Raw genomic sequence first — 121,896 nt, forward strand, 5'->3', positions numbered from 1 at the left:
GAGCACTATGGGACTTAACTTCTGAGGTCATCAGTCCCCTAGAACTTAGAGCTACTTAAACGTAACTAATCTAGGAACATCACACACATCCATGCCCGAGGCAGGATTCGAGCCTGCGACCGCAGCGGTCGCGCGGTTCCTGACTGTAGCGCCTAGAACAGCTCAGCCACTGCGGCCAGCAGACACTGAAAAATCCTGACAAGTGCACGTGCCTACTGGCACCTGTTGCTCCCATACGGTTATGTGCAGGGGCTTCTGGACTGCGTCGCTGCATCGGCGAAATGTCTTGGTACCAGCAACACTTTCCATGTCACTGGTTGTTCTTGCCTTGATCCCCATCATTGTTGGCATGCCTCTTCAACCTAGCGTTTAGTTCAGCTATTTCGTTCACCAACTGTTCCATAGATGACACTACCTGAGGACTTGTGTCTATGATGTTGCATGGTGTGCATCAGGGCTCTCTGCTGTAGCTGTGGTCACAACGCAGGGTCCGGTGCCTCCTGCCATAACTTCATTCACAGTGACACAGGTTGTAGCACCCATGGATGCAATCACAGCCACATCCACTTTGCATGGCAATTCGCCAAGAAAGATAGACTTACAACCACAAAGAATAGCCCTCAAGTTTTTGGCGGTCTTTGAAGCCAGAAAATTTTACTGTTCTGATAGTAGATCGTTACCCCCCCCCCCCCCCCCCCCCAATGCAGGTGACAAGCGAAGCACTTGGGATGGGGATTCACTGGCACAGGAAATAATTTTTTGTAAGCTTGTTTCTGGCGGTAGCACAAGAAGCTGGAGTACAGCTTCTTTAAATACAAAATAAGTTTGTCGGGTCATCCAGTTGTTTGATCACATTTAACTCCAACTAATATATAATCAATGTAAACTGTTCTGTCTCAGATGCGAGTCCATGTCATCAAAATATGGCCTCCACTTGGGTTAACCAAAGTTTCTCCCAAGTGGCCAGAAAGGCAGAATTCTCAGGTTGTCGATCTTGTTGGTGTTGCTTGAGGCTGTGTTGATTGTCGGAGCAGTCGTCTTGCGACATTGTGTTGCTGCCGGACAGTTGGTCCTGGTACTCCATCTTCACAGTCCTTGTTATGTTGGCTTCCATTGTGTTGTGCGACCATTTGAATAAAACGCTCCATATCATTCAATATGAGGGCATCACATTAGGGGAACTCTGCATACACTTGTTATACACATGACTGTGATAGTAGTCCACACTTCATTGCATTTACTCACTAAACCTAGAATAATGACACGATGCACACAATAGAAACTCAACACCAATAGTCGTCACCAAAGAACATAAGAACGTAAGTCATACGTTTTTTTATTCTTTAGGGCCAGCAGCATAATATATGCATGATAACGACATGATTATTAGATTAGATGCCCAAATAGCTGCTTATAGTGAGTAACATTTATTCACGACAGACTGTTTCAGCTTTATCGCCATTTTCAAGTACCTACGATTACAATTTTGGTGAGAGCATGTACGAATGTGAATGTAGTTACATTGTACTCATGTCTAGATTGAGATGACGTCCATATTACATCGTTAGTGGACTGCCTGTTGTAATAAGATGGTAAATGATGTCAATATGTTAAAAAGAAAATGTTAATTACGATGTGACAGTAATTCAACCGTTCCACTCTTGCGACGCTATATGTTTACAAAGATTGTGCAGTTGAACAACGATATTACTTTATTAACTGAAATTTGTTACGATGGTATTTGGTTGTTGCACACTGCTGACACGGTCGAAAAAACACTCTAGATTTTGTACAGGATACCGAAAGCTTTGCAATGAACATTCTTGAAAAATTAGAAATCTACATTACACGAGAAAATACCCACAAGAAATATTAAACGGACACACATACTATCTCAAAAACTTTGTTGAACTTTTAGAACACAAAAACGGATAAATCGGAAGTAACATATGCAACAACCAAAGTCAATCGTAACCAATTTTAGTTAATAAAATAATACCACTGTTCATCTGCACATATAGCGTCGTAAGAGTGGAACTGTCAAACTACTGTCACATCGTAACTAACATTTTATTTTTAACATACTGACATCATTTACCGTCTTATCACAACAGTCATAGTTATAAGACAGTCCACTAACGACGTAATATGGACGTCACATCAATCCAGATATGAGGACAATACAGCTACTTTAATATAAATGATATTAATGTTCCTACATGTTCTCACCAAAATTGTAATCATAGGTACTTGAAAATGGCGATAAAGCCGATACAGCCTGTCGTGAACAAATATTACTTATAATAAGCAGCTATTTGGTGCATCTACTCTAAAAAGTCATATCGTCCAATACAGATAATGTTTTTATATCACAGATAACTCACGAATCAATGCTTGCACTCATTCCCTATCGATTGTCCATTTTTTTAAGTCTCCCACACAGTCAAGAATTATTAAACTCGTCTGAAATAGTTAAACGGTTCCCACCGGAGATAGGTGCCGGCACTCGAAAGACCTGCAGTGTCATGTGCTGTAGTGTATACGCCATGGCCTGTCTTTCTCTTGGGCCTCGAAGGTAATCAGGCAACTGTACTTGGAACGAAAAAGTGAAGGCGTTCGTAAAGAAATTAGAGCTGTGGCAAAACCGAATGGAAAGTGGCATGCTAGGTGTGTTCCCTGTAGGGCCTTATCCAGGGATTTTGCCGCCCCATGCGAAAATTTCAAACGCCGCATCTTTCCTCCCTCTCCACCCCCTCCTCCACCCCACTTTTCAGTTTCAGATATAGTCCATAGCCGATCTTTTCCACTACGTCTCTCATCCACCAATTCGTCTTTAAGACCAGAGCCAGATATGGAGCACCAATCAGTGAAACTGAAGTGAAACGTTTACAGTGTACTACATTTTGAGTTATAACTCCAAAATTAATTATGTCAATCAGAATTAAGTTACCCCACTCGGAGAGTGTATAACCACAGTATAACTAAGATCTGTTCAGTTTCTCTCGTTCCCTGAGCAGAGGGGAATGTGCGGTGCGGAGGGAGGAATTTCGTGACTGTTGCGGGGAGAATGAAAAGCAGGAAGGAGAGAGGTGAGGTCTCACAGTACTTCCAACGCACATGGTTTGCGCTTCCTATCAATTGTTTGCTATGGTGCGGGCAGCGGCAGGTTTAAAGAAGGCGCCTTTTTACATAGATGTTTATCTTCACGTGTGATACATATTCGTAGCATACCACAAGTCAAAGAAACAAACTCACACCTGTTCACTGCGTACTGAATGACGTTCACTGCAGCGCTGAACAGTAGAGGCAGATTATGTGGGCGGAAGTTGCAAAAGCCACTGAGCATTCCAAAATAATGGCAAAAAGTTCCCAACAGAGCTATGGGTTTCACGGATCAAGGAAAATTAAACAGATTGTAGTATAAGAAATATCACTTCCAACAGTGGGCTTGCACAGCTGAGTGACGTTTGGCAACCTATTTTGCTGTTAGAAAAAACAAATGTAGATCTACCATCTAAGTATACGAACGAAAAAAAACGACATGCATAAATAAATCAAAGCTAAAATTAATCATAAACGGATATTTACACACCTACTATTTAATGAAGATATTTTTCTTTCTTTGGCGCCAGTGAATTCCTGTATGACTTTGTTGAAATCCAAACATTTAGCTAGCCCACGTTCAGTCGACATTGGTACTGGTCCACACAGTACTGTCTGGCCTATTTTTAACATCAGTGACATTTTAATCAGCTGAAGCTTCGAAAACTTCTTTCGCTAATTGCCACTGTCACCTGTTGTGTTAGCAAAATTCTTAAGCCCAGGCTAAGATTGGGCGCAAATCCGTGCACTCATACGAATTTCAAAGTACCAGAGACAACAACTGTAGCACGAGACTTGTAACAACCAGCGCAGCTGAGTACGGTACTGCATTGTCGGTGACATTATATAGCATCTGCTATTCACAGTGGAAGGTAATAGGACAGCTAGTGATTTACGTATAAATGCTTTGTTTGCTTAAAAAGATGTGTGTAGATCGCCAATGACTATTTAATGTGTCCACAGTCCATAAAGGGAACAAGGCTGTGGTTGGATATCAAGAAGGCAGTCTTTCTGATATCCAATGACCAAGATTCATGGCTCAAAACAATTAGTTCTGAAAGCGTTGGTATTTATTGTGCGAAAAGTAACAGTTAAATCTTAAATAAAGCTGTTAGAATGCAAGGATAAACAGTTCATGCAGTGTAGTTTAGTTGCTTCAGCTCCAAAATAAGGTTTGATACTTTTCTTCCCTTATAACGTTAATATCTACTGATGATGGCTCCAATATCGAGAAAGAATAGGGAATAAAGGAAAGGTTAAAAAATTACAGACAAAGCAGAAGAAATTAATTTAGAGGAGTGTGGCAAGAACAACAGTGTAAACGATAATTAATGGCAGCTCCATACGAGAAAAAGTTGTGGGGGATGGATGCCATGAATCTTTCCACGTGTAAACGAGGGTTAACCAAGATCTCTCGATTCAGAAGTCCATGTGCAGCAATAGACAGTGCATATTTCACTCATTCTTTATTTACACACATCAAAAAAAGTTTTGCATAACCTCAGATCCGAGATTTGCGAACCACTACAGAAAATTGGAATAGAGATCAACATAAACATCATTTCCACCCTTTTTATTGCTCATTAAAGCCACACATTGCATGTTGTACTACCATACAGCGAGATCTTCAGAGGTGATGGTCCAGATTGCTATTCACACTGGTACCTCTAATACCCAGTACCACGTCCTCTTGCATTGAGGCATACCTGAATTCATCGTGGCATACTATCTACAAGTTCATAAAGGCACTGTTGGTCCAGATTGTCCCACTCCTCAACGGAGATTCGGCGTAGATCCCTCAGAGTGGTTGGTGGGTCACATCGTCCATAAATAGCCCTTTTCAATCTATCCCAGGCATGTTCGATAAGGTTCATGTCTAGAGAACATGCTGGCACTCTAGTCGAGCGATGTCGTTATCCTGAAGGAATTCATTCACAAGACGTGCACGATGGGGTCGCGAATTGTCGTCCATCAAGACGAATGCCTCGCCAATATGCTGCTGATATAATTGCACTATCGTTGGAGGATGGCATTCACGTATCGTATGGCCGTTACGGCGCATTCCATGACCATCAGCGGCGTACTTCGGCCCCACATAATGCCACCCCAAAACGCAAGGAACCTCCACCTTGCTGCACTCGCCGGACATTATGTCTAAGGCGTTCATCCTGACAGGATTACCTCCAAGCACGTCTCCGACGATTGTCTGGTTGAAGGCATATGCGACACTCATCGTTGAAGAGAACGTGATGCCAATCCTGAGCAGTCCATTCGGCCTGTTGTTGGGCCCATCTGTACCCCGCTGCATGGTGTCGTAGTTGCAAAAATGGACCTCGCCAAGGACATCAGGAGTGAAGTTGCGCATCATACAGCCTATTGCACACAATTTGAGTCGTAACTCGACGTCCTGTGGCTATACGAAAAGCATTATTCAACATGGTGGCGTTGCTGTCAGGGTTCCTCCGAGCCATAATCCTTAGGTAGCGGCCATCCACTACAGTAGTAGCCCTTGGGCGGCCTGAGCGAGGCACGTCATGGACAGTTCGTGTCTCTGTGTATCTCCTCCATGTCCGAACAACATCGCTTTGGTTCACTCTGAGGCGCCTGGACACTTCCCTTGTTAAGAGCCCTTCCTGGCACACAGTAACAATGCGGACGCGATCGAACCGCGGTATTGACCGCCTGGCATGGTTTAACTACAGACAACACGAGCCATGTACCTCCTTCCTGGTGGAATGACTGGAACTGATTGGCTGTCGGATGCATGGTTGTTTACATCTTTGGGCGGGTTTAGTGACATCTTTGAACAGCCAAAGAGACTGTGTTTGTGATACAATATCCACAGTCAACGTCTATCTTCAGGAGTTCTTTTTTTGATGTGTGTATTTATTACAGTGTTTTTCTCCACAATATTGCTATATAGATTTAAGTTTACTCTACTGGAACTATTAGGTTATCGAATGCTGACATTTATGTTTGTTATGAAGTTTTTCGCTCCTGTATGGGTTTTCGAGCTGACGTAGGTACATTTCAAGTGTTACAGAGGTGCATGGTAGAAATTGGCTTGGCAACATTGTCACCAGAAAGCGTTGCTATTTTGTAACGCCCACATGCAACTCCAGCGGTTCATTTATCATCTGTTTTACAATACCATAGATAATTCCCAGCAAGACACTAGATTCCACGCATGATATGTATTTCCAGCTTATTCTCGCACTTTTTCACTTCTGCAAAACTTTCGCTGTCTTATGTAATTCATACCTTTCAAACCACATCAAAATTTAAGATTTGTCTATTTGTCTGCCCCCAAAAACCTGCCACCCTGGGCAATGGCACAGTTTGCCCTTTCAAACCCCCCCCCCCCCCCCCCGAGCCAGACGTAGTTCCCTATTCTTGTATCACTGTCAGAGGACACAGATAACCCGATACTTCCAATGGAGATGGAAGACTGTGTTCTTCATCATCCTGCAACACTAGAATTTCACTTCAAAAAGTATTTCAATGATGATTTTGATAAATTTAATTGCATTAAAAATCCTTTCAAAAATGCTCCTGGACTATCACATAAAAAAGCAAGAACAACTTATTGATCCCACTTGTGATGCTTTACTGAAGATTCAATTTAATGAAATGTCTTTGTCGGTCTTGGGCGGGAAGGGAGCCTCAACTACTCAGCAAACCAGTAAATGTCGCTATGCTCATGCTATCACTATCCTTTGCGAGTTCAGGGTGGTCATTTATTCTCACTCACTATTTGGTGATCTTTCATAGCAGTAGTAGTAGTTACATACAATGAAGATCTTTATTATTCCATATCACAAATGTAAAAGATACAGTTGTTTAATTTCTCAGCAACAATCCAGCCACGGATTTAGATACACAGCTGTGTTATTAAGATTATGAATTACAACATTCACATTACATTTGTGCATCTACATATGAATGTTTAACAGTGGCCACAAAATACAAGTAGTACGCGTATGACACTTTATTTTGCACATATTACGCAACAGAACATGATCACAGATTTCCACATCAAAACAAAATATCCAAATAGAACCTAGTCGAAGACATTTAGTCCAAAGAGGCGACTATCGCATGTCGATAGTCGCCACAGAGCCGGATGTGCCAGCATGATTGGAATTGGAAGGGCCGTCTTGAGGTCACCGAAAAAATGCTTCATGCCTTCAGATCACTGAACCCTACGAGACCCGTAAGTGTTTTTTCCAGCCAAAGTGTTGGTAACAAAGACCAGAAGAGAGGTGGGGAATAGGACGTCGAAAAAAGTTCACCATCCCGAGAAACCGTCTCAGTTCTCGATAGGTTTATGGGAGAGAGAGGTTATTAATGACACCAGTGCTATCAGATGTCGGGCTGATACCTTTAGATGCGACAGAATGTCCAAGAAATGGGACGCGGGAGCATTGGAAATGTGATTTTTCATGGCAGATATCCACATTGGGGTCAGGAAGCACTTGTAGGACCTCTTGAAGCTGACGGTCGTCTTCCTTGACAGAGGAAGAAAGAATGAGAACGTCATCCAAGTACGCGAAGCAAAAGGGAAGCAAAAACAGTAAATAGTGAATAAATTACTGCCAAGTTTGAGCTGCGCTTTTTTAGATCATATGCCATGAAGCAGTGTTCGAATGATCCAAAGGGGGTAGTGATCGCTGTTTTCGGAATGTCGTCCTTAAACACTCGAATCTGATGGTACACTTTGCAGCAGACTATCACGCTGGAAACTTGCGCACCATGAAATTGCTGGGGGAAGTACTGACTGTGGGGAATAGGGTAACTATCCGAAGACGTACACTATGTGATCAAAAGTATCTGGACACCTGGATGAAAATGACTTACAAGTAGGCTACATTACCGATAATGCTGGAATTCAATACGATGAGCCGGCCGCGGTGGTCTAGCGGTTCTGGCGCTGCAGTCCGGAACCGCGGGACTGCTACGGTCGCAGGTTCGAATCCTGCCTCGGGCATGGATGTGTGTGATGTCCTTAGGTTAGTTAGGTTTAAGTAGTTCTAGGGGACTTATGACCTAAGATGTTGAGTCCCATAGTGCTCAGAGCCATTTGAACCAATACGATGTTGGCCCACCCTCAGCCTTGCTGACAGCTTCCCCTCTCGCAGGCATACGTTCAGTCAGGTGCTGGAAGGTTTCTGTTTCTTTGGGGAATGGCAGCCCATTCTTCGTGGAGTGCTGCACTGAGGAGAGGTATCGATGTCAGTCGGCGACGCGATGGCCCGATGTCGACGTTCCAAAACATCAAAAGGTGTTCCATAGGATTCAGGTCAGGATTCTTTGCAGGCCAGTCCATTACAGGGATATTATTGTCAAGTAACCACTCCGTCATTATAAACTGGTGCTCGATCGTGTTGAAAGATGCAATCGTCATCTCCGAATTGCTCTTCAACAGTGGGAAGCAAGAAGGTGCTTAAAACATCAATGTAGGCCTGTGTTGTGATAGTGCAACGCAAAACAACAAGGGGTGCAAGCCTCTTCCATGAAAAACACGGCCGGCCGAAGTGGCCGTGCGGTTAAAGGCGCTGCAGTCTGGAACCGCAAGACCGCTACGGTCGCAGGTTCGAATCCTGCCTCGGGCATGGATGTTTGTGATGTCCTTAGGTTAGTTAGGTTTAACTAGTTCTAAGTTCTAGGGGACTAATGACCTCAGCAGTTGAGTCCCATAGTGCTCAGAGCCATTTGAACCATTTTTTTGAAAAACACGACCACACCATAACAACACCGCCTCCGAATTTTACTGTTGGCACTACACACGCTGGCAGATGACATTCACCACGCATTCGACATACCCACAGGCAGCCGTCGGATCGCCACATTGTGTACCGTGATTCGTCACTTCACACAACGTTTTTTTTCCACTGTTCAATAGCCCAATGTTTACGCTCCTTGCACCAAGCGAGTAGGGTTTTGGCATTTACCAGCGTGACGTGTGGCTTATGAGCAGCTGCTCGACCATGAAATCCAAGTTTTCTCATCTCTTGCCTAACTGCCATAGTACTTGCAGTGTATCCTGATGCAGTTTGGAATTACTGTGTGATGGTCTGGATAGATGCCTGCTTATTACACATTACGACCCTCTTCAACTGTTGGCAGTCTCTGTCAGTCAACAGACGAGGTTGGCCTGTATGCTATTATGCTGCACGTGTCCCTTCACGTTTCCACTTCAGTACCTCATTGGAAACGGTGGACCTAGGGATGTTTAGGAAGGGTAGAAATCTCGCTTACAGACGTATGACGCAAGTGACACCCAACAACCTGACCATGTTCGAAGTCCTTGAGTTTCACGGAGTGCCCCATTCTGCTCTCTCAGTATGTCTAATGAGTACTGAGATCGCTGATATGGAGTGCCCGGCAGTAGTTGGCAGCACAATGCACGTAATAAGGTAAACGTATGTTTTGGGGGTGTCGGGATACTTTTGGTCACATAGTGTACAAGCATTCAGTTTCCAGTAGTCCCCACAGAGGCGGAAAGAACCATCTGTTTTCGGCACCAGATGAACAGGGGATGACCAGATGCTATCAGAATGGCCCACAATACCTGTGTCTAACAGTTCCCGTACTTCAGCATTAGCATGATGTAACTTGGTAGCGTTAAAGCGACGAGGTCTGTGACGAACTGGCGGTGGTATGCTATCTACAGAACCTACCGTTAGCAATCGCGACGATCTGACGTGAAGAGTCACTAGTCAAATGAGTGGGCGATGTCGTGGGAGATGTCTGAGGTATGGCACACAAAACATAAGGATCATTAAAGTCACTAACCTGTGAAACAAGTGGCGAAGGCGCCGAAGGCGAGTGTGCAGGATTCTTGATGGTCTTCGAAATACAGAACTCTCCGATCACTCGACGAACGAGCTGCAATTTATTCGACGTGTCGATGATCTGTCGGCGTAGAGTGTCGTTGCTAGAGCAAAGATAAAAGATTTCGCGTCGTTGTGATGCGACGTTGGCGAAAACAGCTGCAAGGAACGCAGCCGGGTGTGAACATTCGGTAGATGCGCGAACAAGCGACTCAGACGAATAGTCCAGAAAGGACTTAACGGGTGAGGAGAAACACTTGATAGTCTTGCGCGACAAATATTGCAACAACTCTGCCGCGCGGAAGTCAAGGGAGAGGCCGTGGAAGCAAAGGAAATCTATGACGAGAGCCAGGACATCAACATCAGCCACCTGAAAAGTCCAAGTAAGAAACAAATCGGGTGAGAATTGCAGGCGGTGAGTCGCAGCACCGTAGGCAGAAATGGGAGCGTGATTGGCGCGTGTAGGAGAAGATTCGCTGGAGCGAGTGACCTCGGAATCACGTTCGAATTGGCGACAATTTCAACCAGACAGAAGGACTGTGCATTGTGTCAGCCCTCATATAAAGTCGGCTGGAAGGCGTAAAATCCAGAATGATGTCTGATTTGAGAGGAGAGGCTGCAGAGAAACAGCAAGGAGTGGGGCGCCTAAATCGAATCGCGCGGCGCGTTTGGGTCCCATGCGTGCGGAGGATGGCATTTCCATACAGCGCCAGCAAATGTGACGTGGAACAAGGACGTAGCCAAGGGGGGCGGGGGGGGGGGGTGGCGTACGGGGGGGTCCGGGGATCTTGATCCCCCATCACCTAAGTGAAGCTACACACGACTTAGCTGCCGTCTAGTGAAACGGAAAGATACATGCAGAGATCAAAAAGTTTCCGTCTGGAGCGTTGCTGCAGCGTATATGCAACGCGGCATGACTGCGATGTCTTACTGACGTGCATGTGGTAAATGCAGAAACGTGATCTACTGCGACTTTATTGCTAAATGCGTCCAAACATGACCAACGTTCTATTATTGTTTTCTTGGCTGCTGAAGAACAAACATTGGTAGACATTCATCAGAGAATGAAGAATGTGTAGGGGGCAGCATGTCTGTCGAAAAGCACTGTTGTGGAACGGTGTGACAAGGGATGCTATTGGTTGATGATATCGCACGTCCCAATATGGCAAATGTAACGCACAAGTTACTCCAACTCATGTGGGAGACACTCGAGCACCCACCCTACTGTAATGATATCTATCAATGCGAATATCACGACTTTGGTCCCTTAAATGAAGGTCTCGAATGGTCAACGATTCCCGTCGGATGAGGATGTGCAGCAGGCAGTGGCGGATACATATGGGGGTCGCGCACCCCGCTTGCGGGGCCGCCCGCATTGCCACCCTCGCCGCCGTCGCCAGTCAGCCAAAACGCTTTTCGTTCGTTTCTTTCATCAGTCGACTCGACTGAATCGAGTTATCGAGTAGTTGTACTTTCCTATGTAGCACGCGCGTCCGCGTCATCGTAATTTATACGTTTCCGTCTTGCACATAGATAGGTAACACATACCTTCGAGAAAATTCGCGGCCATTCTAGTGATCTCGATACTTTATTCTGTCTGGCATTTGTTCGAGAAAAGTCGCGAATATTCTACTGTTTTCTTGCACAGAGAACCTTCGACACATAGCGTTATAAATACGGACTATTCGCCGAATAGGAAGCTAGTTTACATTCAGAAGCAGAAATGTTAAGACAGAAGTAATAAGTCCTAGTTCTAGAAAGTGCAACTGTGAAGAGTAGTCAAGAGTGAGAGTGATCAGTTGACTGTGAAGTATTAATAATAGTAATTCATAGTAATTTCTCAGTAAAAATATTTCTACTAATAACGTAACAATATGAAACTTCCTGGCAGATTAAAACTGTGTGCCAGACCGAGACTCGAACTCGGGACATTTGCCTTTTGCGGGCAAGTGCTCTACAGTAAAGCTGAGAGGACGGGGCGTGAGTTGTGCTTGGGTAGCTCAGATGGTAGAGCACTTGTCCGCGAAAGGCAAAGGTCCCGAGTTCGAGTCTCGGTCCGGCACACAGTTTTAATCTTCCAGGAAGTTTCATATCTGCGCACACTCCGCTGCAGAGTGAAAATCTCATTCTGAGAACGTAACAACAGTTTCTCATACCTATCACGTATTACGAGTTAGGTATGGGAAACTATCGATGCATATATCTCTGGTAATAGTGACTTTCGAGAAGATTCGTAAAAAAAGCATTGTTACTATAGAGGCCCTCTATCGAATGCACTAGAAAGAAACGGAATCGACAATGAAAGTTCCACACACATAAATTACCGGCTGACGTCATCAATAGGAACTCGCCCTTATATTATACGTCGTAAGGTAGATATTGGCTTGTCGCTTGCACAATAGGTATTTGTTCACACTCCATAAAAGCCTGGAAGCGAATATTCTGGCAACGAATGTGGAGTCGCTGCCAGGTAGTCGTGCGACGCCCTGGGGCGCTGGGCAACGAAATGGTGGCTGAAATTTAATGCTACCAAAAGTCAGGTCGTCGTAATAATGAAACGTAGAGTGCCCATGGACCTTTAGCCATTGCGAATCATGGGAGGCTCCATCGCCTGGTCTCACACGGCTAAATATATATAGAGGTAACCCTTGGCAGGCACCTTACCTAGAAACCGCACGTCCGTGAGGCCTTGGGGGAAAACGAATGGTCCTTTGAAGGCGCTATATCCCCTCCTTAATACTTAATCGACGCTTCCTCCTCTCTGCGGAATTACGCTGTATCTAGCACTGATTCGACCAATGCTAGAATACGCGTCTGCAGTGTGGAGGAACGCAGCCGATATCCACGTACGTCGGCTACAAGGGGTGCAAGGGAGAGCTCTGCCACTCACCCTACACCTACATCCACATCTACATCTACATGATTACTCTGCAATTCACATTTAAGTGCTTGGCAGAGGGTTCATCGAACCACAATCATACTATCTCCCTACCATCCCACTCCCGAACAGCGCGCGGGAAAAACAAACACCTAAACTTTTCTGTTCGAGCTCTGTTTTCTCTTATTTTATTTTGATGATCATTCCTACCTATGTAGGTTGGGCTCAACAAAATATTTTCGCATTCGGAAGAGAAAGTTGGTGACTGAAATTTCGTAAATAGATCTCGCCGCGACGAAAAACGTCTTTGCTTTAATGACTTCCATCCCAACTCGCGTATCATATCTGCCACACTCTCTCCCCTATTACGTGATAATACAAAACGAGCTGCCCTTTTTTGCACCCTTTCGATGTCCTCCGTTAATCCCACCTGGTAAGGATCCCACACCGCGCAGCAATATTCTAACAGAGGACGAACGAGTGTAGTGTAAGCTGTCTCTTTAGTGGACTTGTTGCATCTTCTAAGTGTCCTGCCAATGAAACGCAACCTTTGGCTCGCCTTCCCCACAATATTATCTATGTGGTATTTTCAGCTGAAGTTGTTCATAATTTTAACACCCAGGTACTTAGTTGAATTGACAGCCTTTGGAATTGTACTATTTATCGAGTAATCGAATTTCAACGGATTTCTTTTGGAACACATGTGGATCACCTCACACTATTCGTTATTTAGCGTCAACTTCCACCTGCCACACCATACAGCAATCTTTTCTAAATCGCTTTGCAACAGATACTGGTCTTCGGATGACCTTACTAGACGGTAAATTACAGCATCATCTGCGAACAACCTAAGAGAACTGCTCAGATTGTCACCCAGGTCATTTGTATAGATCAGGAACAGCAGAGGTCCCAGGACGCTTCCCTGGGGAACACCTGATATCACTTCAGTTTTACTCGATGATTTGCCGTCTATTACTACGAACTGCGACCTTCCTGACAGGAAATCACGAATCCAGTCGCACAACTGAGACGATACCCCATAGGCCCGCAGCTTGACTGACAGGAAATCACGAATCCAGTCGCACAACTGAGACGATACCCCATAGGCCCGCAGCTTGATTAGAATTCGCTTGTGAGGAACGGTGTCAAAAGCTTTCCGGAAATCTAGAAATTCTGAATCAACTTGAGATCCCCTGTCGATAGCGGCCATTACTTCGTGCGAATAAAGAGCTAGCTGCGTTGCACAAGAACGGTGTTTTATGAAACCATGCTGATTACGTATCAATAGATCGTTCCCTTCGAGGAACCTACCGCGAGACTACTCTACCAGGGCCTTGCACGAAGAAACATGGATCCCCATGATAAGGGACCGAATAAAACAGTCTGCCCGACGGTTCTATGAAGCGTCACGGCAGTCTGGGCAACCAGTAGCACCGACGACGGACCACCATATAGCCCGCCCTTCCTCGGCAGTGAGTTGGGCGGTAACAGAAATGCGTCAACGCTCGTGACGCAAAAATGAACTACAAAAACTTTAGGGTAAGAAAGCACACATGGAGGAAAAGCAGGAACAGTTGAAAAAAAATTACCCTGCACAAAACACACTGACAGAAAGGGCTGCCTTTTAGGAAAAGAGCAGGTGCTGCCAGCCAGGTAGTCAGTTTGAAAGCTACAATCTTCGCGATAACTTGAAAGTGATAAAAGTGAACAACTGCTATTATTGACTATTACCATGGACTTCAGTCAGTGTTGTGCTTATATTAGAAATACGTGGAGTGTGACCGTGTATGTTTTAGTGCTAAGTGTACTAGTGTAGTTTTTCAACATTGCGGCGTACAAAAACATGGCTGAGGTTGACAATGAAAGAGTATCGACTTAATGGCTTAGATCTGTTAAACACTCACCCTGATATTGATTGTCCTACTGACGATGTAATTAACCAATTTGCCAGAAAGAATAGGCGCATAGAATTCATCATTTAAGGAAGAGAACCACAATTGTTACTTTTTTTATATCATAAGATGGCATTGTCTTATATATGTGTATAATCAGTTTAAATAAAACTTTCTTAAACTTTGCATGTGACTTGATTATTTTTTATTACGGTAAAAGTAAAGGTAGTTCAAGATATCTTTAGCGCCCTTTCCTTGAGGTTTTTCTGTACCCGCCACCGCCAGCAGGCAGTTAGGGATTTCTCTACGCAGCTGGACACGATGTTTTGCCAAACGAGTTTTTTCAACCTGGTGCATCGGTGGGATGATTGTCTGTATGCCCAAGGTGATTTTGCCTGAGTGTCATACCACTTTTGCACTGTACAGCCTTCAAACGGAAACTTTCTGATCGCACCTTATATTTGATTTTCAGTCATACAACGAAGAAGAAATATACACTGTTAAAAGTTAACTACGTCACCGATAGTTTCAAACTATCGACATATCGTTAGCACAATCGGCTATCGTCTATCCCTACTTTAGCCAAAACCAACTATTGTACATTGTTGGCCTTACTTAAGTTCGGTTGTTGATTTTTTACTCAGTTCAGTTCGTACTTGCAGTTGAATTTAATGTAACTGCTGTCGTTTATTGTTTTTGTGCTATGTGGTGTTCTCATAGTTCCTAATTAGGGATATGTTTGTAGCAAGAAAGAGGAGGAATACCAATTATGATTCGTTTACTAGTGTTATGATAACTTAAAAATATGTACACACTCCTATAATAGCCTAATTATCTATTTACAGCAGTTTAATGTTAACACTGATGTTTTTATTTGGAGACAAGTAGAACTTTGGGGTGGCAATATTTCAGTATCTCACAATGCAGGGAGCGGTAAATATCATTACAAATAACATTAAATTGAAATCAGTGCATAAAAATACACTTGGATTTCCTGTGTCACCCAAGAAACGTGTTGATCAACAAAAATATCGCCCCAAACGGCGATGGTTGCATTTCTTTATAAAATTTTCTCAAAATTCCATCATTATTAGCCCAAATGGCAAAATATCGCCCAATCTGGTCACACGAGCGGTACTCAATTATTATGAAACGATGGGGAGAGATTTGTGGAGTGCGGAAAGGGTATGTGATGACAGCACATTCTATAGTTCGTTCGTTTCTAAAATATTTTTTCAGTGGGCTGGTGAATTCGCCCGTGCCGACTGCGCCCTACATCGACCGTCCCTCTTTTCGTCCAATATCTATTTATGCTCTGGTAATACTATAACTGAAGCCACAAATTCCCTGTACAATTAAATCTTAAAATATTCATGCACTATCAGATGGCGAAACATGTACAATTAAAGGAAAAACATGCAGTATCAGAATTCTATCTTTTGTTTTGTACAATTAAAGGAAAAATATGCAGTTTCTTTTGTTTTTATGCGTTTTATTTTATTCGGAAACAATGTAGAACAACCATTTTTTCTAACTTCTTCACCGAGCGGGATAGCCCTGCACCTTGAGGCGCTAATCTAGCAGTCTTTGGATTCGGGAGGCGAGGTAATTCGAATCAATTCGCCGTCAAATTTGAAAATAGTTTTCCGTGATTTCCCACTATTAAATTAGGCAACTGCCGGGGTTTGCCCCTTACTATAAGACAAATCCAATTCCTTCTGAATTCGTTTCTATTCCAGTTCTCTTAAAGATGCACCATCTCTATTTAAATGAAAAGAGCTGCATCGAAGGTGAGCTGAACATCTCTTTGGAGACTCCCTGCATTAAAAGCCATATTTACATTGGAAGGCTGCTAGGTCGTCATTGTGTGCTATGTATCTGTGGATAAAGATGGCTCACTGGTGGAATGGCGATATATCATGTCTTCAAGTTTTATTACAAGAACGATATTCTCCTGTGAAATGTCTTATTCGTAATATCCTTGAAACAATGACTCTAACTGTAACAGTTCTAACGAATTTGTAAATAAAGGTATTTGTAATGAAAGATACTTAAAAAAAAATTTGAGACTGAACTGAGGAACTTTGGATGTTTGATGTGCTGAAGAAATTATGATCTCGTTTTAGATAAGTCGTAAATTTAAATATAAGATTGTAGTAAGAGAAAGACAGCTACTGTAAAACGAGATTTGAAGCTATTCATAAGTTATTCAACTCAACCTTACGATTCTTCTGCTCTGCGATAGTGTACCTTATATTAGAAGACTAAGCTGTGTTCTGTCAGCAGAAAGGCGATACATTATATTCCACAGAATGAAGTTATCACATTGCCAAATACCGCACATTGAGATATCGTCTCTGAAATAATTTGGAGAGGAGTTAATGGAATTCTTGTGAGAATTCTACCTGCAGCTGACAATAGCGATATAGCAGGGTAGTTCCCACATACACTATGGTCGCCTTTCTTGAAGACAGTGAGGATGGTAGCATTATTAAAGTCATGAGATACTTCTCCAGTTTCCAAGTTAAAAGGATCTGTGTCTAGTCTTCAAGGGTATAAATCCTTTTTGTATCAATTCCAGGGAACGTTACCAGGACCAAGAGCCTCTCTTGGTCTTCGTTGATTGCATGCTTTGATAAATTATATATATATATATATATATATATATATATATATATATATATATATATATATCGTGGAGGCCTCCTGAAAGCAAATTTGTACATAAAATTAATGCATAACTGCATATGCTTTCCGCATAAAATGAAAAGCATGAGCCTTTTTAAGGTCCTCTCCAAAAAACTGGACCCCATTTTTACAAAACCCTGGCTATGTCCTTGCATGGAACCAGCACAGTGGAGATACTTGGCTATACTTGGTGCGGCATGTGGCAGGAGTCTCTCACGGCATCTGTTGAGCTGTACTGGGTAGCAGGAGCTGGAGGTTCCAGGCGCAGCCCAGCCAGCAAGGCTCGGGTCAGGCTGACAGCTGGCAGCAGAGTCGCCTCATGCAGTAAGCGTGGACTCGTCCGCAAGGAGGACAGGGTGCCAGCGAGGCTGACGAGACAACCGTGTCAGGCTAAGAGAGATTGGTAATTGGTAGAGGGTAAGAGCAGCCGATGGCAAATAATGTTGTACATACTATCTGCGAAGCAGAGGAGAGCGTCAAGGGGATCTGTTACATGAGATAACAGTTGCAAATGGCCGGCCGCTGTGGTCGAGCGGTTCTAGGCACTTCAGTCCTGAACCGTGCTGCTGCTATGGTCGCAGGTTCGAATCATGCCTCGGGCATGGGTGTGTGTGATGTCCTTAGGTTAGTTAGGTTTAAGTTGTTCTAAGTCGGGGGCTGATGAGCTCAGATGTTAAGTCCCATAGCGCTTAGAGCCATTTGAACCATTTTTTAGTCGCAAACGAAGGTCATGAGGGTGCCTGACCACTCATAAAGTCCACTGGGCAGAATCAGGTTAGCACATCCAAATCAACAAGGGCCTGCAGACGACTCCAAAGTTGCGAAGTTTTATCTTCTAACACTTCCCCATAAACGGCATAGCGCAAGGCTACTCCAGGAGAGCGAGAGAGGCGCTCGATAATAATCGCCTTGGTGTTGCCATTCCTTGGGAAAGAAAGAAAGGAGAGTGTGAGGTCACTGATTAGGTCAGTATGTTCATGTAGATGTGGAATAAGGCACACGAAATTTGTGTCATCACTGTGCACATCATATAAGTCGAGAATGGTATCTACCAGCGCGAAACAAATCTTCGGGCTGTCCTCGGTGAGTGGAGGCAACTGGGGCCACCAGCCGACTTGCACTGAGGTCAACACCAGACCACCGAGGCCTGAATGGCTGAACGGTGAGGCAGGTCTTTGGCACACTGAAAAGTCGTCGATCTGCATGCCATCTTAGAATGAAACATACGGGAGAACTGATGCAGCGGGCCCAAGGCAGACAAAATACAGGCGTAGACGCAGTAGAGACTGGCGCGGCACAGGAGCTGTAGCCCGAGATCTGCGCGGAAACCATAAGACGGCGCGCGAAAATCCCGACGCGGCAGGTGCGGGCACATGAAACGCCAGCAGGTGCGCGTGAATTGTGGATAACACGTCGAACAACGTAGGCGCGAGAGACGCTGACCCAGAAAGTGGTACGTCTCCCGGGAGCCAGCAGAGGGCGGCGCAGAAGGCACGTCACAGTGGGCGCCGAGCCATAGAACAAGGTAGTATTGAGAACGGAGTCCGGCGAAGTCGCGATCCCGTCCGGTGCAGAAGAAATGGCAGTCCTGGCCTATGTATACAACACCGGCGCTGGAGGACCAGGCGGGTCTATAGACAAGCCATTACCAGTAATGGCACTGGTAAAAAAGTAAAGTCCTGTGAACCGACCAACACAGCCACGGAATCCTTTTGCTTAACTGGCGCAGAACTGGGATACTGAGACACTGATGCGATGTATTTCCCAGTCGACATAGCGTCACATTGTGGCAGTTTGGATTGGCCTTCCCGCCACAGAAGCATGCACACAGACAGGCTATGGCACTGTGTTTATGAGTCTGGAAACACGAACAGGTGAGGTGCGGCTGAAATTGTACTGCAGGCGAAAAACGCAAAACTTGCGATATATCCGGGGCACATGAACAGGAAGGAACAAGGTCTTCATCAGAATCCATTGTCGGCGACCATTACGTGAAGACGACAGCATAGCACAGTGAAGGAAATATGATAACTTCACAAACTCTGGGTCACGACTGTGGATGTACGTATGAATGTTTAATAGTAGCCACAAAATACAAGCAGTAGATGTAGAACACTTTATTTTGCACATATTACCCAGCAGAACATGATCGCTCAGGTGTACATCAAACCAAAGCATCCAAATACAACTCTAGTCAAAGAGGTTCAGTCCAAAGAGGCTACTATCTATCGTATTTGAATCTTAAATACTTACTGTGATGTACTCAAGCCGTGGTGTGTGGCACACATGCAGAAATAGAATGTGTATTGGAACCAGGGACCTAGAAACGACGGTTGGGTTTTGTTGCGCCATGGTCCTCAGTGGTTCATAACCCCACAACAGGCCACAGCAGTCCACCTGCCCCACCGCCGCCCCACACCGAACCCATGGTTATTGTGCGGTTCGGCCCCCAGTGCCCCCCCCCCCCCCCCCCCACCAGGAACATCTCATACCAGACGAGTGTAACTTCAAATGTTTGCATGGTAGAGTAATTATGGTGTACGCGTATGTGGAGACAGTGTTTCCGACATAGTGTAACTGAGGTGCAATATGGGGAACCAGCCCGCATTTGCATTTGCCGTGGCAGATGAAAAACCGCCTTAAAAACCATCCACAGGCTGGCCAACACACTGGACCTCAACACTAATCCGCCGGGCAGATTCGTGCCGGGGACCAGCATGCCTTCCCGGTCGGGAAGCAGCGCATTGTACCGCGTGGCTAGCCGGGCAGGCAGATATGGACATTAGTTTTGAGTCAATACTATAGAATATGGACGCTAGTTTTGAGCCAATAGTATTTTTTTTTGTTATACGTTTTCGTAGATAGACGTGTAGAATAGCCTGAAGTCTAGGTTAGGCTAAAAGGTAACAATTTGCTGGTAAGTTCGTGAAGTCAACGAATTTGTTGTCATGAGAATAACTACAGTTACTGTTATGACTATGCGTGTTGCGTTTGATGAGTCATTTATGGCCGCTAGTTTGATGATGGTGGTATCAAATGCTTCAACTAATCTTGCGAAACTATGAGCATTTAATTCAAGCTGCATGCACAAGGTATCAGGGCCCAATACAACACAGGAGTCGAAACAAATTTCTGAGGGGGAGAATATTCAACACTTCAGTATACCGCCATCACTTACCTGCGATTTCAAAGTATGTGTAGGAACTGAAAACATTAATAGAGGCGTTTGGATTAGAAGAATCTGAATTACTTTACAAATCCCCGCGCACAGATCTTGAAACAAATAAAAGCTACATTCTCAAAATATGCCCCATATTACAAAACGCAAAATACATGAGTATTTCCATCTACATTACGTTCTTGTGCTTTAACATTTCTTATAAAGGTAAAAGCCACCACATTGTAGACACTCACCCCCTTTCATTTTTTCGTAGTTTATGTAATATGCATCAGAATACTTGAAACATGTCCATTATTTAATATAAGTTATCTGAATTTAACCTGCAATTTTAACTGTGGTGATGAAAGGTTCGCCAAATACGGCAAAATGCGCTACATATAGTGCAAACGTAAACATATTGACAGTAATCAACTTATAGAGATACTGTGTTTCAAAAAAATGGTTCAAATGCTCTAAGTACTCAACATCTGAAGTCATCAGTCTCCTAGACTTAGCAGTACTTGAATCTAACTAACCTATGGACATCACACACATCCATGCCCGAGGCAAGATTCGAACGTGCGACCGTAGCAGCCGCGCGGTTCCGTACTGAAACGCATAGAACTGCTCGGTCACAGCGGCCGTCAGATTCTGCGTTTTAATTTTTACAAAGAAGAAGTTACCAGAAGCACAACGCAGAGAAGATATATATTGTTACGACACAAGAAGCAATAGATGTATTTATACTCCACATCACAGACCGTCAAAATCACTTAATAGCGATGAACTCAAGGGGCACAAATTATTTAATGAGCTTACACAAACTGTACAAAATTTACCAGAACAAGCATTCAGACAGACACTGCATGACTGGTTAGTAGCCAACCCATTCTACGATATAACGGAATTTTCGAACTGTTATATAAAACTGTAATGTTAATAACTAGGATGTCCTTTCTTTTAACTTACCAACTTAATTGTATTATGTGTGTGGCGTTGTGTATTGCTGTAATGGCCTAATGACAATAAAATTATTTCTGCTATTAGGTAACGCAACAACTTGTTACCACAAAGTTTATTTAGCTTTCGCATTCATTGGCTTCACCATCTCACAACCAAAACTATCACCTTCCACCCTATTCTATTGTTTGGCCTAGGCTACACATCAGTCTGTCTCCACAACCAAAACTTCAGTAGGAGGTCCCATACCACACGCTAGCTCCTTTTAATTCATCGCACTTTTCTTTAAATTGGGAAACATGATTTTGTGTGAATCACATTCCAACATATTCCTTTCAGCAATGGCATTCATTTCGAGTTGCGAGCTTTACGAGTGAACATTCAAACTGTTTGCATATGTATTCTACAGAAAAAGACACAGTGCCAAATCATGCTGGCCATCATGTCACGTCATGTTATGTCATGTCAAGTCCTGTCAGAAAGAAAGCTTTGACGACCATCATCTGTTCGTTACTGATCATGTGGCACCCAAGCTCATTTTCTCCTGATACACCGCAATGCGCAGATCTCCATATTTCGTTTCGTCGTGGTTTTTGTGGTTGGTATCAGTTGTTTGTTGTTCGTTATTTATTATAAATTGTTTCATTAAATTATTTCTTTCGTTAAAATTTATAAAAAAGACGAAGGATTAATTGAAGCAGTGAGGCAACAGTCAGAATTGTACAACATGAGCATACTAAATTACTTGCTCTCTACTATTTTTTTAAAGTGGATTTTTATACATACTGGTATAATATTTCATATTTAACAATGAAATGGACTGCAATATGTTTGCAATTTAGATTGAAAAAGTACTGTGGATAGAATCAGACTGACTAGTAGGGGGAAATTATTTGTATGTTGTCAAGCATTTGTAGTGTTTCATAAAGAAATGGACTGAGACGTTCAGACACTGAAAGTTACTTGTTTATTGTTAAGTAGCTCATTGGATAGCGTGTGAAACAGTTTTGGAAGCATCAGTGGTCAATATTTATGTGGTTTCAGTAACTAACACCAATGCAAAGAAGGCCCTTGGACTATTAAAAGCCAAATCCAAGATGTAAATAAAACCTATAAATCTTAAAGGGAAAGGTACTGAGGGAGATATGACTTCACAAAAATTTACACTGGACTAGCATCTAAATTTTACCTTAAACAAACCAATTTTCCATTGGATGTGATGGCAGCTCGTAATACTGTGTTCTTTTTAGTAACTCTGCGTGCAGTTTCACATAACAAATGCAAAAACTTACGTTTGTCTCTCAAAAATATAAAAGGCAGATTCCTCTTCCTCGAGCTTCTTAAAGGTGTGTGAAATTCCCCTTCTGTACTACATAATGGTACTTTTTGGACCCAAATTCTTTTTTGGTCTTGTTTTGCATGTCTGTTTTTTGGCTTAATGTACAAGCTATCCCTGAATGTTGCAAACCATTTGAGCCAAATAAATGTTATCTCTGTAAACATTTGGACTCCAGCATGCACATATAAACTACTGTATTGTGTATGTACACTTTGTGCATAAAAACACTTGAAAATCATCTTGTGAATATTGTAGTTCCCGCGAAAAAAACAGCTGAGAAAAGCCATGCAAGTTGACATCATGTGACTTGAATTGACTTGCCATGCCATGACATGATGGACAGTGTGAGTGCACCTTGGCATGACGATGTTGTGACAAGAAGGTGCCACAATGGCTAGTGTGAATTGGCTTTATCAGGAAATTTGGAAGGTCTAACCTGTTTTTTAAGCTGATGCTTTAATTAATCAGTAAGGGCTCACTGTAGAGTGACAGTAGCAGCATCTATCAGTTTACTTGGCAGTTGAGGGCCCTTTGCATGATGTTGGTTACAGACCCCTGTGAGTTTTGGATAAAGATTAGCAAGGAATTCCCAATTCTGAGCTAAAATGCAGTTAGATCCTGATACCTTTTGCAACAACATAGTCTACTTGTGCGAGATTGACTTTTCAGCTTGGCAGCTGCAAAGTCAAACTATCGTTCAAAGTTAAATGTAAGCAAAGAACACAGAGTGGCTGTTTCTACTATTACACTGTGTCTTGAGAAACTTTCCTCTCAAAAGCAAGCTCATCCATCACACTGAACTTTGAAATTTAAAATTTTAATGATCTTGCAATTCTTATTTGCTGCATTGTAAATATTGTTCATTCCATAGTTTTTAAAAAAGTGAACATGTGATAAAAATTTGTTCTGTATTTTCGTTATAATAATTCATGTAGTTTTGTTTTCTGTTGTGAAAAAAGGATTTTACATTGAATTTGGTAAAATAGAGACTAAGGCACAGAAAATATAAAAACTGACTATTGTTCGCATCATGTAAGAAAGCGGCCTAATTTTCAGCCGTTCTGTGCATCCCCCTCCACTAGCCACTGGCGGCCAATAATATTCATCCTCTTTCTGAGCAGCTAGCAGAGAATTACAGCTAGAGAGCGAGAATCTCGCTCTACATGCTGCGCTGTTGCCACACTTTGTGACATCCTAATTATTCATTCAACTATCAATTTTTTTGTTTCCTTTTTTTCTTGCAGCAGTATGTGTATGTTGTAAATGTTTAAGCGCAATTTAAAAAAAAGAGTTAAGTGACGGCAATAAACGTGAAGTGCTCCACAAGCAGGCGAGGCGGATTATTTACCGTATTTGAAACTTTTTCAGACGTGAATTTAAAAGCAGGTCTCCTATTGCTGACATTGGAAAACACAAGAACGGACTTCAGAACCATTTGGAGTCGGCAAGAGCATTGTAAAGGAAAATGTCAGAGCTGTAGGAACCGTAGAAACAGTTGGTTTCGTGTCGCCTGGAAAGTATCGAAATCGCAAGGAACCTGTAACACAACTGAATAGTTTTAACAATGATGTTTAAAAGTCTCCATGTGAATGATGAATGTCGGACAAAATAAAAATGTGTTACAGTTATGCAGGCTTCAATGATAAGTGCATCGTGAAGATAATAAATTTTAAAAGATGTTGGTTCCAGATATGTTAAGAAGAGAGTGTTTAGATGAAGGAAGTGACCTAGGTGCAGCATGAACTATATCCCAAGATTCACGATACAAGAGGAGGAGGTACTTCAGCAGTGCATTATCTTGATGAAACATGGGTAAATTAGAATCATTCCAAGAAGATCTCATGAAAAATGAGTGATGATTCTGGCGGTTTTAAAGTTTTCAGAGGGATAAGTTCTCAGATAATTATTCTGCATGCTGACTCGTCTTCTGGATTTACTTCTGAGAATAAATTTGTATTTACGTGCAAGAAAAACAGCAGTGATTACCATAAATTTGTATTTACGTGCAAGAAAAACAGCAGTGATTACCATTCGGCAGTCACTTCCGTGGTGTGATTCAAAATTCTTGTCATACCCTGGTTTGAAGTTAGTCACGGCCAGTTATAATTATTTATTTATTTAGTTTGATCTAACATCAACTGATTACAAAAAGAAGGTTTTTTTTTGTTCCAGTCTTCTGGATAAGTCAGAGCCTTACTTACTAGAGCTACATATTATTGCCTGGCACTTTTATCTACACAACTTTTTCTAAATTATGTTGAGATAAAAATATTACATATATGGACTAAACATAAAAACAATTTGTTATCGCAATACTTAGATTAAGGATTCTACAGTTTGTGACACAGTATTGAGATCTGAGATTCCCCATCATAAGAGTGTACTAAATCTAGAAACTCATCTATTGAATATACAGGATTGTTTAGGAGCCATAATTTTAATTTCTTTTTCAGTTTTGTAATGGGCAATTTGGAGATATTAGGATGGAAGCAGTTCAGTAGTTTTATGCCTGCATAGCGAGGGCTTTTCTCATAAAGTGTTGTTCTATGAGAGATGATGTGGGGTCTCTCTCTGCCTCTAGTGTTGTGATCATGTATTTCTTTATTAAGTGTTTTGTTACTGTTTACTGCCATAATGATTATCTTCAGTACATACAGGTTATGAACAGTTGGTGTTTTAAATTATTTAAACAAATTTCTGCAGGACTCCCTGGCACATTTCTTTCCCATAATTCTAAGAGCCTTCTTTTGTAAGATAACTACACTTTTCATATTACCTTTACTGCTGGATCCCCATACCTCTATCCCATAGCTTAGATGGGATTCAAATAGTGCAAAATATATTTGCCTCAGAGTGGCGATGTTACAAACAGGTGTCAGTTTTCTTAGGACATATATGGTAGTACCTAGCTTTTTGCAAATATTTACATGGTAAGACCAGCTTAACTCTGCATCAAGTGTCAGGCCAAGAAATTTGGTCGAGTATTGTTTTTTAATGTATTCACCACCCATTAAAATTTGGTTTTCATGAGCTTTTTGCCTCCCAAGATCAAATTCAATATAGACCGATTTACTTGTGTTTAATTTTAGTTTGTTTCCATTAAAATACTGCAGAATTAAGCCTGCTGCAGTATTGGAGTCTACTTTGAGCTGTGAATAGCTTGGATTGCAGCATATTAACATGGTATCATCTGCATATAAGATAGCTGTTGCATTGTTTGTTATGGACTGAATATCATTAACATAAATAATAAAAAGAAGTGGTCCTAATATTGACCCCTGTGGAATACCAAAATTTATGTCAGTGGTGTTTGATTTGTATGCTCCATCTGTAGTGGTAATAGACACAAACTGCTTCCTATTTGTCAAGTAGGACCTCATCAAATTACGGGCTGTGCCTCGACTGCCATAGTTCCACAGTTTGTCCAGCAATATGGTCGTATCAACACAGTCAAATGCTTTTTGTAAGTCTAGAAAGATTCCACATACATGTTCTTTATTATCTATTGCTTGAGTGACACCTTTGATTAAGTTGGATGCTGCTGTAAAGGTGGATGACCTCTTGACAAACCCATACTGACACTTAGAAATAATTTTTTTGCATACCAGGAAGTTCCAGATTCTTATGTATATTACTTTCTCAAAGATTTAGGATATTATTGGAAGAACAGAAATGGGTCGAAAGTTTTCTATTAGATTTCTGTTTCCTTTTTGAAAAATAGGTAAACTCGCGCAATTTTCAACTCATCTGGAAATAGACCATCTTCCATATGAGAGTTGATAACTGTTGATGCAATTTTGTGTATACATTTCTTAAGAGTGTCCACACTAAGACCATCATATCCTGCTACATGGGAATTCTTTAAGCTACTCACTACTATAATTATTTCTTCTTCACTTGTTGGCATCAAAACATATTTCTGGACACTGGTGTTCCTCTGAATTTGTATTTATGATTTTATAAGCTGATTGTTTATAATGGAGCCAACAAAATCAGCGTAACTGTTAAATAGATCTGCTATCTTATTCTGATCAGTTTCTATTGTGCCGTTTATCACAAGTGATTTTCAGTCGTAGGTTTCCCAGATTTACCTATTTCTCTATTTACTAGTGACCATGATGTTCTGGAGATATTATTTGAGTTTTGACTGACACTTTAAAAATGTTTGTTTTTCCAAAATTAGGAGGTGTACATAGTATTTCAGATACTTTTTGAAATCTTCTTTTAATTTTTTATGGCTCAAGTCATTTATCATAGCATACTCATACCATCTTAGTTTTTCTCTAGGCTTAGTGACTGAACTTGATATCCAGTTTTGGGTTACAGCATGTGACTGAATTCTTTTTTTTTTGTTAATGGACAGGCATGGTTGAGAATGTAGTATAGTCCACTTGAGAATCTGCCATAGCTATGATGTGTCATTAGAATACTGTTCCAATCCACATTCTGTAGCATATTATTCAAATGAGTTATATTTTGGTCTGTATTCATCCTAATATATCTACAGCAATTGTGTGTAGGAACCTTATTTATGTGGACACTTCGTTCTACTGCATAGTGGTCTGACAAAGCACTTATAATAACAGAAGATGTAAGATCATAAAGATGAATACCAGTGATTATGTTATCTATTGCAGACTGTCATGTTTCAGTTTAGCTCTTACCTGTCAGGTAGGAAACAGAGAGTAATTTTAACTTCAAATGGAACCAATTATTCATCAGACTGGAAAACAGTTCCCCAAGGAGTCCCAAAGGGTTCGATATTGGGTCCCTATCTGTTTCTTTTTTACGTAAATGACCTACCACTTGCTATTGATGTTCATTCAGTCTTATTTGCTGATGATACATCAGTTCTAATTGAAAATGAGGTATCTGAAAATATTCCAGAAAAAGCCAAAAATACTTTAGAAAAACTTGAATCTTGGTTCTATCAAAATGGACTAAAACTAAATGTAACTAAAACCAAAATGATACAATTTGAAGCTAAATCAGTAGAAAGGAGTGAAATAAAGATAACTTGCAATGATCAGGATATCACAGAAGCAAACCACGTGAAGTTCTTAGGCCTAAATCTTGACAAAAATTTAAATTGGAAGGTACACATAGATTACTTAGCAAATAAACTGAACAACTTAGCATTTGCAATGTGTATTTTGTCAGGTGCCACAAACATGGATACCAGAAAGATAGTTTACCACTGCTACTTTGAGTCAGTTATTCGTTATGGCATAATCTTCTGGGGAAATTCAGCAAATGTCACTAGGCTCCTAGTATTACAAAAGAAAGTAATTAGAAACATGTGTGTTGCAAAAAAAACGGGAATCCTGTCGACCACTGTTAAAAAATTTAAAAGTACTATCTATCCCCTCACTTTACATATATGAGATGGTGGTGTTCCTATATAGAAATCAACATACACTAGACAATTTCCGTTTTGACCACAACTACAGCACTCGCCACAGAGACAACTTCAAACTTCCAACACATCGTTTAAAACTTTATGCCCAAACGCCAGAGTATATGGGGTTAAAAATTTTCAATAAAATAAAAGGCATGGGGTTAAAAATTTTCAATAAAATAAAAGGCAGTAATATATTTAAAATGGAGATTGGTTCACTGAAAAGATTGCTCTTTACTCTCCTGGTGGAAAAGTGTTATTATTCTGTCGATGAATTCATTGAGGACAGCTTCACAATCTGAACACAGGGATTGTAATACATTTATTATTTTATGTACATGTGTAGCTGTAACTTAGAAATGTAAAATATAATGTAAACTTTTGTATTTCTCTTAAAAAAGTGAAAAAAGTTTCTTTTGTAAACCTTGACATGTCTCCTGTACATCAAATCAAATGATTTGAAAATTGTATGTAATGAGATGAATAAACCACATAACATAACATAACATAACATAACAGTCTCCCTGGTTGCACTGTTTATCAGGTATCTTACATTATATTCAAGCACAGTATACTTGAATAGTCTAGTGTGTAACTTCTCTGCTAATACATTTCTGTTGAAATCTCCTACAATGACTAAATTGTTCAGGGGTGAAATAAAAACATTTTCTATCATGTCACAAAACGTTGCTAAGAAAATTTCGAAGTTTCCACCTGGCAGTCTATCTAAATATATAACAAATTTCATCATTTGGTACCTTTATATGTGCTGTACATAATTCAATTGTTCCTTCTAAAGAATATTTACTTACATTTACAGAATTAAAATCAAATGTGCTTTTTACATACATTGACACACCCCCACCTCCAATAGAAGATCTGCAAAACTTACTAGCTAGTACCATGTTTAGAGGTTTAAAAAGTTCTTATTTGGCATCAGATAAGCATTGGCGGTCGATGACTTCCGGCATAAGAAGTCAGCCTCATTCTGCCAATGGCCTTGACAAAGAGGGCGGAGGAGTGGATAGAGGTTCAGGGCACTCTCTTGTCCTAGGGGTGGGAAATTGCCCCTAAAAGGCAGAAGATTCAGCAATGATCAACGACATGAGGATGCAGAAGGCAATGAAAATCACTGCATTAAAGACACGTAACGTGTATCCACATGACATGTGGCCTGTAATTGAAGAAGTGTCATGATGATCTCTCCATTGGCAAAAGATTCCGGAATAGTCCCCCATTCAGATCTCCGGGAGGGGACTGCCAAGGGGGAGGTTACCATGAGAAAAAAGATTGAATAATCAACGAAAGGATAACGTTCTACGAGTCGGGGCGTGGAATGTCAGAAGCTTGAACGTGGTAGGGAAGCTAGAAAATCTGAAAAGGGAAATGCAAAGGCTCAATCTAGATATAGTAGGAGTCAGTGAAGTGAAGTGGAAGGAAGACAAGGATTTCTGGTCAGATGAGTATCGGGTAATATCAACAGCAGCAGAAAATGGTATAACAGGTGTAGGATTCGTTATGAATAGGAAGGTAGGGCAGAGGGTGTGTTACTGTGAACAGTTCAGTGACCGGGTTGTTCTAATCAGAATCGACAGCAGACCAACACCGACAACGATAGTTCAGGTATACATGCCGACGTCGCAAGCTGAAGATGAACAGATAGAGAAAGTGTATTAGGATATTGAAAGGGTAATGCAGTATGAAAAGGGGGACGAAAATCTAATAGCCATGGGCGACTGGAATGCAGTTGTAGGGGAAGGAATAGAAGAAAAGGTTATAGGAGAATATGGGCTTGGGCCAAGGAATGAAAGAGGAGAAAGACTAACTGAGTTCTGTAACATGTTTCAGCTAGTAATAGCGAATACCCTGTTCAAGAATCACAAGAGGAGGAGGTATACTTGGAAAAGGCCGGGAGATACGGGAAGATCTCAATTAGATTACATCATGGTCAGACAGAGATTCCGAAATCAGATACTGGATTGTAAGGCGTACCCAGGAGCAGATATAGACTCACATCACAATATAGTAGTGATGAAGAGTAGGCTGAAGTTCAAGGCATTAGTCAGGCAGAATCAATACGCAAAGAAGTGGGATACGGAAGTACTAAGGAATGACGGGATACGTTTGAAGTTCTCTAACGCTATAGATACAGCAATAAGGAACAGCGCAGTAGGCAGTACAGTTGAAGAGGAATGGACATCCCTAAAAAGGGCCATCACAGAAGTTGGGAATGAAAACATAGGTACAAAGAAGGTAGCTGCGAAGAAACCATGGGTAACAGAAGAAATACTTCAGTTGATTGATGAAAGGACGAAGTACAAACATTATCCGGGAAAATCAGGAATACAGAAATACAAGTCGCTGAGGAATGAAATAAACAGGAAGTGCAGGGAAGCTAAGACGAAATGGCTGCAGGAAAAATGTGAAGACATCGAAAAAGCTATGATTGTCAGAAGGACAGACTCAGCATACAGGAAAGTCAAAACAACCTTTTGTGACATTAAAAGCAACGGTGGTAACATTAAGAGTGCAACGGGAATTCCACTGTTAAATGCAGAGGAGAGAGCAGATAGGTGGGAAGAGTACATTGAAAGCCTCTGTGAGGGTGAAGATTTGTCTGATGTGATAGAAGAAGAAACAGGAGTCGATTTAGAAGAGATAGGGGATCCAGTATTAGAATCTGAATTTAAAAGAGCTCTGGAGGACTTACGGTCAAGTAAGGCAGAAGGGATAGATAATATTCCATCAGAATTTCTAAAATCATTGGGGGAAGTGGCAACAAAACGACTATTCACGTTGATGTGTAGAATATATGAGTCTGGCGACATACCATCGGACTTTCGGAAAAGCATCATTCACACAATTCCGAAGACGGCAAGAGCTGACAAGTGCGAGAATTATCGCACAATCAGCTTAACAGCTCATGCATCGAAGCTGCTTACAGGAATAATATACAGAAGAATGGAAAAGAAAATTGAGAATGCGCAAGGTGACGATCAGTTTGGCTTTAGGAAAAGTAAAGGGACGAGAGAGGCAATTCTGACGTTACGGCTAATAATGGAAGCAAGGCTAAAGAAAAATCAAGACACTTTCATAGGATTTGTCGACCTGGATAAAGCGTTCGACAATATAAAATGGTGCAAGCTGTTCGAGATTCTGAAAAAAGTAGGGGTAAGCTACAGGGAGAGACGGGTCATATACATTATGTACAACAACCAAGAGGGAATAATAAGAGTGGACGATCAAGAACGAAGTGCTCGTATTAAGAAGGGTGTAAGACAAGGCTGTAGCCTTTCGCCCCTACTCTTCAATCTGTACATCGAGGAAGCAATGATGGAAATAAAAGAAAGGTTCAGGAGTGGAATTAAAATACAAGGTGAAAGGATATCAATGATACGATTCGCTGATGACATTGCTATCCTGAGTGAAAGTGAAGAAGAATTAAATGATCTGCTGAACGGAATGAACAGTCTAATGAGTACACAGTATGGTTTGAGAGTAAATCGGAGAAAGACGAAGGTAATGAGAAGTAGTAGAAATGAAAACAGCGAGAAACTTAACATCAGGATTGATGGTCACGAAGTCAATGAAGTTAAGGAATTCTGCTACCTAGGCAGTAAAATAACCAATGACGGATGGAGCAAGGAGGACATCAAAAGCAGACTCGCTATAGCAAAAAAGGCATTTCTGGCCAAGAGAAGTCTACTAATATCAAATACCGGCCTTAATTTGAGGAAGAAATTTCTGAGGATGTACGTCTGGAGTACAACATTGTATGGCAGTGAAACATGGACTGTGGGAAAACCGGAATAGAAGAGAATCGAAGCATTTGAGATGAGGTGCTATAGACGAATGTTGAAAATTAGGTGGACTGATAAGATAAGGAATGAGGAGGTTCTACGCAGAATCGGAGAGGAAAGGAATATGTGGAAAACACTGATAAGGAGAAGGGACAGGATGATACGACACCTGCTAAGACGTGAGGGGATGACTTCCATGGTACTAGAGGGAGCTGTAGAGGGCAAAAACTGTAGAGGAAGACAGAGATTGGAATACGTCAAACAAATAATTGAGGACGTAGGTTGCAAGTGCTACTCTGAGATGATGAGGTTAGCACAGGAAAGGAATTCGTGGCGGGCCGCATCAAACCAGTCAGTAGACTGATGACAAAAAAAACCAGTGTTCACTAATACCAAGCACATCAGGCATAGTTTCATTTACAAACACGTCTAATTGTTCATATTTCTTGCTCAAGCCCTATACATTCTTGGGGATTATTTTAAAGTTGTAAACACCTTGTTGTAGATTTCTCTGCTTTTCCACCTTAAATAAGGCCATACCTTTGTTTCTCTTGTGGGCTTCCTCCTCTTTCTGGTTTCCACTAAAAAATCATTTAGATGGGATGGAGGCACTGGCTTCTATCTGCTGTCTGAAGTTTTTTTTTAGTTGACAATACTGGTTCAGCTAATGTTGGAGTTGATTCTGCTGCTATTGTGGATGGTTCTGTTGCTTTTGCTGTTGATTTTCCTGCTAGTATTAGAGCTGGCTCTGCATTTGTTGTTGTTAGTGTAACTGTTCTTGATGTTTTTACTACTTTTGGTGGAGTTGGTCCTGCTACCATTGATTCTGTTGCCGCTGCTGGTATCAGAGGTGGCTCTGCTGTTGATGTAACTGCTGTTGCTGCTTTTGTCATTGTTGTTGTTACTGTGATTGTTTCTGATGCTTTTAGCATTTTTTGTGGAATTACTTCTGCTGGTGCTTGCTTTAAAACTGAAGGAGGTAGGGTGCACATCACAGTTTGCCCTTCTTCACACATGATTTCTGGCTCTGCTTCTTTTGTGTCTTTAATGGAAGGAGTATTTGCTGAGAATTTGTGCTTGGAAGAATGGACTGGTGGAGCTAATGGTAATGACATGCTGTCACTATGTTTGTTGAGTCTATCTAACATTTCACTGATTTTCCCACCCAAACGTTTCTTGCCTTTTTGCTGAGATGCATCCCATGTTTCGTGAAGCAATCTCTCTTAAGAAAATCTGTACAAAGAAAGGTTGTATTTGGATACATTTTGCATATTTCCTGAAATTGGGAGTTGGCTTTCCTAATTTCAGCGTTTACACACGAAGTGGGGATGAGGTCATGTCTACAAGCAATGCTAGTGACAATCACTTTCTGCTTCTTAGTACTGTCCAGAAAATTCCTTAAGTTGTGCACAGCAATCAGTAACTCATTCCTGTACACATCATTGGCACCTCCAATTAAGAAAATATAACGATTTGTGCTTTTTTGTTGTCTTATAACGTCCTTTATAATTTCCTGCATTGGAGCACCTGGTTTTACACAACTGTAGGCTTTTTAAGTCATGATTATTATTGAGGATTTCCGCAAGACCGCGTCCATGGCTATCAGAGTAAATACTTAGGCCTACCTCGTTTTCTGTGTTGTTGGCAGTGTACGACGTTTTTGGCGTAAATACTGATGTTTCAGGAGAGAAAACATCAAGTATAAACAGCAGAGATGCTGTTATTTTTCCCCGGCTTAAAAATATAGTAAGCGCCATATAAAGCAGACTCGTGCTGATCTCCTGCAGCTCGTTAATTTGTACTGTACAAGGCACTTGAAAGAACGTACAACCTTTACATCCTTGCATGTGAACGGGATCTCACAGTTTTGCGTTTGCACAGGTGTCACTGTCATTGTAGCCCCATGGAATTAATTTGAGCAAAGAGTTTTAAGGCTATGAAGGAGAGAGAGAGAGAGAGAGAGAGAGAGAGAGAGAGAGAGAGAGAGAGAAACCACAACTATTTCAAGATTACATGAGGCAATGGGCAAAGACGCAGCAGACAACATCCCACCTGTAGCGTGAGCAGCTGGTATGGCATGCTGAAAAGCTTCAGAAAGAAGAATTTGACTGGGAAATGATGATGGATATGAGACTTGAACCTATCATCGTAAATCTAAAATCAGATTGTTCAGAAACAGACTCCAATAGAATGACGATGGTATTATGATGTAGACTTTGGAACAAAGTAATAATATTTCTTAGTTTTAAAGACTTGTGGTTTAAAAATGTGTTTGTCAACATATCAGTTGCATACATAATAATGAGAATTTCCTAGCCTTTTTGATTAGGACTTTTTATCCTTCCGATTATGTTCAACTTATTGCCCAAGGAGAAGTTAAGCTTCTCGAGCTCCTTGTTGTAAGCCTCTGTCATTTTCAAGCACGAACTGGATAAGGCCCTAAAATGACAGTAACTGTTACTTGTCGATATTTCTATAGTCGTCGATGTTATCGGTCAGATTCTCCTGAGTTATTTGCAGATGATGGTGAGTTGTTTGTTTGTTCAATGGATTATAAATGCTGTCTCTCGCTATAATGAACATGTTAGTTAACACTCATAATGCCCGTTAACGAAAAATATGACAACTTACTGACCATTTTTACGATAGTCTTTTACATTATTCTTTTCTACCACTAATCTTTTTTACACGCAGTGATTACACTGAACTATCGTCAAACACACACACACACACACACACTTTCAAAAATTCTATTGAGCAGAAGCAGTTGTCAAGGAATAATGATTTCAGTTTCTGCTTGAAGTTAATTTTGTTGTGTATTATAAAAATTGTACTTCACGTCTTCACAAAGCGTGTCAGCTGTTCTCGGCTCCCGACATCACGCAGAGTACGAGGTATAACAATAAAGTAATGAGACTGACGTGAAAAAAATGTTACTTACCGTTTTAGTCAAGTTAAGTGTTGTTTCCTTCAAAGTAGTTCCCTTCTGACTGCACACACTTTTTCAAGCGCTTGTGCCATTGATGGTAACATTTCTGGAACTCATCTTTTGTAATATCCTCCAAGACCCTCGTCACAGCTTTTTGGACATCTTGTGTTGTTTGAAAATGGTGTCCGTTGACCGCCGTTTTGACTCTTCGAAATAGAAAAAAGTCGCACGGAGCGATATCTAGTGAATAAGGTGGCTGTAGTAGTAGTGAAATTTGTTTTAAGGTTAAAAATTGCTGAACTGACAGAGCAGTGTGGGATGGCACATTATCATGATGCAGCATCCAATTATAGTATCAGCAATGTTGGCACGGACATGAAGAACTCTTTTACAAAGTCTTTCCAAGACACGAAGAACTGTTTTACGAAGTCTTTCCAAAACTTCTTTGTAGTAATATTGGTTCAGTAGGCACCCACTCTTTATGAACAACACGCTTGGAATCAAAGAAGTACGCAAGCATGCATTTCACTTCTGGCTTTGACATGCGAGCTTTTTCTGGTCTAGGTGACCCCTTTGAGCACCATTGCGAACTTTGGCGTTTTGTCTATGGATCGTACTGAAAAAACCAACTTTCATCACCAGTGATAACACGGCTCAACAATTCTGGATTGAATTCCATTTCTCTAACAGATCGGCTGCCACATTTTTCAGTGTTTCTCGCTGTTGTGGTGTGAGATTTTTGGGGATAATTTTTGAACAAATCTTTCTCATACAAAGATCTTCAGTTAGTATTGGACGAACCGTTTCTCGATTGATGCTGTCTTCTGCAATCGTTTTCACAGATAATGTTCGATCAGGTCATACGAGTTCATGCCACCCTCGCCAAGTTGACATCTGTCCGTGAGGTTGATGATCGTCCACTGCCGTCTTCATCTCCAACATTCGTTCTGCCTTCACTAAACATTTTATGCCAACGAAAAACTTGAGCTCTTGACATACATAACCTCCCCTCCAAAGCCTTCTGAAGCTTACCATAAGTTGTCGCGTTTTCACCCAATTTAACGCAAAACGAAAAGGCATACCATTGCACAATATTATGCACTTCCATTTCCATGACAAGACACAAACACGTGTTAACTTATTACAGCACAACTGAGCAGTTGCATTGATGTGCCACTTTGACTAGAAGCAGCTTATAGACCAAGGTCAAAGATACTGTGCCGACGAAAACCTGCTGGGTTGCCACATCTTGCAAAGAAAATGAGTCTCATTACTTTATTGTCGCACCTTGTAAATCTGTGGAGCAGTAGACGTGAATTTGTTTTCTCTCATGATGACTGATCGAAATTGGTTTTAATATTTATAATTACCCTCATACATTTGAATGTATAATACAATGTATTGTAGGCAAACGAGCCTGATTTATCCGCAGCAATGCAGTTCGGCAATGTGGACTTTGTTCGCCCGCACTCTGCTGCCGCACATGCACAGTTCTCATCCTCCCCCCTCCCCCCACCCTCTCTAAGCTTCCTTTTCACTCCACCTCTATGCACAGAACACCGTCCTAGGTGAAGCGGGCTTGAATTTTGTTAATAAAATAGGTTGAGCAATTGGGCTGATACTGTTTTTCCTCATGAAGGGGGGCCATGTGAAAAAACGTTTGAGAACCACCATTCTAGTAAATAGCTATCTTTAGTTGTTAGTAATGGCAATAGGTTATTGGCTGAACAGTGGAGCATTTTGAACTGTGTAATGATATGGTGTAAAACTAATTTTTGCATGTGACTTTTTATGATACTGCTGCAGGAGTTTTGTTTTGGAGTGATTCTCCCACATATTGCTGGCCAGCCAAACTACCTAATCGCATTCAAGTTAGTGGCTCATGGGATGTAACTAACATCACAGAACGTGCTGTCTATAGTTCACGAGTTTTCTAGGGGGTGGCGTGATAAGACATCCATGCTACGGTGATGGCCAGCACTGCACCTAACTGCAGCAGTCATCTCCCATCCCCTCCCCCTCTCTCTTGTAAGCATATCTGTGAGCGTTTCCTTGTCAACTCTTCCATATGCATCAGAGCGGTGACGTGAATCTTTGACTCCATGTGACTCATTTATAGTGTTGGTAAGGTTTACAGAAAGCTCACCAGTGCAATGAAAGTGTGCGATACAAATCTACAGTGCAAAGATGCAGATATTTAGATATATCAAACGTCAAGAAGCACTGCATGCCACCTGCCAAACGGTGCTCCCTTCTCATATTTTTTTCCAACACTTCTTTTATTAATTATTAACTCAAGCGTATTTCCATTGGAAATGTTGAACTTTTTGTGCAGACCTATATTTGCCTATGTCAGCATTTCGTATTCTCATACGACTGTAACAAGTATGAACATTTTGGGTACTTCAGACAATGCTAGTTCATTTTCATGAAGATTCTTCGATGAATAATTGCCAAAGTATAGTGAGATGTGCTAGTAAGTTCTGCAAAAAATATTTTAATCGCAATTAATTAATACATCATTGGTTGACATACATGTGGTTGAGTCACGGTTGCTAATAAACATAAGAAGCTGAACACTATATATGTGCCTGTTAATTGAGTGAAATTTACTGGTTTTGTCACACTTAAAGCGAATAATTTTATTTTTATCTTTATCAACCAACATTTTTTAGGTGTAATATAACGAGTTTACTGATAAAATCACAGTCACTTCAACTTTAAAAATATTTTTGTGTGGCTAGAACCAACCCAAAGTGCATATTTTAGAAGTTTGTCAGTGTCCTGTTGTGTTGTGTTTCCTATATGCCGGGGATGAATTGAGATCTGGGAATACGTATATAGAGTATCATTTCCTACAGTTTGGAGTTAATTTTTCGATCTGTTTAATCGCAGTGGATGTGTTACAGATACTACTGGTATGCCATGGTAGAATTTTAAAGTAATCTCTGCCAGCTAACAATGTTCTTGAATACAGTGTGATTGTTGTTGCTGAGCGCCAGTGCTGGGGGGACAGTTTACAGTCTGCAGGCAGAGGTTTGTCGCGCGAGACGAACGGTCGACTTGAGAATATAAACGGGCTTGCACTATTTGGTTTAAGTTGCCAATCTCTTTGGTATATGATTATTCGCACGGCTTTAATTCATGCAATAATTTGTGTGGCAAGATCGATGTCGTATAGTGGCATGGGGAATATTAACCCATCAGTGCATGCAGGTGGTCTGTCTGACCAAGGAGAATATGTTCACATTAATGCAATGTCTGAAAGTTGTTTCCAAGAAGCCATCTTCTCAATACCTTTAAGTGAGTGTAATAGGAGTCGTTTGGTATGGTGTATCTGGTATTTCAACAATAGCACTTCCGGTTAGCTCACAACAAAGAGGTCTAGGGTCTCTCAGGCCAACCGCGTGCACTGGTTTCAGTTTATTGTTAGCTCCGCCAAGGTTATTCACACGCGCTCATATTTGCGGTATTTGCTTAGTTTAGTGGTAGAACAGACTTTTTCGTGCTTTTTACCTTATTTTAGTGTGTTGTAACTACATCCTGGCTTATTCTTATGAGGCACAGGAGGAGAGAATTAGGAACTTGGTTGAAGAAGTAATGGCTGAAAGTGACGCTGGTGATTCTGAGGATGGAGAAACCGACTTTGAAGAAATCCAGGCCCCAGAGTGGAAAAGTGATTCCGGCACTGAACAAAAAACGTCGAGTGATGAATCAGAAGACAATGATTGTGGTGCTGACAGTGATGTGTTTGCCGGTAAAGACGGAACAGTATACTCGTTGACTGCACTAACAGGTACATTCAAAGTATCCAGCGAAACTTTTCAAGGGAAAGAGATGCACAACAAACTAATAAAGCTGAAATAAAGGCCTTATTGGGATAATTGCACTACGCTGGTGTAATGCGTGCCCATCGACTAAGTCTACAAGATTTGTGGCGAACAGATGGCACAGGAGTTGAAATATTTCATCTCACAATGGGTATAAACAGATTTCGTTTTCTCCTTCGATACCTCAGATTCGACGATAAACAAACCAGAACGGAAAGGGAGAAAGCACATCACATGGCGGCGATAAGACAGGTGTTCAGTCTAATTGTTGAAAACTTTCAGAAGGCTTATACAGTTTCTGAATACGTGACAGTTGATGAAAACCTAGAAGCATTCCGTGGAAGATGCAGATTCCGACAGTACATGCCAAATAAGCCAAAACAGTATGGAGTACAGATTTTTGTAGCAATGAATGCCAGAATGTTTTACACATTCAACATGGAAGTGTATGTTGGCAACAGCCTGAAGGCCCTTAAGCCGTCGGCACACGGACCGTGCATCCGAACGTTGAGCGTTGCGCGTGCCGAGTTTCTGACGTCACAGCATGGAATAGCACGCTCGGGAGTCTTTCCGAACGTGCAGAGCAATATCTGGCATGTCAGATATTCTCAGCGTGCGTCTGAGCGTTGACCAATGACATGGCACAACGCCACCTACGTCACACGCACGCCGTCTCCCTTCAGTACAGAGTTGTGACGCGCCATATTGTCATTCATTTCAAGCCTATACGTATATATGCCGTTCCGAGCACCAGCAAATTGAGAATCACTGCAAAACTCATTGTTAACTGTGTGATTCGTTCCAATAAAATAATGAGAAACATCATATTCGCGGCAAAATAATTATTGTAACTTGCGTATAATGAGAGTAGGCTATTTGAAGGCAGCGACACACTGAAGATCCACCCAAAACGCATTGTTCTTGGTACAATGTGTTATAATTAAATTTCAGTTAGTAAAATATCTACGATTAAAGTTTTTGGCAAGAGGTAAGGTACTATCATTAGATTTAGCAGATGTGATGTTGGTATAGCGTAATGAATAGCATCATTGTATACGAATGAGGTTTTTTTTGTTGGGGCGGTGGTTCGCGTCCTGACACGACAAATTTTTTTTTCCTAACATTCGCGTTTTTATTAGGTTCTGATACTTTATTATTAGTTTAATATAAGTATAGACTGTAATGTTTGATTTTATGTAAATACAAGTTCACCTTTTTTTGAGGGGTGACTGTTCGATTGGCTTAATCTAAAGGACAGCTTACGCTACTTGTATAAAGGTATTTTTTCTCCTTTTTCTTTTACGCTTCGTAATTGACATGTTGCAAAGATTCTGCTACTGGGTACGAACAGTGATCAAGTAAGACTGACCTTGGGGTTTTACTAAAATGTGGGAATGATGAAATAATGTTTATCTTATGCGGAAAGTATTCCAATTTTGTAACGCACTACTTGTAATGGAACTTTTATAAGCCTGTGTCCTTATTGATTGGAAATGGTACTTTCCTTTTCGTGGACGATTGAAGAAATGTGCATTTTAATAGAGCTAACGTGGGAATTTTACGCGCCCGTTGAGTAAACAGTGTGATTAACGAACTAGAAACTTCCCTCAACTGTCGCTTGAGTGCGTTGCGATCGCGTATACCACGTTGGGGTCCACGTACCGTATGCACAAGTCGCATCATTCCTGAGCGTTGAGCAGCACGTTGAACTGGGCACGCTCAACGTTAACGTTCGGCAGCACGGTCCGTGTGCCGACGGCTTTACAGACAGGACAACAGACCAGTTGAACTGGTTCAGATACTTTGCCAACTTATCCTGAATACAGGCCGCAACATAACTTGCGACAATTATTTTACAAGTTACGATCTTGTAAACACATTGATTACGAAGAAGACGACCATCGTTGGTACCCTGAGGAAGAACAAGAGAGAAGTCCCAAGAGGATTTATTAACACTAAAAACTGACAAGAAAAGTCATCTGTGTTTGGGTTTCAGAAAAATTGCACCTTAGTCTTTTATGTGCCGAAACGAATTACCACTGTCAACGATGCACCACAATGGAAATATTGACGAAAATACAGGGAATGATAAAAAACCAGAAATTATCACTTTCTATAACCTTACTAAGGGGGGTGGAGTTGACGTTTTAGACGGAATGAGTGCAACATATAATGTAGCTAGAAACACAAGAAGATGGCAAACGGTTGTTTTTTATAGCATCATGAACACAGCTGCGATAAATGCTGCTATTATTTTCAACTCAAATCAGAAAGAACAACTGAGAGGGGGAGAATTTTTGAGGCAGCTTTCTTTTGCGCTTCTGCACGATAATCTTCAGCAAAGAGTAATGTCAAAAATATTGCCAAGGAAGATAACAAAGAATTGGAGAGCTTTGCAGTGTGAAAATTTCAGAAGTGGAATCAACTGCGACTTCACGAGGACGGTGCGTGGACTGCAGAAGCAAAAACCTAAAAGTAAGATATATTTGTAAGAACTGCAAGAAATACATTTGCCTTGAACATTCTGTTACTGTGTGCCAAGACTGTATCTACAAAATATCTGATTGAATACATGCATTATTTTGATAACAGCTAAATTTTATGTATCTCCATTTGTGTATTTTTGACCAAAATATTAAATTTATCTCTTAAATATTTATTTATTTATTTATGCATTTATTTTACCTGGCAAGATTAGGGCCTTCAGGCCCTGTCTTACACCTAACCAGGCATACTCAGATTCAACAAATTTCAGTTTCTACAGAACATTAAGGACATATAACATGTTATACATGTAATAATGTTAAAGAAAAAATAGAGATTATAAACGTAGTACAATGATAATTATAACAATCAAAAAATAATTATAACAATCAAGAATAATAATAATAATAATAGCAATGACTATGTATATGAAAGCAAACATATTTTTCTTTTATGAATGTCAGTCCTATTGCTAGTTGGGAATTTTCTCGTTATATTCTTGCAGCTTGTGAGTTATTCTCATCAAGCATAGACATAAGACGGTAGAATGGGGTGAAAGAGATATAGAAGAGGTAGATAGGTTAGAGGAAGAGAAATAGAATGGTAAAATTCGAAGCTATGATGGAGAGGAGAAAGAAAGAGATGAGAGGGGCACAACAATGGTGGCTATACCGTCCCTAATATAATAAGTCTTGAGTTCCCTCTTGAATGTTGAGTGGTTCTGGATAAGACGCAGATCACAGGGGAGCGCGTTCCATAGTCGTATGGCTGAGATGGATAATGACACGGAGAAAGATTTTGTGTTATGTAAAGGTACAGCCAAGATGCTAGACGTATCTGATCTGGTATTGCGGTTGTGGAATGATGATAGGTGTTTAATGTGAGAAGGTAAGTATTGGGGGCACCAGTGGCTAAGAAATCGATGAAGCAAGCACATCGTGTGGAGATCGCGTGCCTTATGTGGGCGTATCCAACCTAGCTGGGAGTATGAAGGACTGATATGATCATACAACCGTATATTGCATACGTATCTAACGCAAGCATTCATCACTAGCTCGAGGCATCTCGAATTTTCACTATTTGTGCCGTGTTGAACTACATCAAAGTAGTAAAGATTAGGCAAGACTAGTGTTTGGACTAATTTTTGTTTAACATGGGTTGGAAATATTTTTCTAAATTTTTGAATTGCATGGAGGGAGAGAGATTTCCGGCAAGCTGTGACTGTTTGTTCTTCCCAGTTTAGGTGTTCATCCAAGATTATTCCAAGGTCTTTTACTGTTTTTTTTTTTTTTGGTATGGTAGTTGGGTACCATTGAGGAGTATTTGAGGGACTGTTTCGCGAAAGTACCGACTGATTAACTTTGGATGAGATATCAGTATGACCTGGGATTTCTTGGGGTTTAGTTTCAGACCTAGGTTCTGTGCCCATCGAGAAACAGAGCAAAGATCTGCGTTCATACTCGCTACTGCGTCAGCAATGTTCTTGGGGCTTGCACTATGTACAGTTGGATGTCATCGGCATATAGATGGTAGTTGCAGGAGTGAATCACTGAAGAAATATCATTAATGTACAGTGAGAAGAGTAATGGACCAAGGACGGAGCCTTGGGGAACTCCAGAGCGCACGTTTTTCCATGATGACTTTTCCGACCCACAAATGACTTGTTGACTTCTGTTTTTGAGGTACCTGTCGAACCAGTGTATTGCGCTGTTTGAGAAATTCAGCTGCTTCATTTTAATTAGTAATATATCAAAGTCAACTGTATCAAAAGCCTTGCTAAAGTCAAGCAGTGTTAGGATGGTAGCTTCATGTCTGTCCATAGCATGTTTAATGTCATCAGTTACTTTGATTAATGCAGTTGCTGTACTATGGTGCTTTCGAAAGCCTCACTGATATTTGTCGTGGATGTTATGAGTTTTGAGGTAATCCGTCAGCTGTTCATGGACGATGTATTCTAGGGCTTTAGATATTGCAGGTAGTATGCTGATCGGCCTGTAGTCACCTGGCGACTTAGGGTTGTCAGTCTTGGGTATAGGTTGAATTAAACTTTCCTCCCACTCAGTAGGATATGTACTACTGACAAGAGACAGGTTGAAGATGTCTGTAATAACTGGAGTAATAGTGTCTACGACGTTCTTAATCATGCCAATGCTCACTCCATCATTTCCTACTGCCTCTGAAGAGATTCTCATAATTGCCTTGTGTACTGTGCCAGTAGTGACATGTTTTAGGAAAAACTTGTCTTTCGAGAGATTGATATCTTGGGGCTGGTAATTTGTCGCTGCGTGGCAGTTTACAGCTGTTGAGAAGAAATAGTTTAATTCTTCTGCAGACGCTTGATAAACAGTGTCAGCTCTTCGCTTCCCTATACCGAAACTGCGCAGCTTTTTCCACAGTGCAGCAGGTTTTGATATGCCGCATACGACAGAGCGGGCATGTCTGATTTTGGCATTCCTCACACTTTGCTTGGTTCTATTTCGGAGTTTCCTATGAGCTTCATACGCCTCGGGAGTTGGGTTACGCTTGAAGGCCCTATGTGCAGCATCACGTTTATTCATTAACTGGCGTAATGCAGTGGTGAACCACGGAGCGGGAGCTCTCTTTACCTTGACAGTGCGTTGAGGAGCATGTTTATCATACAGTGCAATAATTTTGCGACATAATTCCCGAATTTTTCCGTCTGAAGTCGGTTCATTGCTTATATCATGCCAAGGGATGTCTGAGCAATCCTTTTGAAGAGCGTCATGGTTAACATTTTTTAGGTTTCTGTAGGTTACCAGGTGAGATTTTTCTTTGGTAGTATGCACTGAGTAATTTAAGAATATCACGTCATGATTAGACAGTCCCGGAGCAGATGTCTGATTGGCGCGAATTATTTTATCTGGTCGCTTTGTTGTTGTTATATCTATGAGTGTATGGCTGTGTGGCGTGTGATGAGTTGGGTCCAGCGGTGTTAAACTCATATAATTGGAGTGGAACAGTCTCCTTAGTTTTTCTGCAGAGGGAAATTTTAACTGTAAGTCGATGTTTGTGTCGCCCATAATGATTATGTGTTCATACAGTGTCATGAGCGAGGACAGGGCAGACTGAAAGGAGGACATAGCACCGACGTTTGGTGGTTTATAGATTACTCCAATTAGCAGTTTCTGATTTGACGTATTTATTTCGAAAAACAAGAACTCTGCTTCTCCTTCGCCCTTTGCATCCGATGTGCATAGTATAGTAGGTCTCAGATCAGAGCAAACATAGGCACCCACACCACCCCCGCGTCGTGTTTCACGATCTGCCCTTAGGAGAGAGTAACCAGTGATTTGCATAGCGTCGGAAGAAATGTTTGGTTTCAACCAAGTCTCAGAGACGAGGATAATATGGAACAGCAATTGGCAGAACAGGTCACAGAACTCGTCGAAGTGAGCCGTTAGCGACTGAGCGTTCGCGTGGGCCACAAAGAGCCCGCTGCCGGAACCGGTCCGTCCCATTGTGGCCGCCTGTAGGACCAAGCGCGCTCCGTTTACCTGCTGGCCGGAAGAGGGACGAAAGCTGGATTTCGCGTGGGAAGACATATTTACAGGTGTGTCCAAGGTCGTGACTGACTCAAGCGTCTGTGGGCTAAAGGTGAAAGACAAGCTGGAGGTATCGGAGCAGGGAGCGAAAAGAAAGATGGAAAGTGGCAGTAGTGGTTACGAAAAAGATAGTAGTAGTAGTGGTAGTGACGAGGATGAAAATAACAGATATAGAAAGGCGGTTTTAAGGAGATTCCTGCTAATGGAGAATGTTAATTCCCGTTTGACTGACAATATAAATATACATGAGCACTTATGATAGACAGATAAAGAAGCAATATTTATGTGAAACAATTGACTGATTTTAGAGTACTTATGGTACTTATAGAAATAACGAAGCAATATCTACGTAAAAAAATGAAAAGAAATAATAAAAATTAACTTATATTAGACAGACTACAATATGAGACTTTGTGTCTCGCAAGATTTCAGTTCGGACATATTTTTCACCGTTTTCCTCCCTCCTCCTGTCTTGACTACGATCCTGCCATAGCGTCCCCAGAGCTATATTACGAAAGGACTTGAAAAACAGTATTTATAAATTGAATAATATGTTTTTATCGTGTAGCCGTAAAATAATAATCTCTCTGTCCAAGTTTCAAATGCAAAGAAATAATTTATGACAAAATGATCTAAAGAGACGACAAGATACGCTCTTTTGTTAATTTTTTAGTCGTCTGGACTTCCTCTTTTGTCTTGAATGTGTATAGAGGGACATCTTGCGAGTGCTGGCAAATGTAAGCGTATTTGTATGAGTTAAGCATATAATATACTGATTTAATATTATTGTGCACTTTTAATTTGTAAGAGGTGATCCCGATTTTATGTCCGCCTTCCTTGAATTAACCTGCATTCAAGTAATTTACAGTTCAACAATCGCAGCGGCCGATGCAGCCAACGACGCCATTACGTGGCGATATTAACTTATGAAAAATTAGCGGAAGCGGAAAACTCGCCCGCTATTAACATAATATTAATTTTTCTCCACAGCCGCCCGACGTTGCAGAAAAGATTCTTATTTTCAGTACCATAGCCGAGACCCAGAGCCAGGACTCTGACTACAATACAATGGTTAACGGAGGTAAGAAAAATACTCTCGCGCGTGTGTGGGCCGCAGTTTTAATTAATAACTAAAGATCTTATGCTTTAAAGTGAACTGACTAGCCGAGGAAATTAATATGAAAAGTTTATTACATTGTACAACTTATATGCTCATGTTTTAAGATTCAGCGAGTCTAACATTCATTAACGTAACAAATAATTTGAAATTAATATTGTTAAAAAGGAGAACTTCAGGAAAGCATTTAATCGTAAAATCAAAATTAAATGAAATATTTTTATTAAGGCCCACCACGTAAGTCGGCAACAATCAAATAATAATAATATATATATTAAATTACGATGGCCGACGGACGTGAGACTGGGTCCATACATTTTGGAGGCCGAACTGTGTGATCGCAGTGTTCAAAACTTTTGTCTTTCGCGCGTCAGATCTTCCCTCAGGGTAACCCCACTCTTGGCGAGTTTTCTTTTCTGAGCAAACACTTCAACTCTTTTCCGGTATGACACAAATTTAATTATTATGGGCCTGGGTTTCATGACACCTGGTATCCTGCGCCCAACACGGTGGCTTCTGTCAATATCGGCCACGTCGATCTGCACGCCAAGTTTTTCACGCACGAGGCTAATGGCCAGGTCGTCGGTGTTTTCACGACCGTTTTCAGCTACCTCGAAGAAGCGCAAGCTGTTCCTTCGCTGATACTGCTCAATTTCATCGGTGGCCGCAGACAGTTTAGCTTCTAGGTCCGCGGCTTTTTTCTCTTGTGCGGCCAGGGACTTTTTAAGAGACTGGATTTCGGTGCTGTTGCGCCCGACAGACACTTGCAGTTTGTCCATGACCGCGGCCGTCACAGAGTCCGTGATGGATTGCACGATTACGTCTAGCGTGTCTTCAGTGCGCAGCGCCGCACTCACCTGGGACCGGACGAGCTCCCCGATGTCGGGAAGCGGGGCCTCACCTGCCGCCGGAGACCGGGCGCCCGCGCTGCCTGCGCCCCTGTAGCCTCGCCTGCTGCCGCTTACTCGTGCTCTTCCCATTTTTCACTCACTTATCACTTGTGGTAATCAACGGAGAACAACACACCACGGCAAGTAACACTTTAGTCGGATGCACACGTTGTGGCCTGCCGCACTTCTCTGAAACACCTTCAATGAGCGGAAAAACTCGCGAGCCAAAGATACGCGCGTCACTCAGTGGCCGCCATCTTACTTATATATATTTACTAAACTGATTTTTAATTATATTACTTCATTTAATAACGCTTCCCTACATAATATACATCTAAATGCAAATTCAGAAAGATAGAAACTGCAAGGGTCTGTGAGACCAGCTGCATGTACTGCCGTCCTGTTTCCAAGTGCGTGCACCACCGGGTTGATTACTTGTAAATGTTTATAAGTATTTGCTGTGTTGTGCTTTCCACAATAAAGAGTACTGTTCGTATCTCCTATCGACAACTGTTCTTCATAGCACCCGTTATTATCCGCTTCCCGAGATTATCAATCATTATAGTTGTCTGTTAATTACTGAAGTTGGCTTCAACAGGCAGAAGACTTGCTTTGTTGTGCTGCACATTTTAGGGATTTTCATCGATATGAACTTAACGCTTGTGTTGGGTCTGTTGGTCGATTTGGAATAATCGTGCTGTGAGGCAGCCCAAGAGCTAACACAGAGTATGAATCGGCATGGAATTTACGTAATGATAGATAATTACTACTTGCAGTACTGGAATTGAAGGATAAATTCTTGTTTTAACTAATCGGTGCCATGAACAGTCTTACACGCAGCGTAAGAAAAGTGCAATGAAGCGTACCAATACTGAAGTCACACAAACCTTATTTTGCAGCAAACTTGGTGCTTAACAAAAAGTCAATTGTTACTTCCAACCTTCTGTGGCTGCCGATCATATAATCCATCAACTAAATCTTGATTAGCACATATATTTTTTAAAACGTCTTGCAAGATGGAAGAAATTACTGCCTTTCTCCTGATAGCAGGCAAGTCATGCTTGTGAACGAATATTGGCGTAATAAATAAAAATATTCTTGCGTCTGTACTAACAATATATGTACTTTCTTGTCTTGTTATCACAGATCGTTTACTACGCATTTTTGACGTACAAGTAAAAATTACACGTTCTTTTCGGGCGACATTTAAAATATAAGTACTCTCAAGCGAAAATTAAACCAAAGTATTGTTAAAAATTGAATATTCCCTGAACATTTCTCTTTTGTTGCAAAGACAATTTTAAAAGGCCATCTTTGCCGTCATCTGCGCCTATGTACAAAATTTCTTATTCTTAATAAGGAAAAGAAACCATTCATACAAATTAATTTCGAGGAAAAAAAGTTATTTTATTGGGAGCTGCTAGTTTGGGTATTACACACGCTGCAGTGTTCTGCTTCAGATCAAATACAGCTCACCGAAGATCGAGAGCAGCATTTGTCATCTTGAGACGTCGGAGTCTGCGACTGCGCCGACGCTGGAATTAGCGGCACTGCTGTAATAAACTGGAGGTGCATTGACGCTGCGACAAGGAGATGATAGCAGCTTACAGCCGACATGTTCTTTGTTCTTCCCACTCACTCATGGACTTATTTGCTCCTTTTAATGGGGCCACTTTTGAGGGATTCAACAATTTCCCATCAACAAATTTACTTTTTGCAGAATTTGTTTATTTTCAGCGCAAAAGACAGTTTATACGATCCACTATTCCAAGTTGTTGCCACAGTCGCAAGGGCCGAGAATGTCGTGTTTTATTCTTTTATACTATATTTGGATTTTAAATCAAACTTGTTTCTTTGTCTCACTTAAATCCTCATATTCGCTGGTGGAGATGCTTCCAGCCTACCTGTTTCAAATGGTGCCAGAATGGAATCCAACACTGTACCTTCGTGCATGCATCATATGGAAGTGGACTGTGTAAAAGTTTTTATGGTCACCACAACTAATATCTATTAAATGTTTCACTATATCTGGATGCAACAGTATCCTATTTCTAAGATGCCAAGTCCACACCAACTGGAAATCTCAAACACACACTGCTATTTTTCCATCATTGCGGATGTCTTTCACCTCCATTACATAATTCCATCTTAGATTATTACTATAGCACACGATTGCAACAAAGTTCACAATAAATACTAGCCTTTGTCATTTGTGCTTATAACAAGACTGTTTGGTGCGTGCTATATTATAACAATGATGCTGCCTCTCTACATCTACACTCTGCAACCCACCATGAGGGGCATGGCATAGGGTACGCCCCATTGCACCAGTTATTGGGGTTCCTTCCTGTTCCATTGACATATGGAGCATGGGAAGAATGACTGATTTAATGCCACAGTGCATGCAATAATTATTCTAATCTTATGCTCACAATCCCTGTGTGAGTAATATGTAGGGGATTGTATAAGTAGTACATCGCTAGAGGAATCATTTAATGCCAGTTCTTTAAACTTTTTAATAGACATTCTGGGGATAGTTTACATCTGTCTTCCAGTTAAGATTCTTCAGTATCTCTGACACTCCCCCACAGATTAAACAAACCTGTCACCATTTGTGCTGCCCTTCTCTGTATACGTCCAATATCTCCTATTAGTCCCATCTGGTACGGATGTCACCAGACTTGAGCAATGTTGTAGGATGGATCACACAAGTGATTTGTAAGCAATTTGTCTGACTGCACTTCCCCACTATTCTGCCAATAAAATGAAGTCTACGACCTGCTTTACCCACGACTGAACCTATGTAATCATTCCATTTCATATCCCTACAAAGTGTTACACCCAAGTATTTGTATGAGTTGGCCGATTCCAACAGTGACTCATTGCTATTACAGTCATAGAATACTATGTTTTTTTCCCGTTTTGTGAAGTGCATAATTTTGCAGTTCTGAACATTTAGAGTAACTTGCCAATTTCTGCACCATGATAAAATCTTGTCAAGACCTGACTGAATATTTATGCAGCTTCTCTCAGTAATGCATTATAAATGACTGGATCATCTGCAAAAGGCCTGATTTTACTAGTAATATTGTCTGCAAGGTCATTAATATACAACATGAACACCAAGGATCCTAACACACTTCCCTGGGGTACACTTGACGTTACTTCTACGTCTGATGATCTTCATCCAAAATAATATGCTGTATGCTCCCTACCAAAAAGACTTCACTCCAGTCACAAATTTCACTTGATACCTCCACCCAATTGTACTATTGACAATAAGCTTAGGTGCGATACCGAGTCAAATGCTTTTTGGAAATCAAGAACTGCTACATCTACCTGGTTGCCCGGATCCAAAGCCTTCAGTACGCCATGTGAGAAAAGTGAGAGTTGGGTTTCACATGATCGATGTTTTCGCATTATGTTTGTTCCAAATTCTACAACACACTGAAGTCAAGGATATTGACAGTAGTTTTGTGGATCACTTCCACTACCGATTTTGTAGATGGGTGTGCTCTGTTCCGTTTTCGAATAATTGGGCTTGGTTTTCTTTCAAGGGATATTAGTTACAAGAGGGGCTAACTAAATATACAATCTGACAGGGGTTCCATCAGGCCCTGGGGCTTTGTTCAATTTTAGCGATGTCAGCTGTTTCTCAACACCACTGTCACTAATACTAATTTCACTGATCTTTTCAGTGGTGCAAGGATTAAACTGGGGCAATTTTCCTGGTTTTCCTTTGTAAAGGAACATGGAATTAAGCATTTCAGCTTTTGCTTTGCTATCCTCAATTTCAGTTCCTGTCTCACTCACTAGCGACTTAACACTAACTTAGGTGCCACTTTACATATGACCAGAATTTCTGTGAATTTTTGAAATGGCATTTGACAACATTCTGCTACGATTGTCACTGAAGGCATAACACATTCCTCTCTTGACACCAAAACACATTCCATTCAGTATCTCTCCTTTTGTTTAGAGGTTTCTTTACAGGGACTGTATACCCTGGAGGTTCCCTCCCATTATGAATTGTTCTACTGGGTACATATCTATCCAATGCATGGTCACTTATTTTTTTGAACTGTTATGCTCCTGACCTGTGCTTAAAGTTTCAAGTTCCTCATTGAGATATGAAATTACTGACTGCTCTGCGTGTTTTAGTTTTGTCCTTTGCATTTTGGTAATCACTGTTGCCACAACTGCATCATGGCCACAAATGCCAGTTTCGATGTGGACATCCTGAAAGAGGTCTTATCTATTTGTTGCCATTAAATCCAATATATTTCCGTCATGAGTGGGGTTCCTAAGTATTTTCTAGGTAGTTTTCGGTAAAGACATTTAATAAAGTTTTACAGGTTGTCTTATCACACCCACCACTAACAAAGTTGAAATTTTCCCAGTTAATTGTCAGACGATTACAGTCTCCACCGATGATTACAGTATGACTGGGGAACTTAGTACAAGTGAACTGAGTTTTCTCTGAAATTTTCAGGTACATCAGACGTGTATGGTGGGCGATAGAAAGACCAAGTTAGCATTTTATGCTCACCCCTAGTACTGAGTCCGGCCCAAACATCTATCATGCAGCTTCAAAAATTCTATCTATGCGGATTTGAGTTTTTTATCTACTCCGACAAATACACCACCTCCATTTCCCATTTGCCTATCCTTTCAATATAAATTGTTTCCAAAAATCTTACATCAGGTTTCAACCAGCTTTTTGTGCCTAGTATTACATGAATGTCACTGCTTTTCATGAGTGCTTCAAACTCTGGCACTTTCTTGCAAATGCTTCTGCTGTTATCATTAGGATTTTAATACTCTTACATTTGGGATGCATTTCTTTTGATCTTACACTGATACTTCTGGGTTTCCTACAGCTGTTGTCATCTGGATTGGATGGAGAACCACCTAAAAAAAGGGTGTGCACCCCACACACAGTAGCAGCCTCTGATATGCAGTGCACACCTGATCTACTTAGGGGGAACCTACAGTTCTCAACCCTATGGTGCAATTCCAGCAAGTCACAGCCTAGCTTTTCACAGAACTTTCGAAGTCTCCAGTTCAATCCTTCCTCTTGACTCAGAAACAAAGGGCCATGATCACTTCTGGGAAATTTACTACAAATTGTGAGCTCCGTCAAAACTCCATGTGCAAGGCTGGCATTCTCAACCATCTCTGCCAGTCGTCGGAATGATCCGAGAATGACCTCAGTGCCCAGACAAATGGAGTCATTTGTTCCAGTGTGTGCCACAATCTGCAGATGGTTGCACCCTGTTCTCTCAATGGCTGCTGGAATAGCCCCTTCAAAACGTTGAATGAAACCCCCAGGCATACACTGAGTGCACCTGGTGGCCTTTCCTGTCCCTTGTTGCCATTTACCTAAGAGGTACCATCATTCACCATACGTTGGAACTGCTGATGATTAACAGACACCTACCCTTTCACGTTAGTCTCTTCCTGACACTGGACAAAACAGGTTTCCCACTGGCTCAGTTTCAGTGAAAGACAGCACCTCAAACTTGTTGGCGAGAGGGATCAGTACAACACCTTGAGTCCTCCCTGGTCCCCATCCACCCTCTAGAAGACATGTAGATCTACCATTAACACTCCACTCACAGTCAAGTGGATGGGTAATGACAGATTTTGTACTTTCTGCAGAGGAGGCAGGATTCACAGGAGAGGATAGTACTCTGGTACAAGTAGCATAGGCCCGACTTTCAGTAGCCCTTCCAACACACCGATTCACAGCAGCTTTCAATTGCTTGACAGTAGTCAGGGTAATTTCCAGATGCTGCGTTTTGGCTGGTGCAATGTAGTACAAGGCAAGGAACAAATGACTTTAAATTACACCTGCTGAATATCTTTTAATCTGTTGAGCTAAAAAGTTGCTAATTCCCTACAAGAATTGAGCAGATACACAAACAAGGTTTCTTAAGGCAACACAAAACCTGTGGTAAAAATTACTAGTTTCCTAAAGTGTTTTGACGTTAATTATACTTACTAGCAAACTCGAAAATGGAGGTAATTTACGACAAATACAGATAATATCTAGGGCTATTCCACCTTAAGGGAAAACTAGATGTAACACAAAATTCCAGTCGGAAAATCTGCTACAGTAATGACATTACACACCCCGATTTGTTACAAATTGCTCGTACATTATGCAATGGACAATGGCAGCTTCCGAAAATTCTTAAAGATATTTCTCAAGTAATTGTACAATGAAATTAGAGAAAGATTCTTTTACAAGGATAAGTCTCTTAGTCTTTGAAAATTTTAAAAGAGCTCAATTTAATTTAAGACTAAAATTAACAAAAATACTAGTTTATCACTGCACTTGGGAATGTTTAGAATGTTACAATACATCACAATACAAACGTGTAAAGATACAATCAACGAAAGATTACGCAGAAGAAGCGACGCGAACAGTAAAATATGTGAACATAGAACTTTAAATCAATACACGATCTAGTACAAGCAGTCTCACACAAAGGAAAATTCTTAAGTCAGCTTTTATATATAAACAAACATGCTTATTGGATGAATTTTTTCACTTAGCTGAGTCAGCAGTGCTGCTAACTCCAGCGTCGGCCGCAGTTGCAGACTCCGATGTATCGAGGTGACAGCATGCAACTAGCAGTGGAGAAAAGGATAGGGGGGACTAGCAGTGGAGAAAAGGATAGGGGGACAATAAGTGTCTGAAGGAGGCAGGATGTAGCAAAATTACTTATTCTACAGTTATTACCTGAAGATGTCGGTAAACTATGCTGTTGAAATATCGTGTTATGCAAGTGATTGCATCAGGTTCAACACCTAACAGTACAAACCTTCTAATATGTTAGAAGGTGATCATCAAACTCACCCAATTAGAATCCTGTGGTAGTGTACTTATTTTGTTAGTGCATGCCAGCAATAACCAAACCAAGGCAAAAAGTGTCCCTGGGTGGTTATAGGATCTGAGTAAGAGTACAGCTGATTTAAAGAACAAAATGAAACTATCAAAACTCTCTAACATTCTGTATTACTAACTGAAGAACCGAATTTGGAAAGATGAAAAGTTTACAGACACGATTAGGGAATCTTGGCAAGAGTAAAAATGAAATAAATGCTAAAATTACAGAGTTGCAATCAAGATGTTAACTGAGGAGTTACATCACAAGGTACATAAATAGTGCAATATAGTAAACATATTGTCAATGAATAATTTCTTGATATAAATGACATAAATAAAATGTTAACAATTTATGAAAGAGTAATTTGAAATAGTAAAACAGCAAATCTCAGACACAAAACTGAGGTTGACTACAATACAACAAACCAAAGAATCGGATTTAACAGTTATCCCCGTTTCCTGCCCACTCAGACAGACATGGGGAGAAATTCCATAAAATCTTGGACAAGCTCAAGAAAACCAATTAGGAGATAAATAAGCAGCAACTAATGGGTGGTAGTGGATTGTAAGGTGAGGAATTGCAACTAGGAAATAGAACAAGTTTTTCCAAACAATTTTGCGAGTTCAAACCAGAGGGAGAAGTACACCTGACACTATTTTTTGAGTGTATTTTCTGGGCCATTGGCTAAACATTGGGATCATTCAAGAAAAATTCCCTTTATTGTGCCATGCATTCTACGTTCTATATATGTGTTTTATTTACTAAGAGTTGTTGAACAGCATGATAGGAAGTAAAGGCTTAAGACTAGCCTACTGCCCAAATCCTGGCAGTAGATATGTCGAGTGCACTGAATCATTAAAGATACGGTACGCTTGAAATCCCACTTTTTGGACAGCTTAATAAAGTTGAAGCCACACTTGGAAAAGTGTACTGAGTTAAAATGGGACTATGGTAAAAAACAGAAAAATTCCCAAAATAATATGTTTTCTATCTTTTCTACGGACTCAATGAATGTCCCTTATAATATCTGCAGATTCATAAGTAAGAAAAAAAGGTTACTCTATGTGACTCCGTAAGTATGCTGGGACATACATTACGAAAGTCCATCACAGCCTTTCATAAAATGACCACCTCCTTTAGTCAGTCTCTGACTATCCATCACCACCCACAGTAATTCTAAAGGGAACTGAAAGCGAGTGCACTAGTCATAATGAACAACTCGCTCACCAGTCAAAATGCATCCACTGACCACCTCTAGCTATCATGAAACGTGTAGGCATTGGGTCTTTTAAATGCCATCAACACAAGGATATATTACGGGTACCTCAATTTAGGGAAAACCAGCACTGCAACAGCGAACTGCTGCTGGCAGCTTGTAATAGCAGATACATCAGCATCAGATTACGGCAAATCAATTTAACTTCAATGCTGTGCTACAACAACAACAACTGGAGAGCAGCAAATCCATCTAGAATGACCTCGTTATGGGATATATGTCACCACCATCCCACATATCTACGCTCGCTGAACAAAGACTAGTGTGGGTGTAAGAACACTGCTGTTGGGCAGTTTAAGCATGTGGAAAGGTCACTTGGACTGACGATTTGTGGTATACATCAGATACATGGCACAGTACAAAACATCAAAAACCATGAGGTGATTCCTCCGTTTGCCAACAGGATGTCATTCAGGTAGGCGGTGTAAGTATCCTCATATGGGAATGTTTGAAAGGGATAAAATGGGGCACCTGGTACTTCTGCCAGTGTCTTTAATTGGAAAACAATACAGGAAATTCTGTGAAATAATGTGTATCTTTTTCTTTCAGCAACCAATTAGTGTCCTGCACCTTCAGCAAAATAAGGCCTCATCTCATTAACCACTATTGTAATCCATAAGGCACACTATTAATATTATATGTGTATTTTTGTGGTGAGTACTGTTTTAAGAGGTAATGGGGAACATCTGACATTCATACTCCAACAATGGTGTACGTGAAGAGTGAAAATCTCCACTGCATAATCATTTGCAGTAATGTTTTTTTGGTGCACAGCAACTCTGCCAGATGTAATTGTGTTTGGACTATACCACTTTCCTATAGAGACAACTTTCAAATACAAAGGATTTCTTGTTGAGAAAAATTTAACATGGAAGGCGCTATTAAAACATGTTGTTCAGAAATGTGAGGCTACTACCAAAATTGTGATGATGGAATCTGGATTGGGATTGAATATCAACACAGCATATGCTTTATTGGGCTATGACACATCCAGTCACTGATTTCAGGTCTGATGCTACAGACCTATCTGAGACAGCTGCCTTGACAAATGGCAACAGGAAGTTGAGTGTGTTGCAGAGCTTCCCACCCTAATAATGAATTATTTGTCGAAACATTGATCTTCCAATTTATCTACCTCAGTACTAGCTTTCTTTCAATAAAGAGCTAAGGCAAATCATTCTTCGTGTTTTAAATTTGTCCATAAAGCTACCAAGTCACAAGGCAACTATTCCTAGTTAAATGTTAAAAATTCTAAATCTTATAATTTTTGTGTAGGGCTTCATCAAAATAACTATAAAATGCATTGGCATTACTCAGCAGCAGTTTAGACTTACGAAAAAAAGTGCATATATTAAAGACTGCAGATTAAGATAGGCTCCAAAATATTCAAACACTTTAGGACTGGAAACTTTCAAAGAGCTAATATTCCTCTGTGTTATCTAGTTTAAACACTACTAAAAAGTAAACAGGTCCCTCATATGTATTACTTTGGCAACTACTATTCTCCTGTGTCTCTCCATTTCACCAATTTTTAGTTTACTATAAAAAGGGCAGGTTTGTTCAAAACATTTCTCATTTTTATATACCTGTAATATTTTTAGTGACAAATCTTCATAATTAGTTCACTGACATCGTCTAAATGCTTCAGACAACTTATATTCTGAGCCTGTATAAGCCAGAAGGGTGTTGAGCAAGTCGCTGAAATAAATTAGTTCTGGTGGTACATATTAATGGTGGTAAATTATACTAAATAGCTACAAAATTTAAAATTATTTTTATTTTTATCAACAAGTTTGTCTATTACTCAAAAACTGAGGAAAAACAGAACGACAATGTATTTTGTGTGATTTTGAAAGGGCAGTCAAATGCAGAATGACAAAGAAACAATACAAACCGCCATTCACAACTTTCTAGTGACTCAGCTGTTCTGTCAATAAATACTGCATTTACTAAAAAAAAGGTAATTTATGTGTAAAGGATATAAAACAGTATCTATAACATCTCAGAAGGCACAAGAACTTTCACCTACCCTGTTTTAAGAACAGGTTTAACAAATGCTAACTGTCCGAAACCACAAAGCGTGATATAAAATTTGTTCCTCTCCTGTACTCAAACTCCAGTCACAAACACACACAGAGATTCACACACATTTCAATCTCACAGATATAACTGGGCACAAAAATGCATAGAAAATTCTCACATGTTGATATGATCAGGAACTATACTCTCTGTTCACAATGTGTTAAAGGCAAATCATTCGTTGGGAACAGTTTTATGAATGTTATCCGTATCATCACTATTCCGGCAGCCACCATGAACAAACATATCAGGAATCTCTGATCCATAATAAATTTTGTTGTTATGACTTATAGAGTCATATTTTTTCAGTTCTAGATATTCTTTTGTTAAGAGTAATTTATTGGCTTCTGCTTGCTTGTGCAGATTGTAAAATTCTGCATCTGCAATACTCTTCTGTTTCGCTAGATGCATTTCATCTGGAAAAAAGAAAAAAAAGGAAAATTTACTATTTGAGAAGATATTACTCTAAGAGACTTGATTTTTCTACTTGCATCTGTAAAAACAAAGTAAATAATCTCATTATTAGAAACTTTGTGTGCCATGATAGGTTTTCCATTATTGTTTGGAGTAATAAGGAGGACAGTCTATGCAATTTATTACTGAAAGAGTTTTTAACAGAAATACACTCTAATAATTGACAGTTTATAACAGAACATAGCAAACCTTCAATCTGCGACATTCTTTGAAGAGATTCTTTTTCCATGATTTTCTGTTCAAACTGAATTTTTGCTACAACAGCTTCTTTTTCTGCATCTATGATAGCTTTCTTCCGATCTGTCTCTGCATCTTTTTCTACTACTTTTTGACGTTGGACAGCAATTAAAAGTTTAGTCTTTTCTGCTTCCCTGCAAATTAAGCATTTCACATGCAATTTGTATACAATGAAAATTTAATAATTTAATGCATAAACATATCTTGTAGTAATAAACTACATTACTTTCACTTGACTTTCACATACATACATGAGTTCATAATTTTTCCTAATTGCTTCTGGAATTTTTGGCTTGGTAACACGCACAGCTTGAATAAACAACCCAGGTGCCATTTCATTCAAATCTCTCTGTAGAGCAACTTTCAAGTTCTCATCAATTTGATCAAACAGATCAATATATACCTAGAAATAAAACAGAAGAGATACTGCTGAGTAACTTTCATATTATGAAATGTACACAAATACTTCACTGAAGGTGTATTTCGTATTTATTCTTCCATTTGCCAGTTAATAAAAATATTTCCTATGCTACTGTTTCTCCAAATATGAGACAGTGCATTAGGTACATCGTTATTTAACAACGATCAATAAGCAGCTTCATGGAGTGTAAATACAAATAAATGACATATGATTTAGTATTAGTGTCTAAAATGTGTTCTCACATGATAATCTAAGTACAACAGTACATATGATAAATTGTGTTACTGTTATTGTCTTCAATCCGAAAACTGGTTTTATGCAATTTTCCACATTACTCTACCCCGTGCAAGCCTCTTCGTCTCCGAATACCTACAGCAACCTACATCCTTGCTTTTGTTGATGTTCATCTTGTATCCTCCTTTCTAGACACTGTACACTGCATTCAACGGCTCTTCCAAGTTCTTTGCTGTCTTTGACATAACTGTATTGTCATTGGAAAACCTCAAAGTTTTTGTATCTTCTCCCTGAACTTTACTTCTTTCTCCATTATTTTTTTCCTTTACTGCTTGTTTAATGTAGAGATTGATATACAAATTGAAAATCCATAAGAGTGCAATCCTTTCGTAGTCTGTTACTTCTTTCTTGCAGCTAAGTGTTAAGTGTGTTAAGAATTGTGTTAGGTCACAAAAACTGAAGCTTACAAAGGAAAAGCAAACAATCAATAAAAACAAACCTCTTGTAAACTGTGAACACTGCAGAACTGATTCAGTTCATGATGTACTTTATTGAAGATTAACGTCTTATCATAATCAGCAGTGTAATTTTTTACAATATCATATACTGAAAAAGAAAGACAGGAAGAAAACAGTTAAGTTTCATTATGCAAAACTTTTTAAAGGAGTAATGACACATTTTAAAAGCACTAAACATTGCTATTCAAATTTAATAGATGTTTTTCAGTCTGCTTAAACAAACGACATATCATTAGAACAGGGAACTGGATCTTAAACATCAAGATATTTAGTACTGCATAGTGGAACAGGTACAATATGGGACAACAGTGTTTCTGGGCCGAATACCCAGATGGACATTTAACTTACAGGTATAATTGCATACAAGAACTGGAACGCAGACAAACTTGCGAAGTGGGCACATTTGAAGATTCAATAAATTTGTTCCATGATTATCCTATCTGTTTATTTTTTTATGCAGTACAAATAACTGTCTGGAAAATTTATGTCATTACTGAATTTGAAGAAAAGCAAGAAAATAATTCGAAAAATTTTGAAGAGAAGCGGAAAAATAATGTTAGCATTCCACTAACACAGCATTCAAATTCATAAAAAATAAAGGATAACCATAGTCAGAGGATGTACTTACCACTAGAGGCACTAAGAATATTAACAACTTCTATTCGATCAAAATATATCATGACACCACCACTGGTACCACATGGTACATTTTTTACCTCATCAGTTTGAAGAGTAACCTGCAAAACATCATACTGAATTAACAATCATAACCAGTATAAAGGATTTCTTTCTTAGCAGAAACGTTTACCTACATTCATAGCAAAATAGAAGTCAGCAAAATACACCAAACAACATCACACAAAAAAGCCAGCAAACTGCAGAGCTTCTACTAAAGCCACAACCAGAGGCAGCTGGTGGGACTAAAATGTATCAGTATAGTAAATAGAAAAGAAAACGTGCTACAATGAGGCAATTGTAAGAGTGGTATAAGGTATCCATAGACATCATTAATGAAATTAGGAATAAAAATATGATTTATAGACAAAAAATACAAAATTATTAATTATGAACAAAGAATGACAGGAATGGTTGTTAAAAATAATTCCCACAAACACAATGCCTAGTGGGTTTGTTTGAACAGCAACCTGGAACCATTATATGAATGTGTATGCACAATGTGAAACATCTAATTACTTCCAGCTCTTTCTGATTCTGAGCTGTTTGAGCAGCAGCTACAAACTAGTAATATGTGGTTGGCAACTGACACAGATAGTGTGATGATTTTCCACAAACTGCTTCATATTGCTAGTCTCACGCATGAGCATAGTTACTATTTCATCTCATTCTTTGACTTCTTTACTGCAAGTCATTCTGTTTGTACTTGGTGTAGAGACCTTTAAGTGGACTAATTCTGATATTTTAAAATTCATTTTTAGATTTTATTTTCTCATTGTATTAAAGGAAAATTCTCCAATAAAGTTCATTTTCTTATGGTAGCCTATAAGAATAGAAACATTTGGGGTATTCAGCTGATGGGAAAGTGAACTTTACCACAGATTTTACATATCCTTGCAGAACTTAACATTGTACAAAATTGGCAATGTGCATTGCAAAATTTTACCATCTATAAGTCAGTGTTCAACTACACAAACTAAATCAACAGTTACTAGTTTTACGTTTCAGGGTGTTGTCTTTGGTTGGCCACACTAGTCCTTCCTCTGCAAAGACTATTTACTTCTGTGTCTAACTCCCCTGCCACTTCCTGTATTTTATCTTCACTACCTTCAGGATTCTAACGAGCGTATTCCAGTCAACACTGGCAAAATTTTTATCTACTTTTGGTTATTTTAATTTTAAAGCATTTTTTAATACGTCATTTCTGGTCTGCTCCGTATCAGACTTACAACTGCTTTTAAACTAACTTACTGATGATCTAGAAACTTTTAAAATATCTGAGAACCGGATGACAATGCATATTAAAACTGTTTGGTGTGTGGCAGAGGATACTTTGTGTTCCACTGCCATTTCCTTCTTTTCCTGTTCCACTGGTGGATGTTTTGTAAGAAGAAGGATTCTTGATAAGCCTCTGTGTGTGCTTGAATCTCTCCAATTTTTACCTTCACAGTATTTTCACAAGATATATGTAATAGGAAGCACTATACTGGTTACCCCAAGTGAAAGGGGGAGAAAAAAAAATCTGAAATTCACCCCACACCTGTCACAAAATCTTCAAAATGTTTGACATCAATGGACTAAACATTATAAAATAATTTCTCCTAGACCCACACAGATCCCTACCACCATATTGATAGTCCTCAAAATTTGTGACTGAATTGTTATAGTTATTAAAATACTCTTAAGACTCAAAATATAAAAAGTGGGATGCATACAATATACAATTGATGTCACGAATAGCTAGCCTCCTCATTATCTCCCCGCCCCACATTTCTTGCTTTGAATCTTTCAAGTACTTTCATAGCCATTAAAAATTCAGTCAGAAATTTTTAGGACTGTCAGTACGGGGTTAGGAAACTATAGTGGACTAGGAGAAAGAGAGGTGTTCTCTGGAATAACAAATGAAATATACTCATACCAAACCACAGAGCATCAGAAGTTTTAAATATTTCAGCAACTAAATTTCAGTCAGATATAAATAAAATATTGTAGCTTCAGACTATATGATGTGATAAGTAAAAATTACTGACCGATTTGGATTTCACTTAAGTCGTTATACCAGAGAATGCCTCAATTATTTTATACTTTTTAGACCTATTTAAAAACCATGGTGTATTAAAACTGATTTTTATTTAAATAATTATTTGCCTTTAAAAAGCTGACACTAATGTCATTATGTTGGTTCCTTTCCATAGCCTCATTTGGGTTATTACACAAAGACATAAATTTAACCTTAGTACTTTTTCTCTGTGGAAAGATTTGTTATTGCCTCACAGCATAAATTAAATTTATTTTTTAAAGATTCAAATATGAGTGACACACTGTGTACACAGAGTACCTGTAGCATCTAGTCAGTAATAATAACGAAGAATGTAAGAAAATAAGAATGTGCTTTCTTTATTCATTTGTATTCGATTCAAATAGTCAGTAGGTTTCTGCACTGGGATGCAATGGATGACTAATACTGCTGGTAACTAAAAGCAAAATAGTCACTATAATTTTCCCAATGAGGTATTATTGTAATATCTTTCAGTTACGTTGTTAATAACCATTACTCATGTCTTTCCGGAGAATACCTAATATAATCAAGACTGCTCTAAGACAAACTTAACAATGGTATTTTGTTTTTCATTTGTGCGCATTTACAACAGGAATTACTTTATTGGAGTTTTCTAATGGCTGTAACCTCTGTGTATCAAACGTAAATTTTTATTTGTAGGACGCACAATGTTTCAAGAACTGAACATTCATTTCACGTTTCACTGTCCACCAATACATTCTAATAAAAAAGAACTGCTCGAAAAACTGAATTATCCAACTATAAATAAATTTTGCTTCGTGTGTTCATCTACTTGTAAGTAACTGCTGCTGCACATGAGAAACAAATGAATACCTCTGCATGATTTGGAGTGTTCCTTGTGGCACAAGATGGCTAAAATGTTTGAGTAGCATAGAAATCTTTAACTGTTTCTGACCATTTAAGCACAGAAGAACCAACTTGCAAATGTCAACCGCTATCAGTAATTTGATGCTTGAATAAACCCTGTACTTTGAAGGTAATGGAATACACAGGAACAATTTGAGTGTAGCAGCCTACTGTAGACACATCAAGTGATAAGCACAAGTGACTTAGAATAGATGGTAAGCAACTTCAAGAACAAGGATGTCATAGAAGTGTGTACACATCTCCTGCCACATTTCTGAACTATTGTACAGTTTTTGGATATACCACAATTCATATGAAACGCTAATGACTGGCTGCAGGATTTTCTAACTGTAAAGTAAAGTGCACTGTGTTGAACTTCAAAAATAATCAGAACTCTGAAATATCTAAGAAGTAATTCCTTTTTTAAGTGTCTTGTCTACCGTAAACAATAGTTTTTTGGGCTGTCACAAATACGGCTACACAGCGTAATATGAAGATAATGATAAACTCAAACTGAAGTATCTGGTATTTACGTTTTGTCCAAATTAGGTAGGTTACCAAATCTTATTATAACTCAATTAGTAATTTATATACAGACTGAATGGGTAAGTATTAGAACATGTGCAAAGCTTTCAACACCTCAGAAGCAAGAAAGAAACAAGCTGGAAGAGCAGCACAGAAATTGAAAACAAACTAGCAATGGCGAAATGGGTATTTTATAAGAAAAGGAGAAGTTCATGCAGCAACATGGAAAAAGATTTGAGGAAAAGGCTAATGAAATATTTTGTATAGAGTGTCTTCCTGATGCTCAAATGTTGTTATTGAGGAAGAAAGATAGAGCATGGCTTGAGACTTCTGGAATATTGACATGGCGAAGGATAGAAAGAATAAGTTGGATGGATAAAGTGAAAAATGAAGAGGTACTGAGAAGAGTGGGAGAGCAAACAATTACTGGATGTAATAAGAAGAAGGAAACAAAACTGGATTGGACATATATTAAGAAGCAAGGAGCTGCTTATAATTTTATAAGAAGTCTTAGAAGTGTACGTGTAAGGAGGTGAGATAGGAAGAGATTTCAGATCCTGGATGATGTGATGCATGGCAACACATACACCAACATTAGGGAGGAAGCAATGGATCAAAGGAAATGGAGATATAAGGACCTGCTAATATAGTTTCAACTGATGATGATGATATTATAATGTCCTTGAAACATTTTAAAATGTGGTATAAGTAAATGGCTAAACATAATGGAACAAATGCATTACATGACAGACAAGACAAACTCTTAAGTTTTTCTTTTAATGTGGAGCTGGCAAGTTAGCTTGGAGAACTGCTGACAGGTGTGCTACTGATCAGAATTGCTGAAATGGTGGTGAACCACGCAGAGAAAGCACTATTGTAAATCATTAGTGAATGTCCCAAGAGCTTTCTGCAGCAAGTTTCACATGATACTACCAGTTTACAACAGCACAGTGAAGTGGTGCATAAAATTCAAGGATAGTTGTTCAGGTGTTGCAAAACATGAGGGCTGACTGGTCATCAGAACCGGCAGTTGACTGTGTTAGGAATGTCAGTGTGGGAAGTCCCACAATGTCTACCTACTGAGCTAGCACAAAACTGACCATCCCTCAACCAACAACTTGAAAATCCTTTTAGGTGATTTTGAGTTAAGTTCACAAATTACAGCTCCTGCAAACCATAAAGCATGACGACAAACTGTGCCCTCTGTATTTCTACATTTATATACAGAACCAACATAAAAATGATGACTTCACGAGCAAATTAATCTCCAATGTCAAAGACACTATTCATCTTTAGGAAAAGAGCAATCAACACACCACATGCATATGGCAGACAGAGAATCCACTCATTCCGTATCATGTCCACTAATACAGTCTATGGACCTCCTTCACTGAGACAATAGTCAACGGTGGCATCTGTCTTGACCACTGCAGTTGTGGCTTATACCACAACTTAGAACTGATAGCAGGGCTTTCATGTTTCAACACCATGGTGAGCGTCTATATTTCTACTATTGCATACGAGATTATCTGGATGACATGTTAACACATCTCTGGATAGGTCATGTTGCAGCTGCTGACTTGGTGCAGCTCAAGTGGGCACTATAGTCACTGGACTTAACATCATCCAATATTTTCTAGCAATTTACATCAAGGATACTGTTTATGTTTCACCTGTGCCAAAAAACCTCAAAGAATTATGAAATTGCGTAACAACAACAATTCTTAGCATCACTCCTGATATGCTGTGTTGAGTATGGGCAAAACTGCTCTACTGATTAAATGCGTGCCATCTGACAAAGGGTGAACACACAGAATATTTATGAACAGTGTAAAAAAAACTGAGACAATATTATGAAAAGAAAAGTTGCTACTCACTGTACAGCAAAGATGCTGAGTCACAGGTAGGAACAAAAAAAGACTGTCACAAATAAGCTTTTGGACAATGAGGTCTCTGTCGAAAATAGGTGCACGCACACCCACCCACGTGCACTCTTGGGAGCATGTGCACAAATGCAGACAGACAGCTTGTTGGTTGTCATGCCCACATAGAATGCATCACAGTGTTTCCAGCTTAGCTTTTAGATCACATGACTAGTTTCGCAGGTAGTCCTGCATTTGGTGAAATAGCTGATGTTTGTGACCAGAATGGAGTGGGTGGTGGTGGGAGAATGTATGAGACAGGTCTTGCATCTAGGTCTATTACAGGGATATGAGCCAGGAGGTAAGGGGTTAGGAGTAAGGGTTGTGTAGGGATGGACAAGTATATTGTGTAGGTTCGGTGGACTACAGAATACCACTACGGGAGGGGTGTGAAGGCTAGTGGGCTGAATATTTCTCATTTTAGGGTGCGACAAGAGGAAGCTGAAACCCTGGCGGAGAATGTAATTCAGTTTCTCCAGTTCTGGGTGGTACTGAGTTACGAGGGGAATGCTCTGTGGCCAGACAGACTTTGGGAGGTGGTGTGAGACTGAAAAGATAAGGCACAGGAGATTTGTTTTTGTACAAGGTTGGGAAGATAATTACTGTCGGTAAAGGCTTCAGTGAGACCCTTGGTATATTTCTGAAGGGACCGCTCGTCACTGTAGATGCGAAGACCATGGATGGCTAGGCTGTATGTAAGGGACGTCTTGGTATGGAACAGGTGGAAGCTGTCGAAGTGGAGATATTGCTGGTGGTTAGTAGAGTTAATATGGACGTAGGTACTAATGTAGCCATCTTTGAGGTCGAGATCATTGAGGAAGGTGGCTTGTTGGGTTGAGTAGGACCAGGTGAAGCAAATGGGGGAGAAGCTGTTGAGGTTCTGGAGGAATGTGGATAAGGTGTCCTAACCCTCAATCCATATCGCAAAAACGTATAAATGAATTTGAACCAGGTGAAGGGTTAGAATTCTGGTTGTTCAGGAAGGCTTCCTATATATGGTCTGTGAATAGCTTGGCATAGGACGGTGCCATGCGGGTGCCCACAGCCATACCCCGGATTCGTTTGTAGATAATGCCTTCAAAGGAGAAGTAACTGTGGGCGAGGATATAGCTGGTCATTGTGACTATGAAGGGAGTTTTCAGTTTGGATTCTGTCATGCACTAGGAAAGGTAGTGTTGAATAGCGGTAACGCCATGGGCATTAGGGATGTTAGTGTAAAGAGAGATGGCATAAATAGTGACAAGCAGGGCACCATGTGGTAAATGGACAATAACTGCGGAGAGTCAGTGGAGGAAATGGTTGGTGTCTTTTATATAGTAGAGTAGGTTCCGAGTAACAGGTTGAGAGCAGAGATTCTCTCAGTAGACTCCGAGGAGAGGTTCTCGGATGAGCCTAAGGTTTTGGGGAGTGACTGGAGGTCCTGCTGAATTTCTAGAACGGGGTCATTGTGACAATGTTATATACTTGTCCATCCCTACACAACCCCTGCTCCCAACCCCTTACCTCCTGGCTCATATTCCAGTAATACGAGGTGCATTCAAGTTCTAAGACCTCTGATATTTTTTTCTAATTAACTACTCACCTGAAATCGATGAAACTGGCGTTACTTCTCGACGTAATCGCCCTGCAGACGTACACATTTTTCACAACGCTGACGCCATGATTCCATGGCAGCGGCAAAGGCTTCTTTAGGAGTCTGTTTTGACCACTGGAAAATCGCTGAGGCAATAGCAGCACGGCTGGTGAATTTGCGGCCACGGAGAGTGTCTTTCATTGTTGGAGAAAGCCAAAAGTCACTAGGAGCCACATCAGGTGAGATGAGTAGGGAGCATGAGGAATCACTTCAAAGTTGTTATCACGAAGAAACTGTTGCATAATGTTAGCTTGATGTGCGGGTGCGTTGTCTTGGTGAAACAGCACACGCGCAGCCCTTCCCGGACGTTTTTCTTGTAGTGCAGGAAGGAATTTGTTCTTCAAAACATTTTCGTAGGATGCACCTGTTACCGCAGTGCCCTTTGGAATGCAATGGGTAAGGATTACGCCCTCGCTGTCCCAGAACATGGACACCATCACTTTTTCAGCACTGGCGGTTACCCGAAATTTTTTTGGTGGCGGTGAATCTGTGTGCTTCCATTGAGCTGACTGGCCCTTTGTTTCTGGATTGAAACATGGCATCCACGTCTCATCCATTGTCACAACCGACGAAAAGAAAGTCCCATTCATGCTGTCGTTGCGCGTCAACATTGCTTGGCAACATGCCACACAGGCAGCCATGTGGTCGTCCGTCAGCATTCGTAGCACCCACCTGGATGACACTTTTCACATTTTCAGGTCGTCATGCAGGATTGTGTGCACACAACCCACAGAAATGCCAACTTTGGAGGCGATCTGTTCAACAGTCATTCGGCGATCCCCCAAAACAATTCTCTCCACTTTCTCGATCATGTCGTCAGACCGGCTTGTGCGAGCCCGAGGTTGTTTCGGTTTGTTGTCACACGATGTTCTGCCTTCATTAAACTGTCGCACCCACGAATGCACTTTCGACACATCCATAACTCCATCACCACATGTCTCCTTGAACTGTCGATGAATTTAAATTGGTTTCACACCACGCAAATTCAGAAAACGAATGATTGCACGCTGTTCAAGTAAGGAAAATGTCGCCATTTTAAGTATTTAAAACAGTTCTCATTCTCGCCGCTGGCGGTAAAATTCCATCTGCCCTACGGTGCTGCCATCTCTGGGATGTATTGACAATGAACGCGGCCTCATTTTAAAACAATGCGCATGTTTCTATCTCTTTCCAGTCCGCAGAAAAAAAATCAGAGGCCTTAGAAGTTGAATGCACCTCGTATGACCTAGATGGAAGACGTGTCTCATACATCCTCCCACCACCACCATCTACTCCAGTTTGGTCACAGACATCACCTATCCCATCAAAGGCAGGGGCTACCTGTGAAACCAGTCATGTGATCTACAAGCTAAGCTGCAAACACTGTGCTGCATTCTATATGGACATGACAACGAACAAGCTGTCTGTCCACATGAATGGCCAATGACAAACTGTGGCCAAGAAACAACTGGATCACCCAACTGCAAAGCATGTCACCCACCACGACATTCTTCACATCAATGACTACTTCACAGCTTCTGCCATCTGGATCCTTCTCATCAATACCAGCTTTCCTGAATTGCGCACACAGGAACTCTCCCTGCAATATACCCTACGTTTTACCATAACCCTCCTGGCCTCAACCTTCGTTAGTCATTGTCTCACCCGTACACCCTCTTCCATGTTCCCATTCCAGCACTACACAGCATTCATTCCACCAAGGTGCCCAGTCTTTTTACTTCGCTCCTTTCTCCCCCCCACCCCCCCCTTCTCCCCATCTCTACCCCGCCCTCCATCTAACCTCCCTACTGCACCTAGCTGCCCTACCCTCTCTTCACCTCGTCCCTACACACTCCCCAGCTGCCGCTCGCAGTGTGGCTTTAGCAGCCAGAGACTGCAGTTGTATGTGTGTGTGTGTGTGTGTGTGTGTGTGTGTGTGTGTGTGTGTGTGTGTGTGCGCGCGCGTGTGTATATATTTTCAACAAAGGCTTGGCTGAAAGCTTATTTGTGACTCTCCTTTTGTTGTGCCTATCTGTTACTCAACATCTCCACTATATGGTGAGTAGCAACTTTTATTTTCAAAATATTTTTACATTCTATCCTGGATTTTCCATTGTTCAAAAAACAGAGTTTGTCTTCCACATATTGTATCATTGTTCTCCACTATTTATCTGTACTGACTTTTTTGAAATTTTCCATGGACTTTATAATTACCCTGTGTAATTCATGTAAGCGAATTTCATTTGACACAAAATTTTTTAAAAAATCATTGTTTACCCTGAGAGGTATGCGGAAGTTGACTTCACGTTGAAATGGCGAGCCATTTTCTCTACTTAAACATGTGTAACTGCCCAATAAGCAAGAGTCGCTGACTCCTTTTAGCAACACGTTACTGAGTGTGGTATCTGGCTCTGGTGGTGGCCTGTTTTAAATGGATCGATGTACTCACAGTATAACTGTGACAAAACAAGACATGAAATGCCCAGCAGCTGCATGATAGAGATGGTGTCCCCCCCCCCCATTAAGCTCCCTTACTTTGATCACAAAGAAATGCATTGATATTGTGCATCTTGCCACTCTACAAACAACTGTCACTCAACTGGTAAGCATAAAGTGATGACGTCTCAGCTGTATAACATACCATTCATCACAAGCATTATTCCATCACATTACCCATTTCTAATTTAATTGCTCGAGTGAATAAGGAATGTAAGCGGACTTTAATCCAGTGGAAATCCTTATACAATTTCTCTCCAGTCACTATCAACACTGCTTTCAACACTGTTTGCATCTAACACTATCTCCTAAAAAACATAAGAAAATATCAATTGATATTTTTTACTTAAGGCTTGTAATATATGGTCAATAAATGTAAAATTTAATTCTCTGATGAGTAACTTTTCTAACATCAGTATTATGATACATTAAATAAATTTATTGTTTTTAAATTTGAAATTATTCTACAGGAAATTACTTTCCATACCATTTGGAATAAAATTGTTAGTGGCCCTCTGAGCTCTGAGCACTATGGGACTTAACGTCTATGGTCATCAGTCCCCTAGAACTTAGAACTACTTAAACCTAACTAACCTAAGGACAGCACACGACACCCAGTCATCACGAGGCAGAGAAAATCCCTGACCCCGCCGGGAATCGAACCCGGGAAGCCAGGCGTGTGAAGCGAGAACGCTACCGCACGACCACGAGCTGCGGACAAAATTGTTAGTGAAACTGTATGATCATAAGTTATATATTTTCCTGACACCAGATCTCTAACAATGCACATTGCTTCAAAACAGCACATACTATGCTCCAGAGTGAATATTCATCGTGGATATATTTTTGTGTGTCTGGAAAAATTCCCTGTTTAAAGATGCATTACATAAAATGCTGAGGACATGACTTTTCAAGTTAGAACAGTTACTCAGAATACTGCACTATATTCCACCAACACCATGTTGGAGCCTCTATAGTGCTAATAACTTCAGAAACAGGTCTCTGTACTATTTCTAATAGCTCTGTTTTGTGGAATGCTATTTTAAATATATTCTCTTTTTCCTTCAGTGGGACTACTTCCTCATTTTTCTGCTACATTTAGAAAATCAATTTAAAAAATGTAGAATAACCATAACAATAATCATTCAGCTAGAGTGTGATACCATTGTATTCCTTGCTTTGCTATCGTGAGCTTCCTTTCATTAAGTTCCATATACTCTGGTCACAACACTAGTTGCCGCTATCAGTGTGGAAGAGGCAAGGGACAAGGTAACTAGCAGCAACAGCAGTCCTCTCACTGTCAGTGTGGCAACTAGGCTGATGTCTTGAGTTCAGACTATAGTGTTGGCACCAGCTGACATTCCAAAGGCTGCTTTAACTTCTCCTGCTGAGTGTACCCTAGCATTTAATTTTTTTACCAAAATTGCTGATTTACCACGTGTCATCAAACAGTAAGAGGAATTTTTCCCTTTCTTACAGAATCTCAGAATCTTTGTCCTCCTCAGATATAACACACTTGTGCAAGCTCTTCCCACCTCAGCAGCACTTCTGAAGCCTACTTTTCATTATGGTAACAGTGAGCAGGAGCACTGTCATATGAAATTTCCATGAGTCGTCTTGCTACAATTCTGGTTGTTTTCTTCAGACTGCTTCACGCAAACACCACACAACTTCCAGGTATATGTGAGTGCAGGCTTTCTCGGCGAATTTCATATATGAAGTCTTCACGGGTTGTCAGCCGAGTAGCGTCGTCTCTTCCAGGTAGTACTCCTCACTGACTGTACGACAATAACTCATGTTGCACTGTCCCATTGTAAACAAAGAAAACAGTGAGAAGAGCATTCACACATGACTGAACTTGTCCAATTTTTTTTCGGTTTTGGTTCATCAGGCAGTTTCCTTTGGGCTGATTGGGCTATGGTTTCAATGTCATAACCACATACCCTCATTTCATCACCTATTATAACCTTCTTTGCAAGTTCTGGATCATTGACAATTTCGTTCAGCAATTCCAAGCAATGTCGATGCAACGTCATTTTTGGTCGAAATTCAACAATTTTGGAACATATTTTGCTGCTACACGTTTCATATTTAAAACATTTGGCGAAAAAAAGAAAAAGAGAGAGAGAGAGAGAGAGAGAGAGAGAGAGAGAGAGAGAGAGAGAGAGAGACCGACCAAGGCATTCGTCATCTTCGATGTCTTCTCGACCCTCTTTGAAATATTTATACCATTCACAAACACTTAGTCTCATTCACAGTAGTTTCGCCAATAGCCACAGTCATGATTTTGAATGTGGTGCTGCACTGTATTCAATTTTCCAAGTAAAATTTAATGCAAAGTCTTTCATCCATGTTTTTTGAAAGTAAATGTCCACCGAGCACTCTAAAACACACAGAACCTTTTCGACTGTCAACAATAAACTAGATATTCAAAAAAGTTGAAAATGCAAACATAATCATGAACATATGTACCAAGAAAATAAAAAAAAAAAAAATATGAATTGGATGTATAAAACTTGCAAAATTAAAACATACCTGTTAATTTTTAATCGCATCTTTTATGTCATAGCTTCCACAATGAACTAATCCACTAACGAGACAATGAAAATAATATACATTACTGTTCAGAGGTGAATTTAAAGAAAAACTAGAAACTGCTCAGATATACTGCACAGAAAAGGCAGTTCACTCATACACCTGAAAGAGTGCACAACAGCTCCAAATACCTTTTACGCTACAGTGCTCTATATCGACTGCTCAATAAACAATAAATAGAAACTGTTAATTTATTTTAAAAGCTTTTCAGCCAATTAATATTTATCATCCTTTGTTGAACTTCAAAAATGATATAGTTAAACATAACTACTTAGCTAAACTGAATGGCAGAGTAAACCAACTGCAACAGTAATTTCAGACATAGCGCCTATGGAAACAGAATGACCTCTTTTCTTTCCTGGCCTCATCCCATATCTGCACAGGGACAGCATGTTAATCTGGATATGGCAATGTTAGTGCTACACTGTGAAACACTGCCCGTGACTAGTGTTATCCCAGAAGGAAGTGTCAGAATGTTTTTGGAAATGTTTGTGTATCCTGTACCAGAGGCGGACCATGTGTACCAGCCTAGTACAGTATTCCCTTTGTCAAATGTGGAAAACGGCCAAAAGACTGCATCCATGTTAACTGGCGCACCAGCCCTTGTTAATCCGCTGGACAGATTTAAGCTGGTCAGGGATACCTCCTTGAATCCCAGAAGTGACATTCTAACAAACGCAGCTATCTGAGTGGGTTATGGAACTACAATGACTACTTACTAAAACACTATAAGTCACTTTTCCTTCAATACTGGTGACTGATCACCAACAACAACTAAAATGGGATTTTGTCTTAAGATTAAAAACTGAGCAGTAGAGTTCACTTCAAAATTAAGTTACCATTTATTCTGACAAAAAGTTTAATACTCTAGGGGGCCCAAGAGTGATTTTTGGTGATACTGCTGCAACTGTAAGAACCAATTTATCCTTGATTTATTATATTTGTCCGGCATTGGTTTAAGTTGTATATTACATAATTAGACCTCTGATCCATTTGTTAAAAAAGATAAAAACATTCTTGGATTGCTGGCAGGACCCCACTTGGTATACTACATTACATATTTTGATTTCTCTTTTTGTTATTTTTCATAATGTTAATGTCATAAATTTTCAAAAATACCCCACAAGCGAATCTCAGACCATTACGTTCTTCAGATGTTGGACGAATGTGATCTCAGGGACCTGAATGATGTCTCGAGTGAACCTGATGAGGACTTCATTTCAGAATTAGATGTGTCAGAACTGGAAGATAACCTTTAAGTTAATTCAGAAGAAAGTGATAAAGCTAATGAAAATGCTGATGAAGGAGGCGAGTTTACAGCACAATCAGGAGGAAAATGAACATGTTCAGTTTTCCCAGTGATTCACTGTTTCCAATATGACACTGTCAAAGGACCTCCCAGGATCGCACATGCAAGTGATCTTGCACTCACAATGTCCAAAGATTTCAACAGTTCTTTGATGGCCAAACTGTAGATGCCAGATGCACGTTCACCAATCAGGTACTGTTTGGCATTACAATGCAGATAATGCTCTCAACAGAATGATAATTTGGACGGATGTAAATTCTATCAAACTGAGAGCATCTTTTTGGTGTGCTACTGATGGCTATGTTCTTTGCTGCTGGAAAGAATCAATTTCTGAAATGTGAAAAACAGATGAAAACATTAGTCATGCAATTTTTAAAACATTTGTCTCTCAGTTTTACTGCTACCATGGCATGGAATCAACTTGCTTGTGTTCTTCAGTTTATTAGGTTTGACAATAAAGCAATACATCCACTATGCTTATTTAATTTAAATATAACCTTAGGCATCCAAAGAACCTAATCTGAGTAAACTTCTACACCTCTATGTTGAGAAATGCAGGAAAAAGGGGGGGTGGGGGGTGGCAGCAAGAAGACACCAGCTTTGTAAACAATATTGACTACTTAGTCTTTTATGTTAAGGGTTAAATATGAATTATCATGCAAATTTCACAGCTCAGACTGCACCTCTGACTGCCATACAGTAATTTATGAAGCCACAAAAATTTGTTGTGTGTTTTCAACCATGTTATTTCTCTCTAATAGTACAACATACTTGCAAAAAATAATCTTTCAAAATAATACGAAGAACAATGTGAGGGCTTAAGAGTCATAATGACATATCTAGAAAATTGTATATTTTTGACATATTGGCTTTACTACTGCCTTAATGTTAAAGCTGGGAACTGTTGATTGAATGTAAACACTCTCCAAGAAGCATGAGATACCACAATTATCAGCAATTTGGATTTGGTGGTAGTAGTGACAGTGTTTCTAATGTACCAAATTTCTTTTGCCTTCATCTCAAAACATGCATTTTGTACGTGACTCTTAATCCCTGAATGTTAAGTACATGAATTACTTTTTTGTACACGGTACTGAATGATTCTCCTGCTACAACCATCTATTGCATGTTGTTGTCGTTGTTGTTGTTGTTTTCAGTCCTGAGACTGGTTTGATGCAGCTCTCCATGCTACTTTATCCTGTGCAAGCTTCTTCATTTCCCAGTACCTATTGCAGCCTACATCCTTCTGAATATGCTTAGTGTATTCATCTCGTGGTCTCCCTCTACGATTTTTACCCTCCAGTACTAAATTGGTAATCTCCTGATGCCTCAGAACATGTCCTACCAACCGATCCCTTCTTCTAGTCAAGTTGTGCCACAAACTTCTCTTCTCCCCAATTCTATTCAATACCTCGTCATTAGTTATGTGAGCTACCCATCTAATCTTCAGCATGCTTCTGTAGCACCACATTTCGAAAGCTTCTATTCTCTTCTTGTCTAAAATAGTTATCGTCCATGTTTCACTTCTGTACATGGCTACACTCCATACAAATACTTTCAGAAACGACTTCCTGACACTTAAATCTATACTGGATGTTAACAAATTTCTCTTCTTCAGAAACGCTTTCCTTGCCATTGCCAGTCTACATTTTATATCCTCTCTACTTCGACAATCATCAGTTATTTTGCTCCCCAAATAGCAAAATCCCTTTACTACTTTAAGTGTCTCATTTTCTAATCTAATTCCCTCAGCATCACCCGACCTAATTCGACTACATTCCATCATCCTCGTTTTGCTTTTGTTGATGTTCATCTTGTATTCTCCTTTCAAGACACCGTCCATTCCGTTCAACTGCTCTTCCAAGTCCTTTGCTGTCTCTGACAGAATTACAATGTCATCGCCGAACCTCAAGGTTTTTATTTCTTCTCCATGGATTTTAATACCTACTCCGGATTTTTCTTTTGTTTCCTTTACTGCTTGCTCAATATAGAGATTGAATAGCATCGGGGAGAGGCTACAACCCTGCCTCATTCCCTTCCCAACCACTGCTTCCCTTTCATGTCTCTCGACTCTTATAACTGCCATCTGATTTCTGTACAAATTGTAAATAGCCTTTTGCTCCCTGTATTTTACCCCTGCCACCTTCAGAATTTGAGAGAGTATTCCAGTCAACATTGTCAAAAGCTTTCTCTAAGTCTACAAATGTTAGAAATGTAGGTTTGCCTTTCCTTAATCTTTCTTCTACGATAAGTCGTAGGATCAGTATTGCCTCACGTGTTCCAACATTTCTACCGAATCCAAACTGATCTTCCCCGAGGTCGGCTTCTACCAGTTTTTCCTTTCGTCTGTAAAGAATTTGTGTTAGTACTTTGCAGCTGTGACTTATTAAACTGATAGTTCGGTAATTTTCACATCTGTCAACACCTGCCTTCTTTGGGATTTGAATTATTATATTCTGAGGGGATTTCGCCTGTCTCATACATATTGCTCACCAGATGGTAGAGTTTTGTCAGGACTGGCTCTCCCAAGGCTGTCAGCAGTTCTAATGGAATGTTGTCTAATCCTGGGGCCTTGTTTCGACTTAGGTATTTCAGTGCTCTGTCAAAATTTTCATGCAGTATCATATCTCCCATTTCGTCTTCATCTACCTCCTCTTCCATTTCCATAATATTGTCCTCAAGTACTTTGCCCTTGTATAGACCCTCTATATACTCCTTCCACCTTTCTGCTTTCCCTTCTTTGCTTATAACTGGGTTTCCATCTGAGCTCTTGATATTCATGCAAGTGGTTCTCTTTTCTCCAAAGGTTTCTTTAATTTTCCTGTAGGCAGTATCTATCTTACCCCTAGTGAGATAAGCCTCTACATCCTGACATTTGTCCTCTAGCCATCCCTGCTTAGCCATTTTGCACTTCCTGTCGATCTCATTTTTGAGACGTTTGTATTCCTTTTTGCCTGCTTCACGTACCGCATTTTTGTATTTTCTCCTTTCATCAATTAAATTCAATATCTCTTCTGTTACCCAAGGATTTCTACTAGCCCTCATCTTTCTACCTACTTGATCCTCTGCTGCCTTCACTATTTCATTCCTCAAAGCTACCCATTCTTCTTCTACTGTATTTCTTTCCCCCATTCCTGTCAATTGTTCCTTTATGCTCTCCCTGAAACTCTGTACAACCTCTGGTTTAGTCAGTTTATCCAGGTCCCATCTCCTTAAATTCCTACCTTTTTGCAGTTTCTTCAGTTTTAATCTACAGCTCATAACCAATAGATTGTGGTCAGAGTCCACATCTGCCCCTGGAAATGTCTTACAATTTAAAATCTGGTTCCTAAATCTCTGTCTTACCATTATATAAATCTCTGTCTTACCATTATATAATCTATCTGAAACCTGTCAGTATCTCCAGGCTTCTTCCATGTATACAACCTTCTTTCATGATTCTTGAACCAAGTGTTAGCTATGATTAAGTTATGCTCTGTGCAAAATTCTAACAGACGGCTTCCTCTTTCATTTCTTAGCCCCAATCCATATTCACCTACTACGTTTCCTTCTCTTCCTTTTCCTACTGTCAAATTCCAGTCACCCATGACTATTAAATTTTCGTCTCCCTTCACTACCTGAATAATTTCTTTTATCTCATCATACATTTCATCAATTTCTTCATCATTTGCAGAGCTAGTTGGCATATAAACTTGTACTACTGTAGTAGGTTTGGGCTTCGTGTCTATCTTGGCCACAATAATGCGTTCACTATGCTGTTTGTAGTAGCTTACCCGCACTCCTATTTTTTATTCATTATTAAATCTACTTCTGCATTACCCCTATTTGATTTTGTATTTATAACCCTGTATTCACCTGACCGAAAGTCTTGTTTCTCCTGCCATTGAACTTCACTAATTCCCACTATATCTAACTTTAACCTATCTATTTCTATTGCATATTATTTTGAATCGGTGGAAAATAACATAGTTGGGAAAAAAAAGGCGACAAGGTTTACCCACAAGTTAAGGTCGTGTTACAATGTTTCGAGTCTCTCTTATAATTAATTATCTGTAGAGACACTGTGCTTGCTTGCAGAAAAAAAAGTTTCATAAAAAATCCACATGACAAATATTTTTTGTCAAGTTGGATAGAAGCATACTGCTCTGTGAGTTCCTCAATTCCAAATTGTTTAACGTGTGGAACAACACTTACACCAATACTCTGCATGAAGAAAGGTGATCCATGACAGCTGGCAGTGCTATTTGCAATTTCGAAGCATGAGGTGCAAAAAGCTGCAGCCAGTACTGTCCAAAAGCCATGAATGCCTACAACAGCAGCAACATTGAGGGAACATAACCAAATCACACAACTTATTTTTTTGTCGTATGCATGGGAAACAGATGTGCCAAGCCCATTTTACCGCTGCCCTGTCAATTACAGTTGATTATCAATAACATTTAAAAGCCTCCTAGTAAGAGACCCCTCTGGCCACAGGAAATAATTGTTACCTTTGAATCTCGCCTCACATGATTCTACATGATGGATGTGTATGCATTCTTACAAGGGGACATTATGGACTACCCCTATTATTTCAAATGAAATGTATTAATATTCGGTTTTAAAGCCTCTCGGTTCAGCTTTGAATACAAAAACTAAACATATACATATTAATGTACCATTAATGCCATTAGCAGCTGATAAAATCCATTAAAGACACAAATGCAAACCAACTTGAAGTATGTTTGATTAACTTATATTCTATTAAATTATTTTTGTAGGTGTTTTGAAAATAATTATTTCTAGTGTGGACCATTAAAAAATTAAACAGTTAATAAATTATTGTTTGATGCTTCATGCCTACCTGTACTGCTCGAAATGATGTTATGAATGGTATCATCATATGAAATCCTGGCTGGCTTACATTGCTCAGCAATGCACCACCCTGCAAAATGATGGGTAACCTGCTTAAAATAACAACTACAAAATACTACAACCTAAGTAATGCAAAAGATACAATTAAATATGGTTTGAATCAGAAAATGTGCACTGAAGATAAAAATTTAGTTACAAAACAAACAAGAACATGAAAGGCATAAAAAACATGAAATTATTATGGTATAAACTACAGATGGGGGAAGGCAGAAATACAGAATAAAGTATAAAAGTAAGAACAGAAGTTTTTAGCAGTAACTCATGAAAAGCATAAATAAATGCTGACTGAGCTTGACAAAGTAACAGGAGAAGTAAGGAATGTGGCATCAGGGTAACAACTGGAGACATTTCACACTCAGTGGTGATAGAAAAAGAGTGGCTAACTACCACTTCCCCACCAATGAAGCCCTCTTTATGAAAGAACTTACCTACATCATGGTAGCGTAACAACATATTATTAGCAGGGTAAAAAAGAAAAAAGGGATTATTCATATGCACAGCAGCCGCTTACGGGATTTATAAGTTGGAAAACAGAAAGCAGCAAATCACTGTCTTTCACCCTAGCAGATGTGAACAAAGCATATTGTCGGCAAAGAAACAATACTGCTTAAATGACAAATTATCAATTTCGCATTTTTCAGTCAGTTTGTGTCCTTGACTCCCTGCGCATCTACTCTTACTGCCAGAATGCCAATTTTTTAAATTATCTACATATAAAACAAACTAAAACAATATCGTGTAAATGACACAGCAAGAAAATAGGTGGAAATACTGCACAAGAATGAAATACTGTGTAACAAGATTGTTTTGGACATAAATAATACTGTGTAAATTCAAAACTGCGTAGCCACATCACATTATTTGTTTTATTATAGGGCGCAAAAACAGCTAAGGTCATACATGCCCGTATCAGAACCACAGAAAATGAAGAAGAAAGAAGTTAAAAGCAACTACACTTTAAGCACACTCTACAGAATGAAAGACAGCTAAAAACAGGGACTAGGAGAAAGGTCCATAAAATATGCTGTACAGACAATGGATATCCTGAACTAAAGATTAAATGTCCTTCGCCCTATTGCTATGAAGGATAAAAAGTTGCTGACAGACAGCAACACACAAATCATCAGCAGGAATAGATCAACTAGCTGGCAAAATAGGAGGACTGCAGCCTTGGCAGCAGTGCCAGTAGCCTCATTCCCATCTGATTGCCAGGGACCATGGACCCACATAAACATCACAGTGGCTCCATCAAGAGTGAGCATATGGAAGCTAGCTTTACTGGACCAGTTGGACTAAGGGATTGGCGGTGTACAGCACACAGAGGCTCTGAAGGGCACAGAGAGTAGGAGCAAATGACAATTGAAAAGCCTGTGTCACCGTATGTACAGCATGGCTCGATACAGGGCGATGAGCTGCGATGCAAATACTGAGCAGTGTTCCAGAAGCCAATGCTGAAAATCATAGCAGCAAATGACATATGCAAACCCTCCACTAAGGTCAGTCCGAGAGTCATCAGTGTACACAAAGGTACTACAGCAACATTCTGTGCGAAGGTTGAGAAACTTAGGGCAATAGAGTGAGTCTGGAGTAGTGTTCCTTAGAAACGGATGAAGTCCAAGGTGAACATGGGCTGCTGCACACAGCCAAGTTGGTGAAGTGTTCACGCCCACTGGGAAAGTGGCAGGTAGCTGGAAATCAAGCTACTAGAGCAATAGCCGAAAGTGAACTCCAGGCGGTAACAAAGAAGAGGGACGCGCACAATACTGGCAGTAAAAGGAGTCATTGAAAGAGGCAGCATAGGATGGGTGGCCAGGCATGGCAGAAACAGCATGCTTATCCGCTGAGGAGAACATCACATCGGTATGACGGCAGTAGTTCGCAGCTTCTGCATGCACACACTCAACCAGGCCAGTGTATAACGTGCTAGTAGCCAAATGGAGGCAAAGATGGTGGGTTCTATTGAGACAACATAATATGGACAGGCGTGCATATGCAGAAACAAAAAATCGGTACTCTATTTTTGAACGGACAAGAGATCGGTACAAACGGAGGAGGTTGATCTGATCTGCTCCGTAGGAAGTACTGCCGAGGACACGTATGACAATAAGGGACCACGTACAGCAGGCAGTCAGGTAAGAAGTGGGAGGACCAAGAAAGTTTCCTAACAAGCATGAGCCCCAGGAATTTTGTAGTTTCGACGAACGGAAGATCAACAGGTCCAAGATGTAAAGACGATGGGAGCAACCAATTGCATCACCAGAAATTCATACAAACATTTTTGTCAGTGGAAAAGTGAAAGCCATTGTTGAGGCTCCAAGAATAAAGATGACCGAGACAATGCTGAAGATGCTGCTCAAAGAGACTAGTCCATGGAGAATGGCAACAGACTGCAAAATTGTCGACAAAGAGAGAGCGAGACATACCTGGTGGGAGCCAGGCCATAATAGAGTTAATGGCGATAGCAAGGAGGACAACACTCAGGATGGAGCCATGAGGCACACCGTTTTCCTGGATAAAGATATCTGACAAGGCAGAACCAACATAGACCATGAAAACTCGGTCTTTTAAAAATTCCTGGAGGAAACAGGGCAGGTGGCCATGAAAGTCCCACATGTAGAGAGTACGGAGAACACCAGTCCTCCAGCAGGTGTCATAGGCTTTCTCCAAATAAAAAAAACACGGCCACAGTCTGGTATTTCCGCAGAAAACCATTCATGATATGGGTTGACAAAATGAAGAGATGGCCAACTGCATAACAGCGTGCTCAAATTCACATTGTGCGGTGGTTAGTAGGTTGGTTTCTGGGATTAAAGGGACCAGACTGCAACGGTCATCAGCCCCTTGTTCCAAAACTTGAAAACTACCACACAGAGTAAAAAAACAGATAATAGAGACAACAGACAACACAGGACAAGAAAAACTCAGACAAAGAACAGACATAACAAATGGTTGGCCAACCATAGAATAAAAAAGGAAAAGCCAACCACCGAGAACACATTAAAAACTCAATTTAAAACCGTTGGCCAAAGGCCAGAATCAACACACAACAATAAAATAAAACAAACACTCAAATTAAATGATAAAAACCCCCTGCCCGAATAAAACGTAAAACTAAGCCAGCCATAGCAGGGTCATCAGTTAAAACGGCAGGGAGCGTATCAGGCAGTGCAAATGTCTGCCTGACCACAGCTAAAAGGGAGCAGGCCAACAAAATGTGGGCCACTGTCAAAGCCGCCCCGCAGCGACACAGAGGAGGGTCCTCCCGACGCAGTAAGTAACTGTGTGTAGCCAAGAGTGGCCAATGCGGAGCCGACAAAGGACGACTGAGTCCCTGCAGTTGGCTCGCATGGATGATCGCCACACAGTCGTCGTCTCCTTAATGGCACGGAGTTTATTGGGCGTGATCCGATCGCGCCATTCAGCGTCCCAAAGCGCAAAAACTTTTCGGCGGAGGACTGCTCGCAAATCAGTCTCTGGGAGGCCAATGTCCATAGATGGTTTACTGATGGCCTCTTTCGCCAGGCGGTCAACATATTCATTGCCCGGGATACCAACATGACCGGGGGTCCACACAAAGACCACAGAGCGGCCGCAACGGGCAAGAGTATGCAGGGACTCCTGGATAGCCATCATCAGACGAGAACGAGGGAAACACTGGTCGAGAGCTCGTAAACCGCTCAGGGAATCGCTACATATCACGGAGGACTCACCTGAGCAGGAGCGGATATACTCTAGGGCACGAAAGATGACGACCAGCTCAGCAGTGTAAACGCTGCAGCCAGCCGGCAATGAACATTGTTCGAAATGGTCCCCTAGATTAAGCGCATAACCGGCACGACCAGCAACCATCGAGCCGTCAGTGTACGCAATGCCAGAGCCCTGATACATTGCAAGAAGGGAAAGAAAGCGGTGGCGGAAGGCCTCCTGAGGGACTGAGTCCTTCGGGCCCTGTGCCAGTTCCAGCTGAAGGCGAGGGCGAGGCACACACCATGGGGGTGTACGCAGGTGCCCTGAAAGGAGGCGGAAGAAGTAAGAACCCAAGCCTGGAGAGAAGCTCTCGGACGCGCACCGTGATCGTACTGCCAGCCCTGGGTCGACGTTCTGGAAGATGGACGAGCGACTCTGGGAATAGTAGCCGATAGTTAGGATGCCCAGGCAAGCTGAAAACATGGGCAGCATAAGCGGCCAGCAAACGTTGGCGCCGTAACCGCAGTGGAGGGACACCTGCCTCCACTAGTATGCTGTCCACAGGGCTGGTACAGAAAGCACCAGAGGCAAGGTGTATCCCTGGTAGAGCCGTAACAGGGTAGATCGGTCGGCGCCCCAGCGGGTGTGGCTCAAGCATCTCAGAGCATTTAGATGCCGCCAACACGCCTGTTTAAACTGCCGAATATGAGGCAGCCAAGTCAGCCGGCCATCAAAAACTACACCCAAAAACCTGTGGGTCTCCACCACAGCAAGGAGTTCATCGGCAAGATAAAGCCGCAGCTCAGGATGGACCGTTCGGCGCCGGCAGAAATGCATAATGCGGGTCTTGGCAGCCGAAAACTGAAAACCATGCGCTACAGCCCAAGACTGCGCCTTGCGGATAGCGTCCTGTAGCTGATGTTCAACAGCTGCAATGCCAGTAGAGCTGTAGTAAAGGCAGAAGTCGTCAGCATACAGGGAAGCGGAGACAGAATTTCCCACCGCTGCAGCGAGCCCGTTTATTGCGATTAAAAACAGGCAGATACTGAGGACAGATTCCTGTGGTACCCCTTCTCCTGGACTCGGGAGGAACTATGAGAGGCCGCGACTTGGACGCAGAAGGTACGATACGACAGAAAATTTCAGATAAAGATCGGCATAGGGCCCCAAAGACCCCATCCATGAAGCATAGAAAGTATGTGATGACGCTATGTCGTATCGTACGCCTTCCGCATGTCGAAAAAGACAGCGACCATGTGCTGACAGCGGGCAAAGGCAGTACGGATGGCAGACTCCAGACTCACCAGATTGTCGGTGGCGGAGCGGCCTTTACGGAATCCACCCTGAGACGGAACCAGAAGGCCCCGAGACTCCAGTACCCAATTTAAGTGCCGGCTCACCATCCGTTCGAGAAGCTTGCAAAGAACGTTGGTGAGGCTAATGGGGCGGTAGCTGTCCACCTCCAAAGGGCTCTTGCCCGGTTTCAAAACGGGGATGACAATGCTTTCCCGCCATTGTGACGGAAACTCACCCTCGACCCAGAGACGGTTGTAAAGGTCGAGGAGGCGTCGCTTGCAGTCCACTGAAAGGTGTTTCAGCATCTGACAGTGAATGCGATCTGGCCCAGGAGCGGTATCAGGGCAAGCGGCAAGGGCGCTGTGAAATTCCCACTCACTGAATGGAGCATTGTAGGATTTAGAATGGTGGGTGTGAAAAGAAAGGCTCCGACGTTCCATCGGCTCTTTAATGGAGCGGAAGGCCAGTGGGTAATTGGAAGAAGCGGAACTAAGAGCAAAATGCTCTGCCAAGCTGTTGGCAATTTCGTTGGAGTCTGTACAAACTGCTCCATTCAGTGAGAGCACAGGGACGCTGAGAGGGGTCCGATAGCCATAGAGGCGTCGGATCTTGGCCCAGACCTGTGATGGAGAGACATGGAGGCCAATGGTGGACACATACCACTCCCAGCACTCCTGCTTGCTTTGGCAGGTAAGGCAGCGGGCCCGCGCACGCAGCCGTTTGAAGGTGATGAGGTGTTCAATGCAGGGATGTCGCTTGTGACGCTGTAGCGCCTGCCGGCGATCTTTAATCGCCTCAGCGATCTCAGGCAACCACCAAGGCACAGTCTGCCGCCGAGGGGACCCAGAAGAACTGGGAATGGCAGATTCTGCGGCAGTAACAATGCTGGTGGTGACTGAGTGAACCACCGCATCAATGTCATCTCTAGAGAGAGGCTCAATAGCGGCAATGGAGGAGAACAAGTCCTAGTCAGCCTTATTCATAGCCCATCTGCTGGGGCGCCCAGAAGAGTGATGCCATGGCAGTGACAGAAAGATTGGAAAATGGTCACTACCACACAGGTCGTCATGCACACTCCATTGGACAGACGGTAAGAGGCTAGGGCTACAGATCGATAGGTCAATGGCGCAGTATGTGCCATGCGCCACACTGAAGTGTGTGGAGGCACCATCATTTAAAATCGAGAGATCGAGCAGCGCCAATAAATGCTCAACGGTGGCGCCTCGACCTGTTGTCACTGACCCACCCCACAGAGGGTTATGGGTGTTAAAGTCGCCCAGTAACAAGAAAGGTGGCGGCAGTTGGGCTATAAGCACAGCCAGGACATGCTGCGCGACATCACCATCCGGTGGAAGGTAAAGACTGCAGACAGTAACAGCCTGTGGCGTCCACACCCTAACAGCGACAGCCTCTAAAGCTGTATGTAGAGGGACAGACTCGCTGTGAAGAGAGTTAAGGACATATATGCAGACGCCACCAGACACCCTTTCATAAGCTGCCCAATTCTTATAATAACTCCGATAGCCACGGAGGGCGGGGGTTTGCATTGCTGGAAACCAAGTTTCCTGAAGTGCAATGCAGAAGAAAGGGTGAAGGCTGATAAGTTGGCGGAGCTCAGCTAGATGGTGGAAAAAACCGCTGCAGTTCCCCTGGAGGATGGTATTGTCCATGTCTAAGAAAGGCGTGATGGGACTGGGAAGGCAGATTACGCCGCTGGGTCACCTGCTGCCTCCGAATGAGCACCTGTGCTAGTGCTTTCCATGGTGTCTGAAGGACCGGCGAGATCGAGGTCCTCAGCAGACGCCAAAATCTCCACCTCGTCCTCAGACACAGTGCTTGTAGGAAGCGGTGGGATGGGTGCCACTGCAATGTCGTTAGCCTTGGGGACTTTCTTCTTCTTCTGTTTCTCTCGCTGTGCCTTTGGTGGTTCAGGCTTGGAGGGCTTCACTGGGTCAGTCTCAGGGACGGACGACGACCGTGAGGCCCTACGACCAGGGACTGGTGGTTGTTTCAGCCACTTGCGGGTGTCCGCTTTTCCGCTGGTCGGAACTTGCGAAGGTAGGTCCCAAGGGACCCCTTCCTGGCGAGAGTAGCCGAAGAAGTCTTACTCTTCTCCGGCTGGGAAGGGGGAACTGATGTCCCCGATGGTTGGGGGGGTGTTGCTCCTGAAGAAGATGGAGCAGGGGCAACAGGGAGTGAAGTGCCCCCCACAACCAAGGGGGCCGGTGGATTCTGACAGTTCTTAGAGCCAACGATAAGTGACGATGGGAGAACCGTTGTTCCGTTTAGCCTCTGTGTAGGTCAGGCGGTCCAGGGTCTTATATTCCATTATCTTTCGTTCCTTCTGGAATATCCTACAGTCCGGCGAGCAGGGGGAATGGTGTTCTCCGCAGTTAACACAGATGGGAGGCAGAGCACATGGAGTATTGGGATGCGAAGGACGTCCACAATCTCGACATGTGATGCCGGAAGTACAGCAAGATGACATGTGCCCGAACTTCCAGCATTTAAAACACCGCATCGGAGGAGGGATATATGGCTTCACATCACAGCGGTAAACCATCACCTTGACCTTTTCGGGTAAAACATCACTTTCGAAGGCCAAGATGAAGGCACCGGTGGCTACCTGATTATCCCTTGGACCCCGATGGACGCGCCGGACGAAGTAAACACCTCGTCGTTCTAGATTGGCGCGTAGTTCATCGTCGGACTGCAGAAGAAGATCCCTGTGGAATATAATACCCTGGGCCATGTTTAAACTCTTATGGGGAGTGATGGTGACGGAAACATCCCCCAACCTGTCGCAAGTGAGCAACCTCCGTGACTGGGCAGAGGATGCTGTTTTGATGAGAACTGACCCAGAGCGCATTTTGGACAAGCCCTCCACCTCCCCAAACTTGTCCTCTAAATGCTCCACAAAAAACTGGGGCTTAGTCGACATAAATGATTCCCCATCTACTCGCGTACACACGAGGTACCGGGGTGAATAATCTCCACTGCCTTCTTTGGACAAACGTTCCTCCCATGGAGTGGCCAGGGAGGGAAATGATCTCTGATCAAATTTCTTTCCATTGAGGTTAGACCTCGATCACTTAGAGACTGCTGTTGGAGGCCCACCAGCGAGAGATGATGTACCACGCTTCATTGCGGGTCATCCACCCTGATGCCACCCACTCCGACCAGGGGCTCTCCCCACGGGTGCCACCCAGCCGCAGCAAAGACCACCTGGCAGGATGGCCTTTGCGGGAGTCCCGATGCCCCAAAGAGATAGGCATCTACTCCTCGGCATACGTGGGGAGGTAGCAGCTCAGGCATCAGCAGTGCGATCCCTGTGTAGTCAGGGGGCTACCACCAAGAGGGTACATGATGACCCCACCACAACGGACTCACTACCGTGCTGGGTGTCGAAATATCCATGTACATCACGAGGGCAAAGATGGAAGTGCACAATGGAGGGAAGGGATGCTATCCGGAACATACTGCAACAGATGTGGCCGGAAGCTCGATGTAAGACCAACTCCATGAAAATATCAGGTGTGCCAGATCTTAGGGCAAGATGGATTTAAGATGCACCACGTAAGGTGTCCTTCCCCAAATGGTACGCACTAACGGAAAAATTTGGAAATAGAGTGGTCAAACCCCTCAGGGGACCATCACATTAAAGGCCGAAACAGTTGAGACTCCTTTTAGTCGCCTCTTATGACAGGCAGGAATACCGCGGGCCTATTCTTACCCCTGAACCCGCAGGGGGGTGGTGGTTAGTAAATTGCAAGACTCGAGCCACCATGCCAGCCGGGTATGAACAACACATTCCATCACCTTGCAAACACAGCTTAAGAGAGAAATGGGGCAGTACCTAGAAGAAAGGTGTTTGTCCTTACCCGACTTAGGTATGGGTATGACCTTGGCTTCACACCAACGTATGGGAAACGTGCCCTCTGCCACGATGCAATTGTATATGTGAAGGAGAAAGAGCTAGCCCGTAAGAGAAAGGTGCTGCAACATCTGCATGTCAACATTGTTCTTCCTTGGAGCTGAGGATCGGGATGAAGTGAGAGCACGGTTAAGTTCCCTCACAGTAAAAGTGGTATTGCAGCACTTACGATTCTGAGAAGATTAAGGGTAGCACCCAAGCCTCCTCCACTTGTTTCCAATCGACAAAGGCAGGGTCATAGTGGGTGGAGCTCTAAATCTCTGCAAAATAGCGGCTCAAGGTGTTGGAGATAGCAACAGAGCCAACTGTGACATCATCTGCTACGGTCAGGCCGGAAATTAGGGAATGGATCTTGGTCCCAGAGAGCCATCGGAGGTTGGTCCACACGACAGAAGAGGGAGTGGAACTGTTAAAAGAACTAGTGAATGAAATACAGCTAGCTTTTTTGCTATCCTGAAGAACACGACAACACTATGCATGCAACTGTTTATAATGAATACAGTTCGACATCATAGGATGACAGTTAAAAATGCGGAGAGCACGTCTCCACGTGCAAACTGTGTCATGATATGCCTCAGTCCATCAAGGATCTGCGACATGGTGTGGTAATGATGAAGTGCGAGGAATGGAACGTTCTGCGAAGGTAAGGATAATGTTCGTATGGTATTCTACCTGGTCATGGTTGGTTGGTCAGTTTAAAGAGGGGGGCGAGGGAAGGGTCCAAACTGCTAGGTCATTGAATTCCACAAGAGAAAGAATAAAAAAACGACACACACAGCACAAAACTGGGAGATAGGAAAAACGACAAGAACGGCAGAAGCGCAACAAACACTACAATGAACAAAATGGGGCAGGAAAACCAAAGAGAGACGCAAGAGACAGGCAGAAGAAATTAAAACAAGAGAGCAAATGACCATGGCTGGCAGAGCACGAGAATAAAAAGGATAAGCCAGTTGCTCAGCAACACATTAAAACTTCCAGAATAAAAGCACTAGGGTGGAGGACACATAGGAACAAATGACATGTGCTAAAACTTAGAATGATAAAACCAACTCTCACACATAAAACAAAACTAAAGCAGCTGATGAGGTGTCGTCAGCTAAAATTAATGGTAAACAGTCTAGTAACTAAAGATTTCATTGAAGGGCAGCCGAAGTAGGGCAGCGCAACAGAATAGGGCCACTGTCAACCGGGCACCACACCGACACTCAGGTGGGTCTTCACGGTGCAGGAGATAGCTGTGGGTCACACAAGCAGGGCTAATGTGGAGCCCGCAGGGAACCGTAGAGTCCCTGCAAGAGGCCTGTATGGAGGATTTCCACACATTCATAGTTTCCTTAATGGCATGCAGTTTGTTGTGCATACCAAAGTTCTGCCATTCCATCTCCCAAAGCCAAAGAACCTTGTGGCGTAATAATGCAGGTCAGTTATGGGGATGCCGATCTCCAGAAGCAGTTTCCATGTAGCCTGTTTGGACAGCCTGTCGGCAAGTTCATTTCCTGGGATTGCGACGTGACCTGGAGTCTAGAGAAACACCACTGAACGACTGGACCGTTCCAGGGCATGGACTCCTGTATGGCCACTACCAAAGGATGGCGAGGGTAGCACTGGTCGATAGCCTGTAGGCTGTTGAAGGAGTCAGTACAGAAAAGGAACGATTCGCCAGGGCATGAATGGATGTGCTTAAGAGCACGAAATATGGCCACCAGCACTGCAGTGAAAACACTGCAGCCATCTGGCCAGGAGTGCTGTTCAATATGTCCTCTATGAACATAGACGAAACCAACGTGACCATCAGCCATCGGTGTAAACCACTTCAGAGTCCTGGGACATGTCAAGAATAGAGAGGAAGTGACAACGGAGAGCTGCGGGATTAACTGAGTCCTTAGGGCCATGCGGAAGGTCCAGACATAGCTTCAGCCTAGGTTTACACCATGAAGGTATATGTGAATGGATCTCGAGTAGAGGTGGTAAAGGGAAGACTCCAGTTCAGACAGAAGGGATTGGATGCAAACAGCAATTTTAAGCCCTGACCTGGGCCGCCAATGTGGGAGATGAACCGCCATGGTTGGGAAAAGGAGACGGTAATTTGGGTGCTCAGGAGAGCTATGAATGTGTGCAATGTAGCTGGAGAGCAGTTTTGCATGTCTGATCTGCAATGGAGGGCCTCCAGCCTACACCAGTATGCTGCTCACCAGACTTGTCCTAAAAGCTCTGTCGCTAGTCTAACTCCATAGTAGTGCACTGGATTGAGTAAACGTAATGCTGAGGGTACCACTGAACCATAAGCCAGACTCCCATAGTCAAGGCAGGATTTGACAAGGGCTCTGTAGAGCTGCAGCAGCGTAGAGCGATTTGCATTGCAGTTGGTGTTGCTCACACAGCGGAGGGCACTGAGGTGCTGCCAGTACTTCCACTTATGCTGACGCAGATGAGGAAGCCAGGTCAATCGAGTGTTGAAAACCAGTTCTAACAATCGATATGTCTCCACTAACGTGAGTGGATCGTCATTAAAGTAAAGTTTTGGTTCCACATGAATGTTACGACACCGACAGAAGTGCACGACCCATGACTTTGCAGCTGAAAACTGGAACCCGTGGGCTAGAGCCCATGACTGTGCCTTGTGGATGGCTCCCTATAGGCGCTGCTCAGCGACACCAGTTCTGGAGGAGCAGTATGGAATGCAGAAGTCGTCCGCATACAGAGAAGGTGAGACTGACGACTATACAGCTGCTGCTAGACCATTAATAGCCACTAAAAATAAGAGAGAGACTCAATACGGAGCCCTGCAGGACTCCATTCTCCTGGATATGGGGGAACTATGGGATGCACCAACTTGGACACAGAAAGTACGGAGTGACAGGAAATTATGAATAAAAATCGAGAGCAGACCCCAGAAAGCCCACTCATATAAAGTGGCAAGGATATGATGTCGCCAGGTTGTGTAAATCAAAAAAGACGGCAACCAGGTGCTGGCTCCTGAAAAATGCTATTCGGATGGCAGAATTGAGGGACACAGGATTATCAGTGGTAGAACGACCCTGGTGGAAGCTGCCCTGACATGGAGCCAGTAGGCCCCGTGACTCCAGGAGCCAACACATCTGCTGACTTACCATACATTCTAACAGCTTACAAAGAATGTTGGTGACGCTGATGGGCCAATAGCTATCCACATCAAGCGGGTTTTTACCAGGTTTGAGCACTGGAATGATGGTGCTCTCCCACCATTGCAATGGAAAGAAGCCATCGCACCAGATCTGGTGAAGATGACGAGATGTCGCTTGTAGTCCAATGAGAGATGTTTAATCATCTAACTGTGGATCCGATCTGGCCTAGAGGCTGTGTTGGGGCAATGTGCAAGGGTGCTGAGGAGCTCCCACTCTATAAATGGAGCGTTATAGGGTTCACTGTGACATTCAGTGAACGGGAGGACTTTCCACTGTTTGTGGGTGCGAAAGGCTGGGGAGTAATTCTCTGATGCAGAGGCTCAAGCACAGAGCTCAGCAAAGTGCTTGGCAATTGCATTGGCATCGGAAGATAACACGCCATTGATGTTAATGGCGGGGACGTCTGTCAGGGTCTGTCACCCAAAAACACGTCTCGTCTTCGTCCCGACTTGGGAAGGGGACGTATGGCACCCAATGGTTGACACATACCTCTCCCAACACTCCTGTTTCCATCTTTTTATAAGCTCGCGAACGTGGGCATGGATCCATTTAGAAGCTATTAGATGCTCCAGGGAAGGGTGCCACTTGTGTCGCTGTAGAGCCTGCCTTCACTCTTTAATGGCCTCAGCAATTTCAGGCAATCACCAAGGTATTGTCTTTCGCCAGGGCACCCTAAGGAACAAGGGATCGCATTTTCCGTCACAGAAACAATCGTCCTGGTGACTTGCTCAACCACCACATCGATGTTACCATGTGGGGGACATTCAACAGTGACAACAGAGATGAAAGCTTCCCAGTCTGCTTTGTTTAAAGTTCATTTGTTTAGGCGTCCATGAGCATGATGCCAGGGGAGTGACAGGAAGGTGGGGAAATGTCACTACTGCACAAGTCATTGTGGGCTCTCCACTGGACAGATGGGTGAAGTCCTGGGCTGAAAATTGATAAATCAATTTTCAAGTAAGTACCATGAGCCACACTGAAATGTGTGGGGGCCTTAGTATTTAAGAGGTAGAGGTCGAACTGAGACAGTAAAATTTCGACTTCTCTACCTCGGCCAGTAAGCATGGTGCCTCCCCACAAGGGGTTATGGGTGTTAAAATCTCCCAAAAATAGGAAAGGCTTAGGGAGTTGAATCAGTGCAGCCAATACATTCAGGGGTACTGTGCCATCTGGAGGAAGATATACATTGCAGACTGTTATTTCCTGTGTTGTCCTTATCCTAACAGCCACAGCTTCAAAAGGAGTTTTAAGGGGCACAAGTTCACTACATTCTGAGTTCAGGACATAGACGCAAACTCTACCTGACTCCCTATTACATTCTCTACAGTTATTGTAATATCCCCTATAGCCACAGAGGGCAGGGGGTCCGCATTGCCGGGAACCACATTTCCTGGAAGGCTATGTAGAAAGCAGGTTTGAAGCTTAACAGTTACCGCAACTCAGCCAGGTGGTGGAAAAAACCGCAGCAATTCCACTGGAGGACGATGTTATCGTGAGGCTGGGAAGGTATGAAGTGCACAAGGAGGCAGGTTATGCCTCAGAGTCACCTGCTGCCACCGACTGAGTATTTCTTTCCATTTCTATTGCGGATGAGGCATCAGTGAGAGCCAGGTCCTCAGGGGAAGCTAAGATCTCCGCCTCATCCTGAGACACAGAATTGGTAGGGAGTGGCAGTGTTGGGGCTACCGGAGGGTCCTGTGTCTCAGCAGTCTTCTTCTTGGCAGAATTGGTAGGGAGTGGTAGTGTTGGGTCTGCTGGAGGGTCCTGTTTCTTAGCAGTCTTCTTCTTGGCTTGCTTGCCCTCTTGCTTCTCTTTAGGGCCTTGCTGGAAGGGTTTCTCCGAAGTAGCTTCAGGCATGGAGAAAAACTGAAGCTCTTCACCTAGCAGCACTTGGCTCCTTTAGCCACTGGCAAGTACCTGCTGTGGCATTAGTGGAGACCTTGGAAGAGAGGATTCCAAGGGACCCCTTCCACACGAGACGCTGGCAGAGGCTGCTGCTTCTCCAACTGGGGGGAGGGGACCAATGTCCCCTGGGTTAGGGGGACATAGCTCGTGAAATAGGTGCTTTGGGAGCAACGGAAGAAGATTTGACCCCTACCGCCAAGGTAGGGGTTGGTGAATCCTGGAGAAAAGGCACAATGGTTTACTAGCTGAGAAATTATAAGGGAAAACATCTTGTATGCAAGAAAATGTTTCTCAATACTCTTGGCATTAAAGAATGGACAGTGAGATACTGGCTGGATAATGCCACATATGGGATGAGCCCACATTCCCAAATAAAACAAATGAAGAAAGATGAGAAAAACTTTGTAAAATAATTTCTGGACTGTCTTCCAAAACTGGCATCACATTACTTCAGGAACTTAGCTTATTTTCCCCCAAGAAAGACCAGTGCAATTTGTGTTGTAATTACAGGCTTAGAAACTTGAGTGAAGATATTTGAAAACAGCACATACAATGGAAAGAGCAGCAAGGTTGCAGAAAGATCTAGTTAAGTAAGATTCCCAGCACAAGCTCTGCATAATCTACACCATGGACTAACAGGTCATGAGAGTAGCACCACTTTCGCAGGCAAGTGCAATTTATTATACAACAAAATTGGCTTTCCATAACTTTACGATGTGTAATTTAGAAAGTCATGATGCAGTGTGTTACTGGTTCGATGAAACACAAGGTGAATTGGTAGCATCAAGTTTTGCCGTATCTATCGTGGACACGCTTTCCAAAACAATTAAGGAAAATCTTGTCCCAGTCATTTTGTATTCTGACGGCTGCACAAATCAGAACAGAAATGAGATATTATCAAAAGCTCTTTAAGATCAGCAATTGATTCAAGAGTATTGATTACATAAAAGTTTTTGGAGAAAGGTCACGCTCAGACGGAATGTGGCTCCAATGCAAGCTCAAAGGACATGAAGCTTCTCTTCCTACCCAATATGCCTTGATATCTAAAGAGGTGAGAAGAAAGCCACGACTTTACGAAGTCCATTACCTAGATTACTCCTTTTTAACTAGCTATGCAAAAAAAAGTTTGTTCAATTAGACCCGAAAGAGCTGCAAAGAATGAGCCTACATTTATGGACCTGAGGGCGATACAGTATTGTCCAAATGGTATTATTCACTGCAAGGGCACTTCAATGAGGTGTGGCAAGAAATACCAGAAGTCCAACAGGTTTCTGCTTCTTTGCAGGAACCTCAGGGACAATCTCTCTGTTTTTGAACTGTGGACACTTCCTTGCAACATAATTCCTAGCTTCTTTCATAACCTCATCTTCCTTGTCACTGTCAAGAAATTTTAAACACCCACACTTAGGATTCAAAAACATTGCAAGTTTGTGCATCATTATTTCAGACGTTTGCTTAAACATGATTTTGCTGCAGTCTTTAAAGATGTTATAAACAGAATTTCTCCCTCACTTTTCGAGCAGTTTCACCATCCACAATACACATAGATACAGTGTTGGTGCTTTGGAGGCTTCGAGATCACAGGAGGCATTTTCAAATGGTGTCGGCAAACTTGTTACATCTTCCAACATTTTTTTGTCAATGGTGTCAATCAAATTGTCGTGATTTTTCTCTGACAAAATTACGAGAACTTTGGACCACACAAGTTAACTGACTCCTACATGTCTAGTTTGCTGTTCCATCACGTGTCCACATCTCCATTCAACAACTTCTGCAGGTTGTTCTGAACACCAGATTTTTTAAAAAGTTGTGACAACTTGACAATTTATTAATCATTGTACATCATTCTTATCATCACTGATAATTGCTCCAGTCGCATGCTCTAGCGGAGTATTGAGGCTGTGCGCTGAGCAAATGTGTGTCATATTGACGAAGCATTGCTACAAAGGTTGGGTTTCTGTTGGCAACAAACGTGACATTTTGCACAATGCTGAGTAAACCAAACAACTGTAATATCTTTATCAGTTCATGTTTAACGTTTCCTCCAGATTTTTTAAATATCACACTCAATTTTTTCTGGTGCACATCGCTAACCTCAAGCTTTCCTTATTCAGTTAATGACTGAAAACATTCCCCACCTCCATAGAAACTGCTTTACACATATGGTCAGTGGTTGGTTTCCTTTAAATTTCTTGAAATGGTGGTTGGTTGTGGTAGCAATTCCTTGACACTCAACACACCACAACTGGCCTTCACACCAAAAAGGAACTGTGCCATATTGAGAAATCCGTTTCCACAGGCAACTTCGAAAGTCAATGTGTCCTTGCTGATAAGATTGATGAGCTTTTTCCACAGTAGTTATCTTCAAATTCAGAGGTAAATCAGGAAATTTTACGTCTTTAATTAGTATTTAAAAAGTAATTATACACTTCTGTCCAGCCTCTCACAAATTTTTGTGAATCTGAAGTTACAGATTTGTTTCCAGTGTAAGAATACATTAGTTTACATGCAAAACAGGTCACTGTATCTTATTTTCTCCTTGTCACCAAATACACAACCGAATTTCTTCCCAGTCAAAGTTTTCAAATCTGGTTTCTCGTAATAAAGTGATGCACCTTGTTTCTTCACCTTACATGAAATTATGTCCATGTTGTTAATTTTATTAAAGCACCTGCACTAATGTTTACTCTGAAACAGTCATTATGTGGTCACTCAATGACAAAGCATTAACTGAAGGCAGAGAAACTTGGCAACTCAACACCTCACAAGTAGCCAGTGGCCAGGCTTGTCACTCAGAATGTGCTTCACAAACCACATTAAAGATAAAACTGTTGCAATACGTTTTCACTAGCTACAGTTCCCTTGGTGAGAAGGGGAGCAGACAAGGGAGGGCAGCTGAAGTAGTTGTAGCCAGAAAGTGAGAATGGAAACAGACTTCCAAACTGTCTCAGAATGCCCACTAATTTCAAGCTTCCAGCTAACGTTACAATAGCCATGCGGTGCCCATTCATGGACTCTTGTTCAGCAACCATAGGTAACAGTTTGACGAAAGGAATATGATACGACTGATACTGTCCTTTAATTTTTAGTTAGAAAGGAAGTATTATGTGGGATATCCACAGATAACGCAAGGATATCCACAATGAAATGTGTTTTTATCCGAAAGGAACAATTAATCCAGATATGAGGATCTGTGCAGACCTATCTATGGCTCATGTAGACCCTGAGTATAAACAAACCTACAGCTTCAGGATTATGAGGTGTAAAAATTCAAATGATTCTCTAGAATGGATATTTTATGATCTCTTAGAAGGGGACCTTACATAGCAGCCCTCTTTGATTTTCTTCATACTTGTATCATTTGAATGCCAATGCCTGGACATCACTTTCCTAAAGCAATATGGCAAAATTTTCGGAGGATTTGAAAAAATCTTTTGACGATTTGACAATCTACGATTATGGTTAACTACAAAACACACCACAATAAATAGAACAACAGCCAGTAACGGAGTGGATAGTAATTGTTTAGCCACTGGTTCGAATCTTGCTAGCGACAAACACTATTTTTACTTTGATTTCAGTACCATATTAGTTAACCGTAAATATAAATTATCATATATTGAATCATAATTGAGGAGCATCATTTGAAATCATAATAACTAAATTTTCCAGAAGAAGCAAAAACATTACACCTAACCTGGAAAATTTTTCATATATTTGAAAATGTGAAGTTTTGTTTGAGATCTACTTCAGGGAACATGAAAAAGTGAATTGTATTTGAAATTTTGCTCTCCAAATTTTAAGGAAAACGTATCGGACTTAATGTGCTTTGATCCAATATTTTGTAAAAAATACAAATATTAAACATTACTGAGGTAAATATGTAACTAAGCATTTATTTTTGCTGTTATAAAGTAGCATTAACTGTTAATACAAAATTAAAATTTTTTTAAAAAATTCTGATGTGTAGTGTGTTTGTAGGTTCCTTTTTGCTGCCAATTTACTTTGAATAGTTACAGGCCACCTCCTTACAAGCTGCCATACAAACTTCTTCCTCACTGCCAATTACGATAGGAAGTGCATCGGTAATGTTAGCAGAGAAATCTTAAGCTTCTATGCTTATCCAATCATCACCAAAATGCTTACCTACTAAATTCTTCACATCAGCCTTGTTTGCTTCACTTGTTCTACAGCATGATTAAATTACTCACTGTTCAGAAACATTGTACTTTTCTTTCTTTTAAGCTGACTCCATTTTTATTCTGACCTTAACATTTTCATCTATGACTGACTTGTGTAAAATAATTTGTTTCATGTCACTGACACCATCCATCTTTTTAAAATATTCACCGATTGCTTTGTAGACCCTCACACTCCAATCCTCATCTAAAATGTGAACTGTCCCTTTGGATTTATAAACTCTGGTAATCTTTGGCAGAGGATCAAACTGTGACTTAGACCACTTTGATTTTATCACAATCTTGAGAGAGAAAATGGCAAAAGAACAGGAAAGCTGATGAAATGGAATACTGACAAATTTAAAATACCTGATGAAGTGGAACAATACCACGTAACACTAAGCAGAAAGTTGAGCACTGGTGAGACCACAGTAGGAGCAGACAAAAGGTAGAGCAGGATTGAAAAAGCCATTAAAGATACTGCAGAGGAAATAATAAGCATAACAAGAAACAGAAGAACCCAGGAATGGTTTGACGCAGATTACAGGTCAGCAACAGAGGAAAATAACAGACCAAGAACAAAAGTGCTACAAAGAAAAACCAGAAATAATGTGGAACAATTTAGAGAATTATGGAGAAGAGCTAACAGACTGTGCAAGAGAAAGAAACGAGAGTGGACTAAGAAGAAATTTCAAGAACTACAAGAGTTAAAGGAACAGGGTGAAATAATAAAGTTCTGTCATGCTGTAGACAAAATTAAGAACTGATTACAGACAAAAACAACGGCATGTTCCAGTAAAGATGGGAAAACGATAAGGGAGGAAGAACAGGTTGTGGGAAGAAGGCCAGAGTATTTCAAAGTTGTGCTAAGCACCAGCCTAGAATTGAAAAGAAAGCTGCACAGGAGGAAGAAGGGGGGCTGAAAGTAGACAATGATGTCAATGAGGCAAGAAAGCCAACACTACAAGATATCGCCCTGGCTGTGCACAAGTTAAAAAACAATCGAGGCTCTGGGGAAGACAGCATAATCCCTGAATTAATAAAAGCTGGTGGTGAGGCTGTAATAAAGGAACTGCACACATTAATATCAGATACATGGGAAACAGAAACTATGCCGGATAATTGGTAAACTGGAATAATAATCCCTATTTATAAAAAAGGGGACAGGATAGCATGTGAAACCATAGAGGTATAACACTCCTAAGCACAGCTTGTAAGATCTTCATAAGTACTGTATATTAAATGAAAGGATACAGAAGTGCGCAAAAGACATACTAGCAGATTATACGTTTGGGTTTCGACCAGACAGAGGAACAACTGATCAAATATTTGTAATAAGACAAATGAGGGAAAAGTTCTATGAATATGATATAGATCTGCATTTCCTATTCATTGATTTCAGACAAGCCTTTGACAGCATAAACTGGCAAGAACTATACAGAGTATTTGAGGAAGTTGGTATATGCACTAAACTAATAAGATTAATCAGAATGACAATGACAAGAGCAAAAGTAAAGATTCTTAGCAGAACAAGTGAAAGCTTTGACTTTATAAAAGGTGTGAAGCAAGGTGATAAGTCTCTCCACTGTCCTATTCAATATAACCCGGAATAGTCTCAGTATAAAGCTGCATTGTGTAGTAAATAAAATCAACAAAAGAGGCACCATACTTACGAAAACTAGTCAGATACAGGCATACGCTAATGACATTACTATAGCAGGAAGAAATGTCAATACACTCCAAGAAACATACAGGACAATGGAAACAGAAGACTAAAAATTGGCCTCATAGTAAATGAAAACAATACAAAATATATGGTACTGTCACAATCTGAGGCCAGAAGGACCCCTAAAGACACAAACATCAATTGGGAATGCTTCAAAGGAGTGTCCTATTTTAATTACTTGGGAACGAACGATAACGGTATTGGAAAGGCTATACGGGATAGAATACAAGTAGGAAAGAGCTTACTTTGCAAATATCCAATTTTTGAGAAATAGCTTTGATCTTCCCAGTTATCACATAACAGGTCAGGGGTATAGACGTTGACAGAACATGACAAAAATGCACTAAGAACCTCTGAGTGGAAAATACTACACAACCCCCCCCCCCCAAATAAGGAAAGAAGGTTGGAGAATACACTACAATGCCGAGTTACATGGTAGGAATATAGGAATACAATTACATGGTTGGTTGGTTGGTTTGAGGATTAAAGGGACCAAACTACAAAGGTCATCGGTCCCTTGTTTCACAAACACACAGAGCACAGGGAAACCATCCATAAGCATTCGAAGCAGAAGATAAGAATCCCAGGGGAAGAAAATCCCCAAGGTCAATTATAAAGAAACATGGAAAACGGAGCACAGCAACAGAAACAACATAGAGAAGAAAGGCAGAAGGAATTAAAACTGCACAGCAGAGGACTGTGGCTGTCTGATCACGAAAATAATAGGATGAGCCAGCCACTCTGCAACACGTTAAAACCACCAGCCTAAAAGATTAGGGTGGAGTCAAATTACAACACAAAACGAAGTAAAAGATACAGTACACAAGAGGGTGACGCAATAAAATTAGAGGGACCTATAAAAGCCACTTGCTCGAATAAAACTTAAAACACGATCTGCCATAGAGACATCATCACCCAAAAGAGATGTTAAATCACCCAGGAGGTTAAAAGATCGCCTGAGGGCGGTTAAAAGAGGACAGTCCAACAATATGTGGGCCACGGTCATATTTGCACCACAGCGACAATGAGGGGGGTCCTCTCGACGCAGCAGATGACCATGCGTCAGCCAAGTGTGGCCAATGCGGAGCCTACACAGAACAACAGAATCCCTGCGAGAGGCCCGCATGGAGGAACCCCACACAGTCGTTGTCTCCTTGACCTGCCGCAACTTGTTGGGGGCAGACAGAGTGCGCCATTCGTCTGCCCACATCCCAAGGACTCGACGGCATAACACCGAGCGGAGATCAGTTGCCGGGAGGCCGATCTCCAACGGCAGTTTGCGGGTGGCTTCTTTAGCTAACTTGTCGGCGTGTTCGTTTCCCGCTATCCCAACGTGTCCCGGGGTCCATATGAACACCACTGAACGTCCACGCTGTTCAAGACCATGAACGGACTCCTGGATGGCAACAACAATGGGATGGCGTGGGTAGCACTGGTCAAGAGCCTGAAGACTACTGAGTGAGTCACTGCAAATGACAAAAGACTCGCCAGTGCTGGTACGAATATGCTCAAGGGCACGAAAAATGGCTGTTAGCTCTGTGGTGTAAACACTGCAGCCTTCCGGCAAGGAGCGCTGGTCTACATAGTCCGCATGAGCATAAGCGTACCCCACACGGCCATCAACCATCGAGCCATCGGTATAGAGAACCTCCGAGTCATGGAGAGCAAGGAATTGGCGGCGCAAGACTGCAGGAGGAACTGAATCTTTTGGCCATCGGGAAAGTTCCAGCCGAAGCTGCGGCCGACGAAGACACCAAGGTGGTGTATGTGGGCGGACCTGAAAAGCAGATGGAAGAGGCAAAGACTCGAGTTCACTAAGGAGTGACCGAACATGGATCCCAATTGCGTGGCCTGATCGCGGCCGCCGGCGTGGAATATGGACTGCCGCATCGGCGAAAAGGAGACGGTAGTTAGGGTGACGGGGAGAACAACGGACGTGGGCAGCATAGTTGGCTAAGAGTTGTAGACGCCGAATGTGGAGCGGAGGAACCCCAGCCTCAGCAAGTAGGCTATTCACAGGACTGGTGCGGAATGCCCCTGTCGCCTGTCGAACCCCACAGTGGTGAATGGGGTCCAGCAGTTGCAACGCTGAGGGCGACGCTGAGCCATACGCCACACTCCCATAATCAAGCCGGGACAGCACAAGGGCTTTGTAGAGCTGCAGCAGCGTGTTACGATCTGCACCCCAAGTGGTGTTGCTGAGGCAGCGGAGGGCATTCAGATGCTGCCAGCACTGACGCTTGAGCTGACGAATATGTGGAAGCCAAGTAAGCCGGGCATCGAACAGCAATCCCAGAAAACGGTAAGTGTCAACAACCCTGAGCATGGCATCCTGAAGATACAGCTCAGGGTGGGGATGGACAGTTCGACGCCGACAAAAGTGCATAACACAAGTCTTCGCAGGGGAAAACTGAAACCCATGGGCTAGGGCCCACGCCTGCGCCTTGCGTATGGCTCCCTGCAACCGACGTTCTGCAACACCAATGGTGGAGGAGCTAAAAAAGATGCAGAAATCGTCAGCATATAACGTGGGTGAGACAGACGACCCTACTGCTGCTGCAAGGCCATTAATGGCCACAAGGAAAAGGGGCACGCTCAATACAGAGCCCTGAGGAACGCCGTTCTCCTGGATATGAAGTGAACTACGGGATGTGCCAATTAAAACGCGGAATGTCCGAATAGATAAAAAATTCTGAATAAAAATGGGGAGAGAGCCCCGGAGACCCCACCCGTGCAATGTGGCGAGAATATGGTGCCGCCACGTCGTGTCATATGCTCGGGAGAGATCGAAAAAGACGGAAACGAGGTGTTGGCGCCTGGAAAAAGCAGTGCGGATTGCAGACTCAAGAAAGACCAAAGTATCGGCGGCAGAACGGCCCTGACGGAAGCCGCTCTGGCATGGAGCCAGAAGACCTCGAGACTCGAGCAGCCAACACAGCCGGCGACTCACCATGCGTTCCAATAGCTTGCACAGAGTATTTGTCAAGCTGATGGGCCGATAGCTATCTACATGAAGCGGGTCCTTACCAGGCTTCAGCACCGGAATGACGGTACTCTCCCGCCACTGCGACGGAAAGACACCATCGCCCCACATGCGGTTGAAGTGGGCAAGAACACACTGCTGACAGTCCGGGGAAAGGTGTTTGAGCATCTGATTGTGGATGCCATCTGGCCCAGAGGCTGTATCGGGGCACTGTGCCAGGGCGCTCTGGAGTTCCCACAAACTAAATGGGGCGTTATACGCCTCAGGGTGGCGAGAAGCAAAGGAAAGCCGTTTGCCTTCCTCCCGGCGTTTGAGCGCGCGAAACGCGGGCGGGTAATTCCCCAACGCAGAGGCCCGAACATAGTGCTGAGCGAAATGCTCGGCGATTGCATCGGCATCGGTGGATACCGCCCCGTTGATGATAAGCCCTGCGACACCTGTAGAGTGCTGCAATCCAAAGATGCGCCGAATCTTCATCCACACCTGGGAGGGTGAAGTACGGGAACCAATGGTGAAAACGTACCTCTCCCAGCACTCCTGTTTCCACCTCTTGATGAGCCGCCGTGCCTGTGCACGGAGACGTTTGAAGACAATCAGGTTCTCCAAAGACGGGTGCCGCTTATGTCGCTGAAGAGCCCGCCGACGTTCTTTAATGGCTTCAGCGACCTCTGGAGACCACCAAGGCACTGACTTTCGCCTGGGGCACCCTAATGAACGAGGAATGGTACATTCCGCAGCGGAAGCAATAGCTGCAGTCAGTGTCTCAACCGCCACATCGATGGTACCGCGGGGGAGAGAGTCAACAGCGGCAGCAGAGGAGAACGTTTCCCAGTTTGCCTTGCTAAATGCCCATCTAGGCAAGCGTTCATGGGAGCGACGCTGGGGTAGTGAAAGGAAGATGGGAAAATGGTCACTACCACACAAGTCATCATGGACTCTCCAGTGGACCGATGGTACAAGCCCTGGGCTGCACAATGACAGATCTATGGCCGAGAACGTGCCATGCGCCACACTGAAATGTGTGGCGGCGCCAGTGTTTAAGAGGCAGAGGTCGAGTTGGGAGATGAGATTCTCGACATCTCTGCCTCGGCCAGTAATCTTCGATCCACCCCACAGGGGATTGTGGGCGTTAAAATCCCCAAGGAGAAGAAAAGGCGTGGGAAGTTGGGCGACAAGTGCAGCCAATTCGGTCAGGGAGACTGTACCACCTGGAGGGAGATAGATACTGCAGACGGTTATGTCCTGGGTAGTCCTTACGCGGACAGCCACAGCTTCCAATGATGTTTGAAGGGGCACAGGAGCACTATATACAGAGGTAAGGACATACACGCAGGCTCCACCTGACACACAATTGTAGGTGCTACGGTTGCAGTAATAACCCCTGTATCCACGAAGGACAGGGGTCCGCATTGCCGGGAACCAGGTTTCCTGGAGGGCAATGCAGAAAGCAGGTGTCAGGCTTAGAAGCTGTCGTAGCTCAGGGAGATGGCTAAAATAACCGCCACAATTCCACTGGAGAATCGTACAAAGCGTGTCCTGGAAGGGCATGAAGGTACAGAAAAAGCAAATTACTTCACAGAGTCACATGCTGCCACCGACTGAGTGACTGACGTCGCAACTGCCATCGTTTCTGAGACGGCGAGATCGAGGTCATCTGGGGACGCAAAGAGCTCGACCTCATCCTCAGAGGCTGAGCTGACAGGAAGCGTTGGCGCGGGAACCACTGGGTCCTTAGGCTTCTTAGAGAGCTTCCTCTTCTCTCTCTTGTCTTTGGGAGGAGGGTTGGCATGCTGGGAGGGCTTTCCTGACGCAGTATCAGGAACAGAGGAAGAGCGTGAAGCCCTTCGACCAGCAGCTGGTGGCTTCTTCAGCCACTGGCTAGTGTCTTGAGAGACACTGGGGAAGTCCTTGGAAGGGACTCCCCCAAGGGATCCCTTCCGAACGAGTGAGGCCGGAGGAGGCTGTTGCCTCCCCGGCTGAGCAGCCGGAGGAGGCTGTTGCCTCTCCAGCTGAGGAGCCGGAAGAGGCTCTTTCCTCTCCGGCTGAGCAGCCAGAGGAGGCTGGTGCCTCTCCGGCTGAGAGGTGGGGATGGATGTCCCCAGTTGTTCGGGGCCCACTGCCCCCAAACCAGGTGTTTTGGGAGCAGTGGAAGAGAGTGTGGCCCCTACCAGCGGTGGGGCAGGCGTAACTGTACTGTTCTGTGGGCCAACTGAGAAGGGAGTCTTTGCAGGAACTGGTGGCGGCAGAGTTGCAGCAGCATAACTCCTCAACATAGATGTGGGGTTGAGCCGGTCTAGCTTCTTCCTTGCCTCTTGGTAAGTTAAACGGTCCAGGGTCTTAATTTCTTGTATCTTCCGCTCTCTTTGGTAGACTGCACAGTCTGGCGAGCAGGGAGAATGATGCTCCCCACAGTTAACGCAGGTGGGAGGCGGAGCACATGGAGCATTAGGATGTGAAGGTCGTCCACAATCACGGCACATGGGACTGGCAGTGCATCTGGAGGACATATGTCCGAACTTCCAGCACTGGAAGCATCGCATAGGTGGTGGGACATAGGGCTTGACATCGCACCGGTAGATCATGACCTTGACCTTCTCAGGCAAGCAGTCACCCTCAAAGGCCAGGATGAAGGCACCGGTAGCGACCCTATTATCCTTGGGCCCCCTAAAGACACGACGGACAAAGTGCACACCTCGTCGTGCCAGGTTCTCCCGTAGCTCGTCATCAGACTGTAGCAGAAGATCTTTATGAAAAATAATCCCCTGGACCAAATTTAAGGACTTATGGGGAGTGACATGAACGGGGATGTCACCGAGCTTCTGACAGGCGAGTAACGCTCGTGACTGTGCAGATGAAACTGCTTGTATCAAAATAGCCCCGCTCCTCATTTTGGAAACAGATGCCACTTCCCCAAACTTATCTTCAAGATGGTGAACAAAGAAGAGAGGCTTAGTCCCCAAAAACGAATCCCCATCGGTTCTGCTGCACACAAGGTATCGCGGTGAATACGGCTCCTGTCTGTCTGCAGCCCTACGTTCCTCCCATGGCGTGGCTAGGGAAGGGAACGATTTGGGGTTATGTGTCACAGCATTAAATTCTGTCTTACCGCGCTTAGAGACGTTGGCGGTCGTGCGACCACCGGATTGAGACTTCACCCGCTTCATTGCGGGGCATCCGCCCCGATGCCACCCACTCCGACCAGGGGCTCTCCCCACGGGCGCCACCCAGCCACAGCAAAGGCCACCTGGCAGGATGGCCGTTGCCGGGAGTCCTGATGCCCCAGAGAGACGAGCATCGACTCCTTGGCTTACGTGGGGAGGTGTCAGCTCAGGCATCGGCAGTACGATCCCTGTGTTGTCAGGGGGCTACAACCTAGAGGGTACATGACGACCCCACCACAACGGGCTGGCTACCGTGCTGGATTTTGGGTGCCATGGGTAGTCCATAGTGATCGTGGGTGCAGATGGTGACGCACTAAGGGCGTTACGTACACAATCCATCAGGTGTGTATGCCCAAAATGACGGATGGAGGGTGCAGTGACGACGCCAACACGATCAAGAGTGCCAAGGCCTTAGGGCACAGAGGACTGATGGTGCACCACGTAAGGTGTCCTTCCCCAAAAGGCTCGTACTTCTGTGGAATTTGGAAAAATGGAGGTCAAACCCTAATGGGGACCATCACATTAAGGCCGAAACATTTGAGACTCCTTTTAGTCGCCTCTTACGACAGGCAGGAATACCGCGGGCCTATTCTAACCCCCGAACCCGCAGGGGGGACAATTACATGGAAGGGATATAGTAAAATTTATGGACCCCAAAAGGGATACCCTGGCCAATAAATGCCATATGATCATTTCATTGTGAAATCACACTGAATACAACGGCTAGGACATGCCGAGAGAATGGCAGAAGATCGAATTCCAAAGACAATGATGAAAGATGTGATTCATTCATCTAGGCTAAAACTGAGACCTAGAAGAATGGATTGACGACATGATAGCAGATCTCGCCACTCGGGAGTACGTGGTTTGAAAAGAGCAGCAAACAACCGAGAAATGTGAAAGAAGCTCGTTGAAGCCAAGGTTCATCCAGGGCAGTAGCACTACTGAAGAAGAACATGGTAATCTTTGGGTGTCAGTAACTCAGATTTCTTTTGAAAATGTTTTTCCAAAACTCCAAAGATTCTGTCAGCAGTGAAAAGTGAGTGGCCTCGTACTGGAAAAAGATCAGCGTTATGTTCATAAGCTGCTGAGGAGCTTTAAGTAGAGAGAAAGTCCAAGCACATACCACATGGTCATTTTTATTTTGCCCTCCAGTCATCTGCCAAAAGCCTCAAGCTATCATTCTCGACAGGGATTTCAAACTTTTCCAGAAAATCACAGGGACCTCAAGCAATCCCAACAGAACTTTTGCCAACTTTATTTTCTGTCCAGACATAGAAGTGTGAATTTTTATTATCTGTGTCTTTTACACAGAGAGCATGATAGTTTATTTGATGTGAATGCTATGCCTCACTGATCAACATTTTTTGGAAGGATCTGTATCTGCTGCATATCAGGGCATAGGGTTGCTGAATTACAGGGCTACTCCTTCATAAGTTGATGAAAAGTCTCTGCTCTTAATCTAGAAGCACCCAAGTTAGCCAGAATTTGTGACTTTTCATTTTGGGCAGCTGTAAAACGTCTAAGACATTTTAAGGCTGTAGCTACAAGTATCCGAGGCACGTGTTCCAAAACAACAATTTTGAACAACTTGCTGATATTTAGTTCTGAAAAAATTACAATTGTTACTTTTCTCTAACCTTTACGCTAGAGATGAAACTAATAATCTTCTCTCTCCTTGCTGCAAACTTCTCTTTCTTGTGATCACTCCCTGTGTATTCTTTACATCTTTCACCACCTGTTAACTGAGTTATCAATAATATTTAAATGACTCTACGCAAATCCAAACAGCTCCGCAAAAATTTTTGCATGCACTTGTTCCAAATCTCTATTTACTGGAATGTGATACTTAACGATCATTGCTATACATTTCCTGTCAATTCTGAATGCTTTATTTTTGGCATTTAGTAGAAAATATGCTAGTATATTACAGCAATGGAAATGACTTTCTCTGTGCTGGAATACTGGTGTGAACAGGCCATACCAACATTTTATCAGCTTAGTTCAAAATAAAAAAAATTCTGCTCCCATACACACAATCACGAGATAAATGTCATTGTTGAGAAAAGTGCGCTAGTTGTCAGTATAGCCAACTGAGCTGCTTCATGTAGAATAGATGTTGGACACAATATCATTTGAAGCACACACTGTAGAAGACTAAATATGATCTGAAATAAATGCTAGTTTTCAGAGATTATTTACACTGCCAGTGATCTTGATGTGTTACATTCTGACTTCACAGCACAAAAGAATGGTATGGAAACTATATGCAAATGAATCAAACTCAATTTTGTTCACTGGCGGACATAATACGACTTCAAGTGGTGCTCCTCAATTTTTTAATAATAATAATAATAATAATAATTATTATTATTATTATTTCTTTACTTTCTCAGACTTTTTAGAAGTCTGGTTAAGAATGGAGTGACGCGGACCTTTATCAAGCGTCACTTCCTTTTTGCTGTACGGTACATGTTATATTGCATTTAGGAACTTTCGGGTAATTGAACATGTATCAATAATTACGGATTTCTGTAATTGTATATATATGTTTGGATGTAGCTGTATTGCATTGATGTATTGGTGGATATTGTGTGGTATGACTCCTGTAGTTGATAGTATAATTGGTATGATGTCAACTTTATCCTGATGCCACATGTCTTTGACTTCCTCAGCCAGTTGGATGTATTTTTCAATTTTTTCTCCAGTTTTCTTTTGTATATTTGTTGTATTGGGTATGGATATTTCGATTAATTGTGTTAATTTCTTCTTTTTATTGGTGAGTATGATGTCAGGTTTGTTATGTGGCGTTGTTTTATCTGTTATAATGGTTCTGTTCCAGTATAATTTGTGTTCATCATTCTCCAGTACATTTTGTGGTGCATACTTGTATGTAGGAACGTGTTGTTTTATAAGTTTATGTTGTAACGCAAGCTGTTGATGTATTATTTTTGCGACATTGTCATGTCTTCTGGGGTATTCTGTATTTGCTAGTATTGTACATCCGCTTGTGATGTGATCTACTGTTTCTGTTTGTTGTTTACAAAGTCTGCATTTATCTGTTGTGGTATTGGGATCTTTAATAATATGCTTGCTGTAATACCTGGTGTTTATTGTTTGATCCTGTATTGCAATCATGAATCCTTCTGTCTCACTGTATATATTGCCTTTTCTTAGCCATGTGTTGGATGCGTCTTGATCGATGTGTGGCTGTGTTAGATGATACGGGTGCTTGCCATGTAGTGTTTTCTTTTTCCAATTTACTTTCTTCGTATTTGTTGATGTTATGTGATCTAAAGGGTTGTAGAAGTGGTTATGAAGTTGCAGTGGTGTAGCCGATGTATTTATATGAGTGATTGCCTTGTGTATTTTGCTAGTTTCTGCTCGTTCTAGAAAGAATTTTCTTAAATTGTCTACCTGTCCATAGTGTAGGTTTTTTATGTCGATAAATCCCCTTCCTCCTTCCTTTCTGCTTAATGTGAATCTTTCTGTTGCTGAATGTATGTGATGTATTCTATATTTGTGGCATTGTGATCGTGTAAGTGTATTGAGTGCTTCTAGGTCTGTGTTACTCCATTTCACTACTCCAAATGAGTAGGTCAATATTGGTATGGCATAAGTATTTATAGCTTTTGTCTTGTTTCTTGCTGTCAATTCTGTTTTCAGTATTTTTGTTAGTCTTTGTCTATATTTTTCTTTTAGTTCTTCTTTAATATTTGTATTATCTATTCCTATTTTTTGTCTGTATCCTAGATATTTATAGACATCTGTTTTTTCCATCGCTTCTATGCAGTCGCTGTGGTTAACCAATATGTAATCTTCTTGTTTAGTGTGTTTTCCCTTGACTATGCTATTTTTCTTACATTTGTCTGTTCCAAACGCCATACTTATATCATTGCTGAATACTTCTGTTATCTTTAGTAATTGGTTGAGTTGTTGATTTGTTGCTGCCAGTAGTTTTAGATCATCCATGTATAGCAAATGTGTGATTTTGTGTGGGTATGTTCCAGTAATATTGTATCCATAATTTGTATTATTTAGCATGTTGGATAGTGGGTTCATAGCAAGGCAGAACCAGAAAGGACTTAATGAGTCTCCTTGGTATATTCCACGCTTAATCTGTATTGGCTGTGATGTGATATTATCTGAATTTGTTTGGATATTAAGTGTGGTTTTCCAGTTTTTCATTACTATGTTTAGGAACTGTATCAATTTAGGATCTACTTTGTATATTTCCAATATTTGTAGTAACCATGAGTGGGGTACACTATCAAAAGCTTTTTGGTAATCAATGTATGCGTAGTGTAGAGACCTTTGTTTAGTTTTAGCTTGATATGTCACCTCTGCATCTATTATCAGTTGCTCTTTACATCCTCGTGCTCCTTTGCAGCAGCCTTTTTGCTCTTCATTTATAATTTTGTTCTGTGTTGTATGTGTCATTAATTTCTGTGTAATGACTGAAGTTAATATTTTGTAGATTGTTGGTAGGCATGTTATGGGGCGATATTTAGCTGGGTTTGCTGTGTCTGCTTGATCTTTAGGTTTCAGATAAGTTATTCCATGTGTAAGTGTATCAGGGAATATGTATGGGTCTGCAATGTAACTGTTAAATAATTTAGTTAGATGTGAATGTGTTGAGGTGAACTTCTTTAGCCAGAAATTTGCTATTTTATCATTTCCAGGGGCTTTCCAATTGTGCGTAGAATTAATTGCTCGGGTGACTTCATGTTGCAAAATTATCACTTCAGGCATTTGTGGTATCATCTTGTATGTATCTGTTTCTGCTTGTATCCACCGTGCATGCCTATTATGTTGTACCGGGTTTGACCATATACTGCTCCAGAAGTGTTCCATGTCTCTTATGTTTGGTGGATTGTCTATTTTTATGTGTGTGTTATCTATTGTTTGGTAAAATTTCTTTTGGTTTGTATTGAATGTTTGGTTTTGTTTCCTTCTATTTTCACTTTTTTTGTATCTTCTAAGTCGTTTCGCCAAAGCTTGTAATTTTTGCTTCTTTTCATCTAATTGCTCTATTGCTTCTTGTTGTGAGATTTTACCTAACCTTTTTCGTTTTTTGTCTGATATTTCATTTCTTATAAATTGTGTTAACTGTCCGATGTCTTTTCTCAGTTTTTCTATTCTGATCTGTAGCCTGTGTTGCCATGCTGGTTTTGTGGGTTTCTTCTGTGTGTTGGTTGGTTCTGATCTCTGCCTAGTGTGTATATTTAGTGTAGTGAGTGCTCCTACATAAACCAGTAGTTGTAACTCTTCCATAGTTGTGTATTCATTTATTTTGTTGTGTATGATTGTGTTGATAGTTTTTATTGTTGTTTCGACTTGTGGGCTATTTGGTGGTCTATGCAAGAATGGTCTAATGTCTGTATTTGTGTCTTTGTATTCTATATATGTCAACTGAAATTTTTCTTCTATATCTAACATGTGTGTCACTTCGTGTTCTATTTGTGCTTGTGCTGGTGGCTGTCTTAAAATTTCATTTTCCTCCGATTGTTTAATTGATGCGTGTTGTTCTTTGTTTGTTTGCTCTGGGATGTTTGAGTCCATTACTGTATTTTCTTCTTCTTCTAGTTGCACATTATTTTGTTCCAGTATTTGTTGTACTTGTTGTTTGATGTTTTCTAATTCTGACTGGGGTATCCTGTTATTTTTTATTATTACACGAATCTGATCAGCTAGACGTTGTTCTGTTAAAAATTTTAATTCTGGGTATCTGGTAATAAATGTTGTGTATACTTGTGATCTGTATCCAGTTGTGTTGGTTCCTAGGTTTGTTGCTTGGTAATAACAGAACATGAGGTGTCGATTAACTTCATCTGACCATCTCATCCTCTGTCTTTGTTTTCCTTCTAGGGTGGTTGCAGGAAGCATATCCTGCAAAACACCTCTATTTGGATTTAAATCATTTTCCAGTTGGATAGCAGTGTCATTACCATTGTGGGCGGGCATAGGGTTCAAGCGCCGTCCCCGACCATGATGGCGCTTGTCCGAGGCTTCTTTAGTTCTGTCCTGAACCAAGTAATCACACTAAAAGGGGGGTTAGCCCTATTAGTGGTTTGTTCTTTTCGTCGCCTTTTACGACTGGCAGAACATACCGGAGGCCTATTCTTTTCCCGGGCCTCCACGGGGTTTATTATTATTATTATTATTATTATTATTATTATTATTATTATTATTTCTTTACTTTCTCAGACTTTTTAGAAGTCTGGTTAAGAATGGAGTGACGCGGACCTTTATCAAGCGTCACTTCCTTTTTGCTGTACGGTACATGTTATATTGCATTTAGGAACTTTCGGGTAATTGAACATGTATCAATAATTACGGATTTCTGTAATTGTATATATATGTTTGGATGTAGCTGTATTGCATTGATGTATTGGTGGATATTGTGTGGTATGACTCCTGTAGTTGATAGTATAATTGGTATGATGTCAACTTTATCCTGATGCCACATGTCTTTGACTTCCTCAGCCAGTTGGATGTATTTTTCAATTTTTTCTCCTGTTTTCTTTTGTATATTTGTTGTATTGGGTATGGATATTTCAATTAGTTGTGTTAATTTCTTCTTTTTATTGGTGAGTATGATGTCAGGTTTGTTATGTGGCGTTGTTTTATCTGTTATAATGGTTCTGTTCCAGTATAATTTGTATTCATCATTCTCCAGTACATTTTGTGGTGCATACTTGTATGTAGGAACTTGTTGTTTTAAAAGTTTATGTTGTAAGGCAAGCTGTTGATGTATTATTTTTGCGACATTGTCATGTCTTCTGGGGTATTCTGTATTTGCTAGTATTGTACATCCGCTTGTGATGTGATCTACTGTTTCTATTTGTTGTTTACAAAGTCTGCATTTATCTGTTGTGGTATTGGGATCTTTAATAATATGCTTGCTGTAATACCTGGTGTTTATTGTTTGATCCTGTATTGCAATCATGAATCCTTCTGTCTCACTGTATATATTGCCTTTTCTTAGCCATGTGTTGGATGCGTCTTGATCGATGTGTGGCTGTGTTAGATGATACGGGTGCTTGCCATGAAGTGTTTTCTTTTTCCAATTTACTTTCTTCGTATCTGTTGATGTTATGTGGTCTAACGGGTTGTAGAGGTGGTTATGAAATTGTAGTGGTGTAGCCGATGTATTTATATGAGTGATTGCTTTGTGTATTTTGCTAGTTTCTGCTCGTTCTATAAAGAATTTTCTTAAATTGTCTACCTGTCCATAATGTAGGTTTTTTATATCGATAAATCCCCTTCCTCCTTCCTTTCTGCTTAATGTGAATCTTTCTGTTGCTGAATGTATGTGATGTATTCTATATTTATGGCATTGTGATCGTGTAAGTGTATTGAGTGCTTCTAGGTCTGTGTTACTCCATTTCACTACTCCAAATGAGTAGGTCAATATTGGTATGGCATAAGTATTTATAGCTTTGGTCTTGTTTCTTGCTGTCAATTCTGTTTTCAGTATTTTTGTTAGTCTTTGTCTATATTTTTCTTTTAGTTCTTCTTTAATATTTGTATTATCTATTCCTATTTTTTGTCTGTATCCTTATTATTATTATTATTATTATTATAACTATTTTTAATTGCTGGTCATGTGACAAAATTTTGTACAGACATTTGAAATGGCTCATTGTCAAATGACAAAAAATATATATGTAAATCAACAATACAGTTCAATCTCTAAAAACTTAGAAAGTACTTCCTTTTCTATCTTTCACATTTTTGTACCAGCTTTTCACTGATTGTGAATTTGTTTTCATGCAATTGGTAATTAAAAATGAAAACATGTCATCTTTTATTAAAATAAAATTCAATATACATTAATTTCTATTTGTTAAGAAATATCGAATTAAAAAAAGGGTGCTACCAGTGAGGTTTGAATGACCAACTATACAATTACGAGATTCCTACAATACCTACCCAGGCCATGGCTGATTATTTTTATAAGGTGAAAATGTTTTGTACTTGGTTCAGAAGTCTTCTGATTTTTTTCTCAGAGCATGTGTTGCACTGCTCTAGAAAACTGAAGTCCGGGTGCTGAGTTTCAAACCTTTTGAAACACAACTAACACGTGTTACCTTCTTATGAAGAAATTAATGTGCGTTTTCTTCAATGGTTTATTCATTATGTCTCTTACGCATGTTCTTACAAATGTTTCCATAAAGTTTTACTGTTGTATGATCATGCATTTGTCTCAGGCAGAAAAAATTTAATTATAACCACATTGCATGTACAAAGCTAACTACTACTCTTGCTAAAAAAATAATGTTCAATGGTAATACTTGAACAACATAGTTACTCTGGATGGATTTAAAATATCTTATTTATTTTTGAAAATGTCACACTAGATATACAATCTGCATTAGCTTATCTGGCACCGGCATTCTCTATCAATTTTAAAAATTTCAAAATAAATGTGTGGCTCATAGCAATACCAAACCAGCACTGAATATGACATGAATTTGCTTCTTGTTGCAATACTAAAGGAAGCAAAGGGAAAAGCAGACCCACATTTTTTCACAGCAGAGGAAAGAGCTGGAAACTATGCATACATACTCGGAAACATGCAGCCACAATGACAAACATTCCCCCGTTACGTACGTTTATCAAAGTAACTTAGTGGCTGCTCCTAATTCTCTAACAGTTTCATCAGCAAATCTGTAACTTATCAGCTATTGTTACTCTTAGAAATTCCATCATTACCATCATCCATCACTGCTCCATGCCATAGAGCAATAACCTCAAGTACACGAGAAATCATCATAGGAACAACCTTTGAACTTTTGTCACAGAAATTATTAATCCATTTTGACAGAAACTTCAAGCATGATACTGTGAGAAAGTCAGCGAAGCACTACTTTACACTGAAATTAGTAGAAAGGAACTGAAGCTTCAATATTCAACACTGATCTCTAACACGTGCGTATTCAAATATGGATCAGTATTTATATATTTCCTTAAAATCTGATCTGAGCAACTGGCAAATGCACACTTATGCGACATATTCTTGTGTGTATGTTACACTCCATCATCACACATGCAGTGGCAAACAGGGATGTCTGAAAAACCCATCTTCAATAAAGAAGATTCTCGTGTCCGCCAGTGTGCTCGAGGTGGTTGTGATCAAACAGCAAATAATACAATAATGGAACAGATTTTTGCAAATTTCCTTATGCAACTCCACACTGACAGTTTCCAAAGCAGACTATAAAGAGTGATTTGTAACAAAATGACTCAGCAAATTCTTTCAATGAATAAGTCAAACTCCTATTTCTTTAGTCTTTCACATTTCTCAAAGCTTTCCCCAACTTCTTCAGTAAACTCAATTTTCTCGAGACTTTTTAGATTTTCCAGGTACATTGCCAACCTACAGAATGAGGAAATAAAATACAACAGAGCTTGATTGCTGCAAAGAACACATGTCAATGTACTGGAAACATGAATTACTTTTTTCTCAAGCAAGTATGAAAAACAAATGAAAGGGAAATCTGAAAAAATAAGAAAGGTACAAACAGGTCACTTACACCATTTTATATGTTGCTGTTCTTTCCCGACATTTTACAGTGGAAGAATCAACAATTTTCTATATCATTTGATATCACTCGTCAGCACTCATTCCCATTCATCTTCCAGACACTCAAAAGCAGTTACAAACTGAAGACTAAACTTTCTTTCAACCATTACTTTATCTGTATTGTATAGCGCTTTTATTTACATGTATGAAACTTGAGTTGATTGTTTCATAATGACGGCAGTTGTATACAGATTTCTCATTTGGAAGACATGTACAAGATATTTGTAAAATAAATTATAATTGCCACAACTGCTCACATTTAACCATGAGTCATTGTGTCCAGGGCCAGTTTAAGGCCCAAGTGACATAACTCGCTACTGGAAGCAGCACACACTGAGGAGTGCCAGAGGTGGCACATTATAAAACTGCTTTACAGTACGTATCACAATTAGTGGCAATATTTTGGGCCACCAAGCTGAGAGGCATCAGGGCCACCTACATGCAAAAAATACATGATTTATCACAATTGGAACGAAAACTGACATGGGTAAAGTGTGTGAGGGGGAAAGTGGGGAGAAGGTGTCAAAGATAAAAAGCTTATATGGAAAAATGTTCAAGCCAACCCTGAATGTACTAAAAATATACTAGAATTGGATACTTTATTTGCCATGATGACAATTAATCTACATCAAGTGGAAGCTAGGATGAAAGTAAATGCTGTGGGAACAAGTTGTAAGTAGCTTCCAAGTTTAGTAAATACAGTGCACAGGTTTCACAGTAATAAAAGACAGACTTACCCTGTAGTAAACACCAACATGACCTTCTTCCAGCTTATGCAGGGAGAAGTTCACAATAATTATAAGCAGGATCACAAGCCCAGCAACAAATCCTACAGTTTCTGCCATGTCTTCATATGTTCTAGAAACAAATACGAAAAATATAAAGTAGTATAACAGAGGTATTACAGAAAACTTCACTCACGAATCTAGTAAGATTAAAACTCAAAATTTAACAAATACAATTAATTTTGATACAAATGGAAATAAGTAAGGTTTTTATAGCACACTCCTTCATTCACCAAGTGAGGGTTGAGAGGTTTTGCACATTTTATAACAAAGAACTGAACAGTTGTCACATGTACAAGACAGACACTTCTAATGTCATTAAATACCTTGAATTGTGGATACCAGGTAACCTAAAATGGATCGAACATGTGAACTATACACATAATAAATTGAATATTGTGTATTGCTGTGTCAAAATTCTAACAGGATGCATAAAACAGCAATTTATAAAAAAAAATGTGTACTGTGGCCAGATGGAATCATCGTTAAGATTGTTTAAATATGTCAGAGACCACGTAAAACAAAACTAGATACATGGAGAAAGAGAGAAAAAATTACTTGCCATATTAAAACAATACAAAATATTCCAAATTCCAAAACAACTCAAACTATACATTCCAAATAAGTTTAGCAACCTAGTCAATGAAATAAATCTCTGTAAATTTGTGACCCCCCCCCCCCCTCTCTCTCTCTCTCTCTCTCTCTCTCTCTCTGTCTGTCTGTCTGTCTGTCTGTGTGTGTGTGTGTGTGTGTGTGTGTGTGTGGTAAGACGTAATGGTCAAGTACTGGTAGCTATTCAATTAACAGATAATACTCTTTGTAGTTCTTCACAAATCACTCTGCCAAAATGCATTCTCTAAGTCACTAGGAAACTTACACCCGTAGGTCTATAAAAATATGAAAGACGCACATGTCATACCAAAATGTGAAGTAGAAATTACATTCCTTTACGATAAGCTGATGGATACAGATGTCTATAATTTTTTTTCCAATTGTTGGTCCCTTATTAGTGTTACTGGATACATCATGGTATAAATAGACGATTTGTAAAAACATCTGTTGTTTAACGGGCTATACAAACAAAGTGCTGTGTCAGACAGTTATGATGGAAACTTTTAATACTGTGTATATACGAACTGCTTTCCTGATTCATACAGTTGTACACACGTAAAATAAGGAGCATTGTGATCTTCCAAAAAAACATTACTAGCTGCTTCTGATACGAATGCTGGCACAACAACTGTGAATACTAAAAGCACAATATGTTTACCATGTATATAGCTGATGGTCATTAACCCAACCTGACCTTATTTAGGTTGTGAAACGGTTGTTGCACAACACAATCCTGATGATGTACAAATCTTCGGCCTTAGAACGGAACTGATTACACATCGGTTTCGTTTAACACTTCCAAAGCTATTTTCATTTTACTACCGGCATATCTGCACTCCTACTGAATCAACTGATTACGAGTTACGTGAATTTAATTTTCAACCCGTGACGACTGCAATAGCAGCAATTCTTTGCTGTGTCACTCACCAAATAATCTTTCTTATACAGGAAAATTGTAATTACTTAATGTTTACATGTACTTACCAGTAAAAATATTAGTCACAGCAGGTATGGCACTGAAGCAGGATTTTGGCTGGTGCCACACACACACGAATTTATCAGGTACTTGATTTTATTTTGGAATTACGATTTGTGCGCGACCTCCAACCTGCCAGCATTCTTGTGGCTGGCAGCAAAAACAACGCTGAAGGCCGATTAACCAATCGATTGTAATTACAGATAACTTAATTGAACCGGCACTGCACTTGTAAGTACCTGTCTATAATACCCCCACCCAAAGATGTTCACCTGCCACTCCCACGGTGTACACCCCCCCACTTCTGATAACATTACAGCACAGATGGTAATGTGAATAGTACACCATAGTGTATACTGTTAAGGGTGCCAAAGTTGTTGCTCATTAATTTTTAATGCCTGCGGAAACGGTATAACATTCGGCAAATACTACTTTAAGTGCATTTATGTGTGGAAACAATCGTTCAAGAAGGATTAAGTGATTATCATGACTCGCTGCGCCACAAAATTTCTACCGAAGCTCTACAGTTTTTTGGTGTATATTGATCCTGAAACAGATCGACAAACAACTGTTCTCTCGATCCCTCATATTAGCAGAACGGGTAACAACTACTGGAAAATCAGTCACTGAACTTTGCGGACATTTAAGAAGGAACAGCGCAAATACGCCAATTACTACGTGAATATTGATGACATGATCCGCCCCAAAGAGTTACGATGTACCTTACTTTCAAATGGTGTTTGATTCTGTAAGTAACAAATTTCTCCAGCAGATTTCAGAAACAAATGCATCAGAGGACTTTCATCTGACATACTGACTGAAGCGTCGTATCTTGAAGGAAGAGTACCGGTAAGAAAAAGCCGCAGAAAACTAAGCGGTAATTCGAGTCAATAGTTATCTGAAGTATTAATTAGTATTGCGAGATGTTACTTAACATTCTGGTCGTATCTCTATAGCAGCCTATAAAGTAGATTGCTTACAAAACACCCGTGGAACCTATTCTATGATATTGCTTAAGCGTGTCATACCAATATATTGTAGGATATTGACCTCATACGATGAAGCTCGAGCGTGTCATACGGTACTCATATATTGTAGGACTTATACGACGAAAAGCTGTATGGACGGTCGAATGTTTGTCTGACTCGCGGAAGTGTTAAAAACTTGAATTGTCTAAGGCTTGAGGCCAGAAGCAATCTACTTCAGGAAAGCCTACTTGCAAAGTTTCAAGAACCTATATTAAGTGACAAATGTAGATACATATGCCTACTGCTGCCTCTGCGGATCATTCTCGCCAGGATGGCTACATCGACCGTGGTTTTACTGATCCTTTTGGAAGTGCGACCAAGAAGCGTGGGTTTTCCGACCAGAACTTCCCCCATTGCTAATTTATGCCAGTCGTACACCAGCAACGGATGTGTTGTCACCCGTCAATCGTACAGTGCAGGCAGCATAGGCGCCTCGTAAAATTGTACGACATTCCAGGCAGCAGTTGACTGTAGAGTGTCTTTAAAGCAGTTCCGTACACGTGATGTCGAAAATGGAAAAAAATCGAGTATTGTGCAGTGATTTAATCTTTGTAAAAGAAACTATTCTCAGCATCACTCCTGACATGCTGCATAACAATTTCACATGACTCTCCTGGAGAAGGACTGTGTCCGCCATACGATTTTAGGAGCCACAAATGAAATTCGGTCGCTGTTAAAACTTTCGTCAGGTGGGCAAGAATGTGGCTGCTCAGTTGCAATTTTTAAATGGCATCGGCCCTTACTCCATTCTAAATTCACACACAACCCTTTGGTACACTCATCACATCTCCAGGGCAACTGGTAGTGATGACTTGCTTGAGAAGAGATGGGTTCCCTTTCGCTGTTGTAATTAGTTCCATTATTCACAGTGTGTAGACCTTATTCAGCTTAGGCCTATGAAACTATAGGGAGACAAAGGCTGTAGGCGGGAGACTGCTGTGTGCAGATGCAAGCCGAATTGGTGGCATTTGACTCAGCTCCAGGCTACAGCTTGAGGCTGCAGTGGATGGGCATAACTGTTGCAGGCTGGCCATGGTGATCCAAAGGACGTCCAGCACGACCCACGAGTCTGCCAATTGGTCCATACCAGTGGTCAGTCCAGTCACTGCTTGCACTGAGGTTGACCCCTCACCCATGGTCAAGTGGGAGGTCGTCTCAGGGTGTGGCAGACGATGAAAGACTTTCTGGGGACCGATCATAAGGGCTCTCCATTTAGTCTGGCAAACAGGTTCCAGATGCTGTCTATGGCTAACACTGTATCTCAGACAGATGCACTCACTTGTCCTGTTTCAGAGGAAACCTCTTGAGTCTGCAAGGTCCAGGCAGTTACAGAGTGTGGGATATGGCTGCTAAGGAGGGGAAGAAAGCCAATGGTCACTCCATGTGCATACCAGATGGATTCATTCCAGACGTGGAATGGGTCCTTCCGGTTGCCATTAAGAGCACAAGGTGCAGCCAACTGCAAGTTGGTGCCTCATGATGGTATCAATGAAGATGTTGCTTTGGACCAGAAGAGATTCTCTCTTGTTTCAGGTGGCTATCAGAAGTGGTAAAGGCTGCCAGTTTAGCTTGTGAGATTAAAGCAGAGCTCACGATTTGCAGCAGTCGACCGGACCAATTGTGGACCTCTTGTATAGAGCCAGAGTGGACGGTCTGAATCAGAGGCTCAGACAGTCCTGTAACTGTGTAGGCTGTAAATTTCTCGACTTGCGTCATAGGGTGCTGGGTTTTCAGGTTCTGATAAATAGGTCGAGAGTCCACTACATGCAGGAGGTGGCTACACGGGTAGTGGGGGCTGTGTGGCGTGGACTGGGAGGTTTTTTAGATTAGAGGGCTTAGAGAAAACACAAAAAAAGGCTTCAGTCTCAAAGGGGGCAGGTCGGACACAGGAAGAACGTAGATGTAGGAACCATTAGTATACACATGGTAACAATCAGCATTGTAGTTGTAAATTGTCATAGCAGTTTTGGGAAAGTACTAGAGTTAATAGAAAGCACCGATGCTCAAGCTGTTATCGACAGTGGAAGGTGGCTAAAGCCAGAGATAAGTTCAGCTGAAATTTTTGTGAAGGGCCTAATGGTATTCAGATATACAGTTGGCAGAGGCGTGTTTGCTGCTTTTAGAAGTAGTTTATCTTGTAGCGAAATTTAATAATATAGTTCCTGTGAGTTAATATGGGTAGAGGTCATTTTTGGCGACCGGAATAAAATACTATTGGAACCTTTTACCGACCTCCAAAGTCAGATGATAGAATTTCTGAAAGTTTCATAAACATTTTATTTTTATCTGTTATTACTTCATGTTGTAATTTCATGTACTGACACGTTCCATGACCTTGGAGATTTGTTTCTTAGTTTAGTCCTATGGAACTTGATATGTAAATAAATAAATAAAATAAAACATGAGTCTAATTTCAAACACGTACCTGACACACACAATTATAGTTGGTGATGACTTCCATTTTTCCCTCGATATATTGGCGAAAATACATGTTTACATCTGCAGGTATGCATAAAACATCTTCCAAAATTGTGCTAAATGCATTCTCTGAAAATTAATTCGAGCATTTTGTTCATGAGTCCCCTTGAATAGTAGACTGTTATGAAAACACACTTGACCTCTTAGCAACAAATAATCTTGACTTAATAACGAGCATCAAAACGGATATAACAACGTCCAAAAAGTGCAGGCACACCAGAAACCACCGACAAAATGCATGATATGATTTTAAAAGATCGGCTTAAAAAGGTTTGTGAAATTGCTAATGCTCTAAGGATACGTGGAGTGCATTACAATCGCTGTTATAAAATGGCATCATGCGAGGAGAAGGCACAGTGTGTTTTGTGGTATTACAAGACAATAAGAAAGAGAAGCATTATTATTGTTGCATGGTACCAGAAGTTTAAACAGGCCAGCAGTATGTTGGATGTTCTGTGAATAGGGAAGCCTTCAGTCAGTAAACGAAGTGTCAGATCTGCGCAACAGAAGTCCTTCCAAATCTACCCAACATGCATCTCATGAATTAGGAATTCCTAGCGCCACAGCACGAATAATTCTACATATAAGATTCAAATGACAGAATTTGTTGAGCAACTTTTGTGGGTGAGATATTGGCACCAGCAAAAATTATCTTTACCGAATTTGTTTTTCAGATGAGACCACATTCCACATTTCAGGAAAAGTTAACAAGCGCATGTTATGAGAAACACGCAGTATACGATAATTACATCACAGCATAGTCTGGGAAAATGTTATTCTAGTGGCACCAAATCTAGTGAGAGGACCTCTGTCCAAAAGTACCTGAACGATCTGAAAGCATTGCACTGGCGTATATGCCAGCATTAAGGCAATGTCACTACAGTGTATCGTTACGTTGATTGCCATCATGTGCTGCTGAGACCTATAATTAATTTAGTGCTTAGAAGCACCTGTATTATTCATAAGTCATACGCTGTCGCCTTCCATTTGAGAACCCTCATGTCTCAGGCAATGTTCTCTGAATTATTTATAAAAAAAAGACATTATTGGAGTACTACCTTTGCTTTTACAATGTATGTGCATGCAAGTGTTATAGGTAGCATACCTGTAGAATTCTAGCTGAGCAGTGTATTATTATTTTGCGAACACACTGTGGCGATGTGCAAATGCGTAAAAATGGCGTATGTCATGTGTAAATACACCACCTAAAATGTGTAACGAATAGTGTATTTTCAAAAACACCTCGACAGTTAAGAACTGATACACCACTACTGCCTGAGCAGTCTGCTGAGTGAGGTAACACATTGACACTGCAAGCTCCAACACGCCAAGACGATGTGTAAATATGCAAAGATAGAAACGAATTTTGATCCCTCCACACACAATGAGTTGCAATATCGGTCAGTAAGTATACACCCATCTTTAATTATTATTATTTGTGGCAGGAAATACGTCTTTGCTAAAAAATGCTAAGCTAGGCAGGCAAGCACATAAGCAGATTGACAGTCTGAATGTATTTAATTAGGACTATACTTGATAACTGACAATACACCCTCAAATTAAATGACACCGGCCTACTGAAGGTTATGCAATAACAACTCTCCACAATGGGAGATCTGCGTTTCTCCTGGCGTATACAACTTTCAAATAACTTCCGGGAATTCAGCCACGTAACACTTTCAGCGACCGCCGATATTTAGGCGGGAGAACACCCCGCCATTTTCAAGGCAAACCGCAACGGACAGGTGGCGTACATGAAAATTTAAAACCTCGGTTCTCGTACTGAAGCAGGAAAGATAACACACACATTGAACACTAGTGCCACCAAAGATGACCAAAGTCAGACCTACCGATAGTGAGACTATGAATTCGCAGGTGAGGTAGCATTGACTCTGTCCCTCTGTTTTTTGACAAGGGGGAGAGCCGGATTCCAAACAGAGTTTAAACAGAAACCTCCATCCCTGTTAACGAGGTTGCTCGCTAATTTAAACTCAACTGCCTCCCTAATAACACTGTCCCAATAGCTGGACGTGCATGCCAATATCTTGGTGTTATTATATAACATGGGGTGACCAGTATGCAAGCAATGTTCGGCAATAGCAGATCTACTTGGCTGCTGTAATCATGTGTGCCGTTTATGCTCAGTACATCGGTCCTCCACAGTCCTGATAGTTTGACTAATATATGCCATGCCGCAGCTACAAGGAATACGATATACACCCGCCTTACGCAGTCCGAGATAATCCTTAACGGAACTCAAAAGTGCTCTCATTTTAGATGGAGGTCGGAAAACACATTTCACATCGTATTTCCGTAAAATACGACCGATCTTGTTGGACGTGTTTCCTACGTAAGGCAAAACGGCAGTAGACTTAGGTGTTGACTCAGAATTATCATCAATCACTCGATGTACAGTTGG

General features: G+C 41.5%; 1 protein-coding gene across 3 annotated transcripts; it reads right to left on the bottom strand.

Annotated features, from left to right (window-relative positions):
• Window positions 1–56,790: 56,790 nt before the first annotated feature.
• Window positions 56,791–116,289, bottom strand: LOC126236654 (erlin-1-like). Of its 3 annotated transcripts, none has more exons than XM_049946117.1 (8): window positions 115,980–116,289; window positions 114,336–114,456; window positions 77,902–77,982; window positions 59,627–59,735; window positions 58,980–59,086; window positions 58,077–58,228; window positions 57,778–57,959; window positions 56,791–57,530 (listed from the first exon to the last, which is right to left on the bottom strand). In XM_049946117.1, the coding sequence occupies exons 2-8, from the start codon at window positions 114,441–114,443 to the stop codon at window positions 57,289–57,291; spliced, it is 981 nt and encodes a 326-aa protein (XP_049802074.1). In that variant the 5' UTR covers window positions 114,444–114,456; window positions 115,980–116,289; the 3' UTR covers window positions 56,791–57,288. The 3 variants fall into 3 exon arrangements, with proteins under 3 accessions (XP_049802074.1, XP_049802076.1, XP_049802075.1); XM_049946119.1 differs by lacking the exon at window positions 115,980–116,289 and adding an exon at window positions 115,690–115,834; XM_049946118.1 differs by lacking the exon at window positions 115,980–116,289 and adding an exon at window positions 115,654–115,828.
• Window positions 116,290–121,896: the final 5,607 nt, after the last annotated feature.

The sequence above is a fragment of the Schistocerca nitens genome, chromosome 2 (genome assembly GCF_023898315.1).
Source record: "Schistocerca nitens isolate TAMUIC-IGC-003100 chromosome 2, iqSchNite1.1, whole genome shotgun sequence".
NCBI classification, from domain to species: Eukaryota; Metazoa; Arthropoda; class Insecta; order Orthoptera; family Acrididae; genus Schistocerca; species Schistocerca nitens.

Coding starts and splice junctions, on each gene's coding strand:
- LOC126236654 (XM_049946117.1), bottom strand. CDS start 114,443: ATGGCAGAAACTGTAGGATTTGTTGCTGGGCTTGTGATCCTGCTTATA. Junction 77,983..114,335: donor ATGTTGGTGTTTACTACAGG/GTAAGTCTGTCT, acceptor ATCATTTTGCAG/GGTGGTGCATTGCTGAGCAA. Junction 59,087..59,626: donor TATTCTTAGTGCCTCTAGTG/GTAAGTACATCC, acceptor TTTCTTTTTCAG/TATATGATATTGTAAAAAAT.